The sequence below is a fragment of the Manihot esculenta genome, chromosome 4 (genome assembly GCF_001659605.2).
Source record: "Manihot esculenta cultivar AM560-2 chromosome 4, M.esculenta_v8, whole genome shotgun sequence".
Lineage (NCBI taxonomy): Eukaryota > Viridiplantae > Streptophyta > Magnoliopsida > Malpighiales > Euphorbiaceae > Manihot > Manihot esculenta.
In genome coordinates, this window is record NC_035164.2 from 1,779,286 (window position 1) to 1,919,535 (window position 140,250).

Genomic DNA, 140,250 nt, shown 5'->3' on the forward strand with positions numbered 1-140,250 from the left:
TGTATAATTTATCCTCAGAAGAACATAAAGTTTTGGTGTGTGTGAGTGAGTTTTTTTAAACGTTTCACACACTCCTCTTTTATTTCTTTTTCTCTTATCTTTTAGTAACGCATAACTGTCATTCTGTTACAATACCACCTGTCACTATCAAACAGAGCCATACGTATGGGCGTACATGTCTTTTCACCATCGTCAGACGACCATTTAATTTTCTTTCGGCGCTCTTACTTGTGGCATAGCTGAACTTGCTCCACTAGTCTCTCATCACGTCAAATGAGTTGGACTCCTCTTTGATGAGCAAGGTCTCGGTTAGTCCGACATGCTTGATTGTGGATTAGGTTGCGTATTAATGAGCCAATTTGCGTAGTAAACTCTAATAGGTTTTGAGTCTAACTCTTCTGCAAGGGTTCAACTACGGTTTGAGTACCAGTGACCCAACAGTCATCACTTTCCATTTTGGATATATTACCACTTCATCTAAAAGAACGGTCAATTCAGCTCTCAAGTTATATCACTCTCCGTTAACTCTAATTTTCTACTAAAAATATAAAAGAGAATATATAATAAAATATATTTAGCTAGATTTGAGTTGATAAGTGCAAGAGAGCCATATAACAAAAACTAAATAGAACTCTATTTGCACAGTTTTTTTTTATATAAGCCGAGAAAATTGGAGCCACTCGCAAAATAATGCAATAGAGGGAAACCCAATAACCCTTTGGTAAAGCAAAAAGCTAGACTACGAGAGCTAAGCATGATAGACAAAACAGGATAGCAGCAAAATCAAGCCAAAAACTAACAAAAAAATCAAGCCAAAATCAAAATATAAATTAATATTTTTTTTCCTTTTCCTTTTTAATACAATTAGATCTAATCAAATCTTGAAATGATTCTAATAACATTGAGTTAATGTTTTTTGAGAATAAATACCATAAAAATTAAACAATTGGCAATTCACCATTATAAAATAAAATATTGGGATGGGATGGAAATAAAATATTGGGATGGGACATCTTCTATCCAAACCTGAAACTTAATATTAGAATTTAAAGACCACTTAGCAAGCATGAGCTACAATATTACTTTATCTAAGTGTATGATCTTAGTTTTAGAGAAAGTAATTCTTTATTAACTTGTATAATACTGAAAAATTCAGAAAATGTATTATACATCTCAGTACATCGTATTTATAGACATAAGATATTAACTAGAACCTACTAGAATACAGTAGAAATACATGACTCAAAATATGGCCTATATACACTAACACACCCCCTTCAAGTTGGAGTTGGTGTTAGATCAACCAGATGCAACTTAACAAGAAAGCACGATAGAGCAAAGGTGAGAGAGACTTAGTGAAAATGTCTGCAAGTTGGTGTACATGAGAAATATGAGCAGGTGAGATGAAGCCTTTCTATAACTGTTCACGCACCAGGTGATAATTAATGTCGAGATGTTTGGTGCGTTTATGAAAAACAAGATTATTAACAATCAATACAAAAATCTTTAAGGATATAAGATATCCAAAGAAGCTCACAAATAGCAGCGTGCATGCTGCGATACTCTACTTCAGTAGAGGATTTAGAAACGGTTGGTTGTTTCTTCGTTTTTTAGCTAATAAGGGAATCACTTAGAAAAATACAGGAGCCAGTTATAGATTTCCTAGAAAAAGAATAAGTGGCCTAATCTGCATCACAGTTAGGGGTGAGCAGTATTCGGTTTAAACTGAAAAAATCGACCGAACCGAACCGATTTAAAATTTTGGTTCGATTTTTTATATATTTTGGTTCAGTTCGGTTTGTAATTTCAAAAATTTTGGTTATTTCGGTTCGGTTCGGTTTTGATCAGAAAAAAACCGAAAAAACCGAACCGAACCGATTAGTGATAATAATATGTTTTTTCAATAATATAGAGAAATTAAATCATATTAAAATTAAAATATTTTAATTAAATTTTAAAATATTAAAAATAAAGTGTAAAAAATAAAAAAAATTATTAAAAATCGAAACTGATCAAACCGAACCAAATCGAACCGAATCAGACCGGTTTGGTTCGATTCAGTTTCTGACCAAAATCGGTTCGGTTCGATTTTTATAAACACTAAAATTTCGGTTTTCGGTTTATTCGGTTCGGTTCGATTTTGAACCGAACCGACTGAATGCTCACCCCTAATCACAGTAAGCTTTTAAATGAGAAACAGATGAGTAAGTAAGAAAAAATAAACCTTATGATAGGCAAGATTTAAGATATCTTAGCAAATGACAAGCAACATCCCAATGAGGATGTCTTGGAGTAGACATGAACAGACTCGGATAGTGAATAACAAAGCTAATATCAGGTTGAGCAATGTTTATATACAATAACCTGCCAACCAGTAGCCGGTATTTATCCGGGTCAGATAAAAGATCACCAGAGGAAGATTCAAGATGCAATCCTTGAGGCAAAGGGGTGGAAACCCCCTTTACATTAACCATTCCAGTATCTTGCAGAACATCTAAATAAACTTCCTTTGGCTTATTACAGTACCATAAAAAGACCTGGCAATTTTCAAACCAAGAAAATATTTTAAAGAACCAAGATCTTTAATAGTAAATTTATTGTGCAAAGCTACCTCAATTTGTTGCATAGCATATATAGAGGTGCTTGTAATGATAGCATCATCAACATATATCAAAAGAGTAAGAAATTCATTATCCACACGTCTAGTAAAAAGACAGTGATCATGAACAGATTGAACAAATCCCAAAGATTGAAGAAAATGAGTAAATTCTACATTTCACTGCCTAAAGACTTGCCAAAGGCCATAAAGAGATCTTTTTAAAAGACAAACCTATTCCAGAGCAGTCTTATAGTAGCCTACAGGAGGCTGCATATAAACTTTCTCATCCAAGAAACCATTTAAAAAGGCGTTGTTAATATCAAATTGAAAAATGGACCAATTTTTAGAGATAGCTAAATATATAAAAATTCTAATTGTGACAATCTTAGCCACAAGAGAAAATCTTTTTTTGAAATCCAAACCTTCCACTTGACTATAACCCTTTGCTACTAATCTAGTTTTATATCAATCAACCTCTCCATTAGGTTTGACCTTGACCTTATAAACCCATATGGACCCAATGACCTTCTTACTTTTAGGTAAGATGTAAGGATCCAAGTCTCATTTTGTTCAAGAGCCAAAAGCTCTTGCTTCATAGCCTCAATCCAGTTCGGATTAATGGAAGCTTGAAAAAAGGTATGTGGTTCATAAATTTGTGAGACAGAGTTGAAATAAGTGTGATAAAAGGTAAAGTGAAATTGATAGAACATTCATGAGGTGAGCTTGAAACAAGATTGTTAACAACAAAATCTTACATCCAAAAAGGTTTATTATGAGGCCTACTACTTCTTCTAGGTGGTGGAGATGAAACACGAGTTTCACTAATAAGTGTGGGTGGATCAATCACATTAGTATGAGAGTGTGAAAAGAAAACATTATTAGAACCAAATGTGATAGGATAAATACTGGTAGTATCATCATCATGAACCACAGGAAGGACAGAATTGACAGCAAGAGACTGACTTAAATGTTTAGAAGCAAAAAGGAAGATTGATTCATGAAACATAACGTCTCTACTAATGATAATTCTTTTGAAAGATAATTCTTACGATCTATATCCTTTTTTAGTGGCTAAATATCTCAAAAAACACATTCTACAGCTCTAGGATTAAATTTATTCCTTCTAGGACCATAATTAACAATAAAACAAAGACAGTCTATAGTTCTCAAATCATATCTAGGAGGTTTATGAAAAAGTGCCTCAAAAGGAGTTAGCCAACCAAGCTTTTTAACAGGTATTCTATTAAGAAGATATGTAGCAGCTAAAATGCATTCTGACCAATATGTTTTAGGAAAGTTAGCTTGAAATTGAATAGCACCTGCTACGTTCAAAATATGTTTGTGTTTAATCTTGACCACACCATTTTAAAAGTATATAGACATGTATTGTGGTGAATAATCCCTTTAGATGTGAATAGCCGGTGGCATTTGTCATTAACAATTGTCACTTTTTTATGACTCTAATTTTGTTCCCAAATTGCGTTTTAACATATTGAATGAAAGAGCACAAGATAAAATATGCTTGATCTTTGAAATTAATAATGTAAGTCTAAGTAACTTTAATGTTATCATCTACAATGGTAACAAAAAATTTTGCATTAGTTATAGACGGGACAGCAAAAGGCCCCCATAAATCCACATAAATGAGTTTAAAAGTTTGTGATGTGGCACTAGTACTAGCATGAAAGTGCAATCTTACCATTTTGGCCAAGGGACAAATAAAGTAATTAAGATTCTTGTCAACAGAATTTGCAAATTTAGAAATATGTGTCATTTTGTGATAAGATGTATGACCTAATCTAACATATAAAACAGAAAAAGAAATTGGCAAAAGAATTGGTCTCTTTGTTATATTCAGTAGAGACATTGGTATTTATAATTGGCTCTATGGATAGAGTATTACAGGTAGATGCAATTAATTTCTATGTATTAGAAATGCAGAAATGTGTGTGATCAAGAATATAGAGACCATTGACTAGCTTTCCAACAGCTATCACAGAGTTACTCCTCTAGTCTTGAAAGAAACAATATCTTGAGTAAAATTATAATTTTAATGCAGTATCTTTAAGAAGTTTTTGTACATATAACAAATTTAAAGTGAAGCCAGGGATTAATAAAACATTTAGCAACTGCAATGTTTGATGCAAATCAACAGTACCAGTATAAAAAACTCTTATTTTGGAATCATTTGGTAAGTGTACCGTGTAGGCAGTTTGACAAATGAGATACATGACATCAAATGAACATATGGTGTAATGTGATCAGATGCACTGGTGTCAATAATCCATATTTCATTTTTTTTGTGTCACGAATAGCATATTTGAGTAAGTAAACCAGCACTATTATTAGCTATAGGTTGAGATTGAAAGACATTATCAAAGTAATCAAAAGGATTGTATGTTGGCGAATGAGCCGAGTGTGAGCTCACCATTTTCACAGTAGCAACTATCTTATCTTTGATGAACTTGTTCATTTCTTGCTGTAGCAACTCAAGCTTTGCATTGACTTCATCATATTTGCTCAGTTTGATAATGAGAGATGGAATCTCATCCATCAACGATGTTTCTTTGATGTTGTGTCCCTGTGATTGTGAGGCACAAGTAGCAAATTTATGTTGAGATAGTCTTTGATTAATGTAGTTCTTGTGTCGTACTTTGAACCACTCCGGATACCCTATGAGCTTGAAGCAACCTGATTTGGTGTGTCTGTCTCTGTTACAGTAGTTGCAATGGCCTTTATTTTGATTGTATCTCTGATTTTCCTTGCGATCTCCTTGTGTCCTAACAGCCAAGGCCATCATCACCTCTGTTTGGTCAGAGAAATTGACTTGAACTTCCTTCTGCGACTCAATACGCAATACCATTGAGAATGCTTAATTCACCATCGACAGCGGGTCTTGAAGTAAGATTTGGCTTCGCACTTGATCATAAGCTTCATTGAGTCTCATGAAAAACTACATCAATTGACTCGTATTGTGCATTTCAATCGCTAATTTCTCATATCCATAGCTGTGTGGCAGTATGGTCTCGATATTAGCCAACTCATCCCAGAGTTGTTTTAGCTTACTGTAATACACGATCACCAACAAGTTTTCTTGCGAAATCGACGCGATCTTGCATTTAATTCAGTAGATCATTGGATCGTTACTCTCGTCGTACCATTCAGCCAATTCATTCTAGAGTCCTCTAGTTGTGGCATAGAGAAAACTGCCTACTAGATCCTTTCATATGGAGTTTAAGATCCAGGAAGTTACCATGTAGTCACACCTTTTCTACATTTCATAGTCATCAGAGCATTCCTGAGAAATATTTGTTTTTCCTTTTACAAAGCCAAGTTTGTTCTTCACTCCGAGAGCTATCTTCATCGCTCGGCTTCATCCTCTGTAGTTGATTCCCATTAGTTGAACGGAAACAAGAAGCATTGCCGGATTATCAAAGTTTTGCAAGACTAGAACGTCATCGAGAACACCTTTTACCGAGTCTTGTATTGGAATTGCCGGATCGCATACAGAACTGGTCTCCTCCATAGCACAGATCTTGAAGGAAATGAGAAAGACACTATTTGGTTTAGGCAGTTTTGAGGAAACAATACTTTTTAGAGAACCTGCTCTGACATCATCTTGATTTTAGAGAAAGTAATTTTTGATAGTACTGAAGAATTCAAAAGATGTATTATACATTAATTTCAATACATCGTATTTATAGACATAAGATTCTAACTAGAACATAGTAGAAATACATTACCCAAAGTATGACCCGTATACACTAACATATGACACAGTTTAAAGTTCCTAAAGAATCAAGTTAAGCAATCTGGAACCATACTCATTGCGTGGAGGGGCTGAACTCTGGAAATGTTAGACCGTCGAGAGGCAATCTGTTTCAAGCCATATATTTTCAAAGCATAAATCTCTTGCCATAGTAGCTGCGAAAATTGCAGCTTGGCATTCAGCTTCCTGTGGGTTCAAACATTTAGAACTGGTTTTAACTACTGCGGCCAACACTTGACTTGCAAAATCTCGAGCAAGCATACTAAGAGAGTATCTTATCACCTCCCCTTCTTGGGTTAGAGCTGCGTCACAATTGACTTTGATAGTATCTAATGGTGAAGGTACCCATTTAACGTTGCTGGGGGTCGATCTTGAACCTGCTGAACCAAGATTGGGCTGTTTGCATTGATCAAGTAAACCCAAGGCCATAGAACCAGCCGCACTTCATTTATCCATAATCTGCTAAATACCTCTAGGCTTCCAGTTTGCCCATAGCAACATAGCCAGCGATTCGGTCTTCTGTTTTCCATTGTTTTCATAAAAAATTGTTACCCATCGGTTTACATCTCTGCTGTCAATAAACTCATCAATTCTTAACAGGGAGAGTAACCAACTTGCTGTAATTAGAGAAGGACATGTTAGGACAACATGATAACTCGTTTCAATATCTTCACCGCAACGATCACAATACACGTCCTCTATAACTTTCCGCTTATGGAGCTGTAGCTTAACGGGTAATAGTTAATCATTATTAATATTTTTTTATGTATAAACCGATCACCAGCAAAACCACTATCCTAAGCTAAGATGGAGAAGAAATGGTACCCTACTGCAGAAGGTATATATAGCAGAGAACTAACTAAAATCCAAAGGAGATTATTATCAAATCGTCATGACCAATCAACAAACCACAAGTTGAGAAGTCATTCAGGCTAAAGACCTCGGCAGAAAAGGAAAATGATTTTCTACACTAGGAAACACTATCTCCATTCGAGTCCATGCTCAACCAATTGTAGTTTCCATGGAGGATTCCCAGAAGAAATTGACAAAACTAAACAGATCTATAATGTGGAGGGAAACCCACTCATTGAGATAAGTGTGGTGGCAGTAGGAGGCCAACGCAGCAAATCAGGAGAAAGGGACTAAGAAAAGACAATTTACAAAAAAAAAAGAAGTCAAGATCCACTTAATGCAATTGTAAGGATATGTATATCGATCTTATGGTTTTGGATCAATCTTTCCCTAATTTTTTTTTTTATAAAACTTTAGTGGCTTGTGTTAATGAATGAGTGAAAATTTTGTTAATGATAGCTATATCAAGATATGTCTCTATTTTTTTTTCTTTTTCTTTTTTTAAAGATATGTCTATAGTGGCTTTAGGGAGAGAGATCAATATAAATCTAGGACTCAAGGTGCTGAGACAAAAAAAAAATCTGACAAAAAACAGATAAAAAATCAAAGTTCACTTTCTAACAATAGCCTAAAAAGAGAGTCAAACTAGCATGGAGAAGAAAATGCTTAGATACACATAGTCATGGTTCAGTTTAGATTGTAAATTGAATTGGAATAATATCAATTAAATTCAAAATCAAACTAATCAATCGATTCTAATTTTTAAATTAAAACTAGAATATTAAATTAGAGGCCGGGTATGATTTTTCCTTCTATAAATCAAAATCGAATTGAAATTCATCAGTTCAAACTGATGATCTGATTTAATTTTAATTTAATTTTTATTTCTTAAATAAATTATTTTAAAAAATTATATCACTTAAAATTAATACATAAGTAAGTTAAATTATTACGTTTAAATTTATTTTTAACTTATAAAAAAATATTATTTATATTTAAATGTAATATTATTTTATTTTTATATTATATATATTATTTTATTTTTTATACCATTTATATGAATAAATTTTACGATTTACTTATTTAATAAAATATATATTCAATTATATTTAATACTTATATTTATTTTTTATATTTTATTTAAATTTTTTACTTTTATTTTTTTAATTAAAATCATATTAAAAGTTTATAATTTGAATTTATTCAATTATATTTAAGATTAATATTTATTTTTTATATTTTATTTAAATTTTTTACTTTTATTTTTTTTAATTAAAATCATATTAAAAGTTTATAATTTGAATTTAATTGGAACTGAAAGGAATAGTAAAAAATTGAAATCATGACCGCTTTAAAATCAGATTGAAATTATATCAAAACCATTAAAAAATCAAAATCATCTTGCACTATTTTAAATTAAATTAATTTTAATTTAATTTAAAAAATAAATCAAATTGCCAATTTCAAACGTAACCAGCTCAAACCTTATCTAGGAGCAGGGACCGTACTGATTTTTTTTTTTTTTAAACTGCACCATACTGCATTGTTATTTGTTAACAATCAATAATTGTATATCCAATCGTGTCCAACTTTAACACTCAATTGAAGACAAATTTGTTTTCTAAAAAAAATAATTTGGATGTGTTTATTTATGTATTTACAATAGAATACGGACATTAGCCTTGTCCTCTTGAACCATGAGATGGACATGTTATTACTACGCTACTATAACGATTTTGAATTTATTTAATCAGGTAATAAACAAAATAAGTTAACTTCCAATTTCATTTCTTATATTTTATATGAAATTAAAATTAAATTATAAATAGTTTCAAATCAAACCGAACCCTACCTTTTAGTTTATGCCCAAATTACCAAATCACATGCAATCGCTTAACTAAAAAACTGAACTTATTTCATATAACAAAAGGTTCCTGATTGTATCTCTTACTGTGGCGATTAATTTATTATTTTTAAAATTTTAATTAAATAGCTAACTTTTAAAAATATAGAAATTAATATGTAGATTTCATAACAGTGGATGACTCTTTCACCAAACGTTCTTAGGTCCCAGCATCACACGTGCGTATAACCTTTCAGGTGGACCATGCCTATTGACTTTCCAGTTGCTTAGCTTCCATTTGTCGAAATCATAAAAACAAAAGTGAAATTTGGAAAAAGAAGAAACTTGGAAGTGGGCGAATGGAGAAAAGCAAAATAGCAACCGGAGATTCACTAACCTTCCTTAAAGGCAGTTAAAAAAAAAATCCCTAAAGAAAACTCACAGATCTCAAGTCAAATACTTTTTTTGCGTTGACGGGTCAACTAATGAGGCTTTTTGGCGTACTTTTTAGGAGACACTAGACCTTTGTTTCACAAAATGACAATTTAGCCTAGGATTCTTGTCCAGCGTTCGAGAAACAATTCCCTGTATATTGTCTGTAGTCTGCACATTTTTCTATTTAACCCTGTTTTTTATCGAGTTTCTTTCACTTACTAACTCAGATTTAGTTTTGCAGTAGAGCACTAACAATTCAAATAAAGATTATTGCCCTAGTTTGAAGCAAATGCATTACCCGAAAAAGCACTATGATGTAACTGTAGTTGTATGAAAAGGTACGATCCCATTTAAGAAAGCTGATCCCTGAGTGGACCACGCCTGAACTTACTCACGGCAAATGAGTGACTCTTCCTCTTTTTTAGATTTACAGAATCATCTCATTGGACCCGCCAAGAAATCGCCATCATTGAAATTCAAACCAAGTTTTAATAATACCAGTAGTTTTGCTTTACATAATTGAATATGACTTTTCCCCAACTGAAACAATTTCTTCACCTGACATTTGCCTTCAAAATGTTCTGCTCTACGAGCTGCAAACTGCTGCATCACATGGCGCTTTGGATTGGATTATAACCCGAGCTCCTGAAGCAAGTCTGTTGGAAGGAAGTTGCTGAATGTTAATTGATTGGCACCGAAAATAAGAAGTAATGAGGAGGATAAATTGAGCGGTTATTGTTAGAAGTGGGTAGAGCCAACACTTAACTTTCTTCTATTTTGATCACTTTTTCTTTCTCTTCTCTAAAGGAATCAAGCTTCTTTGGTAGCTTTTTTCCCATAACATGTTCTGCTATTCTTTTGCTGCTGCCATTGGATGTGCAACCGTGTATGGCTTCAGAGCAATTGGTCTCATCAGAAGAGCTCCGAGGTTTATCAGAAATGGGTGATCTCATAGACTCACTTCGCTGTTGCTTGCTTAGTGAGGCTTTTATTGATCTTGGAATGCATTTTAAGTGTCCAGAGATTAACACATCATTCTCGGCTGAATCCATTTGCTTACAAGTCCTGTAATTCAATTTAGTTCAGCGAATTAAGAGTGAATCACAAAAATAGGCAGGGAACAGTGAATACTGCTAGATGTCCTTAGATTATAATAATTCATCGAGAGATATGCCTATCAAAGACATGCGAATACCGAGACCACAATTTTACCAAAATTCACATTTTAATCAATAGCCAAGGAAGTCCTCTTTATGTAATACCAAAAAGGATGACATCATTTGATATCAATATTCAATATTATAGACCATCACCCAAATAATGACTTAATTTGTTGAATGATCATGTTGTTTTGCGTAACAGGATTCCAGGAAAGCACAATGCTTTTGAATACAAAGTGAAACACGATTGAAGGGGTTTAATATTAGTGGGGCATATTTCCATGTGACCTAATCATTAATGTATATGTAAAGGGCAAAAGTTTGCAAGGTTAGACTCAATAAAGAAGGCTGTGCAGGGATTGTGCCAAATGCATTTCAACAACACTTTAACAAAAGTCAAGATCCCTCAAACAACCAACCTTGTTCAATTTACATAAACTTGTTCTCAAGCCTAATTGATCAATTAAACTAACCTAATTCAAAATTCATCTGCCATGCTCACTTAATTTGTAGAGACTAGTGTTTGCAAAATATTCAATGGTGTTACTATTAGGATATTAAATTATTAACTTGCAACATCATAATCCCTAATGTAATAGAGTTAACCTAAATTAAAATTATTCCCAAAGATATCAATGGTGTGTGAAAAAATTAAATAAGAATTGAAAACAGATGAACCTGTCTGCACTGTAGGAAGAAGAACGCTTCAGTGTACTTGGTCCATCTCCTTCTTCCTTGAGCATTTTTGTCTCGATGAGGCTCCCACTGAAATATTCTTTGTCTTCCAATCGCAGACCCATCAACCTTGGATTCTCTGAGAGGCAATCAAGCTCCCCTAACATTATTGAAGTAGAGAATAATGGAGAACCAAACTTTGAATGAGAAAACCTTGGCCTGTAGGTTGGTACAAGCCCAAAACTGTGGTCTTTCACTGAAATTGACCCACAGGAGATCAATTGCATCAACATATTAGTGGCCTTGATCTTTGCATTGGCTGGCATTCGAATTTCTTCCTCTTCAAGAATCCTAAAACTGTTGATTTTATTCACATCAGCTCTAATAAGGGACTCTAATGTTTCGGTCTTTCCACCTGATGAAGATGCACTAGAGGATGACGGGGGAGGGGAAACTGAATTCTCACTTATATCAGAGTTCTCTTTAACAAATGGAACCTGGGTGTGGTAATTATTACACTCATGTCCTGATGAGTTATCATCAGTTGAAACACCCCGTGTACAAGTTTCTCGGGTTTTACGTCTGCTTACATTTTCCTCAGTCTGGGTAGAAGCATCTGCTAATCCATCACTCTTGTAAACCTTATACTCTGTCAAGCTTAGAGAACCATTCCAAGAGGAATTCTTGCCATCTCTAGACTCTGGCGACACACCAGAGGAGCCAGGATGTTGAAGAGTAGGGGAAAGCTCATCATCCTGAGAATGTTTCGGTTCCTTGCCATTCATGCTTGAAGATGACGCGGAATCATCTTGAGATCTAGAAGATGCCGGTTCTGGCATTTGTTTCAGATTTTGAATTTTGATGGTTCCGACGGGAGCAAAGCGATCTGAAGAAAGGAATCGATGCTCTCAGTTTTTCTTTGTTATTATTTTACTAATCCTCCATCTTGTAATCAGTTGCACGATAAAAAGAATAAATTAGATGATCTACCAGAATTAGTTTCTTCAAATAGTTCAGAACCTTTGAGAACGTATTCATTTCCATGAGCAGGAAGAATTAGGTCATCCTCGCAGAGATCATGCCAAACAAATCCACTTTTGTAGCTTCTGCAACCAACAATAGAGATAAAAATTGAATAAACAAGATGAAATATCTCATAGAAAGAAGTACAAGAATAACATAAGAGATATTCTATCTGGCCACCAAAAAAACTCTGCTCAATACTTGTACCGTAGCATTTTGAAGAACAGGAAAAGAAAAAAAAAAGAAAAAAAAAAAAAAAAAGAAAGAAAGAGAATGAACCCAAAAATTAAAGAGAGAGAGCGCAGAGACCAAGGATATAGGGTTTTCAATCCTTTGTCTCTTGCGATCTCCTTTGTTTTCCTCAGCAACGAAAAAGGAAAAAGGGGGAGAAAGATAAAGGAAATTCGAAATTTACGAAAATAAAACGGAGGAAAGAAGAGGAAGGTAAGTGATTTGACCTCTTGCAGGACCATGAGTACATGGAGGCCATCCCTCTGCCTCTCAACACATTAAGCCTCTCAATCACATCTGCACGGTTCAGTTATTCTCAAACCTCATAAATTGATCAAAATACATATATGTAAAAGTTAACACAGTATAAAGATACCTCTCAGGTAGAGACCGTCCGGCGAAGAGAGAGGGACTTCAATGAAGTGAGGATGTTCAAGCTGGCGATTCCTACAGAGATAATAAACCACAGGCACTTTCCGATTCTGGTGATACTTCGGCGACCTCTCCGTCCATACTTTTGCTCTCTCCGGACTCACTTGCCTATACTTCTTCATTCTCGCCTCCATTCCCGCATCAAAACCCTAACACCACCACAAAATAAACAAGAAAATGCAGAGTTTCACCAACTTTATGCTTCTCGGCTACGCTGATATCACATTTGCCAAATCTAGCAATGCAGAAGCGAGATTCAACTCAGTAATTAACCAAACGAAGCAGACTCGAAAATTTAAATTTAAAAAAAATCATAAAACAGTAAGCACTTAAGCCGAGAGCTGAATACAAATCTAAGCAATCCAGTAAAAAATTCGATATAGAGATTAGAGAGATACAATACAATGAAGAAAACGTAGGATTCAAAAACAAGCTCAGAAGAAGAATCCATGAGAGGGAGATATAGAGGATAAGTTAAAGAGGCGAGAGATAACCTGAGTGAAGATAGTGAAAGCACAGGGAAAGAGGAGGAGCCCGCATTTACTGCTCAGAGAGTAGATAGACACAGAGCTTCTTTAGCTCATTGAAATCTTCAAAGGCAAGAGAGAGAGAGAGATGAGGATGATTGGCAGTGATGGCGACGGAAGATGGAAACGTCGTTTACTTCTTATTTTCTGGTCACTTTTATTTTGGCTGATTCGATGGGAGTTAGAGAGAGAAAGAGAGAGAGAGAGAGAGAGATGGCAAGAAGAAGCTGCAGTGATTTGTTGTGGTGTGGACTGATTTTGGCTTTTGCCTTTTTTCTAGTTCCCACATTACCCCTCGTGTAAGCTGCCAATAGGGTGAGTGGGAGGGGGAAGGGGAATTTGATTTTTTAAACTCTTCTCTTTAATGTACACAGGGCAACGGTCCGGGTTTGGAATCTACATGTATGTCTATATCCATATACTCTGTATTAAAATAAAGTCTTCCAATGTTTTTTTTATAAATATTCCAATGAGTTATTTAATGGACTTAATAGCATTAAAAATCCTATTTTTCATAATTTTTGCATTTTAATTTTAAATTTTTAATTTTAGAACAACTTATCAGAAATTTTAAATTTCAAAAATTTTTTCTTAATAAAAAATTGAACAGAAGAGGTTAAGAAAATATATTTATGTTTAGATGATAATCTATGTGTCAATTTTTTTTCTTTTTATTAATAGAATCTACGTGACAAATTAGATTGTGAAAGAGAAAGTAAGTGTGATTATGAAAGAGAAGGAAGTAGGCTTTTGTAGTATTAAAGCCACTGCACTTTTAAAAAGAAAAATCAAGCATAATCCTTTTGTAGTATTAAAGTCGCATATCTATGTTGATGGTAAATACGTCTGAATAAATTTTTGAGATTTTAATTTTTTAATTTTTATTTTAAAAAAAATAATTATAAAAAAATAAATTAATTAGTATAAAAAAACTGAGCAATGAATAGTAAAGTATTCAAAATAAGCATTGTTAAAGAATTTTATTTGTATTTTGATAATTGAACACCACATCTAACATGTTCATATTAGGAAAACATTCATGTACACTTTGTTGAAAAATTACATCAAATATTGATTTTTGAGAGTGATATATCATGCATGTACCCATCAGAATTCAATGCCCATGTGGAAATACAAATAAAACAAAATCATTTACTTTTATTTAAACTTCCACTTCCTCCCAAAAGATTCATTTTACCAAAAAAATTAAATAAAATTTTATAAAATTTTTAACTCTAAAATAAGGGATTAGGAAATTTTCTGCATAAGCTTTGTATATTGGATGTATATATTTATTTAATAGAATTATTGGAAATTAATTTTTTAGTTTTATTTTTTTATTTTGATTGAGAATAAAATTTGAAATTTATAGACTTTAACACTACTCTAATACTTCAACTTTAATTATAATCAGTTTGAAGATATATTTACACAACTTATTATACTATATATTAATCAAACCTTTCAACCGTTGATTATTTATATTAATATTTAATTGTTGATTATCACCAAGTAATCATCATAGTCATTTAAAATAAAAGTTTTCATACATCATTAATGAAAGCTTCAAAATTATAATTAAAAATATATTAAATAAATTATTTAGTGATATGATCCAAAGATAGAATTGAACGGCATTTGGTCAATTTTTAAAAGAGAAGATATGAAGTAGTTGGCGTTTATAGACCGTTATTTCGACGCTCAAGTTAATAAATTAATATAATTAACGAATATAATAAATTATTTTGAGTTTAAAATAATTGTATAAGAACGTATAACTTAATTTCTATGCACATTAGTTTTTATACAGTAGAAGAGGGAGTTTCAACTGATACCAGCTAATAGATAAAAAATCTCATGATTATAGGTATAATGGAAATCTGTTGAATTATATCTATTAACGGTAACTCTTTACGAAGATTCAATATACTTAGAAAAGGATAAGTCTTGGTAATGCACCAAGTATCATGGTGTCCTGATATTCTTTTATATAGTGAGACCTCTGCGATAATGTGTCAATTTATTATATTCTAGTCACATGACTATATTTTAGGATAACAGCTCATATCTTATTTTGAACGATTATTATACCTCATCACTTAGTATATAAATGAAATATTTGAAATTCCCCTTGAACGAGTCATAGAATTAAGATACTACAAAAAAAAGTTTGAGTTAGGAAGGATTTTTCAATTTTTAAAATTTTTTCACTGAAATCATCATTTATTTTAAGAATATTATGAGTATTAACTTTTTTTTAATTTTATCATTATCTTTATTGAACATAAATAGAATATTACATGATCCAATACAAGCATCCAATCCGTAGGAGAAAGTAAAACCCCTCTTATTCCCATTATTTGAAAATTTTAAGCACAAAAATATGTTGTTATACGAAATTTGTTATATGAAATTAGTCGACAACTAATCAAGCTTGTAAATGCACTTCCAAGTCCCAATCAAATTTGAAAGCCAAAAAATTATCTTATTGAGCTGGTTTCATTCAAAAACTCTACATTCTAAATGAAAATTCACAATAAGGACACAAAAAATTATAAAGGATTTTGAAAGCATCACATTAATCGAACAGAGATCAAAACAACAATCATTTTGGAGTATCAATCGGTATATTCAAATGCATATATATTTGTATGAAGAAGTACATGCAAATGCAACAACACAACAATACAGTGCAATTTCAACGGCATATAAACACCCACAAATTCAACATTACACAAACACAAACACAAAATTGAAACACAATTTCAATGACACACAACATCCGGTTCTCTCAATAGTTAATACTCTTATAAAAAAAATTAGTTACCTTCTACAATTGAGGACAGAGGAGTCGCATCTAAAGAGTGATGATGCATGGAAACTGGAGAGCGACGTTGATGATGCATGGAGAGACTAGAAAGCGACGATACATGGAGACTGGAGAGTGACGTCAATGATGCATGAAGAGACTGAAAAGCAACTATGCGTAGAGATTGGAGAGCACGGAGGAGTTAGAGAAGAGTGAAGATACGTATTTAAAGAGTGAAGATCGATAATGCGTATTTGAAGAGTGAAGATTAACGACCCGACGATGGTCGATGTGACAATGCCGATGCGTGGAGAGGACTTAGAGGAGAGTGGAGGCACGACACGATGTATTGATACGTGCAAGAGAGATTGGAGGCTAGAACTTAGAGCCGTGTCTTTTAAATTAGGAAATTATTAAACGTAATATTATGTTTATTTGATTCCGTTCGATCTAATTGAAATTTTTAGGTCAAAAATGAACCGAACCGAACTCATCGATTTTTAATAAATATAAAACCGAACTAAACCAAATAAAAAATTAAATCAAATTAAATTTCTAAAATTAATCGATTCAACCAGTTATTTTAGTTTAAATCAAATACTTTAACCCTAATTAATAAGATTTAAATTATTTTTTTAATCACCATATTAAAACTTTAAACGAAAGACTGTTTTCAATAGTCAATGTTTAGTCTATCAATTGTTTATTATTGTTGGTTGTTCATTAATATTTGATAATCAATTACTAATAATTAGTAATTATTCATAATCATTTAAATAAATTTTGAAAGTCAATAATGAACCATTATAAATTATAATTACACTAAAAGTTATAATTTGTTAATTTTCAATATTTGGTCATTCAATTATTGATTGCTAATTATAATAATAGATAATAACAATAATTAAAAAATCTGAAGTATTTCCTCATTAAATTTTAAAAATGTATCCACTAAAATACTTGGAGCCAAATTGAATTATAATATTTGCCTCATTATGATGCCTAACTTAATTTCCAGATAAAAGACAATAATTAAAGCCAAGAGTCTCCAATTATTTGATTTAGCAAAAGCTAAAGGTAGTATTGCACCATTCCTTCCAGTGCATATTCAGTTATAATCGAATAACTGAATTCAATCGATAAAATTTAATTATTTTATTAAAATTATATTTAATCTAATTTTTTTTAATTTCAATTCAATTAATATTTAAAAATTAAATAATTTTAATTAATTAAAATTTTGATTCGATTAACTAAATTCATTTTCTCAATTAGGTCCATTGAAATTAATAAAGCTTCAATTCAGAAATACCTTGGAGGAAAGGGAAATGCTATATGCCCCATTCCTATTCCTTATCCTTATATTTAATAATCTATTCAATATAGGAATATTATGCAACTCACGCACCACATGTGCCCTGTTGCAATTCTCAATGTTAGCAAAATCATTTCTATTCTATATATGGCGGATTCAAATTAACGGTGAAGTTTGAGTCTAGTGATAAATATATTGAAGTAGATTTGATAAATTTTATATTTTCAACTCTTTTAATCTTAATTTTTTTTTCATAATTTTGGCAAAAAAAATCGAGATTTTAAATAGAAAAAGAAGAAAAAAAATAAAAATTGTTAAAAATAGTGAAAAGAAAAAGATATGGACAAGTACTAGAAACTTGTTGGAGCTTTTTGTAAAAATGCTAAAAGCAATTAGACAGGGTGGTTTCTAGTGGGGGAGAACAAATCCAAGATTCACGACCAAACTAAATAGCCCAATCGATCAAATTAAATTAAATCAGATTGAAATAAAAATATTTTTTAAATATAAATTATTTAGTGTGAGATAAATAAAATTTAAATATTTTATTTTTTAATTTAAGTATTCCTAAGACATTAATCAGATTATTTATATTTTTATAGACATTTTAATTAAAGAGTAATGGAATATTTTTTATCACAATTTTTATTAAAATTTAATATATTTATTACTCTTATCAATTAAATTAAAAATATATTTAAAAAAACCAGAGCGAGAATTAATTTAACTTGATTTTAATTGATATTTGTATTCCACATCTACCCGTCTATGAATTCTGTACCATCATGTGTTGATTAATTGTGAGATTGAGGGGTCAATAGTTTTGTCAAATCGTGGGATTTAGGGCTTATTTGAAATTATTAAAAATATATGGAATCCTCTCCGACAATAAAAAAATGAGTAGAGTATTTTATTTAAAGATTGAAAATTAAATATTAAAATATATGTAAATTTAAATATTATTTAAAATATTAGGTATGAAAATGATTGGGAAATTGAAATAAAATAAAATAATAAAATTAATTAACTTGACATGATAAAATTAGTAAAATAATTAATATTAAATATTAAAGTAGTTTGAATCTGATTCAATTAATTTATTTAATTAATAATTTAATTTTAATTATCAAATTTAGAATAAATAATCATATAATAATTAATTCTCTTTCAAGTAAGACTAAATTAATTAATTAAAAATTATCATCTCCCTCAATAATTTGATAATACTTTAATTAATTATCTAAATACTGTAATTATTTGATTTAAAAATTTCGCATATCAAATCAATTAATATTGCTCAGTTATTCAATTTTCAATTCAATTTTAAAATATTTTCTCCCAATTTTAATCTCATGATAAAATCATTCAAATATTCTGTAACTTCTCAAAATATTAATTTTAAAAATTAAATAATAAATAGATAAAAAAAAATCAATTTAAATAAATTAAAAAAATTAATAATTCAAACTACATTAAATTTCCTAACAAACGAATAAACTAAATTAAAAAATTATCTAAAATCATCCTAAAACAATGAAAAAAAATCTCTAACGGGTGAATTTCTCTTTTAAAATCTTTTATTTTTTAAATTTCTCGTGATTTTCGCTATATATCACTTTTGAAGAGTGGACAAAAAGTTCATTTATTTCTATTTATTTATACTATGTGAGACTCTAACCCATAGTCATAAAAAAAAAAATTTAAAGGATTAGAACTTAATAGTAAAAATATAGGACAGAACGCATGGAAGAGACTGAGACATGGAATAGTCTACTTTGTATTTTCTAGCATGTGTTTCGGACCCAAAAATCTGTCAGGAGAAAATATAAAGCAGTGGGTCAAAACGATACAGAGATAAAAATAGGGAGTTTTATCTGTTTTTTTTTATAATTTTCCTCAATTTTTTTTAAATTTCTTTTAAAAATAACTCATTTACTCCTTGTTTTGACTTTTAAAAATATTAAAAATTAAATAAAAATATCATATAATAAATTAAAATTAAAAATTTTAAAATTAAATATAAAAATTTAATAAAAATAAAGAGAATCAATCAAAATAAGTAAATATAATTTAAAAAATATATAAATAATTATGTAAAATTTCACTCTTTTAGGTAAAACAACACAAATAAGATAATTTATTTTTTTATAAAATAAAAGTCTCAGTAAATATTAAAAAAAATAGACACAGAGCTAAAATAATAAGTTAAAAATTAATAATTAAAAAAAAGCTCGATGATTAACAGAAACTATTTTTTCATTTTGTTACGTCAAACTAATTACACGTAATTAAATTCTTAATTTCTATTTAAATGAAAATATATAACATAAATTCAATTGAATTTAATGAAGTTTTTAAGATGTAAAAACATGCTCTTCAATTTGATAATTCTCATTTTTTATATTCTTGTAAAAATCAATTAAATTATCTTTATTGGCCCAGTCCAAAATTCTTGAATCAGAATTTATATTAAGATTGGCCCAAACAGATTCCCTACATGATAATTCTCTTTGTTAGTTGATAATTTTCTGATAGCAATAAGTCAGGTATTTGTAGGATAAATTTAAATATATAATCAGATTTATTACATATTTGAGTTTTGGGTATATATTAAAAAATAAACTAAATATTTCCGTAGAAATATAAAAATTTTAAATTGAAGAATTTGGACTATTAAATTTTGATGATCGTCGAACTTTTTATGTTTGGAGTCAAAGTCAGACCCTAATAAGGAAGACAGGCCCAAAATCCACCAGGTCCTTTTTAAAGTGAACCAGCCCACATTGCGCGTCTCAACCCAGTCGGAGAATCAGACCGGACAGACCTCACATGCAGCCCTTTCTAAAGGAGGTCTAGGTTAGTGATGTGAGAAGAGGAATGTGAGTATATTCAGTCACTTCGCAACCCTGCCGGCATAAGCACCGAGAGAATTAAATGATCGTCCGATGTAAAGAGAGATTTTGACACATTCTTACGTATGAATCTGAGTAACAGAAACCGATCAGGTGGCACTATAACAAAGAGATGGTTAGACGTCATTAACGAACAAAAGAAAAAAGAATAAAAGGGATAAACATTTTTCTTTCAATTTAAATTTGTACAACTACTGTAAACCCTATTTTCTGAATATCAGAACATCAAATCTCATATATATTAAAAGAAAAAATGGCAAAATGGGCTCACCATCTTTATTTTTCTCCCTCTTCTAAACATAGCCTGTAAATTTATAATAAAAGGTCAAAACGTCATTGAAGAGAAGATAGAAAGGGAAAAAGCCCAATAGCCCAATTATACACAAGCCTATTAACTAATTCTGATTCAGAAAGTCAATCTCCAGAACATATTCAATGATTGTTGTATGTATGTACATGATAAACCTTTGGTTGGGCAGGCTTAATTGCTCTATATAAATCAGTAGCTTAGATTTCTTTCTGGTAAAAAAAAAGTTTATTTTTTTGATTTATTTTATCTATTTTTTTTTCTAACAAAGGGTTTACTCAAACAAATGATTATGAAGAATGAGTGAATTCAATTACCCTAATGGAAGATCAACCTGGTAGGTATGTTAGAAGGTTGTGAAATGGGAAGTAAATTAGAAAATGTTATAGGAGAAAACCATGATTTCAGCAGAAGACCAAAGTGTCCCTTCACTTGGGTAATCATATATTTTGCATGTGAAGACCAACATAACATCCTTACCATTATTTTGTTTAATTTAAGGAGATGAAAGCTCATGCTGAAATTAACTCATAACAAGCAGAGTGGGGCATTTGGAATTATACATATTTAAAAAAAAATTGCCGTTAAAAAGAAAATTAGGTATTATATAATGATATATTTCCACCTTCACCAGAAAGGAGTAATATAATCATACATCACACCAGCAGTAGATCCTGATTCTGATTTGTGGGATCCACCCAACCCGACAGGCAGGTCTATGAGACCTCATGGTTGTTGGCCTCCCATCTTCCAATCCCAACAACTTCACACCCTTGATTGTGAGATCTCTCTCTCTCTCTCTCTCTCAAAAGCTCAAACTAGCACCTAAAGTTACAATTTTACATGCCACAGCAATCTTGGAGAACCCCATCTCCCTTTCACATCATGCAGCCAAAAAAAAAAAGAAAAGGCAACGATCTCCAACCCAAGAGACTGGCAAAAAAAGGAAGCCAAAAACAAGCCCTCTACTTGTCTCTCCACTTTAATAGCTTCTCTAAATCAAACCTTCTGTACAAAAATGCTAGATCAGTCACATACCCACCATTGAATTTTCCATTCTTCACTAATTTTTACTGGAATTAAATTGATTTGTGGAAATATTTATATTATATGTAATTGTAAAAGTGTGTAAATCTTCACTCAGTTGTTGTAGTGGTCACTGGTCAGTGGAGAAGTATCCTTTGATGCTTGGTCTCTGTTGGAGAATCAGAGCCATCAAAGATTACCCTCTTCCTATTGCAACCATTGATGTTTATTAAAGAGTCTAGGTGGAGGAGCTGTGGTGGTGGAGGTGGTGGTGGTGGAGGGATGGTAACAGGAGGGATTTCAAAGGATTCAAGTGGTGGTGGTGGATGTCTCCATTGAGGGAGTGGTCCAGCTAGAAGAAGAGTTTGAAGGAGAGGCCCAGCTTTCATCACTGCCTGCAAAAGCTTCCCCTTTTCAGGTAAAGGCTTTTGAGGCACAACCTCTATTGTTGGTGGAGGAGCTGCTGCTGGTGGCAGATGAGGTGTTTGTGGAATTGTGTCAATGACTGGAGATGAAACAATGCTTTCTTCACAATCTGATGATGAGAAGCCGTTGTTAGAGTCAATTGCTCTTCTGGGTTCATCTTCAATGCTGGAAATCCCAGAAAGAGGATCATTTTGCTGCTGCTGCTGTTGATATAATACCTTCTCAAGGAGAAGTCTTTGGCATTTTTCTCTTGCTTCATCTCTCTCACTTGTGATTTTGTTAAGCAGATCTTTAAGATGACTCAATTGATCATCTCTCTTTCTTAGCTCTTCTTGAGCTGCTACCCTTGTTTGCTCAAGCTCCAAACTTGTGAACAAAAGGGAATTCTTTAGTTCTTCCATTGTCTGCATTACTCACAACAGAGGAATACCCATTAACAAAATTTCTCTCAAAATGCCAAGAAACAAACAACCCATTAGTCCTTACAACGGCAAAACAGCAAAACAGAAGATAAAGATTGAAAACAATGTGTGTTACCTTTCCTTGGCAGTAGTAAGCCCAGCCAAGAAGGGAACTTCTTTGATTCTCCATGATGCTAAACACTACACTACACTACACTACAACAATTAACCTAACACTGATCTTTTGAAGAGAAAAAGAGAGAGATGTGGGGAGTTTTTAAGCAGTTTAGGTAGCTCTTATAAGAAGAGGAAGCAGGCACCACTTGCTTCAACTGTTTTCTCTTGTGTGTGTGTGTGTGTGTGTGTTCTTTTACTTTTCTCACTTAGTGTTGGACAAAAGCACAAAAAGCCAAAAACCCCACAATGCCAAATACCCAATTTTCTATATCTCTGTGTATTTTATACACAGTATTTTTGTACAGAGTCTATGGCTGTATCCAGAAAACAGAGACATCAAGGAATCAGAATTCAGAAATGAAAGGGAAAAAGCAGGCAGAGAACACTGACCAGTGACTATTCTTATCTAACAAACCATCACTAGATTAGTTTCTTTAGAACAAATGGCCAGTGCCTGTACTTTACTTCCCACTTGCTTATATTTTAGAACAAAGTGTATAATTGCTTACCTTAAAGCATGCAAAGTCTCTAGTCAATTTTTATGGCAAATTAATTTCAATATAAACTTTATTAAATTTTGATGGGTTGGTCTCCTCTTATTACTTAAGTGGAAATTCTCTTCCTCCCTATATTTTGTTTAATGCAAATTTAGAGTCTTATTTTTTTTTTTTAAATTAGAAATTGAAAATGTAAAATCCGAGATCTCTCAAATTCACTTAAATACACTTATCATCAAGTTAAACTTGTAAGTAAATACACTTATTACCATGTTAAACTTCTAAGTATTTAGAATCTATTTTGTTAAAATTCTTTTAAAATATATTAATAATAAGTAATATGAATAAATTTATATGAAATGACTCAAATTAAAATTAATATTAGAAAACAAAATTTGATATCTTAAAATATCTCCAACCTAGAATAATGAAATTGACTAGTTTCTAAATGTTGAATAATTAATAGAAATATTTAAAAAAGAAGTCATATTTACTATTTAGAAAAATGAAATTAGGTGAGTTTTTTTTAACTTTACATGGAAATTAGAGAGATTTATATTATATTTATTTCCATGTGTTTTCCAAATTCATCTTCTCGTGTTTCATTTTTTTTTTGAATCAAATCTTCTCGTGTTTCATATCTCTATATCTTTTGTGGAATAATTCCTAATTCCTTGGCCCATCTCATTAGAACTTTTTTATAAAAAAAAAAAACTCTCAAATTTAAATTATACTCATAACTAACACCAAAAAAAAAAAAAAAAACTCTTTCAAGCAATCATGTTAAAAAGGAGGTGGTAACCAAACTTTCCCACCAATATTTTGTCCAAAGAAAGGTGATGGACCCATTTTTTAACAATAAAGTCCTCCTTGTAGGAAATGGTGAGGCCTCTCTTTGACTAATTTAAGACCTCAATTTTCTAAAATAATTAAACACATAAAATCTTTAATATATAATTTTTTTAATTAAATTTTAACTAAAATTCATAATCATAAAAATAAAAAATAAATTGAAATTCAATAATAATTTAATATTGTATTTTTTTTAAATAAAAATTTTTGCAATTATAAATATTATTTATTGGGTTTTGCACAAAGGAAAAGGAGTGGTAAAAATCCAAGCTAATGATCCAAAAAATTTTCAAAGGGAATAACATGGGCGCCGCGCCCTTTATGTCCCATCCGAGTTTTGCTTATCTTTGCCTTATTATTATTATTATTAAATTCTCTTTTTTTTTTATCAAATTTAACCTGCATTATATGTGACTCGAGTACTTTAGTTTCACAAAAAAATATTATTTAAAAAAAATTACATTCCGCATTGAAAATATTTAAAACATATAATTTATTAAAAAAAAATATTATTTAATAAAGTAAATCATGATACTTTGCTAACTTTACTTGCTATTTACTTTGACTTAGTAGTATTTTTACTAGCCATAATGTTTTTCAGCATCCTTCATTTTTTATTTGTGTTTGAACTCCCTCTCTCAAAATTTTATAAGTTCAATCGTGATATTGTATAGAAAGATCAGTTTTCACAAGCGGATATCATTGTCATTATTAATAATAGTTCAAGGTTTTGTTGCGTATGGCATTACTAAATGTGTACGTTGTCCGTCAGCTACGATAGGAAAAACTCGTGATTTGTTAGAAGTGAAAGAAAATATATTCTTTAATTTGAATCTTTACAAACTTGACTGTTATATAATATAGAAAAGCATAATACTAGACTATAAATTAAAAACTAACCAAATATATAAAAGATATGTTCAATTAATTTAGAAAATAATTAAAGAATATTAAATTGATATACTATTAATTCTATCACTATTTCCACGGTTGAGCAATAGGAGGACGAATGCTAAGACTGTCCTAAAAATTATTAAATAACATGCACGAAAGACTTTTTGTAAATATATTAATAATTTGATAATGAGAGCGGACATGAATAACACGCACCTCTTCCTTTTGGACTTTCTCACGAACAAAATGAATATCCATTTTAATATATTTGGTATGAGTGATTGCAATACCAAAAAAATAATTCAATTAACTCAAATTTTTCATAGTAAATTCTACATTGAGAAGAGATATAATAGAACAACGAAGCATTGAGTAGGCTCATAATCCAGTGTGAGAGAGATAGCTGCCAGAGCTGAATGAATTTTGAAAGCCACTATGAATAATAAAGAAAAAAAAAACTATAGAAAAAGAAGAGAAAGGGTATGATTACAGCTCTGATACCCGAAAGAAAATATATTACTTGATTTGAATCTTTACAAATCTAACTGTTATATAATATAAAAAAGCATAATTCTAGGCTATAAATTAGGAACTAACCAAATACAAATATTAAACATTATAAATTAAGAACTAACCAAATATATAAAAAATATGATCAACTAATTTCTAATTTAAAAGATAATTATAAAATATTAAATTGATATGCTATCAATTCTATCAAGAAGGGATTAAATTTGCACTTGCTCTTGGTTTACAATATATAGAGTGTGAAACAAATTCTTTTATTTTGTACAATACTCTCTGATATCCATTCAATTCTATTTCATGAAAAATTCGTGCATAAAATAATTTTTATAGCGAAAATTATTTTATGTATTCACCAGATATCTTATAGATGTATTACATGAACAATTCATTATTGGGCTAATATTATGCCAAGCAAATATATAATTTATTTTTTATTTAATTTTTATTATAAATTTTTCTCTGTCTTACGATTTTAAAATATAATTTTTTTATTAATAAAAAAAGAAGTAAATTAAATTTATGATTCGAGTCTGAATTCGATTTTGGTTAGATGCAGCTACCTTTAAGATGATAATTATTTAATGAAAAAAATTATATTTTATTGTCTAACCCATGAAAGGTTATTTATATAATTAAAAATAATAAATAAGTAAATTCCTATTTTAGACATGTATGCATTGAGGCATATAGATAAGGCTACATAATATGGTTGGCAACAATGACAACAAAATTCTATGGTAAGCAATCCTAGTAATTAATTTGGACCCAATATAAGCCTACAAGGCATAAACCAAAAGGATAAGTTTCTTTAATTTTCCATTAAGATTGTAATTTTTGGTGCTCTATGCAATATTTGGTCGGCCAAATTTAGGTTTTTTTATATTTATTTATTTTGTTGATGATGATCATGTGGGTAAATAAGATATTTTATAAAAAAATAATTTATTTAGAAAATATTTTATTAAATTAATTGAATTGTATAAAATGAATACACATATTTATTTAGTTTAATATTTGTCAATCCCATTAGCTCTCCATAGTCTTATTTAATTACTTAAAGAATTCAACTTTATGCAAAAAAAAATGTATATTCAAAGTTGATGTCCTAGTTAAGATGATAAAGTCTTTCTTACTATTTGTTAAGAATCTAGGGCACAATAATAATACTATGTTCTTCTAGTGGATAATTAAAAAATAAAAATGGGATCAAATTGTTTATTAAATGTATTTATTAATTTACATTAAAAATGAAAGTCTAAAGTTGTAACTAAATCAACAAACAAAGAATGGTAGTGGGTGAAAAGGAGTAACCAATTTCTTTTGGATGGTTAAGGCCTAAGGGAATTCATTCATTTTTTTTTTTTTTTAAGACTTCAAAGGTTACTATTCAACTGACTCTAATTTTAAAAACTCTTATAATATCCGATAGAAAATAGGATTTGTGTGTATGGAAAAGTTTAGCATTCAGGATCGTATTTCTCTCCTTTATTTTTTTTTCCTTATCTTTTAGTGATGTATAACCGCTACTCTACTACAGTGCCACATATTGCTGGTTATACAAAATCGTATGTACGGACATATCTGTTTGTCAATTCTCGTCATATGACCATTTAATTCTCTTTCGATATCCGTGCTGATAGAGTTACGGCATAGTTGGACTTGCTCTCTTTCTACCCATAACGTCAAATGAGTTGGGTCCTCTTCTGATGAGACCGGACCCTTGGTAAGTCCAACTTACTTCAATTATGGGTTAGGAGATGTGATGATGGATCAACTTATATAGTAAACTCTAATGGGTTTGAATCTGGTTCTTTTTTCAGGATTTGATCTCAATCTAGATGCCAATAATTCAGCGGTCATCGATCACTGAAAAAAAAAAGTTTGAGAAACTCGATTTGTTCTAAAAAATATCTAAAAAATGTTTAGACCATTTGAATTAAACGAGCTTGACCACTCTAATTAATTTTTCTTTTATATATATCTTGCACTCCTGGGATGAGTATATATTATAAATTTATAATTTTATTCTTTAGACATTTCCTTTAAAAATACATTTTAATTTAATAATATTATATTATTTTCAAAATTTAAAATTATAATTCTAAGTTCAAAATCCACTCAAGTGTTATGTCACTAATTAGTACAAATTAAGAAAATAACTTTGGCATATATGCATACAAAGCTTAGAAAAAGACAAATAGAGAAAAGAAAGTTAATACTGATTTAGCAAATTAATCAAAGATTTAACATATTAATCATAGAACTAAATGCAAATCAAATCAAAAATCAAACTTTATTTTCATAAAAGTCTACATATCTACATAGATCTTAGAAATCCTTTGAAAAAAAAAAATTGACACATCAATTTTAGAAAATATATTAAAATATTTTTAATATTTTAAAAATTTTATTAATTAGTTTTTTTATTAATTTTATAATTAAATATTTTACTATTTAATTTTTATAAATTTAACAAATTTATTAATTAGTTTTTTTAAAGAAATTAATTAATAGATTTTTAAAATATTTAAAAAATTTTAATATATTTTTAAAATGGGTGATTTACAATTTAGTCCCTAGATATTACCATTATTAACAAGTCAGTCCCTGTATTTTTAGAAACCTATTAAAACGTCCTTATGTTTTATTTCCGTCAACGAAATAGTCCTTCCGTCCTATTTTCCGTTAAAATTAGATAAAGGAGGAGAGAGAAAATTTTTAAAATCCAATTTTACCCTCAAATAAAACTATTTATTTAGTCCTTGTATATTACAATTATTAACAAGTTAGTCCTTACATTTTCAAAAATCTATTAAAATATTTTTATCTTTTTTCATATCTATTAAAACGTCCTTATCGTTTTTTTCCGTCAATGAAATAGTCCCTATCTTTTCTCATATCTATTAAAACATTATTATCGTTTTTTTATGTCAACGAAATAGTCCCTCCTCATCGTTTCTTTCTGTCAACGAAATCATCCCTCCCTATATTTTTAAAAATCTATTAAAACGTCCTTATTGTTTCTTTTTGTCAACCAAATAGTCCTTATCTTTTCTCAGATCTATTAAAACGTCCTTATCGTTTCTTTTTGTCAATGAAATCCTCCTCCGAAAAAGAAGAAGAAGATAAAGAAGAAGAAGAAGAAGAAGAAGAAGAAGAAGAAGAAGAAGAAGAAGAAGAAGAAGAAGAAGAAGAAGAAGAAGAAGAAGAAGAAGAATGAGAAGAAGAAGAAGAAGAGAAAGAAGAAAAAGAAGCAAAAGAAGAAGAAGGAGAAGAAGCAGAAGAAGAAGGAGAAGAAGGAGAAGAAGCAGAAGAAGAAGGAGAAGAAGAAGAAGCAGAAAAAGGAGAAGCAGAAGAAGGAGAAGCAGAAGGAAGAAGAATTGATGAAGAAAAAAAGGAAGGAGGAGAAGGAGAAAAATAATGGGGGTAATATAGTCTTTTACTATATTTTTAACGGCAAAAATAGACAGAATGACTATTTCGTTGACGGAGAGAAAACATAAGGACATTTTAATAGGTTTTTAAAAATATAGGGACTGATTTGTTAATAATGATAATATCCAGGGACTAAATCGTAAATTATCCTTTTAAAATTGAGTAATTTTTTTTTATTTTAAATTTTTATAAATTTGTTATCTAATGATACGAAATCACCGTTTGACTGTATAAATTTTCTTATAAAATGAGCTAAAAAAGTGGGGTCCGAACCACTAATACTTGTCGGGTGGGGACGTAGAAAATGATGGAAGGCAACTTTGTTGAAGGCGTGTGGGGTCACAAAGAAATTGAGAGAATCAACGCTGGGATTGGATTTGAGGGGCTCTTTAGTCTTTAGGTGGGCCGTCAATTCCATCTCAAATCATATCATCTTCTTTAAGATTTTTTTTTTGGAATCCAAGACTCCAAATCATGTTTCTCTACTTATTTTATTCTCTCAAAAAATAAAAACCACTTAAAATTGATATATTATATAGTAAAATAAAGGAAAATATTATTAAATATATAAATAGAGAAATTTAAAATTAAATTTTGTTCATTTTTTATATTTTAAAATTAAAAAAATAAAAATAATAATAAAAGGGGGATTATACTCCGTGATCACTTAACGCGGTTTTGGGTCTCGAAGTCTGATAAAAACGACAGCCAATTTGTCGTATCCTCTCTAAGCATGTGGGGGAGGGGTTGATTAGTAGTTATGTTAGTTGGCTGTTTCCACTTGGCGCAATTTCCTTTCCGCTTTTTGTCCCAATGAAAATGATTTTTTTATATATATATATATATTTAAAAAAATGTTTTTATAAATATATTTAAAAAATATTTTTCTCAATAATAATTAAAAAAAAATCCAAAAACCATGTATACTAAATTGCCAATTATCTCCTCCACTTACAGTTAACAACAGCACTGACCAGTTTGTTAAAAATGGAGGAGAGAACACAAACACTAGTTATAGCTTTACAATGACAAATGTGACAATCTACTCTTTTTGTTCTACTCAATGGTTGTCTGGAAAAATCCTGCTCATTCTGTCCTGCGCATTTTGGTATTAAGTGGAACTTCTTTGTAGGATTGCACCTTCTCAACTGCTCGGCGAACCGGTCTGTCCAGTGAAGATCTTTCTGCCACTTGTGCTTCATTTTCTGGGTCAAAATTTTCTTCCTTCATAACAGATGAAGGACACTGAGCTTTTAGACCCTTTTCCTGCATTGGATTATCTAGTGGATGAGTGATTGGGAATTTTGCCTCTTCAATCTCAAACAAGTTCTCCATGGAAAGCTCTTGTTCCTGGGATTTGAACCTCGCAGATTGCCTTCTCAAACAACGCCTGCACAGATGAAAATGTATATCTGAAACTACAGAACTGAATTTTGAAGAAGTTTTCCATTTAGACATTTCCAAGTTTCAACGCAAATCAAACGTATCAATTCACTGCTACGTGGCATAGGAACAATGCATTCGACGCTAAAAGTATTAAACTTAGTTATGTTAGACATTATGACTGTCGAACTTGATTACACCCTAATCTTATAAATACTTGTCCTACAACCATGAATTTTTAATATTTTTTCTTTCCACATGAATCTCAAAAAAGCTCGGAATATGCAACTTTGTGCGGAAACCTAGCAGACTCACCTTTTGCTTTCAAGCTTCTCTTTTTCCATGCCCTGTCTGGAAGTAGTAGAAGGGCCCATAGCTGCAAGTATTTTGAAATTTCCATAATGTCAGTAACCATTACCAAGAAGAAAAGAAGTATATTCAGATTAGCTATTTTAGCTCAAAATGATTACATTGACTTCTTGCTGGTCGCCTTCTGACACGATTGCCAGGCTCTGTATTGTTATTACTTCTGCTTCCTTGAAAAAACAAGATATGAAGAGGTCAAGTGATAGGTGAAAAATTTTCAAAATTATTGATGGCACTAAATAGATTTGTGGAGATTCACCTGGGAGCCAGTCTTCTGATTTATAATTTCTGCTTTTCCCTGCACAACAACACTAATTTATTTCAATTACTTTCAAGCCTAAATATATTTTCTCTGCGAAACTTTCCTATTCAACTTGAAGTTGCTATTAATTTCTTCAAGATATATCCTCACAGATGTCACATTCTGCTGAAAATATTGAGTTTTAATTTCCTGAAGCCTGAATACATGAATTCCAAGCCTCAAGGGCGTTGTAGTTTTTGAGGAATAAACATATAGTATTCTTTTCCTTCGTGATTTCAATTCTCTAATTCAATAATCTTTTTTTTTTTTCATTCTAGATATAAAAAGATCACTATTTTTTTCCGTCAAAGAATGGAAAGTGAAACTAACCTCTTGCTCTAAATTCTTTGCTTTAAGCAAGGCAACCTTGCATACAAGTTCATGTTGCAGTGACTTCAGCTGGAACAATAATATACCAATTTCTTGAGTTGGACATAAATAAAAGATAACTCAAGCAAGTAGTTGGGATTTGGAGCAGAGTTCAAGTTACCTTTTCTCTTCCTAAATTAAGCTCTTGTCAAAGCAATAAAATGTAGTTAAATATCAGTGAGAATCAAATTAGTCTAGAAATAATCTTAGCTTTGAATTTTAATGAGTAAGGAAAAACTGACTGCCAACATCTGACTGTTTGCTTGAGCAAGATTCCAATTCTGCAGCTGTAGTTTCTGATAACGCATTCTCAGATTCCTCAGTTGATTATCACTTAGTGCTATGATTTTACTGTCCAATCCAAAATTAAGAAAAACATCCAAATCCATCCAAAATGGGCAGTGCAAGAATCTAGCTAATACTAATGGGAACTCAGAACTTAGACCTGAAATCTTCAAAGATAACTCTAGTACCATTGATTAAGAGCTAATTGGTGTTTTAATCCAACTAAAGCTAATTGTTTCAGACATCACATCTTCAGATACTAACCTAGTACTAATGGAGTTAACTTTATTTGGTGTGTTTATCCAATTCTTTTTTATTTATCAACAACTAAAAGGTAATTTAACGCATAGCATACTCATGAGGTTTAGTAAAATCTACAACTTAGTCTCTAAGTTTTTAGTAGTAAATAATTTAGTTCTTTAGCTTTTGTTTTATTAACAAAATAGTCATTCTATTAATTTTATCATTAGTTAACATTAAATTGAAGAAGAAACTAAAAAATAAAGGGACTAAATTGTTACAAATATTAAAATTTTAAGGATTAAATTGTTACAAATTATTAAAATTAAAAGAATTAAACTATTATAAAATAAAATTTAAATGACTAAATTAATTGTAAATTTTAATAAACTAACTATTTTGTTAATAAAATAAAACATCAAGACTAAATTGTTTATCAATAAAATGACAGGGATTAAGTTGCAAGCTTTATTAAACCTCATGGACTATTTTAGAACAAAGGAAGAAAAGGAAATAACTGTCTAAGGATACTCTCTCTCCACAACAAACAGAATTAGCGTCGCTTTTTCCTGTCAAAAGAAAATGATAATCCAAAGCAAACCCACATCACAGGAACAAGAAATTCACGTTACAGAGATGAAATTTTGAATAAAGGCCGCTAGAAGTTTGATAAAATCCCAAATAATTTATTTCTCAGACCCATAAAAACCCTTGTACCTTAAGAAGCTGATTAATCAAATCCTCTGTGGAGTTTGGAATGGGAGGCTGCTTTTCGTCGAGGCCAACCAAAGTGTGTTGCGACTGAGGATTGGTAATGTCAGAGAGCCTGCTCTTTACTATGCTTCCAAATGCTGATGATCTCTTCGCCATTCTTTCACCTTTCATCATTATCTAACCATTACATTCAAGAATCTGTAGTTCTGCAAAATTGAAGATTCCCCAGAAATGAAGATGAAATATAAAGGTAAAGAAGGGAATTCGGGTATAATAAGGGTTTCGCTTTCAGGGTTTGCAATAAAATTTGAGAAGAAAAGGTTCTCAACTACTTATAATTGAAATTGAATCATGGAGGAACAGCTGAAATGAGGAAATCTCTGTCAAACTGGACTGTGTAATTAAGATTTTATTCAAAGAAAATGAGACAGGGAGAGAGAGGGGGCGAAGGAGACAAAAATGAAAAGAAGAGGTAAAGAGAGAAGAAATTGAAGGCAAAGACGGTAGGAAGTAAGTGGAGGCTGGAAGTATTAACGGCTTTCCAAAGCTGAGCTGTCCAGAAGGCGGACCTCCCGAACCTGATTTTAAAATTCCGAACCTTTTTTTTTTGTATTTTCTTATTTCAAAAATTTTGTGCCATTCAACATTTTATTTCTGTAATTTAATTATTAAAATTTTCTTTACATGTTTGATTGGGAAAAAAAATAGAAAGATAAGGAAGTGAATCATATACTAGAAAGCTCAATGGTTTCCTGATTTTTAGACAATTTGTTGATTAATTATCATTCTTTTTATCTCTTTGTAAGGAAATTATCATTTTCCAGGAAATTTGGAAGCTTGTCTCCATTTAGGATTGTATTTCAGTAATTTGTCCATCTCTCGAGATTTAAGAAGAGAACAAGCACATAATGCATTGCAAGCAAGCCTGTACAAGGTTATATTCATCCTCTTTACCAGCTAGAGCACATTCTCTGCAGCAACCAATCACTATGTTCAATCATAGCCCTGATTTGAAACAAAGGTATCTCTGCAAAAACAGTGACTACCATCTACTACAGAAAAACTGATGGTACAAGTACTCCCTAACTCCAAAAGGCAAATTTGCCGACAACCCTCCATGCCTTATCACAACCCAAAAAATAAGTCACTTGTGGGTCCTGAGAAAGGAGGCTGCCTTGTACTAGTGGTCCAGTTTAGTGCTAAAATAGTAGCTCTTACACCCGAATAACTCAAAAAGGAGGTTGCTTTCTACAACCTTCAACATCCTTGTTTGTGGCTTCAAATTCATTTACATAGAGCTGCCCTGTAAACGTAAAATTCTGTTAATTGCACTGAAGCAGCAGTTTATGCATCTTATATACATATATATATATACATATGAGTGAGACTAATGAAAAAGACGAGACCATGACTAATTGCAAATGCAGTGGGATATCACTGCAACACCATCAAAACCTTTTCCATGAGGGAGATGAGAGACTATAGTTCCCTAACATGAAGAGTTTTTCACCACCCATAAGGCCAGAAGCTGTCAATGCGCCACAAAACTTGGAGAAATTGGGTTTTTAAAATATCACTACTTACAACTAGAACTCTTAAAACATCACCTAACCAGTGGATACAGGAGTCAATTGTTACCAGTCACAATTCATTGTATTTCCCCAACAACCCAGCATCTATCCCTTACTTTCCTTTTAAAACGAGCATAGATGTATGTGCATAAATTAGACTTGAATGAATAATCTAGAAATAATAATAGATGATAAGAAAAGCACTATATCTTCTTGGCTGGTTAAGAACACATACTTGGTAATAATTATTTCTTTGTTGTGCCATGTAGAAGATATGAAGCTTTGGTGCGAACCTGAAACACATAAAGAACTCTGTCGATGAAAACGACCTCAGGTGTACAGACACAAGAATATTTAGCTGCATACCTTAGACGCGTAAGACCTCAAATCTGTGCCGTTGATTTGGCATGAACAGTTCCGCAGAAAAACTCCCCACATTTCATAGATGACTGGCTCAAGTTCCAATGATGGATTGGACAAGAGCCAGTTCTCGGTCAAAACCAGGTAAATGTACATCTTGAAAAAATCACAATTTTTGTCTTTCACATTAATTGATATGAGCATGTTCAGGATATCTACTTCATCAGTGACCTGAGGAGCATGGCAAAAGTGACACTGGTAAGTAACTTTTACTTTGGCCCAAGACAAATAGAGTTAGAAATGGAAAACAGTGAACTCATTCAATTTGTCAAAAGTTGTTCTATTTGACAAAAATAGTGAAATCTTAACACACTGCAAAATAAAATGCCATTGACTCTAGGTTAATCAGAAAATTAAGGCACCTGTGTTCCCAATCAATGACATGATGTTATGCATTTAATCAAGAGAAGTTTAAAGGCAAAACTGATATAACTGGTAATAAATAATTCAATCAACACGAAGCCAACTGAGGCTGGACACATAGAGAAGAAGAAACTTGCAGATGCAGTTAATGATAGAAGTCACCACAAAGATAAAAGAATAAGTATTAATAATTTCTCAACAGGATCTAAACATGTGAACTAAAGGAAAACAAACACAGGCTACCTTATGATCAAAACAAGCAAGCAGAATCTGATAAGAAACTGCACTTCGGAGGTTATTACTACGAGTAACTACTCCTGAAATACACTCCACAGATCGCAAGCAGTTCAAATCCATGGGAATTCTGCACAGAATCAATAATGCTGAAAATAAGATAAACGAATCAAGAAAATATTTGTTCCTAGTCAATTTATAGGATATTACCTTTAGCTTATGCTAACCATGCCAAACTTGTCCAAAGGTTGCATTGATCAAAAGCCACAATAAAATAGAAGTATCTTAGAGTTTATTTATTTGCATGTAAAAGATCAAGAAGCATGCAGACATCATGGAATAATTTCTGGCTTTAAAAACATTGATTAAATTAAAGAAAACAAATAAACACGCACATAGAAAAGTGCACAACTAAATTGCAGTCTTAAATTTACACCATTACCCAGCAAATATCCCAATATAGATGCACAAGAAAAAATATGTATCTATACTTCTGGTCACAATATAACCACAGCTGTTTACATTCAGAAACTGCTATAACATAAATAAATGAAAGAAAAACCACAGAATGTAATGATAAACAAATCAGTTTATCTTATATATAAATATAATGAGCTCCAAGATTCCCAATAATGGCATATTTAAAGTGATATAAAGAGACAACAATGGAGGGAAGAAAACTGAACAACTACCTGCAAGAAAGAGTCCTTGCTATTTTCTCACAGCTGGTACTCCATTCCTTGTCTGTGAAGTAACTGATAGCTGATTGCATACATTTATTCAAAAGCACCTGCAGACCTTGAAGTTGGCGATCTAAAGATAGACAAATAAGGAATTTAACCAACTCTTCAGCTTCTGAAGCTGAAAAGATCGGTTGTTTACTCCTGCAAAGAAAAATAAAATTGGGTTGATCTTAAAAGATCAGCAATAATTATTCAACTGAGTAGTAGCATTTATAGACTTCACCTTACAAGTGAACACACCGATGCTTAGAGTGAAGCAGACTAATTTATATTCAAATCTGTCACATACCTCACAAGACAACATGCAGTAGTAAATTTGATCCAGTCTCTAATATTTTTAGGTGGTCCTCTACCACCAGAATCTGAAAGAGATACCACGCACTATGAGTTGGAAAACCACATTAATTTAAGAATACCAATTTACTGATACAGCAAATATGAATGGAAAATCCATCATTTCACTCAATGAACTCCTGCAATCTACTTCAGTGAAAGCACCAGGGAAAAAATAAGTCTACACTCACAACATGCAACACCCAAAACAGTGAAAAGAAGGCAAGAAATATGTTATGGTCCCTAGAATAGGATCTGGTCATGGGTCGATTGAGTGGAAAAATGGAGTTAATGGATGAGTATGGAATCAGGTTTTTCTTTTTTCGACCTACGATGAAGGTTGTATAAGCTCACTAAGAGAGAACTTGAAAATCTCGAGTTTACTCAAAAAAATTTTTTGCAAAATTCTATTATGTATCCTTAATAAATTTAGGGCACTTAAATAGCAAATAGAAGAGATAACCTCTTCCTACAAACATGGAGGCAGCTCAATCATGTTGCAAGAAAACAAGAATTTCTCAACTGCTCTGTTTAGTGGCTTTGTCATCTTGCATTTCAATGTGCGAATCTCTTATATATTAGTAAGGATCTACTAACAAAATATTGGTAAGACTATTTGATAGAGCAAAAGCGGAAATATGAATACTCCTCAAAAAATAGCGTAATGCAACTAAGTTTCTACTACAATGAAGGTTGAGAGAGGAAAACTGAAATTCATATCATTCAACAAGTCACTTTAGCTAATATACTAAGAAGAAAGAAAGAAAATAACAGGAAACTTACAAGTAATTGCCAGCTATCACTAGCTCGCAAAATTAAACTTAGCTAACTAAAACCTGTAATTAGGCAACTAAAATACAGTACTAGCTAAAGTTCAAGAAAAAAAAAAAGCTGAAAACTTCAATTGATTACTCTTCGACAACTCTTTTAACTCCTCTTTAGCTTGCTTCGTAGTTTTTTTTATTCCAAGAGGGCATATTATCATATAAGTTGATCAACTGTCTTCAACTTCCAAAGCATGTGCACTATATTGTTATTACACAACAGTGATTCATTAAAATGCTTGTTCACTCTACAACACATGATACTCAAGCCCAGTCGACATCAATTGAAAAGGAACTTGGAAGGTGACTATCACATATACCTGAAGGAATAAGAAAGTCAATAAGTGATAGATATAGTGGAATTTTAAGCAAATAAATAAGTGACAGTGTGACAGCTGTAATTGGAGGGAAAAGTTGTTAAGTTGTTAAACTCTGATTCTTGTATAAATGGGAGAGTGATGTAACAGGCTGGATATGAATGAAATACAATCATTATTTTCCCCCAAATATTTAATTTTCTTCTCTCATCTTTACCTAATTCTCTTCTCACCTCATCCTTCTTCTTGACTAGGAGAACAGGAGAAGCATAGGGGTTGGTACTAGGTTGAATGATTTCACTTTATAACATTTCATCTATCAGTCTTTCTATCTCCTTTTTCTGGAAATGAGGATTAGGATCTAATATTGACTGGTTCAGCATTGGAAAGCAATGGAATGAAATGATTGTGAGATCTGAATGGAGAAAGTGACTTAGGTTTTTCAAACAGGTCACTGTACTCACTCAACAGACCTTGCAGAGCCACAAAAAATTCCTCAGTGCCTATTGGAAGTCTCAGATTGGGACCATAACTGCCCCCCTAGACATTTTCCTCCCCAGGCATTTGCTGAACACATAATAAGGGTGTAACAAAATCTGCACTATGCTCCTCCCTCCTTGCAAAATCGCTGTCTTTCCATCCTGTTAAATTTGAGCCAGACCTAACTCACCCCAAAAATTAGCTCAAGGGGGAGGACTGAGGAGTGCCTATGACCCATGTAAGGGGCACGTTACCCCTTTCCACAATCGATGTAGGATTCAACATACTCCCTCACATCCAGAATTTTACTGGTTCATGACATATTTATAGGAGGCCCAACATCGGATGGGGTGACTCTAATACCACACGTCACAGGCGCTCTTGAGCACTAGGCCTATGCGGCACTTGGACTGGCGCCAACGAGGTTATAGCCTGCGAAATTCAGCCTATCGAGAAGTCTTATCACACTGACTGGTTTCGCCCTGCCTTGGGCTCATCAAGGGAGCTTCTCCAGCTCCTGACCAGTGTATGCAGGAATGGTGCCCACACACAACGGCCCTTCTGAGCAACTCCCCACCCAATCTTCACGGCAACATCTTCCCCAGCATGGTGTTGCACATCTCTAGAATTTATGGACGTGACACTCTCCTCCACTCAAACCATGCTTGCCCTCGAGCATGTCTGCAATTAAGCACTTTGATCCCAGCATTGTTCCTCCGAAGTGACACTCCTCCACTCAAGCTACGAGCGCAACGAGCCAAAGGGGACGTCCCAATCCCGTCAGAACGCAAGCTTTACCTGCCGTGCCCCACCCTCTGAGGCACCCGAGGAACCCTATCCTCACTCATACATTTGCTCCGCAACTTGCTCTGGACACCACCATCACTTAGTGAGTCCGATATAACACCTCGGTGCGTGTAACGTCAATCCTTGCTCCATCCACCAAGGAAGCTCAACTCAACTACGCACATAGCCACTCTGCTCAATCCCCACAACAGGAAAGACAACTCCTCTCCTCTATTCTTCCAGGATCGTCAGTGCCATGCAAACTCACCTTGAAAGCTAGCTCAAGGGGAAGGAGTGCCTATTGGTCATATAAGGAGCACATTACCCCTTTTCACAACCGATGTAGGATTCAACACATCCCTATTAAAGCTTATTGTAGATTGTTGGTAATCAAATAGGACAAGGATTATGAACCTTCATCTAATCCACTCCCAAAATAATATCAAAACTTCCTATAGGAAGTACCTTCAAATCATACTGAAATGAATTACCTGTATTTTCTAGTGGAAATTTGGAGTAATACTATCACTTTCCCCCTTCCCATCTGCTACAATTACAAAAATTTCAAGCATCAAAACCAACGGAATCTTCAACTCCTCGTCAACCTTTTTATCAAGGAAGCTATGTGTACCACCACTATCCACCAAACTTATTAATTCCATATTCTTATACTGACTCACAATCCTTATGGTTTCTGAATTCTAATCCCTGGCTACCATCTAGTGCATGCACATACAGAGTTAACTCACCTTGCACTTCCTCTTCCTTTAATACCTCATGCCACTCCTCTCCTTTTTCTGTCTTCATTCTAGCAGCCCCTCCTTCCTTACCTTGCACTTTAAATGCCATTAATGACTTTGGTTTACATTGGTGGCCCCGAAACTACTTGTCTCCACATCTGAAACAAGGTCTAGGTTGTGATTGTCTAACAAGGGTAGAGTTGGTGGTGGTGGAAGCAATTGGGCTATTTTTTGTATTGATCTGCTTGACAAAAGATTGGCCACTGGTAGGACTAATTTTCTATAATGGATTGGTTTTATTCAGACAGAAATTCAAATCTGAAATTGGAAGTTTAGGAGCATAAGTAAAATTTTGGTTGAGGAAGTTGGATTTTTGGCCGAAAGGTTTTATAATAAGGAGGCATTCTCTTGGTATTGATAAGAAATTGTTTTTGAAATTTGGCCACCCGAAAAGCATGAGCAAAGTTTGTAGGCTTCAACATCCTTGTTATGGGTCTAATATCATCTCTTAAGCTTCCCATGAACACAGCGAGGAAGTAAAGTTCTCCTAGACTAGGCATTACCCTCTCTAGCCTAATCCGGAGATCTTCAAACTTGTCTTGATATTCTTCTATAGTTCCCTCTTGTCTAATCCTCATAAATTCTTCTACAACATCCTCCAATCCTTCCTCTCCAAACCTACTACATAACTCCCTTTCAAAAGCCTCCCAATTATGTGGCCCTTCCTCCTTAATCCAATTATGGCACCAAGCATCCACCCTATCCATCAAAAACAAACTTGCTACTCTAACCATTTGCTCTTTTGACACTCCACACAATTCAAAATACTTGATACATTTTCTAATCCAAGCCCTAGACTCCTTGTCCTCAAATGTGACGAGCTTAATTTTAGGGACAAAAGTAGGCTTACCTACAATCTTGGCTACCATTCCCACACTATTTGAGTCCTTAGCGGGAGATTTGAAACTCCTGGATTCAAGATTCCTTTGAGCATAGGGAGGATTCCGCGACCACCAAAAGCTAACGAAGGTATGCCCGTAGCTGCACCTTGCTTGCCACTGCCTTCACAACTACCTCCCATGACTCCTTTATCCCTCTCTAATGCTTCGACTCCAAAAATGCTTCGCAATTCCTCTAAAATCACATTTCGCACCGCACTCTGCTCGATTTCCTCTCGTAATTCCTCTTTATCTCTTTTCATCATCTCCTGCAATGCCGTAATACTCTCCTCCATTTCTATCATTCTTGATTCTTGGTTGATTGCTCCAAATTGAGTCATCTTGCGGCCACTAGATCTCAATTTCTACTAAATTTTGTAGCCCTCACAAACTGGCTCTGATACTAAATGTCAAGAAATGAGCCTCGACAGAGAGAAAACTAATGAGAATAGGGAAGAAGGATGAGGCGAGAAGAAACAGAATTAGGAAGAGTTTTAAGTTGGCTGCCAGGTATTATGGCCCTATACGGTGATTGGCAAAATTGGAGTTGTTGCTTATAAACTCCAGTTGCCACCTAAATCTACTGTTCACCCTGTTTTTCATGTGTCACTTTTGATAAGAAAGGTGGGTGATGAGAATGTGGCTATCCATGAATTGTCTGCTTATCAGGAAGATGAAGTTTTGATTTATCCTGAAGCTATTTTGAAGAAGAGGACTATTCTAAAGCAAGGTAAAAGAGTTTCTCAGGAATTAATCAAGTGGTCTCAGTTGTTTGCTAAAGAGGCCACTTGGGAAGATCAAACCTTTCTTTTGTCTCAGTTTCTTGAGTTTGTGTCTTCTTGGGGACAAAAAGACTCTGTTGGGGAAGCTATTGTGACATATATCCAAAGGAATAAGAAAGTCAATATGTGATAAATATAGTGGAATTTTAAGCAAATAAATAAGTGACAGTGTGATAGTGTGACAGCCGTAATTGGAGGGAAAAGTTATTAGAGTTGTTAGACTAATAGACTCTGATTCTTGTATAAATGGGAGAGTGATGTAACATGCTGGATATGAATGACATACAATCACTATTTTCTCCCAAATATTTCTGTTTTTTCTCTCATATTTACCTAATTCTCTTCTCACATTATCCTTCTTCCCTATTCTTGTCAGTTTTCTTTGCCGTGGCTCATTCTTTGACAGTGACATAGAACAAAAAGAAGAGAAACAGAAAGGAAAAAAATAAAATGAAGAAAGAAAAAAACAAAATGCAGAAAAGTAAATGCAATGTGCACTAAAAAATATAGTAGAAAGACGAGCTTTCCAAGAGCAACATAATTACATATTGGAAAAGGGCATTCAATTATTAGCATTATTCACCTTACATCCTAAAGTCCTACTAAGCAAAATAAAAAATAGTAATAATAATAAAAACAGAGGCAAACAACTTGTTCTACCACAAGAAAAGGAAATTTATATCACCAGTTAATAGAGTGCATTTTATTTATGATATAGGAAAAATATCGATAAGGTAAGAGAACATAGTCAACATACCCATATTTGACAATTTTGGATGTGAGGAAGAAGTGAATAGAAAACCATAAGTATCAAGAGCTCTTTGAAGATCAGAGTAGCTAGGGAACCATTCAATTCTAATGGGCAGCTTCTCAGCCTAATCAAGCATAATGAAGAAAACCATGATGATTATATCCCAATATTCACAACTGAAATCTCTATCCAATCACTAAAAGTATAGATGTTCACCTTATTCTCAGGAGAAAGAATGATCCACCAGAAGTCACATGCAGATGTCCTTAACTCTTCTTTTGACGAATATAACACTAAAAACCCATAGGATGAGATCATGAGAACACAGCCAGCATCAGTAACTACAAAGTGGACACAAAGGATAAACACTTACTCAAGTTAAAAGTCCATTTAGCTATCAATTTTTCTACATGACAACATGTAGAAACCAATTTTGAGAGCCAGCCATTTACCAATAGTCCTTCTAGAAAATTGTCCCCTGTCAGAACATATCAAGGAGATTGGTAGGCATATATTCAAATCAGAAACTTATTTCAAACTGGTAATACAGAACTCATTAGTAGATAACTGCAAATTCATATCAATATAGGAAAGAAAAAAAGGGGAAAGAATACATCTGGTGAGAGAAAAAAATATTGCAGAGTATGAAAATGCTGAATGCATAGGACTATCTAGGAATTCCTTGTTCTTATCCCCACTATAGTAATGATTCCAAATAGGAAATAGGAAAGCAAACCAAAGTAAAATAAAATAACAACCATTTTCTATACTCGGTTCAATCAAAGTTTGGAGTTTATTGCTCATAAAAGACTGCAACAAGGCGCAACTTCCAAGCTCAGGAAAAACAAGCGGTGGTGGGGGTTTCTGTGATTCACATGGAAAAGCCGAAGGAAGATGAATTACAGTTAGTTATCTCAGAGATGAATTATATCCACAAAAAGTAAAAAGGAGACAGTAGTACAGTAGTACAGTAGTCATCAGAAATAACCTGATCTCCGAAAACCTGCACACCCCATGTGGATATCTCTTCATCATTACTCATTTCTCTCATCTATACCAAATATATTATAAAGTCAATTATAAACAGTATACCCAAAATGAAAAAATAAATACAAAAACCTAGATTGGATAAGCTTATAATACCTGATTGCGGCATTCATTAATTTTTCTTGATAGTAAAGCTTCTTTGCCGCCGTCATCTTCATCAGAATTGTAATTCTTCTTAGCCTTTGCTCGTTTACACTCCCTCTCAATCACTTTGCTTTTCTCCTTAAAGTAATCAGTCAAAAGTTCATCCAAGCCAATCACTTTCTTCCTGCTTCAGAGTATAACCATAAACATTATGAGGCAGGACTTTACCCTAAGCGACCAAACAAAACTTAAACTTAAGTCAAACAACCAGATTTGCCTGGAACTTCATTGATAAAAAGGACAGATGCTACTCTCTAACTAAAGGATCCTTGATATCCCAGTCAATTTCTAAAGTTTGACAGAGATTAGAAAGTGAATAAAGTTCAATCAACTTTCAAAACTTCTACTACTACAGAACATTAGCAATGAAGGCTACATTACTACAGAACAAACAATACTCAAAAATTAAAACCCTAACTACCCAGATGAGATTTAAATGGCATGCTGAAATTCCATTGCTTAAAAATGATAAAATAGACACTTTAATGCAGTAGCAAAGAAGATAAAAATCCTAACTACCCATAAGAGGATTTTGAACAATGAGCAGAAAATGGTAGAATTAGTAAGACGATAAAAGGGTAGATTTCCAGTTGAAGGAAGAAACCTTTTCTGATTAATAACAGGGGAACTGAGAAGTTGGTCTTCAGATTCGAAATCGAGAGGATCGTCCATGTTCACCATCTCCATCTCTCTCCCTCTCACTGTATTCCTAAATTTTAAGATTGAAGCGCGAAAGCGAGCGCGGTTTCCCAACACAGAGTATTTATGTACACTAAAAACAATTTTTTTATTAGACTTTCAATTCGCCACGGCTCTAAAATTTATTAATAAAATTTAATATTATTTTTTAAAAAAAATATATATTATTATCAAATAACCATTCTGTCCTCTAAAAAAATTGTCCATTTTAAATTATTTTATTAAATTATTTTTATTTCATTTAGTTATTTTTAATTTAATAATTTTTTATTATAAATTTTTTTATTGTTTATAACCTGGCATTTTACAATTATTTATTTTTTTAATCTCTATCTCTTTATTTTCTACTTTAATTATGAAAAAAGGAAGAAACTTTAAAAAGTAATAGAAGAGGAAAAAAATAAATTCTTTTATATGATTTGAATACCTTACACAATATGTAAGAAATACAATTTTTTTAGTAGAATAAAAGGAATTTGAGAAATTAAATTATCATCATTTCTCTTATTTATTTAGCGTCTAAATAAAAAAAAAGATAGAAATTCAAATTTTTTATTCTCTTTCCTCCATTTTTTATCACAATCCAGACAGTGTAAATTCATATTTTGGTTAAATTTCAATCTCATTGATATAAATCACTTTGATGTCTTAAAATCTCATTATTTTTATTAATAGTAATATAATGAATAGAGTAATAAGTTTGGAAAAATTAAAGTTAAAATTATATTATTAAATAATATAATCGAAATGAAACTTGTGTGCTGCGATGAGTCACCTTGTAAGAAAGAATATGAGTTGGTTTGCGCCTATATGGCGGCCATTCCGATGTAAGAAAATGGTAATGATAAAAGATTACTTAAAACTCAAAAATAGTTATATAAAAATACAATCATTATCGTTTATATCATAAAAAAATAGAATTAATTATCGCATCTCCTAAAAATTCAATTAGTATCGGCTAATTGATAGGGTATCCTGTTATTATAAGTGTAATAGGAATCTGCTGGATTGCATTCTTTAATAAGTTTTTCTATAGTTGAGAGAGTAAGTCTTGACGAAAAGTTGAGACCTATAGTGTTCGGGTCTTTTTTTCTTTCGATAGGATCATGAATAGCTAGAGTGAGTAGTAATAAAAAAAAAAAAAAAGGGAAATTGACCATGAATTACAATTGAAATAAAAATTACATTATGCAGGAAAGGAAAATTTAAATGAGGCGTTTTAGCATGTCATTATTCATCAGCTCAATCCTTGTCTCTCTGAATTTCTTGTATGTATCATCACTGCCAAATTTTCTTGTCCTGACCACCAATATCAGTGAAACAAAAGCTCCAAATAAAGCTGGCTTTCTGTAACATTCAACACCAATGCAAACCAATTCCTTCACTGCTCATCTATCTAAACCCTTAGCTTTTTAGCTATCTGGTTGCCTCATTGTCATACAAAATTCCAGTGACCTGCACATTCAGTATATATGACCCAACAGGACTTTCCAATTGGCCACAATTGAACAATGTGGAGCAGTCCTTGAGGCCACAGAGCTCAGAAATTGCGGCAAAAAGCAACAGGCCACTATGCACCAAATCAGAATCCCACAATGACTGTGTTAATCATAGTAACTTAGAATTTTGGGTATATTTTTCTTATAAATCAAATAATAACCCGATCTGAAAAATTATTCACTGTAATTTGAATTAAATAAATAATTGGAATCCGTATTGAAAGCGGAGGAGAGAGCTGATAGGCCCGAGCTCATAGGCATGGAGATGTGGGAGTGAAGCCTCACAATATGGAATGTATAAATAATTGTATTTTTTGTCCTGTATTATGTGAAATTTGAAAAAATACAATGCAGTCAGGATGTTGAGAATATTACAATTTTTTTTATAATTTTATTTCTAATTTAGTCGTACGCGTAGAATTTACCGTTTAATCATGTTAAATTTCTTATGTCTATTCTTTTTTTTTTCTTTCACTAATATTGAGTTTGTATGTATACCTAGTGTTGTGTGTCTGGTATTGTGCATCTGTTTCAACATAGTGAGGCTACAGAAACTGAATTAGAGAAAGGAAAGGCAATGATAAGGTGGCCTATGCATGATAACAGTAGGACAAAGTCATCATCAATGGTCTAGGAGTTTTGTACTTTACAAGCATGGTTGAAGAGGCAAATCCAGCAAATACCCCTCCAAAATAATTGCATATACTCACTAGAGACACAAAAGAATTCACTGTTTTTGTTGGATATCCTAGTCATTCACCAATTTAACCAAGTTGTCCACTGTTGTTAAGCTTGCACCAAGCCCACAAAAAATTGCAGCAAGTAGGATTAGTGATATGACTTGTATCTCGTCCATTTTGTGAAGACCTTCTTACTAAACTTGATTGACCTTATGGTTGTTTTCTAAGAAGAGGTCATTTACCATGGAACACTTGTGACTCGAACTTGATAAAACTTGCCAATAATATGAAAAATTCCTACAATCATGGGTTCCACTATCCACTAATCAATAGTCTCATATTTCATACAAAATAGGTAACTGACTTTATCTTTTCACAATATAAAAACAATAAGAGATCTACATTTAAGATAGACAATTATAAATATTCAAAATATTTTATTATCCTCTTAACTCGTTCATTCACATAAATAATTAATTTTAGTGTCATAGTAGTTGTACATAAGACGCTAACTACCTTATTTATTTCTTTTGCAAATAACCTCTTGATCAAAAAGTCAAAAGATAACCCGTCATAGTATGTTAATTCTAATAAGTGTTTGTAAGATTGTGTAGTCTTCACCTCTATCTAGCTTGTCAAATATGGTCAGGAAACAAGATCTTTGATCTTTATCTTTTTTCTCTTTTGAGACACTAGACTTCACTGATCCCTCATTCTCTGTTTCAATTTCACTTGGTTTATGTATGGTTATTTCAATGGGAGGCTTCATTGCTTCCTCATTCTTGAGGTTCCATTGGACGCATTCTTCTCTAATGGCAATTAGAAGAGGTATAAAAAGATCTACACAAACCATTGTGGCACTTGAAGCATAGGCTTCTTTGGAGAAATTAATGGTCATTTCGAGTATACTTGATCAAGCATAATTTAGCCACATTTTTATCATAATTATTGTTGCTTATTTACACATTTTTTAGTTTAATTTATGATTTTTATCTTGTTTTTACAGAAAAAGAAGAAATTAGAAAATGGGAGAAAAAGTGCAGAAAAAGTACAGAAGGATGATTTGCCCAGTGATTTGCCCAAGATCACCAGCTAAACTGCTCCAATCACTGCCCAGATCAAGCTAAAGCAGAAACCCGGAGGCAACAGACAGCAGTGATATGGGCAGTGATTTGCCCAAGAAACTCGAAGATCACTGGCCAAATCACTCGCAGAGACATAGAGGACTGACTCACAGAGAAGCGATCTGGTCAGTGATTTGCCCAATCACTTGAAGAAACTAGTCAAATCACCGGGCAAATCACTTCGACAGCAGAAAATACAGCAGAGCGGGAAATTGTTCAGGAAACCGAATTTCAAGTTTTCAGAAGTCCAAATCCAACTCAATCACTACCAAAACAATTCCAAGAGCCACGAAAGAGTTTCTCACCTAAGGAATTCCAGTTGCAATTAAATTCAACATCAAAAGAGGAATCACAAGCCAAATTAAAGAGGGATTTCAAAACCCTAGAAGGATGAAACTCTTCAACTATAAAAGGGCAGCCTCCAAACCAGCAAAGGCATCTTCTGCTGAGGGATTGAACTCGCCAGAAACTCTCCAGCATCTTCCTTTTTCTTTTCTTTTCATCTTTTTGTGTATTTAGTCCACCATGAGTGGCTAAACTCCTTCTTTTCTAGTTGAAGTGGGTGAATTTCAGATTTTGTGATGAATTGGGAGATTTAAATCTCCATTGTTAAACTTCTATTTAATTTCAATATTTATGCAATTTGAGCTTTCCATAAATATTACTTTGCTTTTAGAATCAATAAGGGCCCATTGCTTTTAAATTGCTTAAGTAATATTGTTTGAATGATTTAGGTCCGTAATTGCTTAGGTTGTTCAAATACACATTTAATCAAATTGCATAATCTAAACTTGACCACGCGGTTGGCAAGGATAGAATTGGGTTTCTCTAAGTCTTAATGCAGTCAACAGTTGTTCGATGCTACAATGCCCCAAGGACGTTCCTTGGCAACTTGTTGATTAGTGTTTGATTAGCGAACGTTTCCTAATCAAACTAGAACTAAGGAGGAATTTGGATTGTGAGAAGCGTCTTCCACATCCAAAACTAATTTATTGGAATAAATAGGAGAGTTAAAGAATCAATGATCAATTCTAAACAATCTGAAATAGATCCATACTTCAACTAGAAGTTTCTCTCTTATTGATTTACTCATCTTTAAATTATTGCTTTCTTTTGTTATTTAGTGTTAATCCATCAACTCAAAACCCCCCTCTTTTAATTATTTGTTATTTACTTATCTTGGTTATTATTAGGAAGATCTTTAGTGTCAATTCCCTGTGGTTCGACCCTATTGCCACTATCTACAAGTTTATTGTTGATTGTTTAATAGGTTTATTTTTGACGGCTTCGACAACCGCTTATCAAAAATTGGCGCCGTTGCCGGGGACTTGATATAACTAACGTATTTTTCTTTTATGACCAGGGCTGATTTACAAGCATGGCTACGGTAAGTATGTCTTTTCTCTCTTCTCAAATTTCTGAACTAACCTCTATGGTGAGAAATTATGGTCAAGCTCGACAAGTTCAACAACTTCAACAAGCACATGCATTTGAAGGATTCTATGGACAGCCAAGACATAATCCCTACCTTGACACATATAATTCAGGTTGGGGAGACAATATGAGCTATGGCTATACAAGGACAGACCATGACTACCAAAGAGATCTGCAATACAATCCATGTTGGGGGGACAATCCGAATTATGGCTATGCAAGGGCTGACTACTACCAAAACTATCAAGCCCAAGCAACACCTCAAAGCTCCAATATGGAACTTGAAGAGATGGTGAGGAAATTGGAAATTTCTGGGAAAATTCTCCAACAGCAAGTGGATCAAGCGGTCAACTCAGTGGACGCATACATATTAAGAAGAGAGGAAGAGCTTCAAGATCTATGGGACGATGACGAAGAAACAGACCAAGCTGCTGAATCTACGGCACAAATCACCACTGTAGAACCTGCTGCTGTCCAAAAATCAGCACCAACCGAAGCTCCTGCTGCAAAAACAGCACCTGCTGTCCAAAAATCAGCAACCTCAGAAATTGCCCCAACTGAACCAGAAGTTGCTGCACTTGCTGAAACTGCCAAAATTACACCAGAAATTACAGAATTTGCTGCTGTCCAAGTTGCTGAAAATAGAGACAGCAACTGCTGTCAAACTGCCACAACCACTGCTGCCCATAAATCAGCACCAGCCGAAGTACCTGTTACATCCCCTGCTGCTGTCCATAAACCAGCAACTGCTGGAAGTGCCCCAACTGAACCAAAATCTGCTGAAATTTCTGAAACAGACCAGCCCCCTAGAGAATCCAGCACAACCAGATTGCTAGCACAGGAAAGTTGTTGTTTACCCTCCCAAACTGAGATAAATCCAAGGCAAAATGTTAGTGCCATCACATTGAGGAGTGGAAAGGAATTGCAAGACAATAGGGCTGAAAAATTACAAAAACAGACCATGGAAGAAAATCTGCCAGAAAGTGATCAGGGCAGTGATTTGCCCAGTTTGCTTGAAGAAACTGACCCGATCGCTGGGCAAACTAAGCTGTCCAGCAGTGATTTGCCCAATTCACCAGAGAAGGCAGAAAGTAAATTGCCCAAATCAACAGACCAGGCAGAATCAAGTCAAAGGCAGAAACAGCAACCTATGGAGAAATTCAAGGTACCTCCTCCCTTCCCAAAGAGATTTGCAAGGTCCCAAAAGGAGAAAGAGGAAAAAGAGATATTGGAGACACTTCGCAAGGTAGAAATCAACATACCTCTACTTGATGCTATCAAACAAATACCAAGGTATGCTAAATTTCTCAAAGAGCTATGCACCAATAGGAGGAAACTTGCTAAACATGAAAAGGTAAGTGTGGGGGAGTGTGTTTCAGCTGTCATCCAAAGAAAACTTCCCACCAAATGCAAGGATAGAGGAATGTTTGCCATTTCATGCAAGATAGGCAATGTGGGGATAAAGAAAGCCATGTGTGACCTTGGAGCTTCAATTAATGTTATGCCCCTTTCTATTTTTAACTTGTTAAATGCAGGTACACTCAAGGGCACCAACATTGTGATCCAATTGGCTGACCGATCCATTGTCTACCCCAAGGGAGTGCTTGAAGATGTGTTGGTGCAAGTGGACCAACTAGTCTTCCCAGCTGATTTTTATGTGATTGACATGGAGGAGGATAAGGGAAACATCACCTCTGATATCTTACTTGGGAGACCATTCTTGAGCACAACAAGAACAAAAATTGATGTGCATGATGGCACATTGACCATGGAGTTTGAAGGGGAAATTATAAAATTTAATGTTTATGATGCCATGAAATTCCCCAATGATGTTTCTCCTGTTTATGGCCTTGATATAATTGATGATTTAAGTCAAGAAATTTTTGATTTTGATCAAGAAAACTTACTCTATGAAGGTCTTTGCAGGAGAGAAGAAGTGGACAGCAACATCACTGAAACAAAGAAAACAGCAGACTGCTGTAACTTGCTGGAAGTGAGTGATTTGCCCAGTGATTTGCCCAGAATACCAGAAAATCTGCTCAAATCACAGCTCAAATCAGACAGTAAGCAGACAAAAAATCAGCAGACAGAGAATGCACCAGATCTGAAACCCTTGCCTAGCCACCTCAAATATGCCTACTTGGGAGCTGGAAATACACTTCCAGTAATTATTTCCAACCAGCTCAGCCAAGAAGAAGAGGAAAAGCTCCTTGATGTGTTGAGGAAGCACAAGAAAGCAATTGGGTGGACCTTGGAGGACATAAAAGGCACCTCAAGACCATTCGGTGGAGGCTCAAGATAGGATGCAGCACATGGAAAGCATGTTGCAGCTGCTGGTTCACCATTTTCTGCCCCAGCACCGTGACAGATAGCAATTTGCCCAGTGATTTGCCCAGTACTTGCTCAAGTCACTGGTCAAATCACTCACTGGCCAGGGAGTACCTTTCCCTTTTCTCCTTCATTTTTCTATATGTTTATTCACACATTGAGGACAATATGTGGGATAGGTGTGGGGGTACTGGAGAGTATTTATTCACTGATCACACCATCTTTTTTATTTCTTTTGTTTCTTTTTGTTTCTTTTTGCATTATTTTTTACCCCTTTTTGCACACACCAGAATATTTTCACACTTTTTGCACACACACACAGAATTTTGTAGCTAATTGCTCTACTCAACATAGATAACAAGGTTGAAAGAGTGCCCTTATCTCATGACCCCATTGATTTGCCACCCCTTTAAGCCTAAATTGAATCATTCACAGTATGTTACCTTCACTTAGGGAGTTTTTCTCTTGAATTGAATCCTTAAATGTGCTAAGGTCAAGGAAAATAAAAATACAAATACATGCAAACACAAAGCTAGTGTAACTCCCTATGAGTTGATTTGCCCAAACTATCATGAAAAACCAGCACAAAGCACAAATCACAAACTTGTTCCAATGGTCTAAGACTATGAACTGAGCCTAATAGCCACTTGGATAAGTAACTGACTGAGTAACCGGGGGTGTATCACCCATGTACACAATCGCGTAAAAAGGTCAGTAACTTTTTCAAGCAAATAAGTTTCGATGGTCTAGACTATGAACAGAGCTAGTAGCCACTTGAACAAGTGACTAACTGAGTAACCGGGGGTGTATCACCCATGTACACAATCGCGTAAAAAGGTTAGTGACTTTTTCAGGCAAGGATAAGAATAAGTGCTGCTGAAAATAAAAATATAAATTAAATAAAAAGGAGAAAGAGAGAAGGTGGCAAGTCACTCCTAGGGGTTACATTAAACCTAACATAAAAGAATAAGCATGATTGAATCAAAAACCTTTCTCTTGACCATGGTAGGTGAAAGGAAACAAGGAAAGGAGAGGATGACCTTAGTGCATGTACTCTATACTGTGATACTTCAGTTTAGGAGTCTAGGGGGAGCTGATTAAGTGGAACTTAGGCTCTAAAGAAAAAGGGGGCTTGATTGGCTAAGTTATTTATTGCTTGAGGACAAGCAAAAAGTTAGGTGTGGGGGTATTTGATCAAGCATAATTTAGCCACATTTTTATCATAATTATTGTTGCTTATTTACACATTTTTTAGTTTAATTTATGATTTTTATCTTGTTTTTACAGAAAAGGAAGAAATTAGAAAATGGGAGAAAAAGTGCAGAAAAAGTACAGAAGGATGATTTGCCCAGTGATTTGCCCAAGATCACCAGCTAAACTGCTCCAATCACTGCCCAGATCAAGCTAAAGCAGAAACCCGGAGGCAACAGACAGCAGTGATATGGGCAGTGATTTGCCCAAGAAACTCGAAGATCACTGGCCAAATCACTCGCAGAGACATAGAGGACTGACTCACAGAGAAGCGATCTGGTCAGTGATTTGCCCAATCACTTGAAGAAACTAGTCAAATCACCGGGCAAATCACTTCGACAGCAGAAAATACAGCAGAGCGGGAAATTGTTCAGGAAACCGAATTTCAAGTTTTCAGAAGTCCAAATCCAACTCAATCACTACCAAAACAATTCCAAGAGCCACGAAAGAGTTTCTCACCTAAGGAATTCCAGTTGCAATTAAATTCAACATCAAAAGAGGAATCACAAGCCAAATTAAAGAGGGATTTCAAAACCCTAGAAGGATGAAACTCTTCAACTATAAAAGGGCAGCCTCCAAACCAGCAAAGGCATCTTCTGCTGAGGGATTGAACTCGCCAGAAACTCTCCAGCATCTTCCTTTTTCTTTTCTTTTCATCTTTTTGTGTATTTAGTCCACCATGAGTGGCTAAACTCCTTCTTTTCTAGTTGAAGTGGGTGAATTTCAGATTTTGTGATGAATTGGGAGATTTAAATCTCCATTGTTAAACTTCTATTTAATTTCAATATTTATGCAATTTGAGCTTTCCATAAATATTACTTTGCTTTTAGAATCAATAAGGGCCCATTGCTTTTAAATTGCTTAAGTAATATTGTTTGAATGATTTAGGTCCGTAATTGCTTAGGTTGTTCAAATACACATTTAATCAAATTGCATAATCTAAACTTGACCACGCGGTTGGCAAGGATAGAATTGGGTTTCTCTAAGTCTTAATGCAGTCAACAGTTGTTCGATGCTACAATGCCCCAAGGACGTTCCTTGGCAACTTGTTGATTAGTGTTTGATTAGCGAACGTTTCCTAATCAAACTAGAACTAAGGAGGAATTTGGATTGTGAGAAGCGTCTTCCACATCCAAAACTAATTTATTGGAATAAATAGGAGAGTTAAAGAATCAATGATCAATTCTAAACAATCTGAAATAGATCCATACTTCAACTAGAAGTTTCTCTCTTATTGATTTACTCATCTTTAAATTATTGCTTTCTTTTGTTATTTAGTGTTAATCCATCAACTCAAAACCCCCCTCTTTTAATTATTTGTTATTTACTTATCTTGGTTATTATTAGGAAGATCTTTAGTGTCAATTCCCTGTGGTTCGACCCTATTGCCACTATCTACAAGTTTATTGTTGATTGTTTAATAGGTTTATTTTTGACGGCTTCGACAACCGCCTATCAATACTCATAGACATGAGAAACAAAGCTAGCACAATCGAGATATAAAGGAAATGGTAAAAGACTTTGAGCTCATTAGGGGGCTCTCAGCTTTCATTGTTCTAATTTGACAAAATATTCATGACATGCCTAATTTTAGAATGAAAACCATGCATTAATTGATGATTGCTCTGTTAAATTTAAATCAGATCTAACTCATTCCAAAAGTTAAAACAAGCAAAAAAATGTCTATTCTATTTTAAAATTGACGTTAGATTTAACACACTTTCTCATATTCATACTAAGAACTCTGATATAATATTAAAGCCAAAACTAACACGGTGACACTTCGGTTACCATTTCTTTTACACAAATGAAGGCAAGTAGTTGAAAGAAATGGAACGCAGCCGGAAGCCAACTTGCCTTCACATCTGAGATCGGGGTGTGAAAAAGCCGTGTACTTCTCATGACAAAACTGGCAAATTTTCAATCATCACTGTCCTTCTTTGCCTATTCTTTGTCCTCAAATTAATGGTAGAATCATGTTGGGCCGAATCACCCAAGCCTTACAAGATCACAAGGCTTGAATTTGGGCCGGACCCGACAAAGAGATCCACACTCCACCACTTTAATTCTATTAGACCATGTTACGGATCTCAGCTTCCTATATTTCTATATATTTATTTTTTTAAAAAAATCCATCCAATTTCAGTTAAAATTAAATTCAAAATCTCATAATTTTAAATCCAATTTTAATATCAATTCCACCTCTATATATTTTCCTTATAGATTTTGGTAAGAATTGCAAGAACTGCCAACCCAGCAATGTCCTTTACCTGAATCACCAACAAATTGATCCTCAACAGGCTAATTTCAGACCAAACAAATGATAGACAAGGGGCCGCAAGTTTAGATGCAGTGGATTGATGTTCAAAAATTCTCAATTCCCTATCAAATGCACATGCAGAGTTCATCCTTTTGTTGCCTGTGACAGAAAGGCAACTTTGCACCAATTCTTTTTACAAATAATTCATCTCTCTCTGTCCAAAAACAAAGACAATTGGCAATTTGGAATAGCATGTGCCTAGACAGCTCACACTTCAGAGCTGTCGGGACAATACCCTCAAAATGTCCTAGTCTTTTTCAGATTCAAGCTCCACCTGAAATAAATCTAGCCATGGCTATTTTCGTCTGGTTTTAGAATTTAAATTAATTTTAGTTTAAAAATAATTATGAGATTCGTAATTGATATCCTACTAAACAGTTTGATCAATTTGATACTAAATTTAATTTAGATCGATTTTAATTCTATTTACGATCCAAATTATACATGATAAAATGATACAGGACTATATTGAAATTTAGCCATAACTATTTTTTAATAGAGACTTGACATGTTTAAGTGTCAAAATAATATAATCAAGAAAAGATAGAGGCATAGAGCAATGGACCTCCATGTTCTTCCCTTTTTTGTTTGTCCTATGGTCCCAGAGATGTCCAAAAAGACCCCACTAAATGAGTGAATTTAATCCCAAAAACCTTTCTTTTTATACCCTAAACGCTGTGGGTACAACAATAGGAGGCTTTTCATTTCCCTTGCATATTTGTCTCTGCCTCTCTTTCCCTACCTTGAATAATAATAATTCATGGTCACACTAATATCAGATACGCCTCGATATTAGATTATTGGGTAATTTATGATTTAGTCCCTGGATATTGCCATTATTAACAAGTCAGTCCCTGTATTTTCAGAAACCTATTAAAACGTCCTTATATTTTCTCTCCGTCAACGAAATAGTCATTCTGTCTATTTTTGCCGTTAAAAATATAGTAAAAGACTAAATTACCCCCAATTATTTTTCTCCTCCTCCTCCTTCCTTTTCTTCTTCATTAATTCTTCTTCCTTTTGCTTCTTCTTCTTTTGCTTCTTCTCCTTTTTCTTCTTCAGCTTCTGCTTCTTCTTCTTCAGCTTCTGTTTTTTCTCCTTCTTCTTCTGCTTCTTCTCCTTTTTCTTCTTTTGCTTCTTTTTCTTCTTTATCTTCTTCTTCTTCTTCTTCTTCTTCTCATTCTTCTCCTTCTTCTTCTTCTTTTTCTTCTTTTTCTTCTTTCTCTCCTTCTTCTTCTTCTCCTTCTTCTTCTTTTTCTTCTTTCTCTTCTTCTTCTTCTTCTTCTTCTTCTTTTTCAGAGGAGGAGGAGGAGGAGGAGGAGGAGGAGGAGGAGGAGGAGGAGGAGGAGGAGGAAAGAAAAGATAGGGACTATTTTGTTGATAAAAAGAAACAATAAGGATATTTTAATAGATCTGAGAAAAAATAGGGACTATTTCGTTGACAAAAAGAAACAATAAGGACGTTTTAATATATTTCTAAAAATATAGGGAGAGACGATTTCGTTGACAGAAAGAAACGATGAGGAGGGACTATTTCGTTGACTTAAATAAACGACAAGGATATTTTAATAGATGTGAGAAAAGATAGGGACTATTTCATTGATGGAAAAAAATAATAAGGACGTTTTAATAGATATGAAAAAAGATAAAAATATTTTAATAGATTTTTGAAAATGTAAGGACTAACTTGTTAATAATTACAATATACAAGGACTAAATAAATGGTTTTATTTGAGGATAAAATTAGATTTTAAAATTTTTCTCTCTCCTCCTTTATCTAATTTTAACGGAAAATCTTTATCTAATTTTAACGGAAAATAGGACGGAAGGACTATTTCGTTGACGGAAATAAAACATAAAAACGTTTTAATAGGTTTCTGAAAATACAGGGACTGACTTATTAATAATGACAATATCCAGAAACTAAATCATAAATTACCCTAAATTATTCAAATACGTCTGGATATCAGGGCCACCTGATATATTAGGTATACCCTTGAGACGCGGAAATTCGATGACTAAATATATCGATAGGCCACGATATTGCTGATGCATTTTCTAATATAGATGAATCCATCCTATCTTGTTTTTAACATACATGATATTTTTAATTTTTTTTTGAAATAGTACGGATTAGATTCCGTTAAAAATTTTAATTAATTAATTTAATTAAGATGAAATTTAAAAAATAAAAAGTTAAAAATTAATTTTTTTATTAAATTTTTAAAAATTAAAAAATATTTAAATAATTAAGAAAAGAGTTATGTATAATAACAAAAAATTTAATAAAAGAAATTATAAAAAAAATTAAAAAAATAATAAAAATATAAAATTAATCCTAAATGATAAAATTTTCACTTTGAATTTTATGAAAAGTCTGTAACTAACTCTATTATAAAATCTAACACTAATTACTCTGTATTATTATTTTACAAGTGTAATTTACAAGTTTAATTCAGTAAAAAGATTTATATATAGAGTAACGTCATAATTTATATATGAAAAATATGTCAATAAGATTTATATATAAAAAGTTTAATTGTACTAATGTAAGACTTAAAAATCTACATTTGACTCATCTTTTTCAAAGACAGTCATAATCCTTAACAATAACTTAATTTTTTATTTAATTAAAAAATATTTTTTTCATTAATCAATTTAAATAAATGTCTAAATATTAAAAATAAAAAAAAATATATTTTCAGTTAAATTGCGAAATAAATGGAGCTTTAAGTTCCAATTGTGCAAATATGAAGTAAATTAAAATTTCCACATAAAAGCATACAAATATAATGCCAAGTTTACAAGTAGTTCCATATATTTTTTCACAGTGTATCACACACTTAATGGTAAGGTTAACATTTAGTCGGTTCAATTTAAAATTAAATCGAATTAAAAAAATTAAAAATCAAACCGAATTGATTTTAATTAAAAATCAAATTGAATCGAATCAGTCTAATTCGATTTGATTCGGCTTGAATTTTTAATAAATTTTTTATTTTTTACACTTTATTTTTTATTATTTTAAAATTTAATTAGAATATTTGAACCTTAATATGATCTAATCTCTTTATATTATTGAAAATAATATACTATTATGACTCGGTTCAGTTGAATTCAATTTTTTTTATTTTTTTTTATTAAAATTGAATCGAAATAACCAAAATTTTTGAAATTAAAAATCAAACTGATCCGAACCGAAATGAATAAAAAACTAAAATAAAATTTTAAATTAATTCAATTCAGTCAATTTTTTCAGTTTGAACCAAATACTACTCCACCTACTTAATTGAAGTGAAAAAATATAAAAATAATTTTTTTTCTGATATTATTTATTTTAAAATATGTAATTTAATTTTATATTAAAATAATATATTATAATATGAATTTTATATTAGCACTCGATTTAAAAATTATTATTATTTATAAATAATATAATATTACAAAAAATTATTTAGATACGAAATTAAATCCGTATCATGAGTTAATTCGCAGAAAAATTGAAAAAATCGCATAATATATTTTTATACTTTTTCTGTTAATTAAATTGTGCATAGATTCCTTTTTCTGTTAATTGAATTGTGCAATGTAACATAGATTCCCCAATAGAAAAATAAAAGAGAGAGGAAGTGAGGTGGAATCTTATCAATCTTCTTCCTGTTCTAAATCAATGGCTTGAAATTAATACATTTTTATCCTTTTTACTTAAATCTTACTATTAAGAGCTTTAGATGGAGTTAATGAAATCTGGCTTTATCTACAACTAAAATCCAACCAAAGAAGAGATGAAAGGCTATAATTAGACTGAAGCCAGCCAGCCAGCCAACCACCATGACAAGGATACTCATGTCAAAACCTCCATAGAAAGCCTCAATAATTACTTCCATGGTGAGTCCTTAATGATGCAATAATGATCATCAAGAATGATTTATCAATTAAATTTTTAGACCCTCAGGGTAATTTTACTGTGGGACCTTTACAGTGAATTATTTCCTTGATATTGCAACTCATATCCAGTTTGAATTTGCAGTGAATATTTCCACTTTTGGGAGGCAGTCTGTTAATGCTCATGTCTAACTTTGATTCACGATCCGAATCGGACTGTAGGTTGATGCAACATTTAATTTTGACATAAATATTACCATATTAATTTACCTACTTTGGTTAAAGGCAAATAATTATTAAAATCTTTTTTTAATATATATCAATAAAATTAAATTTAATATTAATAAAATAATTAATAATTATAAAGATAAATTACGCGTCCCTCAAATAGATATTCAATTCAACAATCAATAATTAAATAGTTCACTGTTCCAAAAACAGTGTTTTATGATTTAAAATAAATTAAAAAATATATTTACATTACTTTCATAAATTTAAAAGAGATTTACGATTTAATTTTTGATATTATTTTTATTAATAAATTAATTTTTATATTTTTAAAAATTTATTAAAATATTTTTATATTTTATCTTCATCAATAAAATAATCAATTTATCTATTTTTATTATTAAAAATATAGTGAAAAATTAAATTATTCCAATTATTTTTCTTTTACTCCTCCTACTTCTTCTTCATCGATGCTTCATTTTCTTCATCGATTCATCCGCTTCTTCTTCTTTGATATATATTTTTTTTCTTTGATTATTTTTTGATTTTTCTTTTTGTTCTTTGTTTTTAAAGGGGAGGAAGAAGGAACAATTATACTTTTCCTTTCTTCATCGATTCTGCCTCCTTTTCTTTTTTAGTTCTTCTTTTTCTTTGATTCTTTTTTTTTTTAATTTAATTATTTTTTAATTTTTCTTTTATTATTTTTCTTTAAAAAGAAAGAAGAGGCGATTCTTCTTATTTTATTTTTATTTTTCTTCTTCTTCTTTTTTCTTTTTTTTCTCTTTCATCACCATCTTCTTCTTCTTTTTTTTTTCTTCTCGTTTTTAAGAAAAATGAAAAATTATTTCATTGATAGAAAAAAATAATAATAATATTTTAATATATATAAAAAAATAATAATATTTTAATAAATTTTTAAAAATATAAAAATTAATTATTAGTAATAATAATATTCAATGACTAAATAAAAAATTTTATTTGAAATTAAAATTAAATTTTAAAAATCTTTTTTCATATTCTTTATTTATTTTTAACGAAAAAAATATTTTATTAATAAATAAAAAATAAAGATATTTTAATAAATTTTTAAAAATATATAAACTAATTTATTAATAATAATAATATTAAAACTAAATAATAAATCTTTCAAAATTTAAGAACCACACTGTTAAGTTTGACCCATCTTTCTCATCCTAATTCAATCACAACCGTTCATCTAATCAGATTTACTGTCATCATCTTCCTTGGACCCACAAGTACTGCACAGTTAATTACTTCATTAAGACAACCAACGGACCTTGCCAGAGTCACTAACCCCAAATTTATGGTGCATTCAATGTTTGCTTGAATAAAAAATTTATTGGGTGAGACAGTCAATCACCTCAAACTTAAAATCTATAGTCAACAACTGACACCCTAATTAAATCCAATTCACAGAAGAAGACTTGCCATCATATAATATTGAATTAATTTTTAAAAATTAATCAAAATTATATTAAAATTTAAATATTGAATTAATTTATTTAAAATTTAAATATTTAAATTAAAATGTAAAATGATGGTAAAGATATATTTTTTTTTCAGTGGATTGTCTCTTTTTCATGGGCTTTTAATTTTAGGGTTATTTCTAGGCAGCGTACTCCTTGTCCTCATTGTTATTTTCCCTTAAAGTGAGTAAGGATATATCAGTCATTTTGAGTTTTTGTAACCCGTGAACCAGCATTGAAACTTAAAAAAACCAAGGCCTTCGGCGGAATTTTGTTCTGCTCCATCGCCATGTGATCTTCTGCAACTTCACCTCTCTCTTTCTCTGTCTCTCTGTGTTCTCGTTTTCGTTTTCTTTCCTTTGTTTATTCTTCAAACCACAACTCCATTAAACAAATGAATTCATCTAGAAAGCAACAACATTTTCTATGTTAACGTATTAATCTATTTTCTCCAAAAATTTTCTTAATTAGGTTGCAAAAAAGAAACACCAACAAACTCATACCTGATCACTCATTCCTTCATCTCCACTTCATTTCTCAACCAAAAACGAAAGACCCATTTCACCTGCTAGTAAAAGAAGCAATCTTCTTCTTCATGCTTTAAAAATCTTATCTTAAATGGGAGAAATGCTGGAGTATAAGAGACCACCCACTAAGAGGAACAACAGAGGATTCTATGTAAGAATGAAACTTGTACACAGACATGGAAGATTTCAGCTGCATCAAGAGAAGAACAGCAATCTCTTCTTCAAATATTACAAATGGATTATTTGGATTTCTCTTTCTATTTACTTCTTCAGCTCTTACTTCATCACCCACAAGCCTATTCCTCTGTATAAAGCTCAGTACTTCTCCAAATCCAGTGTAGTTTCTCGTCTCCTCTTTGAATCCACCAACTCCACATTCCCTCAACAACAAAACAACAATCGAGGTATACGCAAATATTCATGATCATTGTTTATTCTCATTTTTCAAAATTTTTTTAACTTTTTTTTTCTTTATAGCTTTGTTGAAGGATTTGAAGATATATATCTACGAGTTGCCTGCAAAATACAATACGGATTGGCTGGCCAACGAGAGATGCAGCAACCATTTGTTTGCATCGGAGGCAGCTATTCACAGAGCAATATCAAACAGCGATGTACGGACGTTTGACCCTTATGAAGCTGATTTTTTCTTTGTACCTGTCTACGTGTCCTGCAATTTCAGCACCGTTAATGGCTTCCCTGCTATCGGCCACGCTAGGTCCCTCATCTCCTCCGCCGTCAACCTTGTTTCCACCAACTTCCCTTTCTGGAACCGCTCGCAGGGAGCTGACCATGTCTTCGTCGCCTCTCACGATTTTGGCTCTTGCTTCCACACTCTGGTAAAACAAACTAAGCATCAGAATCTCTCATCACGTCAACTTTCTTATTTTGCTTTTTCTGATTTCTTTTGTTTTTCTTTGAAGGAGGAGAGGGCTATGGAGGATGGGATACCCAAGTTCTTGAAGAATTCCATCATACTACAGACTTTTGGCGTGAAGTATCGCCACCCTTGTCAAGACGTAGAGAACGTGGTGATACCTCCTTATATCTCTCCGGAAAGTGTGCAGTTGACCCTTCAAAAAACTCCGTTGACCGGCCGGCGAGACATTTGGGTTTTCTTTAGAGGCAAGATGGAAGTTCACCCCAAGAATGTTAGTGGACGATTTTACAGCAAGTAATCAAATCAAACTCTCTGGTCAATCAAAATCAAAATAGAATGGTTGCATTATCTTTTTTTGGTTAATTCCTTTTCTGGGTTATTGTTTTTTGGGTGCCATAGGAAGGTGAGGACGGAGATATGGAGGAAGTTCAACGGTGACCGGAGGTTTTACTTGCAGAGGCATAGATTTGCGGGTTACCAGTCAGAGATAGGACGGTCTGTGTTTTGTTTATGTCCATTGGGGTGGGCCCCATGGAGTCCAAGACTTGTTGAATCCGTTGCGTTGGGATGCGTGCCGGTGATAATAGCCGATGGTATCCAGTTGCCATTCCCCGCCGCCGTTCCATGGCCTGAGATATCCCTCACGGTCGCCGAAAATAACGTGGCAAAGCTGGCGAAGATTCTCGAGCACGTGGCGGCTACTAATTTGTCAACGATCCAGAAAAACCTCTGGGACCCAGCTGTGAGGCGGGCCCTACTTTTCAACGATGAGATGGAAGAAGGAGACGCGACGTGGCAGGTGCTTTATGCACTGGCACAGAAGCTGGATAGGTCGCGTAGGACCACAAGAGTTGCAGTCCAATGAGAACACGGCACGTGGACGAACACGACTGGTGGACCATGTAGCCAATTCGTGCTGCTAATGCAGCTATGCTTTCCCCACGTGGATGCGCTTGCATGTAATGGAGTACAGCTGGATTTTTCGGACTGCACGTAACAGTGAACGGGAATTTTAATACACCGAGTGGGGGTCTGCTGTGGGCAGAAGGAAACGACTTTTTTCTGGTCACGTGACTTGGTTTCTGAGTTGGCGAGCAGTGATTGGTTTAAAAAGCTGTAAAATATATAAAACAAAATCCTTAAACTGTGAATGTAAATTTGGCAGATGAATTTTTGTATTAAAAAAGTAGTCACGTGACTCGTGTGATTATAGATATTTAAATTAAAAGCGGGATTGTAAAAAACAAAAAAGCCACGCTAGCCTAGCCTGTTAAGTTTAGAAAAAAAAAATAAAAATGTGAAGATCGCTTTTACACATTTAATATTATAATATAATCCTTATAAAAAAAAATCAACCACTAATATTCTTTTTCTTAATCCTTTTAATGTGGATTTTCTTGACAATTAATTTATTAATATTGTATAAATAAAAGAAAGAATGTGTATTAAATTGGCGAATATACCCCTATCAATTACAAATATATTTTGTTATTGATTCTTTAAAATTGGAAAGACCTAATAATTGACTTTTAAAAATATATGAATTAATGTTTAGGTTTTATTTATTAACTTACAGGAAATGAATTAATTTACCTACTGTTTAAAAAAAAAATCACTTTTTATCAGTTTGTTTTAGCGTAAAAAAATATTTTCTATATTTATTTAGCGTTTGAAATATTTAAAAAAAATAATTAATAAAAAATATTTTCATGATTAAAAGAAAAATTAAGTCACTTTAAAAAATAATTTTTTTTAAAAAAAGTCACTTTAATAATAGTATTAATACCTTTATATATAAATTATGAATATATTTTATTTTTTAAAAATTAAAATTAAACAATAAAAATATATTATTTTTCTAAAAAAATTTTCTAGTACTTTTTCAAAAACAAATGGATTGCATAAAATAATTTATATTTAAAAATATTTTTGGTGAAAAATATTTTTTATAATTTTTCAATAAATTAACTTATTTTTTATTATTTAATTTTAATTTAAGAAATAAATTATATTAAATAAATTTATATATTTAAGTTTCAAAAATTTTAAAATATGAAAAATGACTTTTTTAAAAAAAATTATTTATTTTTTTCTCTAAATAAAAAAATATTTTTTATCAATTAAAATTTTTAAATATTTTAAATATTAAAAAATACATAAATTTTTATAAAAAAAAATGTTTTGTGAAATAATAGAGTAAATTTAAAATAAATTAATATGACGTTGTTGGCAATTGGACTGGGTTAATGGGTTGGAGGGTTGGTTTCTAACCTTCCCATTTTAAAATCTAGCTTTGTTGGATAGCATTGGTAGACCTGGACTAGGCCAGAGGACGATTCAGGTTTTGATTTGGTCAGAAATAGGCTCATATCAATACTAAATCAGCCCAACTCAACTAGTCTAAATTTAGATTAAATCCTACTAAAAAAATTATTAATTAATTTAATTAAATATTATAAAAAATTTAAAATATGCTTAATATAAAATAATTAATTAATATACATCTTTACAAAATTAAAGAATCAAGTAATAAATTTTTTTTTATACTATAAAAATTAAATAATAAAATATTTAATGGCTAAAATAAACGGAATGATTAATTAGTAGATTTTTTTAATAATTTAGAAAAATTTTAATATATTTTTAAGATTAAAAGATCAATTAATAAAATTTCTCGTAATATATACATTAAAATTTTCTTTTTTAATTCAATATTTAGAATTATGAAATTTATTAAAATTTAATTTAATTAAAATTTTTTAATTTTTATATTCAAAATGAATTTTTTAACTTCTAAATTAATTTTAAAAAATAAAATTTATATATGATTATGTAAAAGTTTATTTAAATTATTTTTTAGTGGATGATAATATTTCACACGGCTCCTTTTCTTAATATATATTTTTCACTTTCTTTTTCATTTACAAAAGCAATCTATTTTACATTTTAATTTTTTTATATACTTTCACCTTCAACTCTATTTTTTTAAATATGTATCATTAATTAAGTGTTTATTTTCTATAAATTTTATCAACACCACACTACAGACCATAGTTTAATTTTATATTTAAATAATATTTTTTAATATCGTATTATTTATAAATAACGATTATTTTAAATTTATATTAATATAAAATTCGTATTATAAGTATTATTTTAATATTGTTGACCGTTGGGTCTCACCACTTCGGTATGAGGCCTAGTCCATGATAGTTGCCCTAATCCAAAGGTTCTGGCGCCTCCTTCGCGAATCGGCCTGAACCCCCAGCCAGGAGGACGGACCTCTCGCGGACTCCAGCCCTTTCGCACCAAGTCCGGTCCGAGACGTGACAGAAGAAAGAACAACAGGTTCAGTCACCTCGCAGCCCTGTGTGCACGCGCGTCGAAAAAAATTAAATGGCCGCTTGACATGGAGAGGGCATCTGACAGTTTCGTACGTATGGACCTGCATGACAGAGACAAATGACACTGTAGCGAAGAGACCGTTAGGCATCACTAGCAGACAAAAGGTAAGAGATAAAGGAGAGAGAGTACCTTCTTTTCATCTAGACGGACCCAACCATTGTAAAACCATATATTCTTTGAACCTCATATTATCAAATATAAAATTAAATTATAAATTTTGTAACATAATCACATATAAAAATCTGATAAGTGACATGTTTTTTTTTTTTTTTCTTTAATTTATTGCATTATTTGATTGTTGTGATGAAGTCAAATTTTCCCACTGACCCCTTTTGTACATTTTCATGTGAACTTTCTTGTGGGGCACATCCTTAACCCTACATGACATTGAGAAGACAAAAACATATTCTTTAATGAAAATCTAAAATTTTAAATTCATATTTACAGTAATACTTTTTTTTTTTTTTTTGGTTCTTTCCTCAGGAAGTTGTAAGAATTATGAATTATCAAATAGAAGTGTTGAAAAATACAAATGAAGTTGAATTACTTTTTCTCCCAACATAATAAAGTGATAATGCCTAGTGGCTTATTTCCAAATCATTTCATTTCAATTGTTTTTATAAACAGTAAAAGAAGATCCTTTAATCATGAAAAAAAAAAAAAAAACTCAAACAGGTTTATATAAATTTTCTTATACCTATCTTTTATCTAAACATGATCAGAATAATTAATAGCTATTAAAACGATTAAAAATTATTAAAATAATTAATATTATTAAGAGTGAACATTTAATTCAATATCGAATAAATTTAAATTAAAATTTAAATATTTATAAAAATCCAATCAAACTGAATAAGGATAAAAATCGCTTTGAATTGATTTGATTTGATTCGATTCAATTCAGTTTGCATATTATTTTTATTGTTATAAAGTTTAATTGAAATATTTCAATTTTGATTAGAATTTGAATTATTATTAATTAATTGATTCGATTTAATTTTGCTGATTTTTCTTATCAGAATCGAATTATATCGAACTGAAATAATTAAATTTTTTTAAACTTAAAACCAAAGCAAATTGAGAAAAATATAATTTCAAATCAAAATTTTAAATTAATTTTATTTAGTAGATTATTTTGATTTGAATGGAATGGTATTCATTATTCAATATTATTAACGATGATCGTCGGACTTTAAGCATCAAGGCTGCGGCTGGGTCCAGAAAAAGGAAACAGATCCAAAATCTAGAAGATCCCACCAAACAAGCAAACCCAACAGTTCATTATTCAGCCCGTAACTAAAGTAGGTCGAACTGGTTTAAGGCTTGGACCCATTTGAGAAGAGCCTAGTTCACGTGATGGCACGGGTAGGAAAGCAGATCTAGTTACACCACGACCTTATTAGTATGCCGGCGAAAGAGAATTAAATGGCCGCCTGACGAGAATGGGCAAGCAAGTGACACTGTAGTAGCGATTATACATTATTAGAAGAAGGAAAAAGAGGAAAAAAGAGGAAAACATGATCTTCCTAGACCAAATTCAAACACTCTCTTATAATTTTATTTTCTCTAGATCTCAGAACGTCAACTAAATAGGATCATAAAAAGTATTTGTATCGTAAATTTATGTAGATGCAATGTAGACAAAAATAACCCAATTAAGCTCAAATAAAAAATTTGGTAGGCAAGAAGAAGAAGAGAAGATAAAGGGTGATAGGTAGGCTCACATGCATGAATCTTGTAGAGGAATTGATATATTAAAATTGGTAGGGAATTACATGTAAGAGGTCAATTGTTGTGTAGTGTAGAGTCACAAGTTTTAATTAGTTACCTCAAATATTGCAAAAAGGGGAGACAAAATTCCATGCCCAAAGTGGTCCAAAAATCAGAATTCACATGTGAGATAGCAGAAATCCACTTCAGACAATAAAACTTCACATGTACATTTCCATTTTGTAAGGTGAAACTTGACTCTATGATGTATCTATTAGGGCAAAAAGGAGGAAATTGAGGACAACATTTATGACCAATCTTTTTCCATTTCTCAATCTTTCAATTTAGTACAAGACAATTTCAATCTTGTTATCCAATACCCATTCCCATATTCACTCCTTGTCTGAATAATCTCCATACCACATTGCTTCCTTACTTGTTTAGAGGAATTCTTAGCAAGTGGGACCCATCTCAACACCCCCTCCAAGTTACAAATGCTTTTATAACTGAAAGTTTCAAACAGAACCCAAGAATTGCAGATATGATTGATGATGATCTTGTTAACATTCAGGTGTTTGGGTATGATCTCTCTTTGGATCCCTACAATAGTCATAAGCCAAGTAGTTCCTCTGGACCCATTCCATGGCGGAGTATTGCTGCTGGCTAAGACCACCAGATGGGGAGGCTGAGGGTGGCCGGCAAGTGGCTGGACCATTGGCTGTGCAACCACCAATCTTGAAATTCTGGTACCTACCAATGAAGGGTTGGTACCTATAATCTGCTTTGTATTTTCCATCCTCGGTGGCCCATGATGATGCATCCCATATTGAGCCATACACCCACATTGGCCTCATTGGAAATGTATCATCACTTTTTCTTGGATACCATCTAATTGGAACGTCATCTACAAAAAATCTGTAGTCCAAATCATCAAATACTTCCATCAGAACATGAATTTATTTTCAAATTTCACCAATTATGAAGTTTCTAGCTGGAGTTCCGGTCGAAACAAGTTGTATAGAGAAAAACATTCCTTTATTATGGGAAAACTCATTAATTGATGTTTCGATTTCGAAATTATTAGTTTTATTTATTAAGTTTATATAGTATGGAAAATTCATTAGTTGGCCTTCAGTTTAATAGATTTTTTAAAATCTCATGGACGTCATTGACAAATGACTTTCTCTGTGATATAAAGACTAAATAATAATTTTTGAATAAAAAATATCAAATGGGTATTTTTGAAAAATGATAATAATGTCTTAAAAGGAGCTTGAAAGGGCAAAACTAATGAAAAGGAGGAGCTATTTGGATTTATTAGCTGATTAGATAAAAAAAACAAAAAGTTCTACTAAATACCAAAAACAGTAAATAAGAGATAGATGATACTAACATGATTTCATTAGGGGTCCACAGAATGCCATAGTTGTGAAAATCTTGTGTAGGATCAAACCAAAGATGAAATTTCATTTCTCTTCCAATGATTTTGCCATCCCCACTTCCTCTGATATACACATTTGTCTGCAAATTATAAGGCTTATCTGGAGTTGTCCCTAGGAACTCAATATCAATCTCATCATGGTTTCCAGGATGTTCTTCATTGTTAGAAAGCTGCCATTACAGTAATCAAGTTAATCCTTGAAAACACAACTTAATTATCTCAATAATTGCTAAGATTTTTGTAAACTTTAATGATAATTCTCACATAGAATGATGTAATGACTCCTGCAGTGTAACCAGGTTGAAGTTTGATGGCTGCACCAAAATATCCGGACTGATATGGCTGAAGTGACTTATACCCACTTCCTATTTCCCATTAATACAAAAGTAAAAGTAGCAAGCAAGATCATTAATTAATTATCTAAGATATTATCAAACAATTACATAATGAGATGAACACAGAAAGTTAAAAAAAAAAAAGAGAACAGTACGTGCGATTATAAAAACAAAGAGTAAGAGATGGGTTACCTGAGGAAGTATCAAGCCAGATTGTTAATGTGCCTTGGTCTAGCCTTTGATGCTGAGGACCCCAAAGGTTTCTGAAACCTTGATCAAATTCTATGGTGCCAATTCTGGAACTTGGGGAGTAGCCAGGAGAAGGTGGATTTTGAGCAGTGGTGCTTGAAGAGATCAGAAGAATGAGCAGAAGATAAAGCAGAGAAGCCATGAAGACAGACAGATGATTAATGGGAATGATTACAATTCTGAAGAAAATGGCTAAATAGCTGGTGGGTATATATAGGGGTCTCAATTCTCAAAGGCCCCACAGCTCAATGTAAGGTGCTAAGTTCGTTGATGAAGGGTTACATATGGGGACAAATAAATAAATAAATATATTAATGAAGAGAAAGATTGGTGATAAAAGAAGAAATATTTCATTATCTTTTTTCTTTTTTAACCTTTTATTCCACTTTATGAAGATATCAAAATTTGCAATTTTCTATTTGTGAAAAAAAAAAAGAGAGTTGTTTGCTATGGTTGGTTACTTGAGCAAGCAAACACTTTTCTTGCCATTGATGACAATTTTTGTTATTGTTGGTGGATGTGTAGGTTAGCTAAATAAATAGTGGAAATTCCAAAATATATTTGAAGAGTATGTTGTCCTTTACTAATATTTCACACGAAATAATTAGTTTTAGATTTTATAATAAATTTGAACCGAGCCTAACTTTTACTATCGATATCGTAAATCGATATCGAGATTTACGATAGTTTTTCAGAAAAAAAATTTCAAGACGCACGACTTTCAAAAGTATGATGAGTGCCATGTACTGTCACAAATTTCAAAGTGAAAACTCTGGCGTTTAATGGTCAATTTTATATTTTAATTATTTTTTAGATATTTTTATAATTTTGTATATTAGAATTGTTTTTCTTATTATAAATAGTTTTGATTGACTATTTGAGACTACCTTTTAATTTTTAAAAAATTTTAATAAAATTTTTCAGTTTTTAATTTATTATTTCTCTTATATCGTTTTAATCAAATGATATTGATTAAAATTTTTGACGGATCTAATCAATCTTTTATCAATACATGATCTATTTCGGTTAAATACATATTTTTATCTTTATATTTTTTTTTGAATAATCCGTTATGCACTTTGCAAGCATCACATCGTAAACTTAATAATTAAACACAAATAGCCATGATATAATGTTTATAATTCATAATTGGTCTCTTTATTGATAATTGTGATTTAAATTTTATTTATTATATATTCTAAATTTTTATAAAATAATAAAATTAACTTTAATAAGATAAGATTACTTAATCAATAAAATTCATAGTATAATAAAAAATTGATTGAAATTATTTTCAACTTTTTTGGATAAATCATTTTTCTATAAAATAGAGTTTTTGTTGAATCATGCAGGAAAAGAAAAGAAAAATCATGCAAATTAAAAAATTATTTTTAGATTCATTGTGCCAAATAAAAACAACACTTTGTGCGCCACATCAACTATCAGGTGATACGCTGATAATATTATACATTTATGGTGTCAAACTTGCCTGATACACTGTCAAATATCGCTAAGTCAGCTTCATATTATTTTCTACACAAAGACTTCATCTAAAATACTATACATTTACATTTTATAAAATTATACTAAAAAATTTAATCAATTTTAATTTTTAGTCGGTTTAAAAAACTTTAGACAATTTAAATTATGAAATGATTATTTATAAACTGGATTTAGAACTTTTTACCAAAGAGATGCATAAAAAAAATTGTTAAAGAGATGAAAATTTAAAAATTTTATCAAATTAAAATATCTTTTTATCAGCTTAATAATACTTAAAATAAACCTTCAAATTGTGTAAAGTTTGCCATGACTAAAAATTATAACTCATATTTTTTTTATAATTTTTCAAAAGATATAAAATGTAAATGTATAAATATTTTAAATTTAGTCTGCAGTTGACGTGGTAATGATCTCCAGCGTGTCAAGTAAGTTCGACATTATAAGTGTCGAACATTGCCAGCATATTATTTGACATACTGACGTGGCACATAAATAGTTATTCGACACTTTGAATATTGAACAAACTCTTTATTCAACACTTTAAATGTCGAATAAGCTTATTCGACAGTATGACTGTTGACTAATCTTGTTTGATGCCATGAATTCGAAATAATTTTTTAATTTATATATATTTTATTTTTTTCTACCTAATTTAAAAAAAAAAACTCTACAAAATATCGCTACATCTTCTCAACTTTATCATAATTAATAATGAAAGTATATTTATTGTACATTCAATAAGATTGCACTAAATAAATTCTTAGAAGTGTTGGTGCACAAATTCTTAAACCTCAAAGCATATCTAAGGAAAGAAATTGCTAATCCTTCTAAGGCTTTTCCACTGACTCTAAAGAGTAGTTCTAATTAACATGGTATGAAAACGAAAACAAGCTTTTCTTGTCCAAATGCTTCATTCATAGATTAAAAAAAAGAGAGAGAGAATAATGCAAGGATTGCTTTGGAATCTCCTAACTCGTCTTGTCTCAGTGTCTCATTCTTTATTTTGCCTACAATATATGGAACTCACCACCCACCACTCTTTTACAGAACTTGTTGCTTTTGTTATTTAGTCTATTTGGCTTGACCTATTATTTTTAGGGATCTCTTTTTCTTCAAGGATATTCTAAAAAAAAGGGGAAAAAAAAAAAATCAGAAACAGGTAGATAAATACAAGATGTTAGGTTTAATGGCTGCCATAAGAGTAAATTATCAGACCCATTAAAGAGACTATTAGGTGTGATTTTTACTATGTTTTCTTACACAAAATAATTTATATTTTTCTCATAAAAATATTTTCTAATAAAATATTTATGTTTCAAACGTATAAAAAATAAATAAAATCTTGAGTTGAAGTCAATTTATCTAATTATTATTCACTTTCATAATAAAAAAGAAATAAGTTATCTATCATCATAATTTAGGAGTCAGCACTATTCTGTTTAAACTAAAAAAATTGATCAAACCGAATTAATTTAAAAATTCAGTTAAGTTTTTTATTTATTTCAGTTCGGTTCGGTTTTTCATTTTAAAAATTTCGGTTATTTCGATTCGGTTCAGTTTGATTTTAGTAAAAAAAATCAAAAAAATTAAACCGAACCGATTAGCGATAATAGGATACTATTTTCAATAATATAGATAAATTAGATCTTTAAAAGTTAAAATATTCTAATTAAATTTTAAAATATTAAAAATAAATTGTAAAAAATAAAAATTTTATTAAAATTCAAGATGAAATCGAATCGAATCAAATTGGTTCAATTCGATTTGATTTCTGATCAAAATTGATTCGGTTCAATGTTTATAAACACCAAAATTTTACTTTTTGATTTATTCAGTTCAATTTTAAATCGAACCGACCGAATACTTACTATCATAGTCCATCCATTGTGCTCGATTTTTTGCCTCGAGAAAACCTTATAGATATTAAATATTTCTTTGTTCTAAATTATCCATTTAAAAAATTTATAGGTTTTGAATGGAATTAAATGATGCATTATAAATTTATAATCTCATATATTATTATTGTACCTAAATTTTTATTGATTATATTCTAAATTTTAATAAATTAAAAAAATTAAACGATGATAACTTTATTATTTTATAAAAATTTAAAATATAATCAACAAGATTTAAAATATAGTAAACAATATGTATAATTAATTTTTAATTTTTCAATAAACTATTAATAATATGATTAACTTATATTTAATTTATAATTTTTATAAATTTAGATATTAAATGCGTTATAATTTTAGTTTTAATTTTTAACGAATTGAAGTGTAAGAAAAAAAAAATCCTTCAACTAATTATAACAGTTATTTAAAAAGTTATTTTCTTTTGACTAATTTTTAATGTAATTAGCTCAGAGGGAATAATTATACAAAAAAATTAGTTGACACTTTAGTCATTTTATTATTAATTTTTTTATACTATTTTTTATAAAAATATAATTATTTAATCTCTAAACTTTTTAAAATATAATTTTAAATTCTTAAACCCTTGTTTGATATGAATTCTTCTAAAAAAAATTTGAACTCTCCATAGAATTCAATTCATTTCTATTTATGAAAAAAATTCATCTGTTATAATAGAATTCAATTAAAATATCTATGTTAAATAAATTAATAATAAAATTTAAATTGATTTAATTTATTCATCATTCTTATTATCTTTAAACTAAATATAAATATTTATTCTTATAAATAACAATTATTATCACTTTCATTAAAAAAATATTATTAATATTTTTTAATGTTTAAAATCTAAATTTTACATAATTTTTTACCATTAAAAATATAAAATTATTTTTTAATTAACAAAATAATATAATAAAATTTTAATATTAATTATAAATATATTAAGTATTAATACTCACTATTAAATTAAAATAATTTTTGTAAAGTATAATTATTAATTAAAAATAAAAAATAAATTTAAAATTAAATCAAACAAAAAATAAAAAATATAAAAAATTCAAAGACTAATTAAGTAATTTTAATGCAAATAACTTTAAATGAAATCATTTCTTACAAAATTTTAACAATTTTAATAAGATTTACTTTTAATTTAAAATCAATTCATACAATAGAATTCTTATACGATTGATTTTTTCAAAAAGAATTCATTTCTTTTAAATTCTTTAAATTTGGCATTCCAAACAATGAATAAATATTATAAAGTATATATATATTTTTTTTCAATGAGAATTGAGAATCGAGGGAAGTTGAGATCTATCAGATTTATTCAGATGCACTTACCGCCAAACTAAATCTACGAGTACATATTATAAAGTGTATATATTATAAAGTGTATTTATTTAACAGAACGTGTTTAAATCACATTTTCATATAGAGATTAAATAATTATATTTTGATTGTCTAATTATACACGTGGGAATTTTTCAAGTTTAAACTGTCTCTTCTGCTCTCATTGTTCAAAGAGTTGGATGTATCTTCAACTTCAGCTTTCAAGTTTGACAATTAAAGTGATATTATATTTTAAGAAAAAAAAAGGACAAGAAATACCTAAATGCTTAATAATTTATGAGGAATTTGGTTCAAAGAAGCATGAATTGTGGATTGTTTGCCTGGTTAATTGGAAACCAAAGATTGCTTGGAAGCATGCACAAAATATGATTCAAAAAATAAGGAACTTGTCATGGGTTGAGAGAATCTTAATTATACATATCGTATGCATTATTATAGAGCTAAAAGTCAATAATCAATTTAATTAATCGAAAATATTTAAGTTCAATATAATTTATGACTATAACTTATATCTTGTGTAATGAATTTAATCATTTTGAATTTATTAAATTAATTATTGACTTTTATTTTAATTAGAGTGAACATAATAAATATAATTAATTTTTCAATTGGAGAGAATTTTGCCTTTTAATTTACTAGAATTAATGTTATCATAACACTTATAATCTATAATTATGTAAAAAGTTAAAAAATATTAAAAATGAGTTATTAATTTTTAAAAATATATTATTTCAAATTATAAAATAAGCCGAATTAAAAATAAAAATCAAATTAAATAAAAAAATTAATTTTATTTTTAAAAAATTTAGGGTATGATAGATGAAATTCATAAAATTTAGAGTCCTTTTATATATTTTTTTCAATTTAACTGTTAATCAAGAAATAAAAAGATGTTAAATGAGAAATAAAAATATTAATTATGATAAATACCTATGAATGAAATATTTATAAATAATAAAATTCAAAAAAGAATTTAGGTGGCAAATACGATATATATAAGCACTCCGAGACTTAGCCTGATAGAAAGTGCATCCTAATAGACTTGAGAGGTCTAAGATTCTACTCCCCCAACCTCCTATTCAAACAAAAAAAAAAACGATATATATGAGTTATTAATTATTATAGAAATTACACTCACATACTTAATCCGGTTGAATGTATATATAAGTAAATTTAGAGGTCTCGGATTCTACTCTCTTAATGCTTAATTTCCATTTAAAAAAATATTATAGAAATTAAATATTTGTTTTTTCAAAACATGTGATAATAATTCAAATTGAGGCTGACCAATCGCTTATATGCGCATAGACAAACATAATCAATTAATGAACAATAATTCATAAATTAATTTGGTAAAACATAACTATCAAAGCGAATATTCATATGATATAATTTCTTGCATGAGAAAACCTCTTTCGTAGACTGCGTTATGGAAATTAGAGAGCCTACGTTGTTCTGTTTGGCCGGCAACGGCCAACGTGCAAGATTCATTTTGTGGGGTCAGTTTACCGACAAATCAAGAATAGGGCATCAAATTATATTTAAAGCATCAAATTATATTTAATTTAACAATCCAATATCATTTACAGTTGATAACTAATTATAATTAATATATTTTAATTATTAATCATACCTTCCGCAAAAATTAAATCATTCACATGAACGCGAGAAAAAGGAAAACTCTCAAGGAATTTGATATGTATCATAAAAATGCTCCACATCTTACTCTAATAAGACGAACGGGAAGTCACTAATAGAGCTTCCACTTTCTAGAACTTCTCTCAACGGAACAATAGGGGTTAGAGTTCGGATGGATTCGTCAGGAGAGGAACTTGAAGTAGAACCTTTATTAGGGTAACAAAAGATGAACTATTCTTATTCATTCTAAAGAGAAAAAAGAAAACAAAGATTACTGTAAGAAGTTTAAATGAAAAATGAGTTATCTTTCTTAAAATAAAATATTACCGTCAAAAGCAAAAATGATATTTGAGGAAAAAGAAAGATTCGTATAAGACATTTTTGACGGCAGGTTTTAAATGTGGTATGAGAAGTAGGGTAGTTATCATTAAGGTAAATAGGTGAAACGATGTGAGTAGTAAAAATTTAATTTCAGTGGGTAAGAAAAATTATCTTTTTTCAATCTAAAAAATAAAAAATTAGAGGGGACCTTTGATACTACATAATAATCGCCCAAAGTAACATGATAAGGACCTGATAAGTGAAAAATACGGTCTAACTCAATGAAAGAAAGACTCAGATATCTCAAACACCCGATTTATCATCAAAACTCCTTCCTCTAAATCGGACGAATCTTGGGATAAAGTTACTATTATAAGATGTAATACAATATATCTCAATTATATTTGTAATCGTGAGATCATCAACCTATTAACTGTCGATATATTTATCTCAATTTTCTTACCGTGTAAAAGGAGAAAAATCACAAAAATAAAAGACGCTATTCTCTTACATTATTCGAGTTCTAATCAATCCATTGTATTTACCCCATTTGATGACCGTCGGGCTTCCTCTACTCTGGGCGGGGCCAGGGCCAAGAGGAGAACAATGACCCAAAAACCATCAAGCCCTCCTTAAGCAAGACCGATCCAGCCTCTCAAGCCCCGATCTGGATGCGCAGGGTAAGCTGGGACCACTATGAGGCCGGGTTCACCATGAGCCCGGGTTCAATGAGAAGAAATGAAGCCCAGTGAGATGATGTGAGAAAGAATAGCCGGCCCAGTCAGTTTGCAACCGGGTCCGCGTGCGTGCCAGGGGTAGGTAAAAAGGACAGGGGATCTTCTTCCAGAGGGGGCTCTCTCTTCTTCCGGCTCCTTCCTAGACTCCATTTTTATTTTTCTCTCTGCAACTCTTGTCTAAATATACTACTCTAATTCATAAAATCTGACTTGAACATCGGAGGGTCTCCACCGGGGCATCCCCGGTAGACCCCTGACCGTTTTTCCTTATTTTGCAGGTCCTTCCATCGAATAGAACATTGAGACATCCATTTGATGGACCGACAAAAAAGAAATCAGATCCATATAATATGGGGCGAGGGAAAGCCAGATCTATCAAATATGGAGTATGGGGAGATTTAGATTTATCACCATTCTTTAGGTATACTACTTGAGCGTCCACTACCACCTCACACTCTCTTTTTTGCAGATCTAGCCAATTATAATATAATTTTATTTTTCGACTATATTAATTTTATTAATTTTAGTCTAACTTATTGATATTAAAAACCATTTTTAACTTATTTAATATATATATATATATATATATATATATATTAGAAAACAATCTTTTTTTTAAAGTATTTTATAATATTAAAAAATAAAATATAATTAGTTAAAAATAAATGAAAAGATATTGATCTAGGTAGCATATTTTAATAAGCATTTATCATGAATATTTATGAAGAAAAAAAAATTCAATATTGCATATCAAATAATGAACTGAAATAAGATTTGAGTTATTTTAAAAGCTTATTAATCTAAATCAACGCATATTTTATATCATTCTTACGCATATTGTATGTGTAGATGATTATTATAGTAGATGAAATCATGGGTTTAATTTATTCAGTTGAAAAATTGCACAGTTCTAGAAATGGGCAAAGACTTGGACCGCCAAATGATGATCTTCCGACACATTATAATGAATCAAAAGACAGACAGGGTTTGAGAATTAGTTATAGAAATTGCTAGGTGTGTTTGCTGGTGATGATCCTTTTCAATTACAGGACAACAACTACTACTGCTATAGTGCTATTGCCCTTTAAAGTCAAGGGCTTAATCATCTGCCCTACCCTACCGACACTATGATGTTGCCACCCATATGACAATGGTGACCTTATTGCATGCTTATGTGGAATTCCTCTCTAACAAATCAAATTCTGACATTTTCCTTCATTTTGTGCTACAAAAACGACATATACGGGTTATCATGTCTCTTTGAAGGAATAAATGATCGATGCTTCAATTCATTTAAAACAAGTTGGGGACAATTCATTACATCTTTCTCACTTTTTAATGCATAAAATAACGACAAACATGTAAAAATTTAAAGAAAAATACCTTTTAATAAATTGAATATTTAAAACCTAAACTATATATTTAACCTATTTTTAAAAATATTTGTTTGAATTTTGATCATCGCGGAATCTTGAATATCTAGGCTGAGATTAAGTTTGGAGAAAGAGATTGATTTGAAACTTTAAGAGCCCAGTGCGTAAGCTGATCCATCAACACCATTTAATTTATGATTAAAGTATGCTAGACTGACTCTCTTGTCAAAAAGGAGTCTAACTCGTTTGACGTGACAGAGAATAGGAAAACAAGTCTAGTTATACTGTGACCCTATCAATATAAATGCCGGAGAGAAATTAAATGACCGCCTGATGAGAATGGACAGACAGATACATTCATATGTACGTACGGCTCTATGTGATAGAGACCGGTGATACTATAATAAAGTGACGGTTATGTGTTATTAAAGAATAAAAAAAATAATAAGAGGGAAAGTATAACAATTCAGACTAAGTTTTTATATATACACAAAACTCTAATTCTATTTAAATTTCAAAATATCAAACTCGAAAAATATGCTATGCAATTTCAATAAAAAATTTAAATTAATAATTAACGGAAATAATGACAGAATATCTAATTTATAATAGTATCACGATGTTTTTTAATTTTTTCTCTTGAAATTTTTTTTCTTTTAATAATTTTATCTTGAAAATAATTATGTCGAATATATATATATATATATATATATATATATATATATATATATATATTTTATGAATAATTTCATATTTTATTTACTTTAACGTGCAAATTAATAATGTTTAATTTTAAAGACACTGTTTATTTTTATTAGTGGAAGAATAAAAAAGAAAGATAAAGTTGTTAAAGTCTAGATATTTAGTTTGAATATTAACATTTTTTTCTTAATAATTATGATATTTACATGTCCCGAAATTGTCACTGGAAAAGCATTTTCTAAGAGACAAATAATTCCTGAGCCAAATAAATAAATAATATATAAAAAAAAATTAAAAAACATAATTGAATATTAAAAAAAAACAGATGAGACTAGAAAAGGACATAAGCATCAATCTGACAAATGATATACAACCAGCATAATAATTAGGGAAAACGCCATGCATGCAAATACTATATAAAAAAATAGACTATCACCTATAAAAAGTTAATAATAAATATTTGATTGATTAAAATTCATAGCTGATATTTTTAAGGGTAAATATTCGATTGGTTAAAATTTATGATTTAAAATTTTATTGTTAAATTTTTTCCATGGTTTTGAAATTGATGGAAAATTTTTGTGTTGGATTTTGTACGGATCATTTTTATAATAATTATATCATCTTGAAGTAGATTGGAAAATTATGATGATGGATTTGACGTCCTTGATGTGGGGTATAGGTATGTCATCTTAATGATTGATTGAACTTTTTAAAAAAAAAATCAAGTTTTGCTGATATATAATTTATTTAAATATTTTTAAAAAATAAATTTAAATCATTTTTACAAAGAGTTAATTCAATAATTATATGATTCAATTTAAAATTAACAAATTTAAGTTTAATTTCATTAATTTAAATTTAAATGAAAATTATACAAAACTGATTTTTATTTAAAAAAATTATCATAATTTATAATATTGATAATTTATGAAGTAATTTTAATTTAATCATCTTTTCTTTTATATATTAATTTTTATGGATAACCATCCATCGTCTTATATATTTCTTCGTATAATTTTTTTTAAATAAAAATTAAAAATTAAATAAATAAAATATAATATTTTTTAAATTTATTTAAATATATTTACTATCAGACTAAATTTGTGAATCACTTGATTCATTTAATTTTTTTTTTATTAAAATATAAAGCTTGTATTAATAAAAAGTTTAAGCCCATATACAATAATAAAAGATGTTAAACATCATGGCTTAAAAGCCCAAACAGATTAAATCCAGCCTAAGGATAAAGCTCAAAGCCCAACCCTAATCTAAGCTATTATTGCAGGGAAAGAGCATCTCCATCGTCTTAACCTATTTGCCGATCTCTATCGTCCCATGTCTTCCTTTAAGATTGCCTGAAAATTATTAGCAAAGATTTTTGTAAGTTAATCTATAGGTTTATTTGTTGGAGAAAATTAAAAAATTAAAAAGATTTAATTCTACTTTAAACTAAAAGTTTACAATTAAAGAGAAATAAGCAATTATATTTGTCTTTTTTTAATTTTTGATCATGCAATTATATATCAGGTTGTGGGAAATTTTTATTTTTGATCACAGAAATAAGCAATGCTTTATAAAAAATTATAAAAATTTTTATTTAGAATTTTAAATAGATTTGAAAGCAGTAAATTTGTGTCGATCGAAGGCCATCTTGAACAACAGTAGCATCATCTTCTATACGATAATCGACGTAATTTTGATTCTAAGCAATCATACACCCATTGGAGGCAAAGGAGAGAGAAGGCCGAGAAGAAGAATATGGAGAAAGTGATGAACATGATAAAGCCGAAACCAAACCCACAGCAGCAATTGAGAGATTGGCAGCGTAAACTCCGTCAAGAGTGTCGCAACATCGAGCGCCAAATCCGAGGCAATTACCTTAATTTCTGTGATTTTTTTCGAATTTTTGTTTGGGTCTCTATGTGATGGTTTGTTTTTGTCGCATCGATCTAGGGATTTGGCTGGTGGGTACTAGTTATCTTGGTTGTAACTTTGTGTTTATGAATTTAGTTTGGGTTCTATTGTAGATATACAGAGAGAAGAGAAAAGTGTACAAAAAGCAATCAAAGATGCTGCCAAGAGGAATGACATGGGTTCTGCGAAGGTACTGCTGCTTTTACCATAATCAAAATAAATCCCTTTACTTGTTCATCGTTACCATAAAATGTTTCTGGCTTTCTGCCGAGGAACCCTTTTGGGTCTTTAATTTGGTTGGTTGATAAAGTTCATCCCTTTGCTTCTACCTGCACTCTGGATTGCATAGTTCTGCTTTATTATTATAGTAAAGGGAATATATATATTGTGTGCTAAATTTACATTCACACTTTCTACTTGCGCTGCGTTTGTTGAAGGTTCCATAATTTCTTGTCCCTTAAGAAATGCTTAAATCAGCAAACCTTGAAGATGGTATTGTTTGTTTGCTTTTGTGGTTTTCCATTTGTACTTGTAGCTGAGTATGTTATTGAAGGAGCAAAGTTTCTTTCTTTTCTTTTTTTCCCCCCCGAGTGTGATCAGTAGTATTTTTGCTTTGTTTATAATTTGTGCTACGGTACATTTAATTCCCATAACGTTTTCACTTTTGATTTTTGCTTCCTTGAAATGCATTTAATGTTAAGAAAGTTATAGACTTCATGTTCTTAAATGATCTGGTTATAGTTAATGAATTCTGGCCCTTTTGATGAATGTGCATTCCATCTCCCTACCTTGCAGTAAGTTTGTTGATGTTGATTATGCATCTGGAAAGTAGAACTCCCAATGGCTGACCTCTTGTCTATGTGCCATTTATTTGAGTGAATGTGGTGCTATATTTAAGTTACATGAAAATGAATACCCCTTTCTTTTGCCATATGATTTAATTGTGTGCTCATTAAGGATGTTGACCACTAGCATGCAATACACAATGGTCTTATTTCTTCTTTTCTATTTGTAATTTATTGCAGGCCCTCGCTAAGGAAATTGTGCGATCTAGAAGAACAGTAAACAGGCTTTATGAAAATAAGGCACAAATGAATTCTATATCAATGCACCTTGGTGAAAGTGTGGGTATGTTATCTCTAATGCTCAGTTTGTGGTCTATTTTGGCTCTAAAGATTGTTATCTATTAATTAAAGTTTTTGAATTTCGGTGGTGAAAATTGCTTATCTATAGCTACATTTATAGTAATATTAAAAGGAGTGGGTTCATTGGAATATGTTTTATATTAGCATTAGTGGTCGGAAGATGGGTGTGCGCCTTGGACCATTGCAAGCTGGTGGCCATGGGCTCAACCTTGAAAAAGGTATCCTTGCAATGCAGGGAGAAACCTGTAGATCTTTGATGTTTCTTAGAGCCTGGCTTGCATAGCTCTTGGTTGGGATACTTCTGTTATGGGTCGGAAGATAATTACAGTGAGCCAGTTTGAGATTGCTCATGGGGTGAGAGAATTTTGAGGTGTTAGTTCACTTGTATAGGTAGAATAAGGATGGCTAAAGTGCCCCATTCATGATCCACTTGGCCAGTGAGGTTTTTTTTCTTAGGTTGAATGCATATTTATACCTTTGTACTCTTTTGGATTAATCTATTGAAGACTTGACTAAAATTGTAACTTGTTAAATACTTGAACTTATAAAGATCTAAACAATAAACACAAATTAATCATATTAATAATAATTTATCAGAAAAAAGTGAAAATAATCACAAATTGTTGATTGCATTCTAACTTTTGCTAATTGTATTCTAAATTTTTAGAAATTGACAAAGTTAGACAAGAGTTTTGTTATCATTTTATAAACATTTAAAGCATAGTTAACAAAATTTAGAGTACAGTCAGAAATAAGTGATACCTTTTTTTTCTTTTACTCTTTTTGATAAATCATCAATGAAATAACTAATTTGTATTTAATTGTTATGCTTTTTGTAAGTTCAGGTGTTACAATATGTTTTGATTTTAGTTAGATGTTTAATTTATTAATTCCAATAGTACAGTAAGTATATCTTTTGATTTCTTTCTTGGGTGGGTCAGTGTAGATGATGGTGATAGTGACATTCTTTCCAATATCCTTTTCGGAATATCCATAATACAGATAGTAAGTTAGTATAGTTGTGATGCTTGTGATTTCTCATGACATATTTTCAGCAAGCAGATTCTGCCTCCTGGTCTAGCTGAAGTGGTTTAAAGGTTGATAGACTGTGGTTGGGGTTACTAGACCCAGACTCTCAGATGTGTATATGTATATGTAATGTGTGTGTATGTATATACAAACATATCCTCTTCCCCCCTCAAGCAAGATGCAGTATACATTTTGAGGGAGAGAGAAAGACATAATTATTGGAGCAATTTTTCTTGATTGCATGATATACGCTTTGAGAGTTAGAACTTATAAGGTTAGATGAGGGGCAGGCAGTGTTCTCTCATATGCTGGCTTCTCTAAGGATGCAGTTAATCAATACAGGATTCTTCTTTCCTTGTTTGGTTATTGAGTTGGGATCCTTGAGCAACTGTAGAACTGGCTAAAAATCTTTTTCAGTTTAAATGTTGGAGATTCTTGTCATGGGACTATCTAGAATTCACTTGTTATGGATTGCATTTCATCCATCATGAGCTTCCTGGCATCAATTATGCTCTGTTTCACCGCAGTTCTGCCTAATTGATTCCAGTGCTCTGTCGTTGCTTCCTTTGAGATTACGGATCTGCTCCTCTAATTCATCCAGCCTGACCGCTTCTTGGCTCGCCACCACACTTCTAGTCTTCTTGCAACAGACAGCCACAAAGAAAATTTGGAAATCCACCCACTCTTGAATTGGCTCTGATACCATTTTGTCAGTAGCAGCCCTTGGATCAGGGGTCTACTGAGATAGAAGGAGAATAATTATAGTGAAGAGGGAGAAGAAGAAGAGGAGAAGAGAAGAAGAATTAAGGAGGATAGAATAGAAGAGAGAAATTAGGGGAGAGAGAATATCTGTTTGTTCATATTCATTGTCGCATGTCCTTTCTGTACATGTGTTCCCTTTTATTCTCACTGTAACAAACTCTAACTAACATTGCTTTCCCTCCAAAACTAACACCCACAGCTAACCCCTTCTTTATTTCCACCCCAAAACTACTTCCTCTCAACTCTTCCGGAGTCTTCTACCTTCTTCTTCCATTTCTTCCTCCTATGTGTGACAAACTTGTTATTGGAAAGTTGAAATGTATAATGTGTATTAGTACTTGAAGGATCAATATTTTGGTTCTTTGTTTGTCAACTCTCAAGGGTGTTTTTAGTTTGTCCTTCCATCCTTTTTTGAATGCCTTGGTCACATTTCTGTACAGTGTTTGGTACTTGTGTTTTTATGTTATATGTTACATATAAAGTGCTGTGTGGTACTCATATGCCCCGTGTAATTATTGAATATTGATCTTTCATGTTTGCTATTGTTAAATGTATGTCTGATATGACTTGCTGTTGATGTTCAAGGACCTATTTTGGGGAGTATGAGTGCTTATGTTCTTCAAAATTTTCCTCTTTCTTCTGTGTATATTAATATGGTGCTTGTATCTGCTGTTGGTTTGGATACTGAACTTATTGTTATTCCTCGCATGTCCTGTCTCATCTAGCTGGCTTATGCTGCACAAGTTGACCACTGAATTTCTTCATGTATATTTTAACTACTGCAGGCATAATAGAGCCATGGCCTTTCTTATATGTATGGTTGCATGAACATATGATCTGCTCATCCTGTTGTTTGCTTAATTTTCTGTAATAATATGAAATGCCAATACATTTGTTGGGTGTCCCGCTCTCTGTGCTATCGCTTCAAAACTTAAGTAAAGATGCTTTCTACTTGTTCAATTCCCCCTCCATCCTCTTTTTTATTCTATATTTTTTGTCAGTAGTTTATCCTACTTCCTTTAATGGCTCAGGTGAAGAAAATAATCACTCCGGAAGACAGGCGTCTATATATACTGCATGATTGCATGCCAAGTAAATAATGTAGCTCGTGTGGGATTATTGAATGTTTACCTGCATGTAATTCAGAATGGATCATGCTAGCTTTTTTTGGTTTTCTGTAATCATTTTGTTGTTTTAATTTATTGGTTGGTCTTGCAGCAATTGCCCGTACAGTGGGCCATTTATCCAAGAGTGCTGAGGTGATGAAGCTTGTTAATAATCTTATGAAGGCTCCAGAAGTGGCTGCTACAATGCTAGAGTTTAGCAAAGAAATGACCAAGGTTGTTTTATTTTTCTTTCATTTAGGAGTGAACAAAGTTGAAGGTCTTCTTTTGGTTACTCTTTTTTTTTTTTCTATTTTGGAACTTCTGTGCTACATTTCTCGGGATGTGTTTAAAGTTGCTCCATGCATTCATACTGCTTTGGTTGTCATTTCTTCACTTTAAACTAAAGAAATTTTTGTTAATTGTAGTATATTATGGCCGACTTCTCTGGTAATTGTTATTGTTTTCGTTATGATTTGCAGGCAGGGGTAATTGAAGAATTTGTGAATGATGCTGTTGACAATGCACTGGATTCCGAAGATATTGAAGAAGAAATTGAGGAAGAAGTTGACAAGGTCTTGACTGCTATAGCTGGTGAGACTGCTGCACAGCTACCAGAAGCAGTGAGGAAGGAGAGAGTGAAGCAATCAGCTGGGACAGAAAGGACAGCCGAGGAGGTACATGTGAAATATTGACATGGACTAATAAACCCATTTTTAGCTAATTCTTTTTAGCAGAAAAATGTGAAATATTCTTTTGATTCTTTTAGGAAGAAGCCATTGCCGAGGGTGTTGATGATGAGGAAGAACTAGAAGAAATAAGGGCTCGACTTGCCAAAGTTAGGTCTTAGTTTGACCCTTCGAGCACCTTATCTTATTCTGGTGAACTAAAAAGGGGCTTTGAGCACATTTAACTTGCATGTAGGCATTGATCAATCACAAATGAATTGCTGACGACTGAATTACTGAAACTCTGTTCACCATTGACAGTGGGTACATGAGATAATGAAAAAAAAAATAAAATTCTGTATTATATATTGAAAGCGGCTTTCCCCCTATGTACACGAAAAGTTATTAGCTGCTGTGGTATCATACCTAACATAGGCATTGTTGTCAATGCCATTCAAACTCCTTATCTGTACTAAAAAAAAAAGAAATGATATGCAATTGAATCATTTTGTAGACTGGGGTCTTTTGGCTTGGAGCTCTTCACACTTTGATGACTGCATTTGCTTTTATCATCCTACCATATTTAGTTTATCAGTTATGAACAATATCTGAAGTAGCAAGTGTTTAATTTTAGCTGGACTTTGATGGGTGCACAATGCATGTGATGCAGTTCGAAATTCTGTTTAAATGCACTGAGCTCAACTGAATGTTTTTGTTCGGATATGTATGTGAATGCATGCGTGCGGATAAGTTCATTCTCATATCATGCATTCCATACCTTAAAAATCAAATGCTTTTAACAGTTCTTTTTAGGCGCAAATGAATAGCTATGAACACATTTTGATTTGCTTAATATTTGTTGATCATGTGTTTAATATGAATCTTCAGCCAAGGGCGCAGGCAGAGTCCGGAGATTATAAACTCTTCTTCATTGATTTGGTGTAAAAACAGATCGAATCTCAGCAGATGAAAACATTGTTCATGACAAATCACTAAAAGTAAACTTTTGGTGAACAATGTTTGGAATCTTGAATATCTAGGCTGAGATTAAGTTTGGAGAAAGAGATTGATTTGAAACTTTAAGAGCCCAGTGCGTAAGCTGATCCATCAACACCATTTAATTTATGATTAAAGTATGCTAGACTGACTCTCTTGTCAAAAAGGAGTCTAACTCGTTTGACGTGACAGAGAATAGGAAAACAAGTCTAGTTATACTGTGACCCTATCAATATAAATGCCGGAGAGAAATTAAATGACCGCCTGATGAGAATGGACAGACAGATACATTCATATGTACGTACGGCTCTATGTGATAGAGACCGGTGATACTATAATAAAGTGACGGTTATGTGTTATTAAAGAATAAAAAAAATAATAAGAGGGAAAGTATAACAATTCAGACTAAGTTTTTATATATACACAAAACTCTAATTCTATTTAAATTTCAAAATATCAAACTCGAAAAATATGCTATGCAATTTCAATAAAAAATTTAAATTAATAATTAACGGAAATAATGACAGAATATCTAATTTATAATAGTATCACGATGTTTTTTAATTTTTTCTCTTGAAATTTTTTTTCTTTTAATAATTTTATCTTGAAAATAATTATGTCGAATATATATATATATATATATATATATATATATATATATATATATATTTTATGAATAATTTCATATTTTATTTACTTTAACGTGCAAATTAATAATGTTTAATTTTAAAGACACTGTTTATTTTTATTAGTGGAAGAATAAAAAAGAAAGATAAAGTTGTTAAAGTCTAGATATTTAGTTTGAATATTAACATTTTTTTCTTAATAATTATGATATTTACATGTCCCGAAATTGTCACTGGAAAAGCATTTTCTAAGAGACAAATAATTCCTGAGCCAAATAAATAAATAATATATAAAAAAAATTAAAAAACATAATTGAATATTAAAAAAAAACAGATGAGACTAGAAAAGGACATAAGCATCAATCTGACAAATGATATACAACCAGCATAATAATTAGGGAAAACGCCATGCATGCAAATACTATATAAAAAAATAGACTATCACCTATAAAAAGTTAATAATAAATATTTGATTGATTAAAATTCATAGCTGATATTTTTAAGGGTAAATATTCGATTGGTTAAAATTTATGATTTAAAATTTTATTGTTAAATTTTTTCCATGGTTTTGAAATTGATGGAAAATTTTTGTGTTGGATTTTGTACGGATCATTTTTATAATAATTATATCATCTTGAAGTAGATTGGAAAATTATGATGATGGATTTGACGTCCTTGATGTGGGGTATAGGTATGTCATCTTAATGATTGATTGAACTTTTTAAAAAAAAAATCAAGTTTTGCTGATATATAATTTATTTAAATATTTTTAAAAAATAAATTTAAATCATTTTTACAAAGAGTTAATTCAATAATTATATGATTCAATTTAAAATTAACAAATTTAAGTTTAATTTCATTAATTTAAATTTAAATGAAAATTATACAAAACTGATTTTTATTTAAAAAAATTATCATAATTTATAATATTGATAATTTATGAAGTAATTTTAATTTAATCATCTTTTCTTTTATATATTAATTTTTATGGATAACCATCCATCGTCTTATATATTTCTTCGTATAATTTTTTTTAAATAAAAATTAAAAATTAAATAAATAAAATATAATATTTTTTAAATTTATTTAAATATATTTACTATCAGACTAAATTTGTGAATCACTTGATTCATTTAATTTTTTTTTTATTAAAATATAAAGCTTGTATTAATAAAAAGTTTAAGCCCATATACAATAATAAAAGATGTTAAACATCATGGCTTAAAAGCCCAAACAGATTAAATCCAGCCTAAGGATAAAGCTCAAAGCCCAACCCTAATCTAAGCTATTATTGCAGGGAAAGAGCATCTCCATCGTCTTAACCTATTTGCCGATCTCTATCGTCCCATGTCTTCCTTTAAGATTGCCTGAAAATTATTAGCAAAGATTTTTGTAAGTTAATCTATAGGTTTATTTGTTGGAGAAAATTAAAAATTAAAAAGATTTAATTCTACTTTAAACTAAAAGTTTACAATTAAAGAGAAATAAGCAATTATATTTGTCTTTTTTTAATTTTTGATCATGCAATTATATATCAGGTTGTGGGAAATTTTTATTTTTGATCACAGAAATAAGCAATGCTTTATAAAAAATTATAAAAATTTTTATTTAGAATTTTAAATAGATTTGAAAGCAGTAAATTTGTGTCGATCGAAGGCCATCTTGAACAACAGTAGCATCATCTTCTATACGATAATCGACGTAATTTTGATTCTAAGCAATCATACACCCATTGGAGGCAAAGGAGAGAGAAGGCCGAGAAGAAGAATATGGAGAAAGTGATGAACATGATAAAGCCGAAACCAAACCCACAGCAGCAATTGAGAGATTGGCAGCGTAAACTCCGTCAAGAGTGTCGCAACATCGAGCGCCAAATCCGAGGCAATTACCTTAATTTCTGTGATTTTTTTCGAATTTTTGTTTGGGTCTCTATGTGATGGTTTGTTTTTGTCGCATCGATCTAGGGATTTGGCTGGTGGGTACTAGTTATCTTGGTTGTAACTTTGTGTTTATGAATTTAGTTTGGGTTCTATTGTAGATATACAGAGAGAAGAGAAAAGTGTACAAAAAGCAATCAAAGATGCTGCCAAGAGGAATGACATGGGTTCTGCGAAGGTACTGCTGCTTTTACCATAATCAAAATAAATCCCTTTACTTGTTCATCGTTACCATAAAATGTTTCTGGCTTTCTGCCGAGGAACCCTTTTGGGTCTTTAATTTGGTTGGTTGATAAAGTTCATCCCTTTGCTTCTACCTGCACTCTGGATTGCATAGTTCTGCTTTATTATTATAGTAAAGGGAATATATATATTGTGTGCTAAATTTACATTCACACTTTCTACTTGCGCTGCGTTTGTTGAAGGTTCCATAATTTCTTGTCCCTTAAGAAATGCTTAAATCAGCAAACCTTGAAGATGGTATTGTTTGTTTGCTTTTGTGGTTTTCCATTTGTACTTGTAGCTGAGTATGTTATTGAAGGAGCAAAGTTTCTTTCTTTTCTTTTTTTCCCCCCCGAGTGTGATCAGTAGTATTTTTGCTTTGTTTATAATTTGTGCTACGGTACATTTAATTCCCATAACGTTTTCACTTTTGATTTTTGCTTCCTTGAAATGCATTTAATGTTAAGAAAGTTATAGACTTCATGTTCTTAAATGATCTGGTTATAGTTAATGAATTCTGGCCCTTTTGATGAATGTGCATTCCATCTCCCTACCTTGCAGTAAGTTTGTTGATGTTGATTATGCATCTGGAAAGTAGAACTCCCAATGGCTGACCTCTTGTCTATGTGCCATTTATTTGAGTGAATGTGGTGCTATATTTAAGTTACATGAAAATGAATACCCCTTTCTTTTGCCATATGATTTAATTGTGTGCTCATTAAGGATGTTGACCACTAGCATGCAATACACAATGGTCTTATTTCTTCTTTTCTATTTGTAATTTATTGCAGGCCCTCGCTAAGGAAATTGTGCGATCTAGAAGAACAGTAAACAGGCTTTATGAAAATAAGGCACAAATGAATTCTATATCAATGCACCTTGGTGAAAGTGTGGGTATGTTATCTCTAATGCTCAGTTTGTGGTCTATTTTGGCTCTAAAGATTGTTATCTATTAATTAAAGTTTTTGAATTTCGGTGGTGAAAATTGCTTATCTATAGCTACATTTATAGTAATATTAAAAGGAGTGGGTTCATTGGAATATGTTTTATATTAGCATTAGTGGTCGGAAGATGGGTGTGCGCCTTGGACCATTGCAAGCTGGTGGCCATGGGCTCAACCTTGAAAAAGGTATCCTTGCAATGCAGGGAGAAACCTGTAGATCTTTGATGTTTCTTAGAGCCTGGCTTGCATAGCTCTTGGTTGGGATACTTCTGTTATGGGTCGGAAGATAATTACAGTGAGCCAGTTTGAGATTGCTCATGGGGTGAGAGAATTTTGAGGTGTTAGTTCACTTGTATAGGTAGAATAAGGATGGCTAAAGTGCCCCATTCATGATCCACTTGGCCAGTGAGGTTTTTTTTCTTAGGTTGAATGCATATTTATACCTTTGTACTCTTTTGGATTAATCTATTGAAGACTTGACTAAAATTGTAACTTGTTAAATACTTGAACTTATAAAGATCTAAACAATAAACACAAATTAATCATATTAATAATAATTTATCAGAAAAAAGTGAAAATAATCACAAATTGTTGATTGCATTCTAACTTTTGCTAATTGTATTCTAAATTTTTAGAAATTGACAAAGTTAGACAAGAGTTTTGTTATCATTTTATAAACATTTAAAGCATAGTTAACAAAATTTAGAGTACAGTCAGAAATAAGTGATACCTTTTTTTTCTTTTACTCTTTTTGATAAATCATCAATGAAATAACTAATTTGTATTTAATTGTTATGCTTTTTGTAAGTTCAGGTGTTACAATATGTTTTGATTTTAGTTAGATGTTTAATTTATTAATTCCAATAGTACAGTAAGTATATCTTTTGATTTCTTTCTTGGGTGGGTCAGTGTAGATGATGGTGATAGTGACATTCTTTCCAATATCCTTTTCGGAATATCCATAATACAGATAGTAAGTTAGTATAGTTGTGATGCTTGTGATTTCTCATGACATATTTTCAGCAAGCAGATTCTGCCTCCTGGTCTAGCTGAAGTGGTTTAAAGGTTGATAGACTGTGGTTGGGGTTACTAGACCCAGACTCTCAGATGTGTATATGTATATGTAATGTGTGTGTATGTATATACAAACATATCCTCTTCCCCCCTCAAGCAAGATGCAGTATACATTTTGAGGGAGAGAGAAAGACATAATTATTGGAGCAATTTTTCTTGATTGCATGATATACGCTTTGAGAGTTAGAACTTATAAGGTTAGATGAGGGGCAGGCAGTGTTCTCTCATATGCTGGCTTCTCTAAGGATGCAGTTAATCAATACAGGATTCTTCTTTCCTTGTTTGGTTATTGAGTTGGGATCCTTGAGCAACTGTAGAACTGGCTAAAAATCTTTTTCAGTTTAAATGTTGGAGATTCTTGTCATGGGACTATCTAGAATTCACTTGTTATGGATTGCATTTCATCCATCATGAGCTTCCTGGCATCAATTATGCTCTGTTTCACCGCAGTTCTGCCTAATTGATTCCAGTGCTCTGTCGTTGCTTCCTTTGAGATTACGGATCTGCTCCTCTAATTCATCCAGCCTGACCGCTTCTTGGCTCGCCACCACACTTCTAGTCTTCTTGCAACAGACAGCCACAAAGAAAATTTGGAAATCCACCCACTCTTGAATTGGCTCTGATACCATTTTGTCAGTAGCAGCCCTTGGATCAGGGGTCTACTGAGATAGAAGGAGAATAATTATAGTGAAGAGGGAGAAGAAGAAGAGGAGAAGAGAAGAAGAATTAAGGAGGATAGAATAGAAGAGAGAAATTAGGGGAGAGAGAATATCTGTTTGTTCATATTCATTGTCGCATGTCCTTTCTGTACATGTGTTCCCTTTTATTCTCACTGTAACAAACTCTAACTAACATTGCTTTCCCTCCAAAACTAACACCCACAGCTAACCCCTTCTTTATTTCCACCCCAAAACTACTTCCTCTCAACTCTTCCGGAGTCTTCTACCTTCTTCTTCCATTTCTTCCTCCTATGTGTGACAAACTTGTTATTGGAAAGTTGAAATGTATAATGTGTATTAGTACTTGAAGGATCAATATTTTGGTTCTTTGTTTGTCAACTCTCAAGGGTGTTTTTAGTTTGTCCTTCCATCCTTTTTTGAATGCCTTGGTCACATTTCTGTACAGTGTTTGGTACTTGTGTTTTTATGTTATATGTTACATATAAAGTGCTGTGTGGTACTCATATGCCCCGTGTAATTATTGAATATTGATCTTTCATGTTTGCTATTGTTAAATGTATGTCTGATATGACTTGCTGTTGATGTTCAAGGACCTATTTTGGGGAGTATGAGTGCTTATGTTCTTCAAAATTTTCCTCTTTCTTCTGTGTATATTAATATGGTGCTTGTATCTGCTGTTGGTTTGGATACTGAACTTATTGTTATTCCTCGCATGTCCTGTCTCATCTAGCTGGCTTATGCTGCACAAGTTGACCACTGAATTTCTTCATGTATATTTTAACTACTGCAGGCATAATAGAGCCATGGCCTTTCTTATATGTATGGTTGCATGAACATATGATCTGCTCATCCTGTTGTTTGCTTAATTTTCTGTAATAATATGAAATGCCAATACATTTGTTGGGTGTCCCGCTCTCTGTGCTATCGCTTCAAAACTTAAGTAAAGATGCTTTCTACTTGTTCAATTCCCCCTCCATCCTCTTTTTTATTCTATATTTTTTGTCAGTAGTTTATCCTACTTCCTTTAATGGCTCAGGTGAAGAAAATAATCACTCCGGAAGACAGGCGTCTATATATACTGCATGATTGCATGCCAAGTAAATAATGTAGCTCGTGTGGGATTATTGAATGTTTACCTGCATGTAATTCAGAATGGATCATGCTAGCTTTTTTTGGTTTTCTGTAATCATTTTGTTGTTTTAATTTATTGGTTGGTCTTGCAGCAATTGCCCGTACAGTGGGCCATTTATCCAAGAGTGCTGAGGTGATGAAGCTTGTTAATAATCTTATGAAGGCTCCAGAAGTGGCTGCTACAATGCTAGAGTTTAGCAAAGAAATGACCAAGGTTGTTTTATTTTTCTTTCATTTAGGAGTGAACAAAGTTGAAGGTCTTCTTTTGGTTACTCTTTTTTTTTTTTCTATTTTGGAACTTCTGTGCTACATTTCTCGGGATGTGTTTAAAGTTGCTCCATGCATTCATACTGCTTTGGTTGTCATTTCTTCACTTTAAACTAAAGAAATTTTTGTTAATTGTAGTATATTATGGCCGACTTCTCTGGTAATTGTTATTGTTTTCGTTATGATTTGCAGGCAGGGGTAATTGAAGAATTTGTGAATGATGCTGTTGACAATGCACTGGATTCCGAAGATATTGAAGAAGAAATTGAGGAAGAAGTTGACAAGGTCTTGACTGCTATAGCTGGTGAGACTGCTGCACAGCTACCAGAAGCAGTGAGGAAGGAGAGAGTGAAGCAATCAGCTGGGACAGAAAGGACAGCCGAGGAGGTACATGTGAAATATTGACATGGACTAATAAACCCATTTTTAGCTAATTCTTTTTAGCAGAAAAATGTGAAATATTCTTTTGATTCTTTTAGGAAGAAGCCATTGCCGAGGGTGTTGATGATGAGGAAGAACTAGAAGAAATAAGGGCTCGACTTGCCAAAGTTAGGTCTTAGTTTGACCCTTCGAGCACCTTATCTTATTCTGGTGAACTAAAAAGGGGCTTTGAGCACATTTAACTTGCATGTAGGCATTGATCAATCACAAATGAATTGCTGACGACTGAATTACTGAAACTCTGTTCACCATTGACAGTGGGTACATGAGATAATGAAAAAAAAATAAAATTCTGTATTATATATTGAAAGCGGCTTTCCCCCTATGTACACGAAAAGTTATTAGCTGCTGTGGTATCATACCTAACATAGGCATTGTTGTCAATGCCATTCAAACTCCTTATCTGTACTAAAAAAAAAAGAAATGATATGCAATTGAATCATTTTGTAGACTGGGGTCTTTTGGCTTGGAGCTCTTCACACTTTGATGACTGCATTTGCTTTTATCATCCTACCATATTTAGTTTATCAGTTATGAACAATATCTGAAGTAGCAAGTGTTTAATTTTAGCTGGACTTTGATGGGTGCACAATGCATGTGATGCAGTTCGAAATTCTGTTTAAATGCACTGAGCTCAACTGAATGTTTTTGTTCGGATATGTATGTGAATGCATGCGTGCGGATAAGTTCATTCTCATATCATGCATTCCATACCTTAAAAATCAAATGCTTTTAACAGTTCTTTTTAGGCGCAAATGAATAGCTATGAACACATTTTGATTTGCTTAATATTTGTTGATCATGTGTTTAATATGAATCTTCAGCCAAGGGCGCAGGCAGAGTCCGGAGATTATAAACTCTTCTTCATTGATTTGGTGTAAAAACAGATCGAATCTCAGCAGATGAAAACATTGTTCATGACAAATCACTAAAAGTAAACTTTTGGTGAACAAATCCACCCTACTAAAATATCCTTTTAATGCAATTTTAGGTTTTGCATTCTGTATGCATTCATTCAAAACGATTTGGCAGGTTCCGTAATCTCTCTAGTAATCAATTCAAGACAAGAAGCCATATAGATGGCTCTATGAAATAACTAGAAAGATTTATTTTTTAGTTTCTATATATTGTCATTATCAACAAATCAGTCTTTACATTTTTTAAAATATATTAAAATGTTATTATATTTTCTTTCTGTTAATAAAATAGTACTTCTGTCCTTTTTTTCGTTAAAAATAATGAGAAAATTTTTAAATTTAATTTTGTCTTAAAATAAAATCTCTTATTTAATTTCTGGATATTGTCGTTATTAATAAGTCAATCTCTATATTTTCAGAAATCTATTAAAACGTCTTTATCTTTTCTCAGATCTATTAAAACGTTCTTATCGTTTCTCCCCGTCAATGAAATAGTCTCTCCTCCTCTTCAAAAAAATGAAGAAGAAGAAGAAAAAGAAAAAGAAGAAGATGATGATGAAGAAGAAAAAGAAGGAGAAGGAGAAGAAGATGATGATAAGGAAGAAGAAAAATTGCCTCGTCCTTCTCCTCTTCTTAAAAAAGAAAAAGAAAAATAAAAATAAAAAAAGAATTAAAAAAAAAGAAGAGGAAGAATCGAAGGAGGAGAAGAATAATTTGGTTTTTTTACTATATTTTTAATGGTAGAAATAGACGAAATGACTATTTCGTTAACAGAGAAAAAATAAAGACGTTTTAATAGATTTCTGAAAATACAGAAATTAATTTGTTAATAATAACAATATTCAGGATTAAATTATAAAATTTTCAAAAATCAATTGCTTCCTTTTTTCTTGGCAGCCAAGCATACTCAATATCAACAGAAAACGGGAACTAAATATAGGTGATATGGTGTGTGATATTTGGATTTTTCTTTTTCTTAATTTTTTTTTTTTTTGTGAGGTCAGAGAGTCTTGAAACGTTTAAGGGACGTCGATGTTTTCTATTACGCATCACAGTGATGAGGAGTTCATAAAGGCATCTTTAGCATTTTTTTTAGGGCATAGTTGTCTTGCACGCAAGATCAAGATCATGCCTCAACTCCTCTGTTTTCACTTAACAAACCCAAACCCTTTCTCTCTTATCTTTTTATTTCAACTAGTAGATCAAGAAAATTAATATCATATCAAGCCTGTTCCTCTAATTTTGTATTATTATTATTACTATTATTATTAGTTTGATAGAGGCATGATAAAGAAGAGAAGCTACTATTGCCAGCCTTCTAAGATAAGGTAATCCTCTCCATCCATAAACCCTACCTAACAAATTAAGTCACCCCTTATTAAAATCAAAAGAGATCACTAATGGGTATTAGCTTATTGACACTGGAGTCGTTTCTAGAGAGATCTTGAGTTTGAGTTACAGTTGGAGCCAATACTACCAAAAAGGAAAGTTGAAAAATATTCAAGAATAAAAATACCCATTCTACCATTATTGACTACATGTTTCATGTGGAGTTTGGAGACAAGACTATTCTAAATTATTTGTAATTAGACTAAAGTCACTGCCAGAGGTGAGCAGTATTCGATTCAAACCGAAAAAACCGACCGAATCGAGCCGATTTGAAAATTTGGTTCGGTTTTTTATATATTTCGGTTCGGTTTTTAATTTTAAAAATTTTGGTTATTTCGGTTCGGTTCGATTTTAATCAGAAAAAAACCGAAAAAACCGAACCGAACCGATTAGTAATAATAATATATTTTTTTCAATAATATATAGAAATTAAATCATATTAAGATTAAAATATTTTAATTAAATTTTAAAATATTAAAAATAAAGTGTAAAAAATAAAAAAATTATTAAAAATCGAAACCGATCAAACCGAACCGAATCGAACCGAATCAGACCGGTTCGGTTCGATTCGGTTTCTGACTAAAATCGGTTCGGTTCGGTTTTCATAAACACTCAAATTTCGGTTTTCGGTTTATTCGGTTCGGTTCGATTTTGAACCGAACCGACCGAATGCTCACCCCTAGTCACTGCTAACTGCAATTAGTGGAATAATTTCTAGGCTTTTTACAGTAAGGATATTAATAATTAGAAATTTTTATTTTTAAAAACCACTTTTAAAATGATAGCTTTGAGCAAAAATGTTGAGAATTGAGAAGGGTATAATTCCCTTTTCTGTATCTCTTTTAGGATTCGCTTCCATAGCCTCAGTGCAAGGTGGAATTCATTCTAATTCAATGATTAATGAGCTCAATAAAATATGGATTATTACACAGGTAATCTTATTCATAGAATTCATAATTGGCTAATCACATTAAATAATTTCATTTTTTGTCTTCATAAAAAGCAATTAAAAGCTTCATTATGTTTTCTGAATCATCTTTCTGCAGAATTAATCAGTTCAATCTGTACATGTTGACCAATATACCTTGATGCTTCAAGAACAGATAAAGAAAAAGGTAAAAATAGAAAGCAAAAGTAGACCCCACAAAAAAAGTAGGCTAACCAATGAAACGACATTCCTTGACATTACATAAAGGAAAAGAAAAAGTAATTAGTTTAATACTCTCTTTCCCACACAAACTTGCCTGATCAACCCTATATAAACCCATCAAGATCCAAACTCATAAAACTATCAAAAGCTCAAGAAAACAATATTATTATGGCATCAACTTTATCTTACAGGTTTCTGTGTTTGTTTCTTTCTCTCTCCATTTCTTCGCCTTTCGCATATGCAGCTTCTCATCATCATGACCAACTTCACTTGTCTTCAGCTGCCAACTTGACAAAACTGCAAGCAGAAAAGATGATTAGAGCTTTTAACTTATTTCCTAAGCACTCCATCAACATGCCAACCCATGTTGATTCTTTAGTAACCTATCCTCAGATTGTTGAGAAACCATTAAATTTGAATATTCTTGGTGGTCTAGAGCCTTCTGTTCAGGATTTAGGTCACCATGCTGGATACTATAAGCTTCCCCATGCAGAAGCTGCAAGGTAAAATCATTAAAGCACTGTACAAGATTATGTATCACATGAATTGCTTCTTAGTTCTCGGTCTCAGCTTTTCATAAACAATTCTAGTTCTAGTTCCCTGTCAAATATGTATAGCTAATGCTCCATTTTATCTGCAGAATGTTCTACTTTTTCTTCGAATCACGGAACAGCAAGGATGATCCTGTTGTCATATGGTTGACAGGAGGGCCTGGATGCAGCAGTGAATTGGCATTGTTTTATGAAAACGGTCCTTTCCATCTTTCAAAGAACAAGTCTCTTATGTGGAATGACTATGGTTGGGATAAGGTACTACACTGCTTTATCATTTCTGGCAACTTTCCCCAGGTCCTAACTGCCTCTGCGCATTGTATTTCATGCCTTTTTTCTTTTGTATTTCAAGGCTAAAGATGCAAATTTTTGCCTCTGTTATGATTCACAAAGCTTATAAGCATCGGCAAGATTGAAGGTTTTTTTCTTTTGAGCAGGCATCAAACCTCATTTACGTTGATCAGCCTACTGGAACTGGATTCAGTTACACAACAGACAATAAGGACATTCGTCATGACGAAAATGGTGTTAGCAATGACTTGTATGATTTCTTGCAGGTAAATTTCTTCATAATGAGGGTTTCTCCATTTTGAGCATTACTTGTCCATGATTTGTTAATTTATAAACTTAAGCTTAATATTCACATGTATCTAAAATTTCTAGGCTTTCTTCAAAGAGCATCCCCAGTTTGTCAAAAATGACTTTTACATAACTGGAGAATCTTATGCTGGGCACTACATCCCTGCTTTTGCTGCTCGTGTTCACCAAGGAAACAAAAACAAAGAAGGAATTCAGATAAACCTCAAGGTGCATGTCCATTAAGCTATAAACTTAATTTAGTTCTCATCACTCCTAATTGGCTTGTATAACTATACAAATCTGTTTAACAGGGATTTGCCATTGGCAATGGTCTTACTAATCCTGCAATTCAGTACCAAGCTTACACAGATTATGCAATGGAGAACAAGTTAATTCAAAATTATGACTATGACAGAATTAACAAGTTGGTTCCAGAATGTGAGGAGGCAATCAAAGCTTGTGGTAATTCTTTTTCTTGGTCTAGTTATGCTTCCTTTCTTCCCCATATGTTGTTTGATTTTTTTTTTCTTGGCATTTGTTCAGCGAAGTTACTATCATGTGAATTTTAATTAATTGCTAATCGGTCTGCCCTTGGTTTATTTTAATGAACTGAAAATGAATTGTCAGGCATAGATGGTGAATTGGATTGTGAAACTGCATATGTCAATTGCAACAACATATTCTCTGAGATCCTGAGCGTTGTTGGTAATATAAATGTAAGGAAGCAGTTCAACTATTCTTCAAATAGATAAAAGCTGAGAGGGAATGTTGTTTGTGAAGATAAATGCATTGTATATTTTGATGAGAATTCATGGTATCTTTGATTTGCAGTACTACGATATCAGAAAGGAATGCGAGGGGCAATTGTGCTATGATTTTTCAGCCATGGACACATTCCTGAATGAGGACGCAGTCAGACATGCTCTAGGGGTAGGAAACATAGATTTTGTTTCCTGCAGTTCTGAGGTTTATGATGCCATGATTTTGGACTGGATGAGGAACCTTGAAGTGGATATTCCTGCTCTCCTTGAGGATGGGATCAGGGTGCTTATCTATGCCGGGGAGGAGGATCTCATATGCAATTGGCTTGGTAAACCTATATGGTTTAATCAAAACCTAAAATCTAGTTTATGTTGTAGCTACAATATTAAAATGCTTGTGTTTGAGCAGGAAATTCAAGGTGGGTTCATGCAATGGAATGGTCTGGCCAGCAAGAATTTGGAGCAGCCGCAACTGTTCCATTTGTGGTTGAGGGTGCAGAAGCAGGACAAATGAAAAGCCATGGTCCTCTCACTTTCCTCAAGGTCAGGATTGTACTCTCTTTATCTCTCTCATTTGTCTTTAACCATGCGATGATATCTAATTCTAACTTCAGCAATTTCAATTGTCTACAACAATAACCAGGTGCATGAGGCTGGTCACATGGTTCCAATGGATCAGCCAAAAGCTGCATTACAGATGTTGAAGAGCTGGATGCAAGGAGAGCTTGGTGAGGCTGGAACTAAAGAAAGAATTTCTCCCAAGTGATCACCCCATTTAAGTTTGTTCCTATTTTCTTAGCATGCTCAACCTCAGTCTCACATTTATAGTTCTTAAGAGCTCTATAGGTTGTGGTAATGCTGATTCCTGCTAAATTCAAGGAGATCATGTTCAACTCTTCACAGAAGTGAAAAACAAAACACATGTTTTGCAAATATGCATTTGAAAATAATCGGTTTCACTTCAGTAGAACGGAGCAATAGCAGCTTTTAGCTTGTTTCATATTTCATCAGCATTATTATTGAATTCTTAAGTATCATAAAAAGAATTCAAAACTAAAAATTTATCAAAAATACTATAACAATAACAGCAACAACAAAAGCAATCCTCTTTTTTTCCCATAGCATTTAAACAATGCAACAAAGCTTGGATGTTCCAACTTCTATAGGCAGAGAAATGATAACAGAAATCAGAAAACCACTAAGCCAAACCACTAATAAGGAAGGAAGATATTGTTTCCAGCAAAATACATACCCTTTACATGAAAGAATTGAGAGAAGAATCAAGAACTTGCTCTTACCCCATACAATTCCCTCAAGCTCACAATTGCTGGCTGGAAACCAGTCCTCAAAGGCAAAACTGAGACTGCTCGCAAGTGCTGTGCATTACCATTCTTTGGCTTTGACAGTGTCATCTTAAACATCTCTCCTTCTAGAATTAATCCAGCATTGGCAGCTATGAAACACAAAAATTTTAATTAATCATCAACCATAAAACGAAAAAGGAAAAGTATAAAAAAGTATCATTGGTTTCACTCATTTGACTCTATGGTAGATTAGCATCTTGTAATATGCTTTACACGTCAAAAACGTCCGGAAATGTCGTTGCTGATGGTAAGACATTACGGCTATTAGGTTTAGACAAATTGAACCATATACTATGGACCTCAAGTGGACCACATGGTACTTTTTTATAGTTACCCAACAAAAAATTAACTCATAAAGAAAAAAATTTTAAAAGAAAATGGAGGGATTTTACCAGCAAAAGGGTGAATCTTGGCGAAGTCAAAAAACTCATCAGCAGAGCATCCAAACAAGATTCTAGCAGCTCTATCAAAGCATATGACATTAAGCACCTTGGTATCAGTGGCTATTGAAACCTGCCCATCAAAACAAAACACCCATCAAATAAAGGAAAACAAACACTTCAACCCTTTAACACCCATCTCATCTGCAAGAACCCAAGAAGAAACACTTACAAGGAGGCGAAAGAGGCGCTTAGAAGAAGAAGAAGAAGAAGAAGAAGAGGGATTGAAGCTGTTACAGAATCTGCAGATAGAATTAGGAGTGTCGGGAAGAGTTCTCTCGCAGAGGGAGCAGGCTCTGTAAGAAAGATTGGAATGGTCAATGGCTAGCACTGTACACATTACTGTTGTGGGCTTGTTGCCTTCCATGGCTTTTCACTTTCTGGGGTTTCTTCCCTGAGCTCTACAGAGTTTCTTTCCTTGTCAAGGAGAGTGAAGGCCTTCAGCGATGGCCATTGGCGCCGAATGCTTCTAAGGAGTTGCCTTCGATGTGTGCGTGTGTTTTTTTTTTTTTTTTAATTTTTTGATGGCAGGGCTAATTAGAAGATAATAATAAGGTAGGTTTATTAATTAGTCTGGTTTCTCTCAAATAGAATTTTTTATTTAAATTTTATATATTATTATTATTTGTAAGTTAGTTTATATATTTTTAAAAATGTATTAAAATATATATTTTTTTAATTTATTAAAATATTTTTTATCAATAAAGTAATTTTTTTTTAAAAATGATGATGAAGAAAAAAAAATTTTCTTCCTCCTCATCATTCTTTAAAAAAACAATAATGAAGAAAAATAAAAAAAAGAAAAACTGCTTCTTTTAAAGAAAAAAATATAAAAAAGAAAAATAAAAAAAAAGAGAAAAAGGGATTTATTTAATTTTTTATTATATTTTTAATAATAAAAATAAATAGAAGAATTATTTTATGTATGATAAAAAAATAATAAATATTAATATTTTTAAAAAATATAAAAATTGAGATATGATTTAATAATAATAATATTTAGTTTAATAATATTTATAGATTAAATAGTAAATCTCTCTAATAAAATTTAAAAAAATAAATTATGCTCAATTATTAGAAAATAAAAGTTACTATCAATTCTTTTTATAAAATTAACTATTTCTAAATTATTTAATATTAATATAATTTTTAAAATTAAACTCTTTAATTCTTTTTAAAAAAATTAGTTAATCATATATTATTTAAATCTAAGTATGTATTTTCATTAGAAATGAGTAATATTGAATTAAAACTAAAATAATTAATTTAATTTAAAATTTTAATTTAATTTTATATTTATTTCTGCTTAATTTTATTTTAATAAAAAAATTAGTAAAATAAAATTAATTCTTTATATTATTACGTAATTTTGTAATATATAGAAATCAAATTTTAATAAAGTTGAAATATTTAATTAAATTTTATAATACTAGGTCGTTACAACATCACGAAGCTTATGTGAAAATGATGGTTGGATTAACATATGTAATCTATATATATCAATAATAAAGTATTTCTCTTCATATGAAATTAAAATTTATAAAAATTTAATTTAATTAATTTTTTAGATAATTTTTTTTATTTGAAAGGAGAGAATTTAATTTTTTTAATTTAAAAAATTTTCCTTAAAATTTTATATAATTTTATAAAAATTTATTTAAATTATTTATTATAAAATAAATCATATCGAATAAAATTTATTTTAACTAAAAAATTAATATTAGCAAAATCAAATGAATCATTGATGAAAATATTAAGCTTGCCTTATCACGAATTTAGTTATTTTAGTTATATTAGGGATGGCAACGGATCGGGTATTTTCAGGTATCGGATCCGATCGAACCCTAATAGAACGGATTTGGACAGTTATAATCGGGTTTGAGATGGGTTCGGGTTTTAAAAATAATACCCGTTGCGGATTCGGATCGCATTCGGGTTTTATATATAGGGTATCCACTATCCAAACCCGTTTATATAAATAATTAATTTAATATAAAAAATATATTTTACAATAATATTTATAATTTTTTTTATATATTTTTATTTAAAAATTTAAATTTAAATATTTTTTAAATGAAAATTATTAATGAAAAATATTTTTTATATAAATTATTAATTAAAATATATAAAATTAAACGGATTCGGATAATAATAATTGAGTTTGAAATGGATTCACATAATTTAAATTAATTTTTAATCGGGTTCGAAATGAATTCGGATATTGTTAATATAAATCGAGTTCATTTTCGCGGGTACCCTACCCGTTTACATCCCTAATTATACATAGTCTTAATTAATCTACTATTTTTTTCAAACTCAAATTTAAGGATTAGAGGAATAGAACTTGAAATCTCTCAGATTTATTTAGATGACTTATCATCGTATTAAATCTAATTCTTAATATATTATTTATATTTTAATTTTCAAAATTACATCATAAAATTTCGCTAATTATAATTTAAAGAATAATATTTTAAAGAAAATATTCTGAAGCTCCACAAATCATGATGATCAAGAATATTCTCCAAGAAAGTCCCTTTAAATTCTAACTGAAGATTCACTAAATACTGTGTGAAATGGAGAGTTTTCCGGAGGAGTTGACCATGAATGTCAACTCACCTCCCAATGAATGCTCATTAGCTGTCTGAAAGAAAACTCTCTGCAAGTAAAAAAAAAACTTGAATATTTTAAGCAGAATGAATCTCTTTTCCTGTAATGAATCCCACCATAAAGATCATGGACAAGAAGAGCATCGTTTTTCAACTGATTTTTCTTCAGTTCTTATCTGGGCTTCCATCTTTCAACTCCATGAGTTCACAAACTCATTGCCTCCAGATTGAGAGAAAAGCTCTTCTTGACTTCAAACAAAGTCTCACAGATCCCTCTGGTAGATTTTCTTCATGGGTAGGTGAAGAATGCTGCCAATGGAATGGATTGACTTGTAATAATCTTACAGGAAATGTAATAAAGCTTGATCTTCAGAACCCATTTCAAATTGATGAAGCAGGACATCAAGAATCAGCTTTGAGAGGTAAGATTAGTTCCTCTCTGATTTACCTGGAACATTTAGAGTATTTAGACCTCAGCTTGAATGATTTTGATGGAAGCCAGATTCCAGATTTCATTGGCTCCTTCAGAAGTTTGAACTATCTCAATCTTTCTCATGCATCATTCAGTGGGATTATTCCTCCCCATCTTGGAAACATTTCGAGCTTGCATTTTCTTGATCTTCATGCATTTTCTGATTCTGATCACTTGTTAAATGCAAAAGACCTTCACTGGTTAACTGGTCTCTCTTCTTTGGAATATCTTGATCTTGGAGGGATTGATTTAAGCAGTGTTGTAAACTGGCTAGAGGTAGTTAACATGCTTCCTTCTCTGCTGGAACTTCGTTTGCAAGACTGCAATCTGCAGAATTTTCCTCATTCACTTCCTTTTGTTAATTTTACATCACTTTCAGTCATTGATCTCTCCAGAAATTGCTTTAATTCGCCAATGCCTGCTTGGCTTTTCAACCTTACTAGTCTAGAAGAGATTCTTTTTAGCTCGAGCAATCTGATAGGTCCCCTTCCGAACACTTTCACAAATCTGATTTCCCTTCAGCATCTGGATTTGTCGAATCAATTCTTGGAAGGTTTACTCCCAAGCAGCCTGGGAAATCTCTGGAAACTAAAGTCACTGAGATTGTCTGCCAACAACTTAACTGGAAATGTGATCGAGTTTGTGGATAGTTTATCAGGAAATAATAGCTTGGAAGTGTTAGATTTGACACAAAATAAGTTTCATGGAGAGTTACCTGTTTCTTTGGGAAATCTCACCAGCCTGCGATCTTTCGTCTTACGACAGAATATGTTCTGGGGTTCATTGCCTGAGAGTATTGGAAGATTGTCATCCTTGGAAGAACTAAGCATGTTTGGCAATCCGACAAATGGTAGCATTCCTGAAAGCATTGGACTACTTTCCAAGCTAACTGTTATGAATTTTGGACAAACACTTTGGAAAGGTACCATTTCAGAGAGGCATTTCCTGAATCTTTCACGATTAGAAAATCTGGAAATATCATCAACATTTCTCAAGAAATCATTGAACTTTAATGTGGATAGCAAGTGGAACCCTCCGTTTAAACTCAAGTCGATCATACTCGCACACATTCAAGCAGGTCCATTGTTTCCTGAGTGGGTTCAAACTCAAAATGATTTAACCAGACTATTTCTGAACGATATTGGGATTTCCAGCACCTTACCTGATGGATTCTGGAGCTGGTGTTCACAGAACATTGATGACCTGGATCTTGCACATAATCAGATAAGAGGCACATTACCCAGATCGTTGCATTTCCAGTATGCAGCAAATGTATATTTGATCTCCAACCAATTCAAGGGCCCTCTACCAATGTGGACTAACTTGCGCCGCCTTTATCTTTGGGGTAATTCTTTTTCAGGACAAATTCCTGAAAACATAAGTGAGATCATGCCAAAGCTACGGGATTTAGATCTTTCAGAAAACTGTCTCACTGGTGGCATTCCCCCTTCTATTGTCAACATGAGGTATTTGAACACACTTGTTCTTTCATTCAATCAATTGTCTGGACAACTTCCTAAGAACTGGAATCAACTTCGTCGCTTACAAGTTCTAGATGTATCTAACAATAACCTTTCTGGTACTATTCCTGGTTCAATAGGTTTTCTTCATTCAGTTCAACTGCTAAGCTTCAGCAGTAACAAATTTTCTGGCAAAATCCCATTATCCATGAAAAACTGTACAGAACTTTGGAACCTTGATCTAAGTGACAACAGATTGTCTGGAAGCATACCAGCATGGATAGGAAACATAACTTCCCTTCTCATACTGCATCTACGGTCAAACTTCTTCAGCAGTAAAATTCCGACACAGCTATGCCATCTCTTGAATCTTCATGTACTGGACCTTGCAGACAACAATTTATCAGGGCAGATTCCCCAATGTCTGGGAAATTTAAGTGGAATGATCTCTGATGTTCCATCTGAACTTGTTCACCAATATCAGGGGCGTGTGACGATCGTAGCTAAGGGAAGAGAGCTTGAATACAGCAGCACACTTTCACTGGTAAAGATCATTGATCTGTCAGCCAACAATCTGACTGGTAAAGTGCCTGAAGAAATAACCAGCCTTCTCAGATTGGGAACCTTAAACTTATCCATGAATCATTTGACAGGAAGAATCCCACCAATGATTGGAAGCTTGCGCTGGTTGGAAACACTTGATCTCTCAAAAAACCAGCTTTCTGGCACAATTCCGTCGAGTATATCTATGATATCATCCTTGAATCACTTTAACCTATCCTACAATAACTTAGCAGGGAGAATCCCACTAGGTAACCAGCTTCAAACCCTGAATGACCCATCTATTTATGAAGGTAATCCAGGACTCTGTGGGGATCCTCTAAAAAGGAAGTGTCCAGATGACAATATATCGAGCGAAACAAGTGAAGAAGACAATGATGAAAATGAAATTTTTGATACTCTATGGTTTTATGTTGGTTTGGCATCTGGCTTCATTGTGGGGTTCTGGGCAGTGTGTGGTTCATTGCTACTAAATAAGTCCTGGAGGCTAAAGTATTTCAAATTCATTGAGGAAAAGAAGGAAAAAGCATGTGTCTCCATTGCAGTAACTTTGGCTCATTGGAAGGGAAGAATGAAGTCTATCAGAAATAGAGACACACAAGCAACATTCTCAATCACTTAGTTTCGGACACTCAGTATTCAAGTATTGTCAGTTAAAGTAAATGAAAATGATATGCATGTTGAACAATAAACTGAACAACATCTACATATTTGTTTATTTACTCTTTAGCAATAAACTGCAAACATACAACACCAGCATTCGAAAACATAATTCTCTTCTATAATCATTATTTGTAAACGGATTTATATCATTAGTCGCACCAAGTAATTAGCTATACTTCTGTATAAGGTGAGATAATAGGTTTTTATGTCAATCATTGTATAGATGCTTCATATCAACACCTTTATTCAGAAGAGTTAATACCATCACTTTTTCAAAACTAAACAAGAAATGAGAAGAGCAGCAACATAAGTGAAGATGACAGAGTAGCTAAAATACCGATGAAAACAACAAGAGAGGCCCAATAAGTTTTGCAGCAAATGGTACTTCCATAAAAAAGATTGGGGGAAGGGGAAAATTATGATAAAAGATGTGCAAAAGGGGTAAAGAAAGGACCTAAATCTATTGCCGCTGTTAACCTCAATTTCAACTACAAAATTCCTCAAATGAATGAATCAAACAAAATATATAAAAAAAAAAACATTTCTAGATAAAACTCTCTGTTTCCAAGGGAGATGGGAAGGCCAAAAAATAGTAAAAAACAGTAAAAGATGAGAATATTGACTCTATGCCTTCACAGGTTTTAGAGGCTTAACAGTCTCCCAGGTGAAATCCGGGTCATCACGGCCAAAATGTCCATAGGCAGCAGTCTTCTGATACCTGAAGTTGCCGCCTCTCTTCAAATCAAGATTGACAGCAATCATTCCCGGCCTGAAATCAAACTTTTCCTTGATTAAAGCTAGTATATCTTTGTCTGGGATCTTCCCTGTCCTGTAAGTGTCCACAAACACAGATAATGGTTCTGGCACACCAATTGCATAAGAAACTTGCACAATGCAGCGTCGGGCAAGCCCTGAAGCCACTACACTCTTTGCAGCCTGCCTGACAATATATGCACCACTGCGATCCACCTTAGTGGGATCCTTCCCAGAGAAGGCACCACCTCCATGGGCACCCCAGCCACCATAAGTGTCAACGATTATCTTCCTACCTGTAAGTCCTGCATCTCCATGAGGGCCGCCAATAACAAAGCGACCTGAAGGGTTAAGATGGAAGATTGTCTTGTCATCAAGATATTGCGGTGGAATAACTGGCTTAATCACATGCTCCATCAGGTCTTCAGAAATCTTCTCATTCGTGACAGTTTCATCATGCTGAGTTGAAATGAGGACAGTATGAACCCTGAGTGGAACCATAGCTCCACCTTCATTCCGGTACTCAACAGTCACTTGAGTCTTGCCATCAGGCCTCAACCACGGGCATATTTTGTTTTTTCTCACCTCAGTGAGTCTGGCTCCAAGCTTGGTGGCAAGTACATGGGTCAGTGGCATCAATTCTGGTGTCTCGTCAGTGGCATACCCAAACATGTGACCCTGATCCCCAGCACCAATCTCCTCAGGTTTCTTGGTGAGGTGACCATGAACTCCCTGAGCAATATCAGGGCTCTGTTGTTCAATGTTGACAAGGACCTTGCAATTATCAGCATCAAGGCCAACATCTGCTGACACAAAACCAATGCCCCTACATGTATCACGAACTATCTTCTCATAATCCACCTTCGCAGTGGTGCTAATCTCACCAAATACCATCACCATATTTGTCTTAGTGCAGGTCTCACAGGCGACTTTGCTCTCAGGATCTTTCTCCAAACAAGCATCTAGAATGGCATCAGAGACTTGATCACATAGTTTGTCTGGATGACCTTCATTAACAGATTCGGAGGTGAAAAGCAAAGTATCCATCCCTGAGCTGATAGCAATTACAGACATAAATATCAGTTGCCCACATCATGCAGAAATGAAAAATCCAAGAAACACAAGCTCGCTGTACAAATCAAATTAACCACCGCAAAGACAATATTTTTCGCCCTGCCATAATAAATGTACATCAAACACTGTCAACAATCAAAAAAGTTGAGAATTCAAGAAACAAAGGCAAGTCTTTCAACTACGTAATAGCAGTAAACCACAATATCCCAAGAAAGATTCAATATCCATTCTGGTTCTGGATATTCTTGATTGGAAAATACAAGAAATCATAAACAGCATCAGATAAGTCTAACTTTTGAGATAGTGTTCATGATAAGAAATGTATATAATACGAGACCCTTCGCTACAATTTTCTTTCACTTCCACATAAGAAACATGCAACAAATTAACCAGTGAAAAACATGAAAGATTTCACATATGCAAGGAGATATATATAAAACAGTGAAAAGAAGAGGAAGAACTACCAAAACAATTGAAAAAGAACAAAGAACAAAACTTACTTTTTTCCGAATCAAGATGAAGATGGAGCTTCAGGAAGAGTGAGAGATGCAAAAACAAGAGGATGAGGAGGTGGCTTTGTTAGATATGGCGGTGAAAAAAAAAATTGGATATATTTATTTAATCACGAAATGGGTTTTGAGTTATGACTCGGTCACTTTCTGCCTCTATCTTGTGATCCGCTTTTCTTGTAAAAGAGTTGGGTGAAGCTGTCTGAACCCAACCGAAACAATAGCCCAGCTTCTGCAGTTTTCCAAGCCCAAATCAAAATCCAAAAACCCCTTTCAAACCCTGAATTGAGCCCTTGTTATACTCGTTGGGCCATCACCAGGCACGCACTTTGAAGAAACAAAGAAAAAGGAGGAGCTTTCCTTATTTTTGATACCGAATCCCAGAATCCCCAGCGTCAAACAATCGGTGTTTGCTCTCCTTTTGCCCGTCTACGAGTTTCACACTCCAAGTCCTGCCCAGTAGCGGCAAAAATAGTTACCGGAGTCGCTCCATCTCAGGTGTTTAAACACTTCTCATATTCATATAATGTAATGGAAGCTACAAGTATTCTACTTTAAGATTTTACCTTCCAATCTCCAATTTATTTTCTTTTGCTGGTGGAGAGTTTGTTCTACATGTTTTGCAATCTAGATATTTTGGAATGATTTTGTGCATCCAATCATGATCATCAAAGTTTGAGGAATGTTTGATGTTCACAGTAACAAATTGATAGGTGGTTCAAATAGATGATGGTTTATTGTAGTTATAGATTTCTGACATTTTGTGTGTTCTGGCGTTCTTATAGTTAAAAATAACTTTTTTTGGCCATTTATTGCAGGAAAGCATATCATTCCTCTGCTACTTTAGTGGGACCCGCATAGGTGCATACTAAGAAAATATTCCTTCTCTTCTGAAGACTTGGTTTAATGGAGCATGACAGGTGGTCTTTCACTTTGTTTTCTTGTTGTAATTTTGTTTGCTGTATGATTTTATAACCGTATATAGCAAATTCTAAAACATGGGAGAGTAGTGCAAAAATATCTAGTGCTTTTAGCTGGTTTATTTCTACCTTCAGTTTTATATGTCCTACAAAAGTTTTTAGTTTTAAGATTTTATTAAAATAATAATTTTTCTATTTACTGTATCAGGTTAAATTCTCCAAGCACCTCTTCAATTACTCTTGAAGTTCTAGGCCATCAACTGCAATTCTCTCAGGTTGGTTATTTTCTATTCTTTGTTTATAGTGCACTTGCAGCTTTATTTTACATGTTAAAGTTATCTTGAGATGTTATTTGTTTGATTAATGTAATTTTGATTACATAGTTTTAAAACATGGTTAATCCAGGGTAGTCTGTCAGGATGCAGTCTGACTTGAGTTGAGCTCCAATATTGGGGGAGGATAATTTATTTCTTATATAACTTGCCAACAAGAATGGATTTGAATTAGGATCAAAGTAAAATATTCTATTATTTCCTTTTCAAATGGAGTATTTTCCTAATTTTTGCAAGGATGTTTATTTAAAGCAGACAGAGAGTTTGTTACCTGTGTAAAAACTATAAATGTCCGCTGGAATTAATGTTAAATCAATCTACCTGCTAACCTGTTCATTCACTGCTGTGTTTCAGTTACCAAGCATTCGCAATTCTCTTTTATATCTCGTAATATTAACTAACAGTGTTAAGTTTCTCATGGACGTGATAGGATCCAAATTCAAAGCATTTAGGAACTACAGTTTGGGATGCATCAATGGTGTTTGTTAAATTTCTGGTAAGGCGTGCTGCACCGACTCTCTTACAATAGCAATTTTTCTGTAAACTTTCTTTGCACATTTGGTGACATGTAGTAGTTGGAACTTGGAATAAAAGTTAATTGAGTTTAGTTGAACTTGTGTAGGCAACTTAGCTGGGATAAAGTATTGAGTTGGTTGTATCATTTACTAAGTAGTGGGATAAGGTAAGAGTGGATAGTGGTGGTGTTGGTTCATCTCACAGACCCCTATTATTGGCTAAGGCATCATTCATCTTGACTTCTGCACTTGGTTTATTGTCCTTAAGGAGAAGAAATGATTATATGCTAAAATGTGAAACTGTAGAAATAATATTAGTACCTTTTAATACATTTAAGACACATATACACAACTGCAAATTTGTGTTTTTTGAAGTTTTTGAAGCTTCAGTTCTTTTGTTGTTTCAGGAAAAGAATTGCAGAAAGGGGCGGTTTTGCCCATCCAAACTGAAGGGAAAGCGAGTTATTGAACTTGGAGCAGGTTGTGGAGTTGCTGGATTTGGTGAGCTTTAAGTTGTTCTATAAAATGAAAGTTTCATCCATGAATCTAGCTAGCTTTTCCTGTCTCATTTGAATGTAGGGAAATTTGCTATTTAGTTCTTATGATATGGGAAAATTGATTAGTTTATGTTTTTTGAAAAATACATTAAAATATTTTTGAAATTTTAAAAAGTCTACTAATTTGTCCTTCCACTAGTTTTAACTGTTAAGTGTTTACTATTTAATTCTTGTGATTTGAAAAAATTCATTAGTTGATCTTTTAATTTTGTAAAATGTCTACTAATTAGTCATCTCCGCATTGAGGTCATTCAGACTTGTTTGCAATACTTAACGGTTAAAATTAACGAAAGAACTAATTAGTAGACTTTTTAAAACGTCGAGATTTTTTAATATATTTTTCAAAATCAAGATACTAACAAATAAGTTTTCCTATAACACAGAGACCAAATAGTAATTTTCCCTTGAATGTATGATGTATCACCTTTTCTATTTCTATGCTGATATAAACTGCTTCTTATAGGGATGGCACTGTTGGGTTGTGAGGTTGTCGCAACAGACCAAATAGAAGTTGTGCCATTGCTAATGAGAAATGTAGAGCGTAATACGTCAAGAATCACTCAGATGGATACTAATTCAGGTGTGATGAGTTGATACACTTTGACAATGTTGAGGGCATATGTTGTGCATACTTTTTCTCTGCTTCTAACTGTTGTGGATGTTGTACTTGGACCTTAACTTGATTATACTGTATAACCAGTATCTTTTATGGAATGTGTGATCCTTGTAGTGTCATTCGGTTCAATCAAGGTTGCAGAACTGGACTGGGGAAACCAGGATCAGATAAGGGCTGTCGAGCCACCATTCGACTACATCATCGGCACAGATGTTGTAAGTTTGATGACAACATTTTATTGACCCATAAATGGAAACATTGCATTTCTTAGTGTTATTGCTTTTAATTTCTGTCTTGAGTTGAAAGTTGAAACGTTACTTGATAAATTGATGTCACATTTTTTTCTTGATGATTTTGAGCATGATATATATACATAAATATAGGTCCTTGAAACCTCCTATTTCAACACAAATTCTAGCCTACTTCCTCACTGGAAATATCGTATAATCCTTTAAGTGTGTTTATGGAATTTGATATAACATTCATATTGCTCTCGAGAAGAAAATAAGAAAGAAAAATGATAAATTTGATTCAATTATTTTCACATAAGAACTATTAATATTTTTTGCAAAAATTGTGATGTAAGGGAAGGGTGAAAAATAAAAAAGAAACTGGAAGTAAATAAAAGGAAATGCAAAAGTGAGAAGAGTATGTATAACTGTGATTGCATTTTAAATGGCATGACAGGAATCCTTAAGGATTTTTATGCCAAGAATTTCAACGAGTTGTAATAAGCAACTGCAAAATATTCATCACTGATGTAGAATTGTTTGCAAGTGAGGAAAAAAAAAAAAGCTTATGCATTTCCCAACAAAATCTTGAGTTATTGTCTTTTGCTTGTGATCGTTCAATCTTATGGATCTATAATCAGGCTAGTGATCTTACTTCTCTGTCTTTTAAGGTTTATGCAGAGCATCTCTTGGAACCACTGTTGCAGACAGTCTTTGCTTTGTCTGGACCCAAAACCACAATTTTGGTGTGTGTGTGAATTTTCTTTTTCTTTTTTTTTTTTTCATGGTCCAAAAACTTGATTAATGATCCACAGGTTTGTTGCTAAAAATTTCCATGTAGATGGGGTACGAGATTCGTTCTACAAGTGTTCATGAGCAGATGCATGATATGTGGAAAAGAAACTTTGAAGTGAAAATTGTTCCAAAAGCTAAGGTAACTGCTTGATGCTAATTCTTATCTTCTGCAAATGAATCAAATTGTTGACCATCTTAGAGACCAATTTTTTGCCTACGTTTCTCATTCGGGAAACCACTGCAGGATGAGCCATGGATTAGGATGATGCCTCTGTAGAATTTCAAACTAACTTTAACCCTTTCTGGAACATTTCTAAGCAGTTCATTGCATGCAGATGGACAGCAAGTACCAGCATCCAAGCATCCAACTTTACATCATGGGATTGAAGCCTCCAGCTGGGAGCATAGAGAACATGACTCGAAGGATTGATCAGCAAGCCAATGAAGTTGAAACAGACAGTGAAACACCAAAAGAAGATGACAACGGTGGGAATAGTAAGGACATGAATGACACAGATTATTGCAGTAATGAAAAAGCTCAGGAAGATTGTGAACTAGCAATGAGGCTTCCAAAAGCAAAGCTTAATGACTGGGAAGCAAGAAGGCTTGGCTCAATGGCTGCTCGGCTTCTTCGAGATGTCAAAATATCATAAACTTTCAGCTCTGCTAGTTGCAATTCTTTTATCGTTAACTAGCAGGTTGCATGGGATTTGCATAATTTGCTCTCTCATTGAATTTCTAATGTGGATGGATTGGAACAACAATGAATATGAATGATACTGTATTTTGCTGCCCCAATCTTTTAGTAAATTTTCAGCCATTGGAACCGAAGAATTCTTGGTCCTATTTCTTTTGGGATCAAAACAAGCAGGGTGGTAGATATGCTCTACTAGGAGATAACAATAGGGACATGTGGTTCTGGTTTTGATTCGGAGTTTACCTATGAACCATAATCAAACTTAAATTCAGTACGGTTTTAATTTGCTGTTTTGATCTTAGTTCAATATAATTCTCCATATGATTTCGGTTTTCAGTTATTAAAACCGTACTGAATTTAAGTTCAGTTATTAAAATATTTGTGTTGGGTTGGATATGTCTGGATGATTCCAAAATAATTCTTGGTGAAAAACTAGAACTGTTAAATAAGTTCATTTTCACATAATTCTTATCATTCTTATTATTTGCTATGGTTTTTCGGTTTGGTTCGAGACTCAAAAGCTCTGAATACCAATTAATACGGAGCAAGTAATTCTAAAACCAGAACAACACATTAACCGTGCGGTCTTAATCCAACTTGAACTAAATTCAGCCTCTCAATTACACACAAAAATGCTTAAGGGTGAAATGTACGAAAAAGCTAAGTTGGGGTGGGGTTAAAGGAAATGAAGTACCAGAAATGATGGAAGGAAGGAAGAAGAAGAGTGATTTACAGAAGTTCTCTCTCAGAAATTCAGAATTCTTGAATCAAAACCAAACTATTTAATTCACATTGATCTATAACAGGATTTGCAAACCATGCGTGGAACCCACCAAGAATGACTTGAGTTATAATATTTCGTATTGTAACAATTAAATTGGAAGATTGAACAAATTGCCTGCGCAATGAGGTAATGCAAACCACATTACATTGCAGCAGTTTTAGTATGATTTTGTGTAATCTGCCGAAGTAGTTCAGTGCTGTTCAAGAAATGTTTGCTTCTAGCTTGCTGAAGCTCTACACTGTTGTTGAAGCGAGCTTGTGAGCTATCATCAAATTTGTTATCCACAGACGAAAACTTATCCATATAGATTCCTAAAAAGGAAATCAATGGGTCTGCCCGAGCCTTGTCTATAACAAACTTCAGCTGCTGAGATTCCACAGTGGGAAAAAGCAAAAGCCTCTGATATCCAACTGTTGTGCCATTGATCACTTTTGTCCAGTCTCCATTTTTCATAATCTCAAGATGAAACTCAATAATCCTTTGTCCCATGTGAACCGGCTCTTGCACTTGCAAAACATTGAAAGATACAGATTCCTGAAGATCTAAATGCAACTCCCAAGCAGATTGACTCTCCTCAGGAGCCCAATAGGTGTAGATTCCGTCTTCAAGGACATTGGTGGGGTTAAAGTGTGAATCGTCAGTGCCTCCTCCTCGTGTACTGCTGGCGTTAAGAAGGGCATTCTTGGCTAGATTATTAGAAAATATCGATATCCGGAGTATAGCAAATTCTTGAAGGACTTGTATGTCTTCAGCAGATATAAGACCTGAAGAGTTTGGAGGCACATTCAATAGCAAGAGGCAGTTTCTGCCAGCAGATTTGTAATATATATCAAGAAGCCTCAATGCAGATTTTGGGATTTCTGATGCATGCCAAAACCAACCAGGTCTAATGGAGACATCACATTCAGCAGGCACCCAATCATGACCTGATGGGTCTCCTCTCTGTGAGTATCTGTTGGACAGACAACAATTGAATAAAAATCACACTTTTGATATGGTAATGATAAATCAGAAGAATACAGACACAAAAGGAGAATTAACAAGAGAAGTGCAGCATTCCTAAAGAAGCCTAATCTTCCACAGTTCCTGCCGGCTGCCGGGGAATAAGCAGACATTTCGGTGTTATGTCAGGGACACTGTGCATCTCATATGTTTAGTTATTCAGCATTGGAGAGCATATGAGTAAGGAAAGCTATGAATTTTCTGAACATATTAAGACAAGAAAGACCTCTGGAAAGATCGGCAAAAAATCATTGACAGTTCACTATTAACTGGTCACGGAGATGAGGAACCCTGGATCAGTTTGGCAATTTAATTGTGCTATTATCATATTTAAGCAGATGACCATGGACCATGCAGCAGAACTTCAATATGGGAAATCAAAAGGTTCACTTTTTAGTATAAGTTTCAAAGACCCCTTTCAAAGTATAACAAAAAAAAATCCAATCATCGTCATCATCCTTCTCGTTAAGCTAAGGTTAAATTAGCTAACTAGTTACTCAAAACATAAGAAGAAGGGTTTTTATATCCAAATTGGAATTAGAGAAACCAAATGAATTCAATCCACCTGGGAGCTTAAACATGGGCAAAGACAATCCATCAAGCACACATTCTCCACAACAACCTCCCTGCACGCATAATTTGTCTCCGTTCATTGTCTTCACTTGAATCATGCTCATTAACATAACATGGGACACCGATGGTAGCAGTTAGCATGACAATTAAGTGGCATAATTTTATCCAAGTGCAAGAAAGTTATGTAGAACCAGATATGGAATTTTTGTCATGGATAATAAGAGAAGCTCAAAAGAACAAACAGCTAATTATCTATAAACAAACAGGTTTTAGATGCTAGAAATCATTAATGACTAGAGGAAGTAAGAAAGTAAACTCACTGTGGATCAGTGTCCCCGATCTTCGCAGAACTTCTATTGAAGATAGACCAGCATGTAGACCCTGCAACACCAGCCTCATCCCCAATCCACCTTGTGTCAGGACCAGCATCGGAAAATATTACAGCCCCAGGCTGTTGTTGGCGGATGAGACTAAACCAACTATCAAAAAAATACTCCATGTACTTCTCTCCTTCCCCTTTTGCACCATCCAACCATACCTCCTTGATCTCTCCATACCTGTCATAATTTTATTTCAAAGCTCTAAATCTACTAAATGAACTCACAGCAAAAATACAACTTGCCAACATACAGGCAAGTCATTGAACTAGAAACTTCCAAAAACTAACTTTATTAAGGTTGAAATAACCAAAAGAGATTACATCTCATATGTTAACAAATAAAACAAAGCTTCAACTCTCTCAGAGGACATATGAAATACTTCAATACATTGCAAACAGAACGTTAATATTCTTGAAATTTATAATTCTTTAGTGGACAATGAATCAATAACATAACCTACAACCTACTTGAAAATATGAAAAATATGGAAAATGTGGAAAAGAAACATCATACAACAGAACTTGCAAGCACTTCCAAGAAACTAAAAGCAGCACTGACATCCTGAAACTGTAACAACAAAAGCAAAACATCAGAAGCTCCAAACATCAAACAAAAACAGAATCCTATTCTCACAGTTGACTTCAAAACATCACATTGGACAACAACCCAGTTAATCAAGTTAACTTATCAAACTGCTCAATGATGAAACAAATTTATTCACAAAACAGCAGACAAATAGAGAGAGCCACTGCATAATAGTAGGAATTTAAGGGAAACCATGATTGATCAGACACCCAAAAAAAAAAAAATCACCTAGACAGCAACTCGGTCATTTGGGCCATATAGAACTCATTATACTCCAGAGTTTTCCCGTAAGACGCCTCATGCCTATCCCATGGTGAAAGATAAAGCCCTAAATCCAAACCGGCCTCTTTAGCAGACAAAGCCAGCTCTTTAACAACATCACCAGTCCCATTACTCCAAGAACTTGACTTTACAGAATAATCTGTATATTCACTAGGCCATAAACAGAAACCATCATGGTGTTTTGCTGTGAGTATCACACGATTAAAGCCAGCATCTTTGGCTACTTGAACCCACTGGGTGGTGTTGAGTCGGATCGGGTTGAATACAGAAGGGTCAACTCGACCAGTTCCCCACTCGGAGTCCGTGAAAGTATTGGGACCAAAGTGAAAGAAGATTGCCATGGATGAGAGTTGCCATTGGAGCTGAGAGGCAGAGGGAATCGGTAAAATTGGAAGTGGGGGTGGCTTGTGGAGAGCAGAGAAGGAAATGGGTAAGAGAGAGAGTGAGAGAAAGAGGAGAAATAGATTAAAATGGATGTGAAATGAAATGGGTTTTGGGTTTAAGGTGCTGTTATGGATCGTCTTCTCATCCATGGTGCAGCAGATGTGGGAGAAGGAGAGTGAGAATCATTGAAAATATTAAAAAAAAAAACAAAACAAAAAGTATTGAAATTATTAATAATTCAATCCTAATATTTTTAAAAATCTATTAAAATGTACTTATCTTTTATCTCCATCAATAAAATAGTCATTCCATCTATTTTTACCGTTAAAAATATAGTAAAAAACTAAATTACCCCCATTATTTTCCTCCTCCTTCTTCCTTTTCTTCTTCATCAATTCTTCCTCCTCCTCCTTCTTCTTCTTCTTCTTCTTCTTCTTCTTCTTCTTTCTCTTCTTCTTCTTCTCCTTCTTCTTCTTTTTCTTCTTCTTCTTCTTTTTCAGAGGAGGAGGAGGAGAGAAAAGATAGAAACTATTTCGTTGACAAAAAGAAACGATAAGGACATTTTAATAAATATGAGAAAAGATAGGGACTATCTTGTTGACAAACAAAAACAATAAGGACGTTTTAATAGATTTCTAAAAATATAGGGAGGGACGATTTCGTTGACGGAAAGAAACAATGAGAAATGACTATTTCGTTGATGGAAATAAACGAACGATAATGACGGTTTAATAGATATGAGAAAAGATAGGGACTATTTTATTAACGAAAAAAAATGATAAAGACATTTTAATAGATATGAAAAAAGATAAAAATGTTTTAATAGATTTTTAAAAATGTAAGTACTAACTTGTTAATAATAACAATATTCAAGGACTAAATAAAGAATTTTATTTGAGAGTAAAATTGAATTTTAAAAATTTTCTCTCTCCTCCATTATTTAATTTTATCGTAAAAGAGGTCGGAATGACTATTTCGTTAACGGAAAGAAAAACATAAGGATGTTTTAATAGGTTTCTAAAAATATAGGGACTGACTTGTTAATAATGGCAAAGACTAAATTGTAAATCTCCCTAAAAAAATTATAATGTTAATATATTTAATTATTATTTTAATATATGTAAGGAAGGGCCTAGGCTGGGTGAGAGTACCCTAATCATACAAATCTATCTATTGAATCTAACCATCATGAATGATTATTCTACTTCAAAATCTAGAATCTATCTTCCACATCCTCATTCCCGGTCCTCAGCTCGACTCCATCTTCATCCCCAAATGAGGCTTCACCCGTATGTGCATGAGACTTTCTCTACTTGAAAGTGAGTCGTAGAACGAAAGACTTTATCTGAGCGAACGAGATGCAGAGATATTGACCTTTCCTAGAATTCCATCTACTACACTTTATAGATTATTGGGTGTTCAATTAACCGGTGTAAGCCTAGATTATTGACTTCACAAACCGGTAAGGACATCAATCAACATCATTTCTTGGGCAGTTGATCGACTAGCTCCTGCATTTCGGAGTTGAGGAAGTTGGCTCCCACAATCTATTTGAGTCATTTATATTTATTTAAATTTTAATTTATTAATTTATTTATAATTTTTCAAATTAAAAATTTATAATAGAAAAATAATAATTAATATAATTATTTTAATAAATTTAATTTAACAAATAATAATAACAGTAACAATAATTAAATTTAATTGTAGAAAATTAATAATAAAAATGTTTTGAATAACCTTGAACAATTATTATGTAAATGATTACACAACAATATATTATGTAGATGATTACACGTACCATATTGTCGTGGTTTTCTATTTTGAGCACTTCTTGTATTGTACCGGCAATCTTCAAATGGTGATTCTTGTTGAGAGAATCTTCAATGTCATCGTCTACCATAGATAATTTAAATCAAAGGTTGAGATCGAGGCCCAAAAGTCTCTCCAACAACTGAATTCTGAATTGCAAAGTCAAAATTCCTTGATAAGGTGTTGAAGAAAACAACTCAAAAAATTTTAAAGAAAATAAGTTAAGGCGTGATGATCGTCGGGCTTCATGCGTCCTAAGAGGAGGCCGGACCCATGAAGGCAGTTCTGGCCCAAAATCCATGAAGCTTCCCTAGCAGATCGGTCTAACACTTTCAGCCCTGATCCAGACCCAAGGAGTGGACTGGGTCGCCCACGAGTCTAGGTCCATCAGGAAGAAGCTCAACTCGGTGGGGTGTTAGGAGGAAGGACAGCGGGTCCAGTCACTTCGCAGCCCTGTCCGTACGCGCGTTGGAAGGAATTAAATGGCCATCTGGAATGAAGAGGGCGTCTGACGCCTTCGTACGTATGGACCTGTGCAACAAAAGCAGGTGGCACTGTAGCAAAAAGACCATTACGTGTCACTAGCAAACAAAGGAAAATGGATAAAAAGAGAGAAACATCCTCCTCTCGGGATAAGCTTAGACAACTACTGTAAATTCTATTCTCTAGATCTGAGAACTTCAAGGCAGTTTGAGAGATCATCCATTAATTGTCGGGGAAATGCAGGAAAAATAGACTCTGATGGAGTATATGTCTATGCAGAAGAGAAGAAGTTGAACGACGTGCTAGTCATACCTTCTCCTCCAATATGATCATAATTGTAAGAAGTTAAAGTAAATAACTGAAAAGGCATAGAAGCAGGCCCTGGTGCCCATCGTATATACTAACTCTGATAATCATGTCCATAAGTGGGCATCTGTGAAGATTAGCCCACTTTTGTGTATGAGCCGTATAAATGGAATGAAACCAGTGATGATATCTGCATTACACCAGGGTCTAGCATAGGTCATGGAATCTTTGTCTCTCTTAAAGGCTTGGTACTTCAGCGACGATGTTGTGGAGGGTTCCGAGAGGCTGAGAGTGTGTCATGTACATCTTTTGGAATTGGTTGGGAAGGTGAGGCCGGTTGTGAAGGTGGTATTTGGGAAATGTGATCAAACATTTTAAGTGCATGAAACATCGAATTGATTGTACTTTCAATCTTATCCATTGTCAAATGACGAACTTCACTCGTCCACAAGTGGCAGTTCTCTAGACCATCCTCCTATAAAATGTATTTATTAAGCTATCAATCCCAAAACCTAAATATTGTAAATATTTTTATAATGAAGAAACAAGTAAAATGTTACCACTGTGCCGATTGATGCACCATTTTGAGACATCTGCAGACGTGCAATCCATTTGTATCATTCCATATATTGTGAATGGAAGTGTAAAAATTGGGACAAAGGAATGCTGCCGGCAATCCGTTGGTACCTTGATTCCTAAAGTGCAATCCAATTTTGGTGTTCAGTGATCCAGTTTATGGCCGAAGATGTTAATTTTATTCCATGTATATCATTTGTTTGACGTGGTGATGGTGGAATGAGTTGAGCTAACTCAAACTGTCGTAGCACTCTATCAGGTTGATGCCACTTTACAACATGAAAACAAATTAGTGGCACAACCGATTGCCATATTTGTCTTCCTTATAGACAGTAATCTAGCATAGCGTCCACCACATCATCAGAGTATGACTCCCATATAAACTGCATAGAAAAAATAATGTAAAAGGTTAAAATTGTATTTTTTGAATTGACATGTAATTAAAAGGTTAAGAATAATAACATCTTCAGCTTCTATGCAGTCAAGTTGGTACCGAAGTTGCACTAATACATGCGTTGTAATTTCGATAATAATTCTAGTATTACTCCACCTATATGGTATATTGATTTGAATTCTAGTATTACTCCACCTATACGGTATATTGATTTGAATTACTAACATGATATTGGCTTTGATAATAGTTGTAATACAAATATCTATTAAATTAGGGTAGAATACTAACCTGCTATCTATCGGTGTATCTAGAAGTGGATCTATCTGGGATATGGTTAGCGCAATTATTTTTATTTTATTCCAAGCCCAAATCTGTAATATATACAGTGCACCACCTATTTGCTAGACCTATGATGATGTGACTCTGTGTAGCTATTTATAAAGCCAAGCAAGGCACGCAGCACCCCAGCTATATTGACTTATTCTATTCAAATTTGCTAGTAGTGGCAAAAATATTAAATTAGCCAGGTGAGCAGATTTATCTACAAATAGTGATCCACTGATTAGCCGTAAGATGAAGGCCCTAGCATGCCTTTGAATAGTAATGTCATCAGCGTAATACGAAATATGGTCAAAGTTATCCCTCAATCAGGTAAGTTCAAGTGAATTGCCCTTCATTACATCCCGATTCAGGATCATTCCTAGCAAATCTTGACATAACAATTGCCATGACTGGCCTATAGATCCAAAAATAGCGTTGCTGTCAATGGACAATCCAAAAATCAATCTCATATCCTGCCGTATAATAGTACACTCTCTATGAGGTAACATGAAAATATGTGTCTCTGGTCGCCATCTCTCAACCAAAGCTGTAATGAAGTGGTGATCCAAGTGGAAGAAGCCTAGTCGAACTGCTCCATAAAATCCACTTATACGAAGATATGGGATGAGTCTATTATTGATATTGTGACTATGTAATACTCCAATAGATCGTCAACAAGTGATCACACCAATATCATGTGGTTCATTCTACACCACTCCAGACCAATGAGAATGCTGCAAACGTAGCACTGAAGTATCACGTGATTCGGGATTGACGAAATATCTACTGTCATGAGGGGCCTCTATTCCTGCACATGGCAATTATTGAGACAGAAGATAAAATTGAACTTTTAAGTCACATGATAATTATTTTTTTTGGTGCAAATGATAAAGAAAGAACATGAAAGTGAACTGTTAAATCACACGGTAATTATTTTGTTTGAAAATTGTGATGAAGATAAAAGATGAAAGTGAACTGTTAAGTCACATAACAATTATTTATTTTCGTGCAAGTGATAAATATAGAAAATGAAAGTGAACTGTTAAGTCACATGACAATTTTTTTTTTTTTTGTGCAAGTAATAAAGATAAAAGATGAAAGTAAATTGTTAAGTCATATGGCAATTATTATATGTAAAAAAATTTTCTACATATACTGAATATTCTATTTGATAAGGATGTGGCACAATTGCAATGGATGGTAGTTCATCATATCGCAGGAATGGTAGACTATGGATGTTGCCTATATTTAATGACAACTATATTGGATAGAGACAAACTGATAGGCGAGAATATTATATCGAGTTTCGTTGTGAATGGACTTATCGTGTTGAGGAATCGTAAAACCTTATGATTGATATTCGTCAACTTAATGCCCCAATTGTCAAGCATGAGTCACTAACAATGACCAGGAACAACATTCACACATATGAGATTGCATTAAGGAGGATTCGTAAAGAGAATAATCGGCTAATGATACGCATATCTAGGTAGTATATGCTACGTCTTGTTAATGAACAAGCACATGCAAATGGTCACTCACTGTCGGAAGTGGAGATCAATAATGTAATGTCATCTCCAATGTATGCATCATATTTTCATATGTTCGATGAGGATTAATGTGATATTGTAATGCTACTTTTTAATAGAAATAAGGACGTCATTATGTTTGGTTGTTAATTAATGTGTGAGTAACTGAAAAACTTTTCATAAAACTGATAAATCATATACAAATACATAAGGTTACACTTAATGTTCTACATACATAATTGCCATCACTAATCCTCATCAGATATTTCAATATCAGATGTACAATCGCTTGATAACATCATATTTCGGTACATTTGATATTGATTTAAATTTCCATCCTCTAAAAATTTTGTTGCGTTTGTCTTGAAAAATTATCTATTTAATCTAATAGTCATTCTGTTGTTCTCCTCATGAATATGATAAATTGCGCAATGCATTTAATCAATTGTTGACATTGACATCATGATAGCTTTACAGCATGGACATTTAATTCACATTGAATAGATTGCTCTCATAGAGATTCTGATTGCCGTATACGAAATGTGCATTTGCTTTGCATTACATTATATACATGGTCACTATTGTGCAGACGAGGGTTAAATGGATATACAAATTCATCTTCTAGTAACCATCTTCTATCAGTTGTACGTTAAATATCTCGTGGAGTGTAATTAATCATGATATACCTACAACAATAAATAGCTGGATCATTGTCAATATATTTAATTACTACAAAACATTGTCAATATATACAAAAATTTCAACAATATTTTGGTAGTCAATGTGGTAGATAATTAGTAAAATCACCATTATCATTGTCACTATAATCAGATAGGTCATTATCTTCTATATATAATAAGCTGGAACACGAGAATTGGTTGTCGTCATATATACTTAGAAACTCACTTTTTTCAGCATGGAATTTTTTCAGCTTCCTATCCATAACCTTAATCTCCTTGAGAAGGTGATCCTTAAGCTTTTTAATTTCTTCATTTATATTGCGAGCCATATTTTTCGATATAGCCTTTGAAATTGGCAACTCATGATTGCTACAATAAACTTTCAATTCGCATCGAATCTCCCACAAACGTTACCAATCATGTTGAGGAGCAATTGTGGCATGTCTAAAATCAAAAAATTTTTTGGAATAATGTTCAATAAATATATGTTTAGCAAAGCCTTATTCCAAGCAAGCATAAATTGGTTGATTAGTAAAAGATCGCTTATGACCATACCATGAACAAGTGTTGGGATCAATATATTTGTCTATTGGAGTATTACGACTATTATGTTTTCCCTTTTCTCTGCTTGATTGGCATGTTGATGCCTTATAAAGACTTTTACAGGAAGACATTTCTTGGATATAATATGCATATGACAAAATGGTTAAATATAATATACAAATATGGAATTGTAACACAACTTAAAATATTTTATTAATAAAGCCATGTGAAATCATAAATTTTGATTCACACTACATGTCTTTTTATTGTGACCCGATTGGCTACATATTGAACAATGATTTTTTTCGGGAATATTAACTTTGGCAATGTTCAATCCATTTCATTATGGATCCTCGACGACTTCGGTCATTATTTTTTCCTAATCTTATCATTGTTTGGAATAAGTGATACTTTACGGTTTGCAGGCTAATAGTCTGAATTACCCAAAGTAGTGAACATATGTTCGTAATATTTGATTATTTTGTCTAGTGTGTAGTAGCTATCAATAAATTACTCATAATCCACAGATCTTGACATGCATGCTGCTATGGCATGTGAACATAGAATGTGCATCTCTTGAGATTTACCGCAAGTGCAAGTCCCTTCTATAAGCTTAACCATTTGTTTTTGCCCAGATTTTGCACTTCGGACTTCGACAACCAATTCATCACGATTAAATATTATTACACGATGGCCATTTGCAGACTAAGCATTCTTTTGTATAATTTCACTACATGACTGTGTGAATTTGTAGCCATCTTGTTGTTGTCGAAGGAATTGGCTTCTTCTAGTGCCAAAGTAATACGCACATTGATTAAAAAAAAAAAGAAAAAATTCAACCATTGTTGTAATAGAAAATGCTCGAAAGCCTTTTAATATTCTATTGATTGACTCAATTTTGTCACTGTTACCGTTCTCGGCCCAGGGCTATCCCTCGCCTGGCCTCTTGCCACCTCGGGCTTTCCACTGGCATCGTGAACAGTTCTTAACATCCATTCACCCTCACGGATTCCTGGCAGGATTTGTCCCCTTGGGTTCTTGCATCGAATGCATCCTTCCCCAAGTGGATTTGGCCCAAATTTCCCTTTGAAAATTAGGTCGCCTCCCCCACTACTCGAACCCTTGACCTCCCACTTTAAGGGAATAGTCTGGTGAGAGTGAGTACTAATTGTTCCAATCTTTGCTCAAAGCTTGAAAATCTTCAAAACAAAGTAAAAACTTATGAAAATCAAGTAGGATTGGAAGGAAAGAACTCAAGATCGATGAGGGACGGCGGAGAGCTCACCTTGGCCGAAAATGGGGAAAAAGCTCACCCGTTTTCGGCTAAGGGACCCTTTTATAGTGGCTGGCCAGGCCACGTTCGGGGGCCGAACGTGCCTCCGCATGCATGCCATGTTCGGCGGCCGAACTTGAGGTTCAAAGGAACTCAACCCCTCCCATCTCCGAGTTTAGGTCGTCTCTCTCTCGATCTCCACGAGGTAAGAGCCGATCTTAAGCTCATTGCATGTTTTAAGCAAGTTTTAAGTAGATCTATGGGGTAGAATGCATGTTTAGCTCATAGTTAGGTTTATGGGTTTTATATGTGTTTATGAACAATGTGAATTGCTTGTTGTGTTGTAGTTGGGGTTTTTGTTGGTTTGATGCCCCTAGGAACTTGTATGCTTGTTTGTGTATGTTTGGGAATGTTGTAGAATAGGTTTATGCATGATTGGGTAGTTTGGGAGGCAATGTGCATAGAAGAGCTGAGTTTCTGCCACTAAGGGAGAAACCAGGTTCGGCAGCCGAAGGAACTTTCGGCCGCTGAACATGCTTGTGGAGGCAGCCTTCGGCTGCCGAAGCTTGCCCCCGAAAGAGGACTTTCGTCTCTGTCTGGGAGTTTCGGCCGCCGAAAGTGCCACCGAACATGCATGAGTTTCGCCTCTGTCTGGGAGTTTCGGCCGCCGAAGGTGCCGCCGAACCTGCCTGACTTTCGGCTCTGGAGGGACTTTCGGCCGCCGAACCTGCCGCCGAAAGTGCCCTGTCCAGCCCTCTCTTGCATGTTTTTCTATGATTGTTGCATGATGTTTTAGGGGGTTTTTGGGGAGTAGTTTAGAGTTATGTTCTTGTTTGTTTGATCTCTCATTTGAGTCCACCTGTGTAGGTTAGGACCCGAGGAATCGAGGACCCCAGCAGTGAGTCAGCTGCTCCAGTGTCTGGTCAGAGCTACCTAGAGGTGAGTAGAATAACTTATTATGTTTTAAAGCAAATAATGGACTTTTTAGCATGTTTCACGCATCATGAATGCCATGAGATATACTAGGTTATTTGCATTAGAATTCACGAATATGTTGCATTGCATACTTTATTGTTGATTGATGTGGATGAACGTTGGATGATCCAAAGCCCTCGATCTATGATATGACGATGTGATATGTACAGTACGGAATGTAAGACCAGTGGGACCCATTCTACGTTCGCTGGCACCATGTAAGGGAAAGACCAGGACCCATTCTACGTTCTGGCACAGTTGGACTGTTATGTTATGCTATGTTATGTAAGAGAAAGACCAGGACCCATTCTACGTTCTGGCACAGTTGGACTTTGTAGAGGGCTATTGGTGACAAGTTCATCCTTGATGTGATTAGCTGTGATGTGATGCATCCCATGATCCATATGATTTAAATGTTTTTATTATTCTGCTCACTGGGCTCTAGTAGCTCACCCCTCTCCCATTTTTCCCCAGGATTTGCAGGTACAGGGTAGACCAGGAGATCCGTAAGAGTAATGAAGTCATGTGTATGTAATAGATAGTGTGGACATGATAAATGTATTAATATTATGTAAAAGTACAGTTTTAGGTATGTAATGACTTTGAGGATTAGAGGTTGTGCTTGACTATATGTATAAGATGTCCCTTTTAATACATGATCTTATATATTTTAGGTTGAGTTTGGTGTATGAACTAAAGAAAAGTTTTAAATTTTCTATATATTTTCTTGATCATGTATGGGATTAAACAGGTTGTCAGGTTGCTTGTTAGGCTTGCTACGGGTCTCGGCGGCCTTAAGCCGACCTGGATCCTAGCGCCGGTAGTGGTCCTATTTTCGGGTCGTTACAGTCGTCATTGATCTATATCGCTTGCCATCATCAAGAGAACAAGTCCACTTGTCCAAAGGAATCATCACAGCCCATTCAAAAGTCTCTGGATCAACTTTCTTTATTTTACTCATCGCCTCATAGACTTTTCTTCTTTGGTTATGATTGGCTATTAAAGTGAAAATACAATATTGATTATGACTTGGTTATATATGACAAATTTATTAATTTAACATAAAGGATTTTAAGTGAGGTTTACCAGCCTTCCGCAGACATTCATTCGTTACTGCATTCTTGAATTTTGTGTTGTAATTATTCAAAATATGCCGAATGCAATATCGATAATGTTCACTTGGTGGTTATCACCAGTCTTGTGGCATTGCTTTTTTAATTCCAATGTGACGATAAAAAATAACACATAAATCTTCACGTTCTGTCATATATACTCTCAAACAAGACATGAACCATCCCCAATTATCTGAATCCTCCTTCTCAATGATTGCAAAGGCCAATGAAAATATCTGATTATTCACATCCAGCCCTGTTCCTGTTGCACATAATATACACCCACTGTATTTGCCGTATAGGAATGTATTGTCAACAAAAATCACAGGCCGACAATGCTTGAAACTCTCTATCAACTGACGATATGTCCAAAACATGCGATCAAAAACTCGAAAAGTATGATCGATATGATCATTTATATAGTGGGGATCATCTTTAATTACAAAGACTGAATCAGGATTAAAGTGGCAAACTGCATTCATGTATTTATGGAGCCTTCAATATGATTCATTTCATCCACCAAAAATTTTTCTAATTGCAAATTATTTTACCTTCCATGTCTTCGAATATAATGGTTCATATATAACCTTATCTCTAACTTTTGTCTGTAAGATTTTTATTTTAATATTTGGCTGCTCTTCTATCATCGACAAAATAAATTGGAATATAAATTTAGTATCCAATTGTCGATGATCTCTTTCAACCGTTGGGTTAGAATATGTATGGGGTCCATTATACGATATAATTTTTCAGACCTCAGATCCCTCCTTCATTGAAGCACGCAGATGCCATTTGCAATTGTTTTTTTTTATGTCTATATTTAATACTATATGTTTTTTTGTCTCATCATAACAAAATTGATGATGTATGTACAAATGATATTCCTTTGTTGCTGCCATTACAGCATCTTTGGATGAAAAAACCATTCCAATAGGAAACTCATTGCTTGGATGCCAAAACATATCAGTAGGAGGCCTTGCATAAGGATCGACCCGCATTAGATCAAATTCTATTTCTGAATACAGAGGAGGATGTACATGTGGCAAAATAGGATTGGTGTAATACCCGGCTAGACTCCGGTGTCGAAATTCCTACTTTCCGGCGGAATCTCCGTTGGAATCCGGAATTCTCGAGTGTCGGAGCCTTCTAGAAGGGTAAAATAAAGGTTTTCTAAAATGTTTTCATATGTTTTTATGGTTTTAATGAAGAAAGATTTGGGTTTTGAAAAGAAAAGAAAGTTTTGAAGGGAAATGCCAGGTTCGGCCGCCGAACCCCATGTTCGGCCGCCGAAGGTGGCTCCCTTTTGCTGCCACCGAACCTCAAGTTCGGCCACCGAACATGGTGGAGTTGTGGAAGCACCTTTGGCCCCCGAAGGTGGTCTGGCCAGCCACCTATAAAAGGCCCCCTGTCCGAAAATGGGCGAGTTTTTTTCTCTCCATTTTCAGGCAAAGGTGAGTTCTTGACCCTCCATGGTTGATTTTATGTTTTCCTTCAAATCTCTCAGAGTTTTTACGAGTTTTCATCTTGTTTTTGAAGATTTCTAAGCCAAGATCAAGTTTTGAAGCTTGGAGACCCCCGGAGCTCGTTTTCTCCTCAATCTCCAAGTTGGGTCGCACCAACCCTCGATCTTCAAGAGGTAAGTGTAGACTCTCATCTTTTTATATGTTTTAAGTAAGTTTTACAAGGGGTTAAGGGTATATGATGCAATGTTTTAGAGTAGATCTAAAAAGTTAGGGTTTATGTTAGTTTAATGATAAATGTATGTTTAATATGTTGATATGTGATATTTGTTGGGGTGTAGGCTAGTTTTATGCCCCTATATGCTTGATAATATGTTTATGCATGTTTTGGAAGAGTTGGTTGCATGTTGGAAAGTTTTGGGTGGCTGGATGCTTGTGACAGATTCAGACCTGACGTTCGGAGGGAACCGGGTTCGGTCGCCGAACCTGCATGGGAGGCAGCCTTTTAGCCGCCTAACATGCCCCCGAAGGTTGGACTTTCGGATCTGTGAAGGGGTTTCGGCTGCCGACCCTGCCCTCAAAGTGCCTGACTTTCGGATCTGGGTAGAACCTTCGGCCGCCGAACATGCTTCCGAAAGTGCATGACTTTCAGCTCTGGAAGGGACCTTCGGCCACCTAACCTGCCGCCGAAAGTCCCCTGCCTAGCCTTCCTTTACCTATTTTCAATGCATGTTTTGTGATGTTTTAGGGGGTTTTTGAGGAGTTATTTAGAGTTACGTTCGAGTATGTTTGGTCCCTCATTGGAGTCCACCTGTGTAGGATCAGACCTGAGGAACCGAAGTGAACAGCAGTGAGGTAGCTGCTTCAGAGTTAGTTCAGAGTCAGCCAGAGGTGAGTAGAACTAAACTATGTTTTAAAGTAAATGAAATGTTTTAGCATGTTCATGTATCACGAATGCCACGATATGTACTAGGTTGTTTTGCATTAGAATTCACAAATATGATGCATTGCATAATATGATGTTGATGTGGATGAATATTGGATGACCCACTAGCCCTCGATATGATATGTTATGATACGGTATGAAAGTCCAGTGAGACCCATTCTACGCCCTTGGCACGATATGAGGTAAAGACCAATGAGGCCCATTCTACGCCCCTGGCACTATGTAAGAGAAAGACCAGTGAGGCCCAGGCTATGCCCCTGGCACAATTGGATATGCTATGTTATGTCATGTTTAAGTGAAAGTCCAGTGAGGCCCAGTCTATGCCCCTGGCACGATTGGATATGTGGAGGGTTAGTGGCGAAAAATCTATCCGTGATGTGAATTGTTTGTGATGTGATGCATTTCATGAAAGCATATGTTTAATTAACTGTTTTACTGTTCTGCTCACTGGGTTTTAGTAGCTTACCCCTTTCCCCTAAACCCCAGGTTTGCAGAGTCAGAGATAGCAGGAAGCCAGCAAGGGTAATAGCCATGTTATGTAATAGAGTTGTAGTGGACATGTATTGTAATGTAATGTAATGTAATGTAATGGATTGAGGATTAGTATTGTGCTTAGCCCTAATGCCAGTTGTAAATCCCTATTGTACATGATTTTTATGTAAATATTTTAATGACGAGTTATGATGAACCAGGCTTGACATATGAGATGTTGACCCAACTGGAGCATTTGATGAGGGCTCCAGTAAGGGGTTTTATGTTTACAGTTATGATGTATGTACAGGTCAAACTTGGTATATGGAAAGTTTAAAGTTTTTATGAAAATGTATGATCATGTATGAGATTTTATCAGATGTACAAGATACATAATAGGCTTGCTACGGGTCCCAGCGACCTTAAGTCGATCTGGATCCTAGCGCCGGTAGCGATCCGGTTTTTGGGTTGTTACAATTAGGATATTGAATAATTACATTATCGTCACCCGATAATATGTCATCATCCTCAATTCAACCACTTTCATACTCATTATCTTCTGAATAAGATAATGTATCTGAATTAACAAATTCATCAAGTTCATCCATAACTTCATTGACCATATTACCATGACTACCCATGATATGGTCTTCCATATCAAATGGATTCGTTGGACGAACAATAATTTCATCTTCTCTTCATTAATAGGACGCAATTGTGAGTCTAAATTCTCTAAATCAGCCATATTAGGGGGCCCAACACAATCATCATTGTTATCTCTGTTAGCATCTCTAATGACATCATCTCTATATCATCATCATCATGCATCTTAACAAGATCATCATCATCATGCAGCTTAACAAGATCAAATTTGTATTTATTACCACTAATAATTGATCTTTTATATATTATGATCTGAGAGTCTAGTCAAATAAACCATTTTAAAAAATAGTTCATCACATGTCAATCTTCGTTTAAAATGAAAAATATTGTATTTATTGCAAATATATTTGTAACTTAATTCGTTTTGCAATAATATGTCCATCCATATACAATGCCATAAACTGAAGTAGTCATTTTTATAAAATTTATTTCATGTTTCAAACAATCACAACAATATAAAGTTTATTGACTTGATTCTAAACTAATTTTCAAGAGATGCGATAACTATTTCATCTTCTTATACACTGATTCTAAATTCTAAGCGTTTCATTACATTCATTTATTTTTATCCATTTATTAATTTGAGTTTCGGAATAACTGTCCATAAATGCGAACCATCTCAATTTTTTTCTTACAATTAATCAATCTCATCTAATTTCTTTTCAGTCACATTAATTATATTTGATACAATTTATTTCAGCTAAATAAATTATTATAAAATTATTTATAATTTTATATTTTTAAAAAATAAAATTTTATAAGTTAAAAAGTAAAGAAATGATTTCATTACAAATAAAAAAATTGATAAAAAAAATGAAATTGAAAATTTGAGAACTTGTTAATTTTAAATAAGGTTTAATAAAATATTTTTATATATAATAAATATACAACCAATTGAAAATATTTAATTTTATTAATGATTTAATATCAATCGTTTAGATTTCTTTCGTACAATATAATTAAAATACTCTCTCTATTTTATTAGAAAAATTGTATATATATATTTTAAAGTTTTAATAATTTAATCCTATTTTTTTACTCCACCAGATTAAATGTCATTTCATTTAATTTTTTATTAATTATCTTTAGAATGTCTAAATTAAATTAGCTTTAAATATATAATATTTTGTAATTTTTTTTTTTCAAACTGAACAAAATACGTTGTCCTATCTTCACGAATGAAACTTCTATTTGACTGAATCAAAATGTAAACATAAAATATTTAAACTTTATATGTTTGAAAAAAAAATATTAACATAAAATCAACAGTGATGTACTTTTAAATATAATTCCAGAAAATAAATTGAAATATTAAATTTGGTAAATTTTAAAAAATATTTATATCATGCTTGAATTTTTTTTTATGTAATAAGTAAATAGGATACAGGGTGAACAGTATTCGGTTTAAATAAAAAAAATTGATCGAACCGAATCGATTTAAAAATTTAGTTCGATTTTTTATATATTTCTGTTCGATTCGGTTTTTAATTTCAGAAATTTCTATTATTTCGGTTCGGTTCGATTTTGATCAGAAAAAAAAACTGAAAAAATCAAACCGAACCGATTAGTGATAATAATATATTTTTTCAATAATATAGAGAAATTAAATCATATTAAAATTAAAATATTTTAATTAAATTTTAAAATATTAAAAATAAAGTGTAAAAAATAAAAAAATTATTAAAAATTGAAACCGATCAAACCGAACCGAATCAAACCGAGTCAGACCGGTTCAATTCGATTCGGTTTTTGATCAAAATCGGTTTGGTTTGATTTTTATAAATACTAAAATTTCGATTTATTCAATTCGGTTCGATTTTAAATCAAACCGACTGAATGCTTACCCCTAATATTAGCATGTTTGATTAACTAAGGTTGGCTTTTAGAAAAAAAAAAAAAAAAGGAAAAACCCTAAGGTTGGCCCAAACCAAGTGTGTAATCGGGTTGGGCTGGGTGATATTTGGGCTGAAACTACTTTACCAAATGCTGAAGCTTTTTACTTTTCACTTATTTTTATCATATGCATACAATTTATACATTAAATTAAATGTAGTTGAAAAATATTTTTAAAAATAACGTGAAATTTATATTTTAATTTTTTAATATCCTTAATTAATATATGAAAAATATTTTTAATAATTAATCTATTAAAATTATTATTAAAACTAATTAAAAACTGACACGTTTTAATTACAAAAATATTAAAATAATAAAACTTAATTATTTTTTTAATAATATTTAAAATATTTTTTAGAAAAAAAATATTTTCTTTCCTATTCTAAAATTAATGCTACATTGACAGCGGTTTCAACATTGTAGAATGAATCAAACCATCACAGTAAAGGGTGGCCCCAAATCTGATGAACCAAAAAGCAAAGGTCAGTCCATGTCCCTACTACACCCTTGGCCCTAACCTAAGGGTGAGGGTTTAACTGCCCACTAGCTGCATTTATTGATCCTCTATGGACGGACTCAGCAAGGATTTTTAAGAAATGGAAGGATATGCAGTGACAACTCTAAACCTACCACATCATGTATAATCAGATGGTTACAAATGGCAGTTTATGAAGGTAGAAATGATGATGATGATGAGGATGAAGTAGCCAGCAGCTTGCCTGAATTGATTGATTGATTGGTTGTTTCTTCTCTGACTCCTTTCCCACCTAAACAAAATCCCCCATGTTCCCAAAACCCTTTATTATTATTATTATTATTATTATATTAAATATATTTTATCAATAGATCTAAAAATAAGTAAATGCGTGGAAAAAAAGGAAAAAACAAACCATGTACATGATTTTGGATTCACCAATTTTGTTATTTTTACTTGTTTAGGTGAGTGTGTACACGTGCGAAGTGTTTCCACGTGAGAGTGAGAGCACGTAATGTATGACGTCATTGAAAGTCGGCCAACCAGGAGATGACGTTTGTGTCTGTGTCGAATCCCAGTTAGGACTAGTTTGACTTTTGCTGTTTTGTTTCTTCCTCCTCCCGCATGTAATATAACAGGTGGAAATTTTTGGTTTAGTATGAACTTAAAAATATTAAAATGAATTTTATATAATTTTTTTATAAAAAATTATATGCATTTATATCTTAGTCTATTATAAATCAAATTTATATAAATATTATAATAATAAGAAAATATTTTTCTAATTTTCAAGCTTAATATATATATTAAATAAGTTCTAAATATGATCCATCATGATTTAAAATATAAATAAATGAATTTAATTTAATTTTTACATATAGTATCAATCAATTTATAAATAAATGAGTTTAATTTAATTTTTAATAATATAATTATATGTTGATATGAATACAGCCTGCAAGAAATTTCCTAGCTTAGTTTGCCAACCGTTGATAAAGTGTGTGATTCTTTGTTGAGTAAGAGTCAATGCGATGAGGACACTTGTTTTTTTTATTTTATTATAATATAGATTAATTAATTATTATTATACGGCATCTGAAAATTAAAAGATGATATAACTATTATGATCATATTAATTTCTCGGATTGAAAAGGACATTGACATATATAATATATTGTATAATAATAAAGAGCATGTCCACACTCAATAGAGTGAATACTCACATCAAAAATCCATTTAATACCTATAAAAACAACTCGAGTTTTACCTGCAATTACAGAGGAATAATGAATCTTGTTGACAATGTCATGAACAACTGATTCTTCACTATCTATCACAACAACAGCAATAGCAACTAGAGAAAACTGATCCCTCCATGCAATATCACACATAAGTCTAGGAACCCCAGGCGGAGGTGGACTCTAACTAAAGTTATGTAAAGTATCAGATGAAACCAACACACAAGTAGAGGGATCAGCAAAAACATCACTCTGCTGCAACTGCCAGAATTCAGCAAATATGTATCGCGATATAGTTGTAGGATTAGAGTCAAGCTTGTCAAAGATACATCTAATATGTTCTTTGCAAATATCCTATAGGATCAGGGTCAAACTTGTCAAATATACATCTGTTCCATTTTTTGCAAATATGCCATAATGTAAGTGTAACTGATGCCCGTAGTAACAAACCATCAAAAATCCAAGTGACTTTTCTAGCAAAACTTTCCACTATTTAAAAAAAACTAGGAAAACCCTTTAGACGGGGCATATACCCATAAGGACGAGTTTCTGGTTAAAACAAATAAATAGAACATCAAGAGTCAACTACAATACCTTGAGTTGTTAAATTATCCAAAACAGGTAAAGCATTATGGAGGCAGCGCCAAATGAAAATTTTCAACTTATGCATAACTGGAAGAGACCAAACAGACTTCCACACTCTTAGAAGAATCGAAATTGAAGAAAAGGCTCGGCTCTGTATCCTGCAACATCATTTTGTGAATTAGAAACTTATAACCAGAATATATTATATATTAACCATTACTTGTAAAATGCTAAATGCAAAAATTTGAAATACCAAGAGGTGCCACTGGTATTGAAAGAATAGAGAAAACATATCGAGAGTCAAGCAACCGATGAAATCAACTGATATTTCCAATTTAGAGTATGATGATTTATCAAATCTGCTACCATTGAAGGTTTTGTAGGACAATTGGTAGGCCTGGGAATAAAAAAATTTGTCCCTTGAGGCACTCATGGATCAAACCAAATATTAATGTTTCGACCATCTCTAATATTCATATAAACATCTTCACGAAGCACATCTCTACCTACCAATAGGTTTTGCCAAATCCATGAACAACAACGTTTAGAATGAGCTTGCCAAAAAGAAGAAAAGGAAAATAGATATCATTCAAAAGTCGTGCCCATAAACTATAAAGATTTTGAATAAGCCGCCAACACTACTTTACTAGACAAGCAAGATTGAATTTGGTTAAATCTCAAAATCCTAAACCACTTCAGAATTTCGAAACACAAGACTTTTGCCAACTAACCTATCCTAACTTGTGATGCTCTTCATTACCCCACCATAAATTAGACGGTAAACTATTTAACTTAAATGAAAATTGTTTTAGTTTTTGGATTCTTTTCTCTTCACAAACCAAATAGTATTTCCGTCTATTTATACCTTAAAAATATATCAAAATTACTAAATTACCTCTTATTTTTATTCTTTTTCTTCTTTGGTTCTTCTTTTTTTTAAAAATTTGGGTTTTAAAAATTGGATTATTGAGGAAGAAGAAGAAAAATTGAGTTTTAAAAATTGGATTATTAAGGAAGAAGAAAAAGTTAAAAAAAATTGATTTTAAAAATTGGATTATAGAGAAAGAAGAAGAGAAAGAACTTGAATTATTGAGAAAGAAGAAAAAGAGGTTATTGAGATCAAAATTAGGGTGTTTTAATAAATTTCAAAAAATATAGAATTTGACTTGTTAATAATGATAATATCAAAAATTAAATAGTATAACATGAAACTTTATTTTTATTTTATTAGATAAAAAATATTTTTATATTTTTAAATCAAATTTAATACATTACTTTGTATTTTGAGTCCGTTAAATATGGGTTTTCTCTATTAATACAATATTTTTTTTGATTTGATGGAATTAAATTATATAAAAATTAAATTATTTATTTTTTAAAAATAAGTATTAATTTTAACAAAATTTAATATTAAATAATACAATATATTTAAGAATATTAAATAATATTTAAGAATATTTTTGTAATACCCGGCTAGACTCTGGTATCGGAATTCCTACCGTCCGGTGGAATCTCGGATGTCGGAGACCTCTAGAAGGGTAAAATCATGTTTTCATAAAATGTTTTAATGTGTTTTATGGTTTTAAGCATGAAAGAAAATGAGTTTTTACATGAAAAGAACCTTGGAGGAAAACTCAGGTTCGGCCGCCGAAACTCAAGTTCGGCCGCCGAACATACAGGCATTTCGGGTGTGCCTTAGGCCCCCGAAGGCATAAGTGAGGAAGTCCAGATTCGGCCGCCGAACCTCAAGTTCGGCCGCCGAACATGGCATGCATGCGGAGGCACGTTCGGCCCCCGAACGTGGCCTGGCCAGCCACTATAAAAGGGTCTCTTAGTCGAAAACGGGCGAGCTTTTTCCCCATTTTCGGCCAAGGTGAGCTCTCCGCCGTCCTTTACCAATCTTTGATGTTTTTCTTCTAGATCTTTCAAGATTTTCATTTGTTTTAACTTTGTTTTGAAGATTTGAGCTTTTGAGCAAAGTTTTGGAGCTTGGAGGTTCAAGAACCCAATCTCTCCCAACTCCGAGTTTAGGTCGTCTCTCTCTCGATCTTCAAGAGGTAAGAGCCGATCTTAAGCTCATTGCATGTTTTAAGTAAGTTTTAAGTAGATCTATGGGTTAGAATGCATGTTTAGGTTATGGTTATGTTTATGGGTATAAAAAGTATGTTCATGAACAATGTGGATGCTTGATGTGTTGTAGATGGGGTTTATGATTGTTTGAGGCCCCTAGGAACATGTATGCTTGTGTTTGTGTGTTGTAGAATAGGTTTGATGCATGTTTGGAAGGTTTGGAGGCGAAATGTGTAAAAGGAGCCAAGTTTCTGCCCTTTGGCAGAAATCAGGTTCGGCAGCCGAAGGACTTTCGGCCGCCGAACATGGCTGGGGAGGCAAGCCTTTCGGCTGCCGAAGCCTGCCCCCGAAAGGAGACTTTCGTCTCTGTCTGGCAGTTTCGGCCGCCGAAAGTGCCGCCGAACATGCATGAGTTTCGTCTCTGTCTGGGAGTTTCAGCCGCCGAAGGTGCCGCCGAACCTGCCTGACTTTCGGCTCTGGAGGGACTTTCGGCCGCCGAACCTGCCGCCGAAAGTGCCCTGTCCAGGCCTCCTTTGTATGTTTTTCTATGGTTGTTTCATGATGTTTTAGGGGGTTTTTGGGGAGTAGTTTATAGTTATGTTCAGGTGTGTTTGGTCCCTCATTTGAGTCCACCTGTGTAGGTTCGGACCCGAGGAACCGAGGACCCCAGCAGTGAGTTCAGCTGCTTCGGTGTTGTCAGAGTCAGCCAGAGGTGAGTGGAACTAAACTTAATCTTTTAAATTGAGAAATTAAATATTTTATCATGTTTCATGTATCATGATTATGCAATAGGATGATTGCATTAGTTTTCACGAATATGCCGCATTGCATCGATTGTTGTTGATGTGGGTGAATATTGGATGACCCAATTAGTCCATGACAGGAAGACCAGGACCCCATTCTACGGCCTGGCACAGAGTAAGGAAAGACCAGGACCACATTCTACGGCCTGGCACGGTTATGGGACTCGAAGACCAGGAGCCCAGAGGAGGCTCTGGGGCAATGGTAAGTAATGTATGTTATGACAGGAAGATCAGGACCCCATGCTACGGCCTGGCACAGAGTTAGCTTGGACTAATTGGTGACAAGTTCACCCAACCCTTATGTGAATTGTCTGTGTTATGATGCATTTCATAAAAGCATAGTGTTAATATGTTTTATAGTTCTGCTCACTGGGCTTTTAGCTCACCCCTCTCCCTTTACCCCCAGGCTTGCAGGTACAGTATAGAGCAGGAGTCCGGATAGAGTAAAGAAGTCATGTTTATGTAATAGCTAGCAATGGATATGATCAAATTGTAATGTAATGTCTTAATCAGTATAGATATGTAATGAGATGATGTTTATGGATGTTAGAGGGGTGCTTGACCATAGATTGTTGTTATCCCTTTTATTACATGATCTTAGAGACTTTTATGATGTTTATGTAAACCAACTCAACACATGTTATGTCACCTATTGGGGGCATTGATGAGATCCCACAGAGGGATCAATGTTATGTTAATGTATATGCACAGGTTGAGTTTGGTTGATGTATTTGGAAAGAAAAGTTTTAATTTTTATATATGTTGTTGATCATGTATGGGATTATACAGGTTTACAGGTTATATGTCAGGCTTGCTACGGGTCCCGGCGGCCTTAAGCCGATCTGGATCCTAGCGCCGGTAGCGGTCCGATTTCCGAGTCGTTACAATTTTAATTATTTTAAATAAAATTAACAAAAAATTAGATGAATCAACCTTCAATTTGATACAGTTAAAATATAAAAATTAAATTATTAGAATTTTACAACAGAATAATATATGTATTAATTTTAATATAATTCAAGAATATAAAAATAATTTATTTTTTATTTTATTTTTTTATATATAATATACACAATATATTTCATTTTGAATAGACATATAACCATTAAATGGATAATCTTATATCATACCTCATATATATATATATATATATATATATATATATATATATATATATATATATATATATATATATATATATATATATATATATATATATATATATATATATATATATATATATATATTACTTTAAAATTATATATTTTATTTTGCCAACAATTAAAAATATTTTTAAATGATATAGAACATATCATGATCAAAGTAAAAAAAAAATTACAAAAATTAAATAAATAATATATTAAAATATTTTTAACATTTTAAAATTTTATTAATTAGTATTCCATTAATTTTTATTATTAAATATTTTATTATTTAATTTTTATAATTTAAAAAAATTTATTAATCAGTTATCTAATTTTATAAAATAACTACTAATTAATCATTTCGTATTGAAAATATTTTAAAATATTTTATAATACGTAACTGTTAAAATCAATAGAAAATTAATTAATAAAATTTTTAAAAAATTAAAAATATTTTAATATATTTTTTAAAATAAAAAAAATTTTGATACTATAAAACTAAATAATAATGAAAAATAATATAGAAAATTAAGCAGCCACTAAATAAAATTAATAAGGCAGACACTTGTCTATATAATATGATAGGCATTATATTCTTGCAATGATTATTTGTTTATTTAGCAACTTGATAACGGTAATATCCTCCTTAATTATTTTATATATATTTATAAAGTAGGTAAGTTCAACCGCTCAATTTTAATTTAATATCAGTTCGTTTGCGGAAATATAAAAATATTTTCCACCAAAGTAATTTATTTTTATTTTTTATTATTTAAATTTAATATAAAGATCAAATATATTATCAAATTTATATATTAAAATTTTAATACAATTCTTAAAATACAGAAAATGAATTTTTTTATAAAAAAATAAAATATTATTTTTTAAATAATTTAATCTTTCTTTTTAACAGAAAAATATATATTTTTTATTAATTAATTTTTTTTAAGTGTTATAAACATTAAAAATATTTTAAGGCTACAATTTGAATAATTATTAAATTTAATATATTTATATTTAAATTTATAAATTCATTATAGGTATGAATTTAAAAAATTTATAAGACTAAATTAGAAACACTATCTAGTTGCAGCAAAAACTTCCAAGGGGTTGATTTTTATCACCTGCAAAATCAAAGTAGGGTACTCTCTGATCTGCTCCTTCTGTCACTTACAATCATAAGAGGCACCCAGTTTGGAAAATTTTAAAATCTACTGCAACACTCACCGCAACAATTGTTATGATAGGATTAAATTTGCGGTTATAATAGGATTAAATTTGCGGTTTCACTTCGTCCACCCGGATACCTTTTTCCTTGTACCTTTATTAGTTTTCTCATTCAAAATGGTCAATCTAAATTATTTAATACGG

The 140,250-nt window shown here is 32.6% G+C and overlaps 15 protein-coding genes across 21 annotated transcripts; 6 read left to right on the forward strand and 9 right to left on the reverse strand.

Moving 5' to 3' along the window:
- Positions 1-9,824: 9,824 nt before the first annotated feature.
- Positions 9,825-13,761, reverse strand: LOC110614103 (protein SOSEKI 3). 2 transcript variants are annotated; one of them, XM_021755579.2, is made up of 7 exons: positions 13,514-13,761; positions 12,964-13,254; positions 12,815-12,884; positions 12,324-12,439; positions 11,337-12,219; positions 10,264-10,563; positions 9,825-10,154 (listed from the first exon to the last, which is right to left on the reverse strand). In XM_021755579.2, the coding sequence occupies exons 2-7, from the start codon at positions 13,151-13,153 to the stop codon at positions 10,085-10,087; spliced, it is 1,629 nt and encodes a 542-aa protein (XP_021611271.1). In that variant the 5' UTR covers positions 13,154-13,254; positions 13,514-13,761; the 3' UTR covers positions 9,825-10,084. The 2 variants fall into 2 exon arrangements, with proteins under 2 accessions (XP_021611271.1, XP_021611272.1); XM_021755580.2 differs by lacking the exon at positions 13,514-13,761 and adding an exon at positions 13,423-13,504.
- Positions 13,762-21,473: 7,712 nt separating this feature from the next.
- Positions 21,474-23,096, reverse strand: LOC110612520 (protein enabled homolog). The gene is made up of 2 exons (XM_021753292.2): positions 22,879-23,096; positions 21,474-22,745 (listed from the first exon to the last, which is right to left on the reverse strand). Exons 1-2 carry the CDS (start codon positions 22,930-22,932, stop codon positions 22,053-22,055), a joined length of 747 nt encoding a protein of 248 aa, XP_021608984.1. The 5' UTR covers positions 22,933-23,096; the 3' UTR covers positions 21,474-22,052.
- Positions 23,097-30,023: 6,927 nt separating this feature from the next.
- LOC110613564 (shugoshin-1-like) lies at positions 30,024-32,957 on the reverse strand. Of its 2 annotated transcripts, XM_043955925.1 has the most exons (9): positions 32,787-32,957; positions 32,601-32,638; positions 31,787-31,895; positions 31,666-31,689; positions 31,506-31,574; positions 31,134-31,185; positions 30,979-31,044; positions 30,824-30,884; positions 30,024-30,515 (listed from the first exon to the last, which is right to left on the reverse strand). In XM_043955925.1, the coding sequence occupies exons 1-9, from the start codon at positions 32,955-32,957 to the stop codon at positions 30,212-30,214; spliced, it is 894 nt and encodes a 297-aa protein (XP_043811860.1). In that variant the 3' UTR covers positions 30,024-30,211. The 2 variants fall into 2 exon arrangements, with proteins under 2 accessions (XP_043811860.1, XP_043811861.1); XM_043955926.1 differs by lacking the exons at positions 31,787-31,895; positions 32,601-32,638.
- On the reverse strand, positions 32,786-44,019 carry LOC110613563. 3 transcript variants are annotated; one of them, XM_021754765.2, is made up of 13 exons: positions 43,861-44,019; positions 43,209-43,380; positions 43,054-43,116; positions 42,824-42,929; positions 42,439-42,543; positions 42,282-42,358; positions 42,072-42,189; positions 36,404-36,476; positions 36,064-36,255; positions 35,378-35,501; positions 34,721-34,945; positions 34,590-34,647; positions 32,786-34,086 (listed from the first exon to the last, which is right to left on the reverse strand). In XM_021754765.2, exons 1-12 carry the CDS (start codon positions 43,941-43,943, stop codon positions 34,600-34,602), a joined length of 1,386 nt encoding a protein of 461 aa, XP_021610457.1. In that variant the 5' UTR covers positions 43,944-44,019; the 3' UTR covers positions 32,786-34,086; positions 34,590-34,599. The 3 variants fall into 3 exon arrangements, with proteins under 3 accessions (XP_021610457.1, XP_021610456.1, XP_021610458.1); XM_021754764.2 differs by having other exon boundaries at positions 35,381-35,501; positions 43,209-43,383; positions 43,861-44,018; XM_021754766.2 differs by having other exon boundaries at positions 35,381-35,501; positions 43,861-44,017.
- Positions 44,020-45,160: 1,141 nt separating this feature from the next.
- Positions 45,161-46,310, reverse strand: LOC110613630. The gene is given in 6 exon segments (XM_021754854.1): positions 45,161-45,367; positions 45,369-45,518; positions 45,520-45,554; positions 45,991-46,068; positions 46,071-46,226; positions 46,229-46,310. Coding segments are annotated over 6 exon segments (708 nt in total).
- A 14,113-nt stretch (positions 46,311-60,423) lies between these two features.
- On the forward strand, positions 60,424-62,820 carry LOC110612817 (probable glucuronoxylan glucuronosyltransferase IRX7). The gene is made up of 4 exons (XM_021753632.2): positions 60,424-61,122; positions 61,196-61,557; positions 61,642-61,892; positions 61,998-62,820. The coding sequence occupies exons 1-4, from the start codon at positions 60,810-60,812 to the stop codon at positions 62,461-62,463; spliced, it is 1,392 nt and encodes a 463-aa protein (XP_021609324.1). The 5' UTR covers positions 60,424-60,809; the 3' UTR covers positions 62,464-62,820.
- A 4,071-nt stretch (positions 62,821-66,891) lies between these two features.
- On the reverse strand, positions 66,892-68,930 carry LOC110613201 (xyloglucan endotransglucosylase/hydrolase protein 31). The gene is made up of 4 exons (XM_021754219.2): positions 68,682-68,930; positions 68,419-68,519; positions 68,107-68,324; positions 66,892-67,628 (listed from the first exon to the last, which is right to left on the reverse strand). Exons 1-4 carry the CDS (start codon positions 68,878-68,880, stop codon positions 67,274-67,276), a joined length of 873 nt encoding a protein of 290 aa, XP_021609911.1. The 5' UTR covers positions 68,881-68,930; the 3' UTR covers positions 66,892-67,273.
- Positions 68,931-79,594: 10,664 nt separating this feature from the next.
- LOC110614000 (vacuolar protein sorting-associated protein 24 homolog 1) lies at positions 79,595-85,415 on the forward strand. The gene is made up of 6 exons (XM_021755443.2): positions 79,595-80,151; positions 80,309-80,385; positions 81,221-81,323; positions 84,350-84,471; positions 84,717-84,911; positions 85,004-85,415. The coding sequence occupies exons 1-6, from the start codon at positions 80,040-80,042 to the stop codon at positions 85,082-85,084; spliced, it is 690 nt and encodes a 229-aa protein (XP_021611135.1). The 5' UTR covers positions 79,595-80,039; the 3' UTR covers positions 85,085-85,415.
- Positions 85,416-88,011: 2,596 nt separating this feature from the next.
- On the forward strand, positions 88,012-93,668 carry LOC122723565 (vacuolar protein sorting-associated protein 24 homolog 1). The gene is made up of 6 exons (XM_043956239.1): positions 88,012-88,405; positions 88,563-88,639; positions 89,475-89,577; positions 92,604-92,725; positions 92,971-93,165; positions 93,258-93,668. Exons 1-6 carry the CDS (start codon positions 88,294-88,296, stop codon positions 93,336-93,338), a joined length of 690 nt encoding a protein of 229 aa, XP_043812174.1. The 5' UTR covers positions 88,012-88,293; the 3' UTR covers positions 93,339-93,668.
- Positions 93,669-96,683: 3,015 nt separating this feature from the next.
- On the reverse strand, positions 96,684-100,737 carry LOC110614087. Of its 2 annotated transcripts, none has more exons than XM_021755560.2 (4): positions 100,543-100,737; positions 100,323-100,443; positions 99,865-100,019; positions 96,684-96,972 (listed from the first exon to the last, which is right to left on the reverse strand). In XM_021755560.2, the coding sequence occupies exons 1-4, from the start codon at positions 100,735-100,737 to the stop codon at positions 96,952-96,954; spliced, it is 492 nt and encodes a 163-aa protein (XP_021611252.1). In that variant the 3' UTR covers positions 96,684-96,951. The 2 variants fall into 2 exon arrangements, with proteins under 2 accessions (XP_021611252.1, XP_021611253.1); XM_021755561.2 differs by having other exon boundaries at positions 99,819-100,019.
- Positions 96,837-99,530, forward strand: LOC110614086 (serine carboxypeptidase-like). The gene is made up of 9 exons (XM_021755559.2): positions 96,837-97,178; positions 97,316-97,484; positions 97,664-97,783; positions 97,890-98,033; positions 98,117-98,267; positions 98,433-98,521; positions 98,637-98,895; positions 98,976-99,109; positions 99,210-99,530. The coding sequence occupies exons 1-9, from the start codon at positions 96,844-96,846 to the stop codon at positions 99,330-99,332; spliced, it is 1,524 nt and encodes a 507-aa protein (XP_021611251.1). The 5' UTR covers positions 96,837-96,843; the 3' UTR covers positions 99,333-99,530.
- Positions 100,738-103,106: 2,369 nt separating the features above from the next.
- LOC110613631 (receptor-like protein EIX2) lies at positions 103,107-106,094 on the forward strand. Its single transcript, XM_021754855.1, has one exon. It carries the CDS (start codon positions 103,107-103,109, stop codon positions 106,092-106,094), a length of 2,988 nt encoding a protein of 995 aa, XP_021610547.1.
- A 483-nt stretch (positions 106,095-106,577) lies between these two features.
- LOC110613058 (S-adenosylmethionine synthase 1) lies at positions 106,578-108,611 on the reverse strand. Of its 2 annotated transcripts, none has more exons than XM_021753980.2 (2): positions 108,463-108,611; positions 106,578-107,942 (listed from the first exon to the last, which is right to left on the reverse strand). In XM_021753980.2, the coding sequence occupies exon 2, from the start codon at positions 107,933-107,935 to the stop codon at positions 106,760-106,762; it is 1,176 nt and encodes a 391-aa protein (XP_021609672.1). In that variant the 5' UTR covers positions 107,936-107,942; positions 108,463-108,611; the 3' UTR covers positions 106,578-106,759. The 2 variants fall into 2 exon arrangements, with proteins under 2 accessions (XP_021609672.1, XP_043811771.1); XM_043955836.1 differs by having other exon boundaries at positions 106,578-108,061; positions 108,463-108,586.
- Positions 108,612-108,802: 191 nt separating this feature from the next.
- LOC110613059 (protein N-lysine methyltransferase METTL21A) lies at positions 108,803-113,268 on the forward strand. Its single transcript, XM_021753981.2, has 10 exons — positions 108,803-108,969; positions 109,290-109,391; positions 109,600-109,666; positions 110,154-110,219; positions 110,646-110,739; positions 111,259-111,375; positions 111,526-111,626; positions 112,313-112,387; positions 112,483-112,575; positions 112,772-113,268. Exons 2-10 carry the CDS (start codon positions 109,378-109,380, stop codon positions 113,087-113,089), a joined length of 945 nt encoding a protein of 314 aa, XP_021609673.1. The 5' UTR covers positions 108,803-108,969; positions 109,290-109,377; the 3' UTR covers positions 113,090-113,268.
- Positions 113,269-113,861: 593 nt separating this feature from the next.
- LOC110613057 (alpha-L-fucosidase 1) lies at positions 113,862-117,311 on the reverse strand. The gene is made up of 3 exons (XM_021753979.2): positions 116,686-117,311; positions 115,813-116,049; positions 113,862-114,869 (listed from the first exon to the last, which is right to left on the reverse strand). Exons 1-3 carry the CDS (start codon positions 117,270-117,272, stop codon positions 114,059-114,061), a joined length of 1,635 nt encoding a protein of 544 aa, XP_021609671.1. The 5' UTR covers positions 117,273-117,311; the 3' UTR covers positions 113,862-114,058.
- Positions 117,312-140,250: the final 22,939 nt, after the last annotated feature.

What these genes read in the sequence shown, in the direction of transcription:
- LOC110614086 (XM_021755559.2), top strand. Translation starts at nt 96,844, where the DNA reads ATGGCATCAACTTTATCTTACAGGTTTCTGTGTTTGTTTCTTTCTCTC. An exon ending in GGAGGCAATCAAAGCTTGTG is followed by an intron (nt 98,268 to 98,432) that starts GTAATTCTTTTT and finishes ATGAATTGTCAG; the next exon opens with GCATAGATGGTGAATTGGAT. An exon ending in GCGTTGTTGGTAATATAAAT is followed by an intron (nt 98,522 to 98,636) that starts GTAAGGAAGCAG and finishes TTTGATTTGCAG; the next exon opens with TACTACGATATCAGAAAGGA.
- LOC122723565 (XM_043956239.1), top strand. Translation starts at nt 88,294, where the DNA reads ATGGAGAAAGTGATGAACATGATAAAGCCGAAACCAAACCCACAGCAG. An exon ending in CATCGAGCGCCAAATCCGAG is followed by an intron (nt 88,406 to 88,562) that starts GCAATTACCTTA and finishes GTTCTATTGTAG; the next exon opens with ATATACAGAGAGAAGAGAAA. An exon ending in GCACCTTGGTGAAAGTGTGG is followed by an intron (nt 89,578 to 92,603) that starts GTATGTTATCTC and finishes TTGGTCTTGCAG; the next exon opens with CAATTGCCCGTACAGTGGGC.
- LOC110614087 (XM_021755560.2), bottom strand. Translation starts at nt 100,737, where the DNA reads ATGGAAGGCAACAAGCCCACAACAGTAATGTGTACAGTGCTAGCCATT. An exon ending in CAAGATTCACCCTTTTGCTG is followed by an intron (nt 100,020 to 100,322) that starts GTAAAATCCCTC and finishes TGTGTTTCATAG; the next exon opens with CTGCCAATGCTGGATTAATT. An exon ending in GCTTGAGGGAATTGTATGGG is followed by an intron (nt 96,973 to 99,864) that starts GTAAGAGCAAGT and finishes TTCTGCTTGCAG; the next exon opens with TTTTGTCAAGTTGGCAGCTG.
- LOC110613563 (XM_021754765.2), bottom strand. Translation starts at nt 43,943, where the DNA reads ATGGAGATGGTGAACATGGACGATCCTCTCGATTTCGAATCTGAAGAC. An exon ending in CCTGTTATTAATCAGAAAAG is followed by an intron (nt 43,381 to 43,860) that starts GTTTCTTCCTTC and finishes ACTCTGAAGCAG; the next exon opens with GAAGAAAGTGATTGGCTTGG. An exon ending in TGCAGGTTTTCGGAGATCAG is followed by an intron (nt 42,930 to 43,053) that starts GTTATTTCTGAT and finishes TGTGAATCACAG; the next exon opens with AAACCCCCACCACCGCTTGT.
- LOC110613201 (XM_021754219.2), bottom strand. Translation starts at nt 68,880, where the DNA reads ATGGCTTCTCTGCTTTATCTTCTGCTCATTCTTCTGATCTCTTCAAGC. An exon ending in CTGGCTTGATACTTCCTCAG is followed by an intron (nt 68,520 to 68,681) that starts GTAACCCATCTC and finishes AATGGGAAATAG; the next exon opens with GAAGTGGGTATAAGTCACTT. An exon ending in GAGTCATTACATCATTCTAT is followed by an intron (nt 68,325 to 68,418) that starts GTGAGAATTATC and finishes CTGTAATGGCAG; the next exon opens with CTTTCTAACAATGAAGAACA.
- LOC110613058 (XM_043955836.1), bottom strand. Translation starts at nt 107,962, where the DNA reads ATGTCTGTAATTGCTATCAGCTCAGGGATGGATACTTTGCTTTTCACC.
- LOC110613057 (XM_021753979.2), bottom strand. Translation starts at nt 117,272, where the DNA reads ATGGATGAGAAGACGATCCATAACAGCACCTTAAACCCAAAACCCATT. An exon ending in ATGACCGAGTTGCTGTCTAG is followed by an intron (nt 116,050 to 116,685) that starts GTGATTTTTTTT and finishes AAATTATGACAG; the next exon opens with GTATGGAGAGATCAAGGAGG. An exon ending in ATCGGGGACACTGATCCACA is followed by an intron (nt 114,870 to 115,812) that starts GTGAGTTTACTT and finishes TCTGTCCAACAG; the next exon opens with ATACTCACAGAGAGGAGACC.
- LOC110612817 (XM_021753632.2), top strand. Translation starts at nt 60,810, where the DNA reads ATGGGAGAAATGCTGGAGTATAAGAGACCACCCACTAAGAGGAACAAC. An exon ending in GCTCTTGCTTCCACACTCTG is followed by an intron (nt 61,558 to 61,641) that starts GTAAAACAAACT and finishes TTTTCTTTGAAG; the next exon opens with GAGGAGAGGGCTATGGAGGA. An exon ending in AGTGGACGATTTTACAGCAA is followed by an intron (nt 61,893 to 61,997) that starts GTAATCAAATCA and finishes TGGGTGCCATAG; the next exon opens with GAAGGTGAGGACGGAGATAT.
- LOC110613564 (XM_043955925.1), bottom strand. Translation starts at nt 32,957, where the DNA reads ATGATGAAAGGTGAAAGAATGGCGAAGAGATCATCAGCATTTGGAAGC. An exon ending in TGATTAATCAGCTTCTTAAG is followed by an intron (nt 32,639 to 32,786) that starts GTACAAGGGTTT and finishes TTCTTTTGACAG; the next exon opens with GAAAAAGCGACGCTAATTCT. An exon ending in GAGAAGCTTGAAAGCAAAAG is followed by an intron (nt 30,516 to 30,823) that starts GTGAGTCTGCTA and finishes TCATCTGTGCAG; the next exon opens with GCGTTGTTTGAGAAGGCAAT.
- LOC110613631 (XM_021754855.1), top strand. Translation starts at nt 103,107, where the DNA reads ATGGACAAGAAGAGCATCGTTTTTCAACTGATTTTTCTTCAGTTCTTA.
- LOC110613059 (XM_021753981.2), top strand. An exon ending in ATCAACTGCAATTCTCTCAG is followed by an intron (nt 109,667 to 110,153) that starts GTTGGTTATTTT and finishes TGGACGTGATAG; the next exon opens with GATCCAAATTCAAAGCATTT. An exon ending in TTGTGGAGTTGCTGGATTTG is followed by an intron (nt 110,740 to 111,258) that starts GTGAGCTTTAAG and finishes TGCTTCTTATAG; the next exon opens with GGATGGCACTGTTGGGTTGT.
- LOC110614103 (XM_021755579.2), bottom strand. Translation starts at nt 13,153, where the DNA reads ATGGAGGCGAGAATGAAGAAGTATAGGCAAGTGAGTCCGGAGAGAGCA. An exon ending in GGACGGTCTCTACCTGAGAG is followed by an intron (nt 12,885 to 12,963) that starts GTATCTTTATAC and finishes TGAACCGTGCAG; the next exon opens with ATGTGATTGAGAGGCTTAAT. An exon ending in TCTTCCTACAGTGCAGACAG is followed by an intron (nt 10,564 to 11,336) that starts GTTCATCTGTTT and finishes ATTGAATTACAG; the next exon opens with GACTTGTAAGCAAATGGATT.
- LOC110612520 (XM_021753292.2), bottom strand. Translation starts at nt 22,932, where the DNA reads ATGGAGAATCAAAGAAGTTCCCTTCTTGGCTGGGCTTACTACTGCCAA. An exon ending in CTTACTACTGCCAAGGAAAG is followed by an intron (nt 22,746 to 22,878) that starts GTAACACACATT and finishes TGAGTAATGCAG; the next exon opens with ACAATGGAAGAACTAAAGAA.
- LOC110614000 (XM_021755443.2), top strand. Translation starts at nt 80,040, where the DNA reads ATGGAGAAAGTGATGAACATGATAAAGCCGAAACCAAACCCACAGCAG. An exon ending in GCACCTTGGTGAAAGTGTGG is followed by an intron (nt 81,324 to 84,349) that starts GTATGTTATCTC and finishes TTGGTCTTGCAG; the next exon opens with CAATTGCCCGTACAGTGGGC. An exon ending in TTAGCAAAGAAATGACCAAG is followed by an intron (nt 84,472 to 84,716) that starts GTTGTTTTATTT and finishes TATGATTTGCAG; the next exon opens with GCAGGGGTAATTGAAGAATT.